Source organism: Astatotilapia calliptera, chromosome 7 (assembly GCF_964374335.1).
Source record: "Astatotilapia calliptera chromosome 7, fAstCal68.1, whole genome shotgun sequence".
Classification (NCBI taxonomy): Eukaryota; Metazoa; Chordata; class Actinopteri; order Cichliformes; family Cichlidae; genus Astatotilapia; species Astatotilapia calliptera.
Window position 1 is genome coordinate 63984995 of NC_137428.1, and position 143593 is coordinate 64128587.

A 143593-nucleotide genomic window follows, 5' to 3' on the forward strand; every position below is an offset into this window, starting at 1 on the left:
AGGCATTACATGATGAATATGGTGCGGCCGTAGCACAAAAGCGTCTTTGTGTCTCCTCCAAGCAGAGACTATTCACAGCTCGCCACAGCCAGCCAGAGTGGAAGTAAATGGCCAAAAGGGCCCAAGCCAGAAAAAAAGCACCCAAACTTGTGCAGCACAATGGCCCATGCAAATCACAGCCCCACCGCCTCCACCCAATCACACATCCCTACCTCCTCCATCCCTCCAACCTTCAGGCCTGAGCTGGGTTCTTCCTCTACTGGGTCGACCGAAGTTTAGGGCCTATTCACACACATACAGAGGTGTCAGTTAAAAGTGCTGAGGTGAATGCATGCATGCATTCAAACGTCTTTTCTCCGTTAAGCTAAGAAAGAAGACTTTGCTTTCTTTTAGTTTGGGAAGACAGAAGAACAACATGAGTCAAATTGCTGACTTTTTTTTGTCAGAAAGCAAAAGTGACTTGGGCAAGATTCCTACTAGTAACTAGTAACTAGACTTTAAGGCTTTTGCAGCATTCTTGTGTGGCCCTGTAATATTTGCTGAAAAATACAATGTGACAGGCCCAATTTGGCAAAGATAAAGATCTTGTGTTGACACTTATATTCAAGTGGGCTTTCAGTTCTAACTTTAGGACACCTTCAAGAGATATTCAGAAATTAGGCTACAATGAAGGAGTTAAAAAAAAATAACAGTTTAGTACAAATCATAAAAACTGTAAAGAACAAGCAGGTTTCTCTATGAAAGTTTGATTTGATCATCTTAAAAGCTCGTAGGAAAAAAACATGTTGCTTACTCCAGCGTCCCTAGCAGTTAACTGAATGGGTGCGGAGTCCACACACCACGCTTGGTGTTAGTAAATGACACATTTGCTGAGATATGACCTCAGCTCATGTTTAGCCACTTCAGCATTAGATTAGATTAAAGAAACATTTTGGTATCTGAAAACTCTAAAGCTTCACATCTATGAAGAAAGTGTATGAAGAATAGGAGCAAATCTATGAAGAATTTTCGCTTTTTGGAGCACCCCCTGGTGGTTCATTTTCACACTTTGGTCCGAAGATCATTTACACCAAATTTGTTTAATATCATTTGGAAGCTTTTAAATGGGTTTCTTTTTTTAAAAAATGGGTTTGAAAGTTGCATCCAAAAATAAATACCTAGACTAGACTTTTACTTACTTGGTGAAATGACTTTGGTTAGTTTTGACCCAGATTTCAGTTCTTTGTGGCGCCAATGAAAGAAAAAATAAATACAATGTATAGACATTTCTGTATCTCTACAGCTTCACTGCTTAGACCCCAGTAATGCTTAATGAAGCATACGGCAGCTCTGAATTATTTCCAACATAGAGAGAAAGGTCACACCTTCATGATAAACAGTTTTTTTTATTGTAATGAAAGCTTGAGTCATTGCCATACTTATTGTAATGTTACCTGTTAGTGTTTATGGGTTATTTTGTTGTGTTAGTAATGAGCTACTGTCAGATTGTTACTGTTGACAGGCAGTGTTGTGAGCGCACTGGTACAAGAGTCGATCCTGTGATGTGTGTCTTTTGGTTGTACTGGTGCCCAAAGGGTGGGAGATTAAGGACTTTGCTGAGTTGCTTGTTAGTGCACAGCTTTGGGGGGAAAAATGAACTCTTTGGTTTTTTTAAGGCAAAAAAAACCTACAACAATAAACAGTCTTTCTACTACCTAGCTCAGGTAATAGCCGCAGGGTCCAGCTACAATAACTCTTTCCAAGTGTGTGTGTGTGTGTGTGTGTGTGTGTGTGTGTGTGTGGTGTTTCTATGTTAAACAGAAACACATCTGTGCCTCTGCTTAAACATTAACACCTCTGTAAGCATCGCTCAAGGTTGCACACCACCTACTCATCTGTCTTCTTCTTGCACTTATCTCTAAACATCTTCTCTTGTCTAACATGCTGCTAAAATCCTTATATTTGGTACCTCTTGAAGTTTTCTACCTTGTTTATCATATTTGTCTTCATTTAAAATACAAAAGCAAAAAAGGAAATAGTTTCAGTGCACACACGTTAAGCACTCAGACTCTCTTCACTCACTTAAAAATGTTTTAAGTGCTTCTATCAGCCAAAATGAATCTGTTGTGGATTGTGTACATTTATTTTGATCGTGTTACATTAATGTTAAGTTTGAAAGGAGGTGATGATGTTTGTTAAGGTCATTATGAAAAATCAAAAACTGTGACACACTGACAAGGTGGTATTAATCTAAAGCAATACTTTCAGCAGGAGGATGTGACTCTGAGCCATGACTGGATGAGCCATTCACTCACATCTTACAGATTCTGACTATGCTTGGGGTAGTATTACTTCAAAACATCCATCCAACATCTCTGCAACCAACATCCCTGAACTTGTCTTCACTAATGACCATAATAAGAATCCTTGTCCTCACAGACAACATCACAACAGTAAACTCAAACCCCTTTACAAAGAATTTATGTTAAATGAAAAGCAGAAATTTCATCCTGGGCTTTTTCGGATCCTGATTTAAAAACAGGACAAAGTAACAGTTGTCTCACATTTTAATGCAGCCATGACTTTTATTTTGATATGCTGAAATAATATTTCTATAACCCACTTTTTTGTCTTTTTTTTTGCTAAAAAGTGATGATTATACTTTTTGTTTCTATGGGAATCATCCCGAGTTGCTCACGTTTTGATTCAAGGGAAAGATAATGAAAAGAAAAACTGTTTGGTAAATAGTGTCAGTTAGACTGTAATTGCGTGTTGTCTGCCTTCGAAAATGATTCATGTTGTGGGATAACAAAGATAAACGTTTTTGCCGAAGGGGTCAAAACATTCGTACCCAACATATCCGAAGTAGCTCATTAATGTGCAAAATACGCATGCAAATACGTCATGAAAAATAAGCCAAAATTCACCAGGCAAACTCAATACTGCATTCAAAGCAACAGATGACCTCTCATCACTCCGCTCTTGGCCAGTTTATCCCTATATTATACGTTCCCATTTGGCGTTTCCATGGTTTAAGCGTAAATCATGGCTTTGCGCACGAAAACGCATGCATAAATGGGCTCCATGTGATTGATATTCACCAGTGGACTATGGCTAAATTAACATCGCCCTTATGTATTGTCAAAGTGAAAATGAGCCATGGACAAAATGACATGAATAAATCTACTTTCGCCCCTTCTCCTCCCTACATGGCCGCGGAGAAAATTGCATATCAATCTTAGGAGGACATGAGACAAGCGCTTATTTTTACTTTGTGCCGTGGCCTCTGCCTGACACTGAAGGACATAGCAAACGCCATTTCAGCCGAATAATAATGGACCAGCGGGGTATTTTGCGCCTAACATTGAGTTGTCTCTTTGAGGCGCGGTGACGTAGGAGGTTATAATGCCGAGCGTAATTAATGCCATTTATCACTTGTTTGATTTTGTCACTGCCTCCACCGACAGGGCTCACATTCGCGAGCCATTAACCAATGGGAGAGCCGGAGCCCTTTGTGACCAAGTACAGGCACGTGGCTTACACCTGCAGGCTCCATTGTGTGTGTGTGTGTGTGTGTGTGTGTGTGTGTGTGTGTGTGTGTGTGTGTGTGTGTGTGTGTGTGTGTGTGTGAGAGAGAGAGAGAGAGAGAGAGAGAGAGAGAGAGAGAGAGAGAGACATCTTACTCATCTTGACTTTGCTACTTTTTAACGTTTTTGTCCGGATATACAATTTGTTTTGATATCGGGCTATTGTGTTTACATACTTTTTGTTTTTAAGTAATATATGAAGTGATCAAAAGTGATTTAAAAAACGTCTCTTCTTTAAATTTTGTGGAAAAGTACATTCACAATTCACAAACAAGAGCAGCTTCTCTTGCTCCCGTTTTCCACACCCCAAAGGCGCGCCAGGTGAGAATAAACTCGTTATACTTCGTTCTGCTTAGTTGAACACGGCATCAGTGTTTATTTACAATAGAAGATCTTCAATAATTCGTATAATGAGGCGCAAAGGCGCACACAATAGTGCTCACAATGGGGCGTTGTGCTCCCCATTTCGCAGGAGATGGGCTTTTTGATTGGCCTGTGTGCGCCATGAAAAACACAGTTGGGGATACAACTAGTCTACAACCCCAGGTTTCATTTAGATTGATCTCAATCGGGCAATAAGAATTTTGACCCCGTCTCATTGTCTTGCTGACTTTCCCCAGGCTGTATTTCAAAGTGTCTATACCCTTTGAGTGAATTGCCACCCCCACCCCCTCCTTTCCCTCAGCTCCAGGCACTCTGGGACATTGGGTAAAAGCAGAGTACGCAAAAGAAACAATGCATGGATGAAACGTAATATTAATCTCCCTGCCCTGAATGCAGACAAAGCGCCGTGGAAGGTGCGCGTTTATAATGGTTGGTGAGTGTTCGCCCAGCTGCGCAATTTTCTCCCGTGTGCCCAACCAAGTCGGCAAAAGGTCATGCAGGGGCTTTGAATAAAAGAGAAGCTCCCTCGTTTGCTCAATTAGCGCCGCTGCTGACACACACAGACTCACACGCACACGCAATATCAGCTAAAGAACCAAGCCACTGCAAAAACATATAATATAAATAGATTAATCTTTATTTATAAAACTTGTTTTACACAAAATATATCTGTTAAAATCAAATATTTACATTTTAGGCTACGGGAAGCTGAGAGTGCATACATTAATAAATGTCTCCTTGACAACTATTTTTTTAAAAAGACATACACACACAAATAAACTACAGGCAGTAGCCTTGATGTTGCTGCCCAGTCACACAACTCATACATGCCAGCTTGCCGCCCCGCTGACAGCTGGTTGTCAAAACACTGTCAGGGAAAAAAGTGGCAGTGAACGTTCTGCTACAACACTGTTTGACTGTATGTACAAAAATATGTCTTCGTGTTAAAACAGTTTGTTGTATGGTACAGCTTTGTTATGAAAGGAGAGGACACGTACATCACGAAAAAAGAAAAACAAAAGTCTGTTGACGCATCTTTTATGTTGTACATCTTCAACAGATGTGGCAGCTGAGGAAGGCAGTCCGGGTCTGATGAACTACTGACGAACAGATCTTGTAGACAGCGCCGTCCCTGCAGAGTCTGCTGTGTCACATTTTAATTGCACTTATTCAAACAGTTTTTTACTTCCACGCGTCAACGTGTCCAATTCCCTCCTTCCTGTGAGGACTACGCTCTATGCAACAAGATGCTCCCTCTCTCACGCATTCATACTCATTCTCCCTGTTTGTCACTATTGCTTTGCTCCTGCAGAAGCAGCCCGAGTGAGGGAGGCAACAGATCACTTGGAAGCACAGAGAGCAAGACAGATCTGATGCCTTTATCGAGTCTTTCGAAGCATTTCTGGAAGAAGTCAGACGCTTTACTTCTTTTTTGCGCGCACACGCTGCTATGCGGTTCATTTACATGACAGCCTCAGTACCTGTCAAACCAAGTTGTGAAGTCCAATAACTCCTGTTCCTCTGAGCTCAGAGGCTCATAGCCACCTTCATCTGATGAGTAGGTGGAGTGAGGCGACTCCGGGTCGGCAGAGTAGCTGTTGGACAGTGTCGGGGATGGCAGTCCACACTGGAAAGCAGCCGACACCGCGTCGTGTTCGTCTAGAAGTTGCTGTAAAGCTCTGATGTACTCCACCGCGGACCTCAGCGTCTCCACTTTGCTCATCTTCTTGTTGGCGGCGCCGTTTGGCACATGCTGACGCAGAGTCTGGAAGCCCATGTTAACCTGTTTGACCCGGTTCCTCTCTCTTTCGTTCCGCCTGGCCACGGCCACAGGCTGCTGCTGGGGGATGGAGTAGCCGAGGCCGTTGAAGCTCAGGCGACGCTTGCAGCGCAGGAGCTCCGGAGAGCTGGAGCGCTGTCTCTTCAGCACCTTGGCTTTGCTTTGGTAGCCGGCAACGTTGGTGTTCTGGTGCACAGCGCTCACCGAGCAGTCCTGGGCCGGGGCGTGCAGGCTGATGCTGGCGCGTCTTTCGCTAAGTCCAAAGGTGAATGCAGTTTGCGTGGTGGTGATGGTCGCGGTTTCCATCTCGCAAAGAGGGACAGCCTGAAACTTGTGGCAGGAGGAGAAGAGTTGGCAGTGTACAGCTCTCGTGTCCTTCGCGTGGGGACCGTGTGGCTAACTCTAGTCCAAGTCTCTCTTGACTGCTTACTCCACGAGCCGATCTGACCCAAACTTTGGCAGCACTCCTCTTTTTCAACACGCGCCTCCAACACACACCCCACCCACCCCTTTTTTGAGACGCACGCTTCGTGGCGAGGCCCCGCCCCCGCTGTGTGATTCTTCTGCACACCGACTCCCCCGGGCCAGGCGCGTGGCTCCGGGAGCTCAATAAACAATCCCGGGCTTTCACTGTGCCGGGAGCACGCGCTGGGCTCATTTACATTCCAATGTCTCTAACTTGAAGGCCCATTGGTCGATTCAAACGGTCTGCAACCGTGCGAAAAGAAAGAAAGGGAGGAAAAAAAGACAGAGAAAGAAGAAAAAAGAAGATAGAATGAAAAAGTGAATGGTGTGGTTCTTTGAAATGCCTTTTGAATTTGACAATGTACCTCTGGCAAGTCTTCAAATTATCAGTCTTACCCCCCCCCCCCCCCCCCCCCCTCCAGCTCTTTACAATCGCAAATGCCAAGGACGCTCTCTGCTGTATCCAGGCTACAGCTTTGCAAACTGCAAGCGTGTCTCTGAACACAGTTATAAAACTCGCAGAGACGCGATTCATGAGATGATTGTGAAAGGAAATATAATATTACGGCTACCTCTCGAGTCTGTGCCCTGCAGGTCCACTTTGTTTGCGCGTAATCGACAGGTTATCCCGGAAAAATCTTTTTCAGATGCACGGCATCTCTTCATTTCCCATCTGTGTTTTAAAAAAGATTCCCTTATGTTATAATAATCCCATTTACGTCTGTAGGATGATACAGGCTAGATGAACCCAAACCCAAATGTGCTGGTGCACGGATGCAACATTTCAGCACCACAGCGTGACTGGACAGCTTCATGCAACCATTTTCTTCTAAACTGAAGCCTTTTTTGTTTGTTTGTTTTATTTGAATTTAGTTTCATTCAGCATCGACTCGAATCTTAGAAATATATTTTGTATGTGTAAAACTTTCCTTAACAGCAAAAACACCAACAGGTCAGCGTGGAAACGGAGAGTTTTGCATCGTGTTTTTCTAAAGGACATTTGCAGCATCTGGCGGTGAAAAACAGCAATTACATCATCCAAAGCCACTTTACACTTTTGAAGAAAACGAAATTCCCTGATAGTTTTTGCCCCTCTGTGCCTAGATTGCGCTTTTCTACTGTACTATGTGGCTACGTTTAGTTTACACTTACATTACATGTTAGTTAAGGCAAAGTGACTTCTTGTTCGAGAATTCTGGGACAGAATCTGAAATTCGTACTCGGGGCCGGCTGTTATTATCGCTCCACTATCAGCATTGCGTCATCCAATACCGGAGGGTAGAGTCACACCCGGTTACCCTAAGCCTGTTTATTGGCTCACATTCAGCTGGAACTTCCATGAGAGAATTCACAATCATTTTATTGTCATTTTTTAATGACATTTTATGTCATTGTGTATGTGTATGTTTGGGGTTTTTTGCATTTTGTGTTTACTTGCGTTATTATTTTCTAATATTTGAATTTATTTGATTATCTGAAATATTTAAGGATGACACACATAGAAAAAACAGGAAATCACGATGGGGTAAAGTTTATTTTACACCACTAAATATAAATAAAAGCTTAAGTGGGTTCACTTTGGGGACTTTCTAAACCTGCCTTAAGAATCCATACACTCCTGCATTCATATGCTTGAGTGCCATATAATAATCAGCTGTGTTTTGATGTTGTTAATTTTATATGCGTATTTTCCATGTAATATAATATAATTACACGGTGATAAACATAATAACCTGCCTTTTCCAGCTTGAAGGATAGCGTCTTGTAGCCTATGGCAAACCCCGGTGTGGTGCCAAGGTTTCGCTTCTCTCCGTAAAAACAGCAGGGGGCGCCGAGTGAACGCTCTGTAAGAACAAGTTCATTCAGCACGGTCACTGACACGACTGATCTGTGGACCTTGATAACCTCATCTTAGGGGAAGTCATATAATCCACACTTTATGCTGCTTTCTCGCTTTGAGACATCGTTAAAAAAAAAAACCATACTGCATCATACCTCCAGGATTTTAGTTTCTGTTTTGAACAAACTGCTTTTGTTTTGAGACTCTTCATTGGAACCTACAGTGCAAGTTAGTCTTGGCTCAGCAGATGTCTGACTTCCTGACATAGTGCTGATTAGGCATATCAAACATTATTAAAAATTATATTAGAAACCATCTTAGAGCAAAATTGTAGAATATGAAATCTGTTTCAAAGGACAGTCACTGGGCTGGACAACTGCCCAAAAGACGCACCTGATCACAGGATATTATTAGAGTATTATCAATTAACCAACAATGACACAGGGCTGGAAAAGAGGTATCCTATAAATGATCCTAAAACAAGCAATATACAAAAGGATGGACAACAATTGCCAGAACTCTGTGTGTGTATAATACAATGCAACTCAATAAAGGCAAACATCGTTGCCAGTAAATCAATAAATCTTGAATCAACAAACGCTATCTTCTTGGAATATCAACCCATGTTCATACAGCTTCAGGTGAAATCTCATTCACCTGTAAGGGCGTGTCTATTTACGAAAAAGCGGTGGTTCTCTTTTTTCCAATCAAACCTCTTTACTCCAGTGTATCAACACCCCCGCAAGTCTGTTTATTTTTCTTACTTACAATACGTTAAGCCAGCACTGCTCCCTGTTAAAGTATGTGCGTGTATGTGGCATGATATAGCACACAGAGAGAAAGAATGCAAAACAGAGAGATGAATGTGTGTGTGTGTGTGTGTGTGTGTGTGTGTGTGTGTGTGTGTGTGTGTGTGTGTGTGTGTGTGTGTGTGTGTGTGTGTGTGTGTGGAGGGAGGGAGGGGGGGGCAGAATCTATATTTAAAATTCCCAGTAGAAATCCCCTTTAAAAGCATAACAAGTCTGACTTGAAATGCACCTGCTTAACACAAGTTTGTCTTTCAAGGACTAGCTGAGTGCTTCTTATGTTGTCTGTATGTTATCTCTCAAACGCTGGAATGATCTTCTGTTGTGTTCTGCAGACAAGTCAAAATATTACCCTTGAATTATGCATAAACTGGCAAAATAGGATGCGACAATCTGTGTTCTGTGTCAATATTAAAGCCAGATCCTTCCTGATTAGCTTCTTTGAGCCTGGGGGGGGGGGGGGGGGGGGGGGGTTCTACAAGGTCCAACTACAAAGACTACAAACACACAGTTTTCAGTGAGCAAGAAAAGAGAAGTGCTCCATCTACAGCATGAATCACTTCCTTATTCCTGACACAGATGCTCGGCCCTGAGAGCTATATTCCCTAAAAAGTGAGAATGTCAGCAACCCAATCTGTGGTCAGAACATGGTTGTGCAATCTGAATATGTAAAGTATCTAAAGCACACAAAGAAACTGACATTTTGTGCTGGGATTGTGGGTGAAAGGTAGAAAGGGTTCCTAGGAGGATAAGGTGAAGAAATTACCTTTCAGTTAGTCTTTTGTGCACAGAGAAATTCTGAAAACACAACAGCGGAAAGAGGAAATGATGCCTGTGTTGGATCAAGTAGCTCAACAAAGGTTTATTCTTCAATAACGCAAACTATAATGCATGCAGCTGAGACGCCCCCAAAGCAGTATCACTGTCAGGTTATTAATATTCTTTCTGATTCTACCGCATGACACAAGTCTGTACAACACCTGCAGAACTTTGCCTCAGAAAGTCTCAAACACAGAGACACACAGCTTTTAATACACACTGTGGGGTATTCACTGGTGGATTTATTTTTCTGAACTCACTGGAACTTGGTGGTTTCAAGGGGGACTCATTTAGCAAGAGTTTAAAAAAGTACAGACAAGGTGAAACCATTCAATAATGTAGACTATTCAGAAAATCAGAAACATGTCAGGTATCTGAGTCGAAACTGCTTAAGTGATGTTTAGTAGTTGCTAAATCTTATTGATAAGGTTTTCAAATATGACTCTACTACTGTTGATACTATGTACATTACCAGCCACTGTTAAACTATTTGCTAACACAAGTATCCAGTCCAAACAGCAAACATCAAGACAGCCTGATGAAGTCCAAACCATGCATCAGAATGGAGAAGGTGATTACAGTGACTTTGAACATGTCATGTGTATCGCTGCAAAACAGCCTGATCTAAGTATTTCAAAAATGCTGTTCTATTGTAATTTTCATGCACAATCATCTCTAGGGCTTACAGAATATGCCCAGAATATAAGAAAGTTAGTGAGTGGCAGTTCTCTGGGTGAAACTGGCTTGTTTCACCCTTGTCAGAGGTAAGAGGAGAATGGCCAAACTGCTTTAAGCTGACATGAAGGCAATATTAACTCACTTGTTACAACCAAGGTGTGCAGAAGAGCTTCTATGCAGAGCACTTCATACCTTGAAGCAGATACAGGTCTTCTGCTATCAGCTGAGAACAGGAAACCAAGGCTACAATATGCACGGGCTCACCAAAATTGAACGATAGAAGATGGGGAAATGTTGCTGTTGGGTCTCAGTTTCTGCAGTGAAATTCAGATGAATGCCAAAATTTTAGACTTAAACTACATGAAAGTATGGCTCCATCCTGCCTTGTATCAAGAGTTCAGGCTAGCGGTGATGCTGTTGGTGGTGTAATGTATGGAGGATATGCCAGCACTGGTTATATGGCTGTTACTGTCTAATTCATATTTTTTTCATTAGATGAATGTGAAATTTCAGCTAGAATTTGTGGTGATGTGGACAGAGTCTTCAAAATTCTCCAAAATGTCACTGATATATATATTGTAGAGCCTAGGTTTGTAGACCACATGATCGCAAAATAGGTCACGTTAGGAATGATCCACCGGTTAACATATCTGAGCCTTGGATGCAGGCCGTTAATAATACGCTAAATGATGCATATTTTTAATCAGATGCTCGTGAATTTTCGTGACACTGGTGAAACTCCCAGCTGATCACTATAACTGAGCGTGACCCAAAGTTTCAGCGGGCAAAAAACTCTTCGAGTAAGCATTTAACTATGGGACAGTAAGCCTATGGGATGATGTAATGATTCTGACGGAGTGACGAAATAGTTACTCCCGTCCCGTGTTTCCCCGCGTCGGGAGCGCGCACTGAGCAGGGAGAGCGTATCCGGTTGAGCCTGGCTCATATTCCAAACAACCAGACGCGGAAGTAGTGACGTGTGACTTTTGTTTAAAAGTTAAAGATGGGTTTCTTTACATTACCGTTCAGTTTTTGGTTACAACAGACACTGATATATCATTACGGATTATTAAGAGATAAGAGAATAGGAGGAGAATCTTTAACGCTCAATATACCAATTTCTCAACAAGTAAACGGCTCTAGTCGTTTTCAGACGTCCTATAAAAATACTATTTGCTCGGATTTTTGCACATCGCCAAAGGTTATGTCTGCTGAGCACATGACTGAAAACAATTGTCAACTGTCTATTTATTTTTATAAAACAGATTTCTGTAGCTAAAACACAGAAATCCCCCTTCCCCCAGATAGACCACGTGACTGAATACTGGTCGAATGGATATACATTTAAAGTGTTTTGGGGTTTCTTAAAAAAAGAAGTCTGTATTTTGACATTTTTCATTCATCCAGGCTGCAAGGCCTCCTTGCCATCACCATAATCTCCAGCTCACTGCACAGATTCTGTATCAGATTGAATATGACGGTCTGGCTGGGCCGCTCCAAAATGTTTAGATTACTTCCAGTCAGAAGACAACTTTAAGCCTCCATACGGCAGGGCGATGAAGCATTTGGAGCTCTATGTTTGTGTAGCCTATTTTCACAGTAGACACGAAACCTGTTTATGTTATATTCTCTTCTATTAAAAAACAAAACAAAAAAACCCCCACCCCTTCTCACTGCAAAGTGCGCGCTCCCGACGCAAGAGAAACAAATTTCGCTTGGCACGCAGCCAGCGACTTTCAGATCTCTCCCAGTAATCTCCAGCGAGAAATTCCATTATACAAACCCACTAACACGCCCATTACATCCGGTCGCCGAGGCTGTCTTGCAATTTCTCTGTAAGAAGCAAACACTCTCAGCCACCCGTGCCTCGAAAATCCCACGCCGGTGATGCTTCCACCCTCTGAAGGAGGGACTTATAATCGGAGTATAAATGTTAGAAGACGTGTTCGGAAAAATCAGACCGACGGCTTTACAGAGAATCGGTGAAATGCAAAGGTAAGAAGAAACCCGTCTTGTTTTTCTCCCTTGCACATTTAATAGTTAATATTACTGCGGTTTATTGCTGTAGAATAAATCTGCAGCTTCCAGATTTAGGAGTTTCTTTTTGAATGTCTTTAGATTTCCCCTTGTGCGCTCATAAGCCGTCTCTTTATTCACGGTTGTTGTCGCTGTAGAACAGCACTGACCTGTCCCGTTTCCCTTCAGCTTCCCAAAACCTCAGTTCTCCAACTGGCTATTAGAGCAGGTGGAAACGGGCCAGTATGCTGGCCTGTGCTATGTTGCAACAAACAAGTTCAGAGTCCCCTGGAAGCACAACTCCAGAAAAGACTGCAGTGACGAGGACAGTAAAATCTTCCGGGTAAGTTTATTGCCAGATTAACCTTTGTTATCCGTGCGATCAGATAAAAGGCTTAAAATGACTATGTTGACATTTTTACTGAAATAATAAGCTACTACATTCATGAGTAAGCGACTTACAAACTAAGCGTGTGCTTTAAATAGTTCCAAAAATAGTTTTGTCGTGTTATTGTTACTATCAGGCTGGAGTTGTTTGGCTTGTTGCAGCTGTTCCCAGAGGCAGTTATGGCATACCATCTCTAGTAGTGACACTTGATCTTGAGTCAAAGAAATCCTGTACTAATGTTTTTGATACATTTGATGTGCAAAACCACAGCTTGTTTTCATACTTAGAGCACAATTATTCGCTGGTGCCAGTATTATTAAAGGAATTCTACAGATTTCAGCCAAGTGTCTAAATCTTTCATAAACAGCCACTTCTTCTTAGATGTGAAATGCAAATAGTGTGTAAAACAATTAGGAGGTGCATGTGAAGTCTAATGTGTGTAATTATCTCATAAAATGTATAGTAAGTCTGAATTTTCTACCCGGCTGTCATTATGTTTACTCCTCTCGGCATTCCTCCATAGGCCTGGGCAGTAGCAAGTGGGAAAATTAATGAGTTCCCTAATGACAAAGCCAGGTGGAAAACCAACTTCCGCTGTGCTCTGAACAACCTCTCTGTGCGCTTCAAGATGGTAAAAGATAACTCCAAGAATTCTGATGACCCACATAAAGTCTATGAGATTATCAACACTGCACGTAAGCTAATTGTCACTTAGGCCAAGATTCTGGGGTAAAACCGTTCCGAGTTTGAATGTATAAATAACGCTGATCTTTCATCTTTCCCTGAAGAAAACCAAGACGGTCTGGCAACACGCGACCCTTGGGAGGGCAATGACATTATACCAGATATATACAGCTCTTCCACAGAGTACCTCCTTTCAGCAAATGAGGTTCAGCATCACATAAAGCACACTTTCACTTCTCTTTGTTGGTGTAATCTCACTTGTCTTTGTGCTTCTGTCTAAAAATTAACAGTTTCACTGCCTCTCCCCAATAAACAGCATGATCTGGTTAACGATTTGATGGCCTTGGGTCTTGGCAGCCAGCCAACAGGTAAAGTTTGTCGATTGCATTTGGTTTTCTGTGGTTTATAATGGAGGTTAATTGTAGTTTAAAATGATTTTACTGTCAAAACAGAGGAGCAACTGTGGACAGAGAACTATGGCCAGCAAAATCCACCCGCAACTGAAAGCTATCCTGTAGCAGCCGGAAACAACCAACAGCTTTTACCAGTTCAGCAAACCTGTTATGGAGGTATGTTTATACAAATTTATCTTCCTAGATGAAAGGTTTACTAAAAATATGTGTACATAGTTACCCAAGAAGGAGGGATCTGTTGTCTATTAACTGTTTTGTTTTGTACAGTAACTCCTGCACCAGTACCTCAGCTGGGGCTATTTGACCTAGAGGTATCCATCCACTACAGGAAAAAAGAAATGGTAAAGATGACTTTGAACACTCCCAAACTGCAGCTTCACTACAACTCAGAGGCCCTTGAGTATGACACATTCAAACTCTGCTTCCCCTCCACTGATGGTCTGCTGGACCACAAACAGGTATAATCATTGCATTAGCTAGATGCATGTTTTACACAGTTGTACCATCCAAGCAGACACTAGAAATTATTTTTTATGTTACTTCAGGCATGAAGCTGACAGATTATGATGTGATAAATAAAATTTGACTTTAGAATAGGACAGATGGATTTTACCCCTAATTTTAGGTACAGTATACTGCTGTGTGATGAAGCATTTTCATGTTTTACTCACCACAACCTTCTTATTACCAGATTGAATACACCAACCGCATACTTAATAGCATCCAGAGAGGTCTATTCTTGGAAGTGCGAGAAACTGGTATTTATGCCTGGAGGCAGGATAGATGCCATGTGTTTGCCAGCACCAGTGACCCTAGTTTGGCTAATGCAGAGCCAGCAAAGCTTCCCCAAAACACCATGGTGGAGCTCCTTAATTTTGAAAAGTTTGTGAATGGTAGGTGTAGATCTTTGCTCATTTATATATTTGTATATACACCATATACTGTCTGTAAAGGTTCTTAGTCATCTAGGTCATCATAGTCTAAGGAGCTTGGAAAGAAAAGCGTCTGGGCTTCTTTGAGTTGCTTGAAGACGTTTCACCTCGTAAGCCAACACCTCTTTTCAAACAGAGGTGGTGGCTCACGGCACCAACTGCCATCCATAATCCAGTTTTGAGATCCCTTCCCAGGCGCCTTAATGCCCACTCACATCCTGGGCCTTCTGACTTCTGGAAATCACATGATAGGGTGGCGCTTGGTTTCATAATGAGTTCAACCGAAAACTTGGCTGATTGTGACCTACACCCATTTTCACGCCTTGGCTCATGTGATTAGGTAGAGGATCATTAGGGGGTCCATTGTTCCTCCTGGGGGGACACTCCCGTAGGGCTTAAATCTGGGACTCTCCACCATTTGACCTTAGAACTGAAGAAGCTTCTCGGATGACAGGTGAAACGTCTTAAAGCAACTTAAAGAAGACACTTTTCTTTTCAAGCTCCTTAGACTACTGAAGTAAAAATGGATTTCATCCTGAAATAAATGACTCCCCCTGAATTTGTTTCAGAATTGAAACAGTTTAAGGAGAACAATGGTAGATCTCCTGAATACACCATCACCATGTGCTTTGGAGAGAAGTTTCCAGATGGAAAACCGCTGGAGAAGAAGCTTATTGTAGTGAAGGTAACACCATCCCCCGAGCCCTGCTTCACCTCAGTTATTCAATTTAATTCAATTTTGTTTTATTTTCTTAGCAATAATTCATGAAAAAAGCACAGCTGGGTACTTTCACTGTAAGACAGAGACTGAACAAAAATAACCCCAAAATTCCCTTTGAGGAAACACCTGGCAACACTTGGCTTTTGGCTGCCACCTGGTGTGGGCTGCCAACTGCCTCAACCAGTTAAAGTTAGAGGGAAGAGGATTTAAAACAGACTACACACAATATAATAATAAAACAACTGGCGTGTTGGGGAATCCAGTAATTGCAGATAAGACCATGCAGGGGCCGAATGACAGGTAACAGTGAAGAAGACTAGACTAAAGGTGCTCTGTGCATAATGGAATATGACCAGTCAGACCTTATAGTAATTAGGTTGTTTATTAGCATAAGTTATCCTGGTCATCCAGACCTTTCTCGCTTCATGGTATGCTTGTAGTTTAACTACCCCAGTTGTTTCAGTGGGTTTCATCTGCATAGAAAAATGTATCCAGCACTTTCAGTAGCAAAAGAACCAATCATTGATATGAAAAAAAATTATATATAGAAATAAAGTGTATATACAAGTTTAAATCAAATGTAAGCTTAATTGCATAAAAGCAGAAGGGTGCATAGTATAGTTATAGTTAGAAGAGGTTTGGTGACAGAACGTTAGAGGCAATAGTTTAGACGTGCCGAGGAGGGATAGTGGATATACTGGACAAAGAATGTTGAATGTCGACTTGCCAAGTAGGACATGTTTTTCCTATAACTATTGTTGCTTATCATCAGCCGTCACTTTCAATGGTTACTTTGTCATCAGCAGTTATGCAACTTTACCGTAAATCTTTCTCTCCATTTCTGCAGGTGGTACCTTTAATCTGTCGACATCTTCATGAGATTGCCCAGATGGAGGGAGCGTCGTCTCTTTACAGCTCCAACGTCAGCCTACAGATCTCACATAACAGCCTCTATGATCTCATCAGCTCCTGCTTTCCCTTGCTAACAGCTGAAGACCCGATGCGGGATGCTGCACTTTTCCCGAACCAGATTTGAAATTTGATCTTTCACTGACTTTTATTTGAAACCACTTTAATTTCCTATGGGGTAATGGGACACATTCTACACTAGGTTCTGAATCAGCTAAAAAGTTGGCCGCTCAGCAGCTGAATGTGATTGTGTTATAGCTGCCAATACTGCCATGTGCCTGCTTTTCACTACATGAGGGGAAACGCCCCATCTACTGCTGTACTGTTACATTACTAACCTCAGTTTAAAAATCGCTTTAGAACTGTCCAATTGTCTTTCATCTAATGTATTGTTAAACTGATATCATTCTATATTAAATGAAATGAATGCTTATTATAATGGTAAATCCATTCTGACAAGCTAAGTTTATATTACTGATTACATATTTATAGAACTACTGTGTGTATGTTTGAAGATAATGATGTATGTGTATAGTGATATTTTTGTGTCATACTGCCACTGGCTATATATGAGAAACTGACCAGCTATTCTTCTTTTCATCTTGCACTTTTTATACTGAATAAACTGCCATTTCCATACCCTTTGCTGTATATGAGTTATGCACAAAGGGTTATGTAAAATCTAAAATAGATTATTTTAAACTTGGTATAGTTTCGTGTAAAGCTAAGACTGTGTTAATAAAATTTTAAAATAAAATAAAACTGCTAATGTTGAAAAATCCCTAAAACACAACTGTAAAAAACAGGACAGACTGTAAGTGAGTACTTGAAATAAACTAAGACAAACATCTCTTTGTCATCAGTGATTTAATATTTGATGTTTCCCTGTAGAAACACCTGGACTGATCAAGTAAATAGAGGAAAAAAAACCCACATACATTCAGATAACATGAGCACCTATTTGTTAAATTCTTCCATTCCAAGTTCCTGGCTTTATACAGCACAATTAAAGATAATGACAAGGAAGTTGTACAAGGCAGGTCCAGCAACCTAATTAATCAGTGTTTACAGTCGACAAACTAGTAGAGATAACAGAGTGGCAATTTGCACCACATTCTTTGCAAAAATAACTGGGGTTTTCCACCTTTGCCACTGAGAAATGTGTTGCCCTCACTCCTGAGTAAAAGCTATATTATTTACTATGGAATTGTATCCCTTGTCTAAAAACATAATACTGAAACAAATGAAATCTCACCTATGGATCTTGTATTCATTTTACTCCTTTGGCACAAAAAACTAATATTCTCTGGTTCTTTTAAAAAAATTATGGGTTTAAAAGGAGCTGAAGCTACAGCAAAGGAGAACAGTGAATATGACTATTCACTCCAAATTCACCTGCATTATGCTGAACTGAGTTCATTAGACATGGATATTAGAAATATGAATATGAAAAGAAGCGCTAAATTTAAAACATTAAACACAGTCAACTTGAACTAAAACAAATTTATGTCAATCATTCGCAACAGGCAACACGGATGAAAGGAACATACAGGTGAATGTATCAAATCTATATATTATATTTACAACCAAACCTAAAATTATTTTTAAGTCTACTGATAAATTTTCTACAAAAATTGCATAACCATGTGCTCTCTTAACATGTAATTTTCTTAAATATGCATATTCTTCATATTTTCCCGCTTCTCGTCTGACAAATTGAGTTTTGCCTATGATAAATACCCCTTCCCTCTCAAACAAACAAACAAACAAAAGAAATACATAGAAAATTCAAACGCCACGCCACATTGTATCCTACCAGTGATATGCCGGTGGAGAAAGCTACCCGGTTTTTACCTCTATGGGATGGTCTTTGAGTTTTGCCTCTTTAAGGCACACTCTCAAAGTCTCCCATTAAGTTTCTCAGCTGTGTTACAAACGGAGAATAGTTCTTGGCAAGAGACACCAATAGGTACTGTTCAAGTCATCAATGAATAAAGGTTGTGTTCAAAATACCATAAGGATAGAAATCTCAACATTATAGAAAATGTTCCATTTTGAAACTGTGAGCAAAGGTTGGTTGACCTTTTGCACTTGGTATGTTTAGAGTGTGATCACGCCCAATTCTAGGACATAGAATAATATAGCATAATATATGAATATGAAGTGAATATTGTGGGTGTAGTTGTCCCTGCCTATAGTTCCTGCCTCATCGTGGACTGTCAGAGGTTTTGGCTGCTTCAGCCTGGGTGTCTGGGGCTTTTCCTAAATCGTCTCCCTTTTTATGTTTCCTAGCATGTTTATATTTGTCCACATATGCCTTAACCAGATTTCCAACTTTCACTGGGTTGATTTCTCCACTCTTGCTGTGGCACACCTGAGAAAAAGATCATTTCAAATTGTTAAAAGAGACACTGAGAAACTCCTGAGTCACACCTTAAAAAAAACTGTTTAAGCAAATAAAGAATTAAAAAGAATTTCATCATCATCATATTTTTCTAACCCACCTTCTGGACAGCTTTGCGAAGAATCTCCTTGTATTCATCCTTGTTGATATCTCTCCTTTGGTAGAAAGGTTTGATAGCTAGCTTAACTTCTTCTATCGCTCTCTCTTGCATGTGCAGTTTTTTCAAATACTGTTAGGAGAAATAGAATCATAATTCATGCAGTGACATAATTTTTTCCACACGTTCATTTTGAAACTAACATTTGTGCATGCTTTTGCTTTCATTCGAACTTCAAATTCTTTGACAAATTCGTTCTTCAGTATAGGAAAATGTGTGAAAATTAATTGCACAAATGTTCCCTGCAGCATGGAACATTTGTGCAATTAATTTTCACACATTTTCCAAAGTGTTATCCAAGCAAGCCCAAACATGAAGCATGGTGTCACAATCTTTCTCTCTCTTTCGAATTTGGGGGGCTGGCCAGAGAAGTGATTTTGCACAACATAAGGTGAAGCTGAACGTTGACATTTCCTGCAAATAAAAGGCTACCATGTCTTCCTTTCATTTTGTTGGGCACTTTTTTAATAATTACAGTTGTGAATGTGCGAGTGAATGTGAGTGCGAATGGTTGTCTGTCTTTGTGTGTTGGCCCTGCGACAGACTGGCGACCTGTCCAGGGTGTACCCTGCCTCTCGCCCTATGACAGCTGGGATAGGCTCCAGTGCCCCCCGCGACCCTGAAAAGGATAAGCGGACGCGAATGGATGGATGGATAGTTCATCCATGTATCTCAGTTATCTGAAAAAATTCCCATACAGCCTTCCTGGGATAAAGTTAATGGGAATGGCCCAGACCAGCCCCCCCCCCAAAAAAAAACAACCAACAAATTCAGTCTGCAGGGGCATAACATGAAGGTAAAAGTTATAATCAAATATTTATTTAAGCTGAAAATGCATTTCTATTCACCTTGTCTTTCCTTGATAAATCTCCTTCTTCTGCCTCTCCTTGTGCAGTGGCCGATAACTCCCCAGAATGAAGACCATCAGATTTAGAGGAAGTACTGAGAAGACCATCAGCACACTTCTTGGAGGGGTCACTAACAGCTGCAGTAATATCCTGTAAAAGTCAAGGGAGATTATACAGTGACCACCACCTACAAAAATTCAAAATATTCCATCATATAAACACACAGAAAATTGTGGTCATGAATTTAAAATCAAGTCACACTCCAAATGCACAATTATTTAAAATTCAATTTGTACACATTTGTCCTATACTTAACAACCTGTGTTTTATTGTGTGTCTATACAAATAATTACTAATACTGATGGGTCTAAAACAATACTGTTGTGTCTCTTACAGATACTTGTATGGGGACACAGTTTATAAGTACTGCTTACATGCACAGTTCTACTTTCAGTTACTCTGAAACTGCTTTGGTATCAGTTTCACTTTCTATCACATGTCTCTATAAAAACACCAAACTTGCTTCTTCTGGATAAACACTGCCACCTTCCTACGAATATTGCCATTACATAAGAAATAGCACATGCAAAAAATATCTGGTAAATACTGCAGTGGCAAGTAGCTCAGACCTACCTGACTGGATGCCTGGACTGTCAAAGAAGGTCTGCGAGCCCCTTCCTGCTTTAGCTTCAGTTTATATAGAGCAAGTTCTGTGCAAGGGGGCGAAAAGGAAAGCACAAAAACACACAATTAGCAACATAAGATACACAACACACCTCGGATCTCGGCACATCTTTATACTTGTACTGTAAAACATTAGTTCTGCATGTCTTATGGTAAAAAAAATTAAAAAAATAATATTATTTATTTACATATTAAAAGTCTTTGCTTAAAGACTAGAAAAAGCTGCTAGAAACAGTGTTCAGAGCAGTTTGAAGCTTGAGTTTTCAGTTTATAGGGAACAGTTGTATCCAGGCTATATTGAACAGCAATCACTTCTAAAGGCATTTAAAAATAATGAAGTGACTTAAATAAAAACACATTAGTTAGCATGATATAGTAAAGTAACAATATACCACTTACTGCTCGCAGACTTCTCTGGTTGCGGACCCTCAGGCTCCTGTATATTCCAGGTAACACGCTTCACTTGTGTTTTGGATGTTTTTGCTCCTGCTTTTGTTGATATCTGCTGTACCTCATTCTTCCCGGCCACCACTTCTTTCTCTTGTACGACAGCTGCACCACTACTCTCTGTGTGCTCAGATTTCACGTAATCCAAGGTGTCTAGCATCACATCAATATTAAAGTCATCATCAGAGTCTGAAGGCTGCTGAACTTCCAGTTTTACAGGGACAGTCAATTCAGTGTTTTGATGTTTGGCCACGGCCAACGGCTGAGTCTCAGAGACTGTGTCCTGGTGGCTTTCGTCTGCAACAGGCGGGGTCAACGTAGAAAAGGAAGTATCGGGGGGTAAGCTGGATACACAGACTTGCTCTGATTTAACAATTGGAATTTCGCAAGTCTCGGTCTTAATGGGGACTTCGATATCCTCTTTGCTTACTGCCAAAGAACAAGTGTCTGTTTCCTCTTTCTTAATCGATATACTAATAGGATTATCTTCAAACATGCCAACCGATGCCTGTTTTTCTTTCTTAATTTCTTTTCTATCCTTTGCTTCTTTTGTACTTTCTGTAGTTTTGAACTGGCTCTCTGCACTGAGGACTTTGTCCGGCTTTTTTACTTTAGAGGTGAAAGAACAGGATGGACCCTCCTTTTTATTCAGATTGGCTTCAACTTTTTCATCTTTACTGTAGCTTTGAGAAACATCTTTCTCTTTTTTCTTGTCTTGCAACCTCTTTGCATCTTTAGAGGATGAAAGAGAAGTTTGGTGTGAGCTTTTGGATGATCTTTCTTCTTTCCTTTTCTCTCTTGAACTGGATCTAGACCTGTTTCTCCTCTTCTCTTTAGATCGTGACTCCACCTTGTCTCTTGAAGAGAGAGACAAATGTTTGCTGTGTTCTCTCCTCCTCTCCCTGGATCTGGACCGGGATTTTGACCGACCGTGCTTACGGTCCTTTGATCTAGATCGGGTTCTGGACCTGGAACGTGAATTGGACTGGGACTTTGACCGAGACCGACCACGTCTTTTGTCTTTTGAAACTCGTCGTCTTTCGTGGTCCCTCTCTTTGTCATCACTTCTCTCCTTGCTCCTTCGTTTATGCTTCTTCCTTGTTGAATGGTCTCTACTGCTGGAGCTGGAAGCAGACCTAAAATGTCCACAATTATAAATCATTCCAGTGAAGGTCAAAATAAAACACAGCATCACTGCCTAATTAGTATAAAGTATATTTGAAAAACTGTTATATATTTACCTGGATCGCCACCTTCTCCTTTCATCTTTTGATCGTGACCTGGACCGCCGTCTCTTTCTGTGAGTCCTATCAGGGGAATTGGGTTGAGAACTGTCTGAGCTTGAGTGTGCCCTATTCCTCTCTCTAGACCGTGATTGCCTGGAACTCCTTTCTTTCTCCTCACGGTCTACTTCTTTTTGCTTTGTGACATGGCCTGAACCATGCTGATCTCCTCTCCTGCCTCTGTCTGTCTCAGATCCACTGGAGGACTGCTCCTTCAAAGCTTTGGAGCTTTTCTTCGTATAGTCCAAATCTCTTGAAGGGGACTTTGAGCATGACATAACATGTGATTTAGTTTCTTCCTTTTGTTTCCTCTTGACAGTTGTAGAGTTATCCACTGATGAATCTTCCTTATCCTTTGAGAGAGATCTGCTGGGAGTTCCAGCACGTTGTCCACTCTTTGCCTCTTGAGTCTCTCTCTCAGTCTTTACAAGATCCAGAGTTTGATCAGCAGGTGGTGTGGTGTCTGTGGTCTCTGAATTAAAAAATCTGTCACCACTGATTTCAGATTCACCTGCATTTTCACAAGGTTCTTTCTTGACTTTGTCAAGTGATACAGTTTGTTCTTCAGTCTTTATGCCTGATAGTCTTGATTCATTTTCAACCTTTACAATGTCCTCCAAGAGTCTGGCCCCAGATGTGGTTTCCTGAGCTATCCCTGGTCCTTCCTGTGTGACCTCAATCTCTGATGTTTCAGTCTTCACCTGTACCAGGTCCTGCTCATTTTGCATTATAGTCTCATTGTTACTTAGACTAGGAGGCTTCCTGTCAAGTGTTACATACTGAGAAGTGCCATCTGGGCTTGTGCCCTCCGTTTCGTCACCTGAGCTGCTTGAATCTGACAGAGTAGGATTAAAGGGATCATATATATTATCTTGCTCCTTACTACCCAGACTACGTGATGCCAAAAGCATTTGTTTATCCCTGTCCAATTGTCTCTTTTTAGCTTCATCATCCTTTTTCCTCCAGTGTTCCTGGAAGGTGCCTACACTAGAAGAGGATGATGCAATGCCTAGCCGCCTTGATTGCCATGGGTTCCCACTAGAGTTGATGCGGAAGCTCACTGATGATGACGACGATGATGACGATGAGGAGGAGGCATATCGTGGCTGGCCGGCAGGACACCCAGCGGACGAGGATGAAGAGAATGAATTAGAGAAAGCTGAAGATGAGCTACCTCCATCAGGCCTGTGCCTTGGGGCCTGACCATCAGCCTGGCCCCTTTGCCGGTCTACACTTTGCTGCCTTCCTTTGTCCCCAGAAAGATTATTCATGCCCGTTTCAGGCATGCCATAACCATTATTATTAGGGGTGGATCTCCTACCCTGACCCCTGCTGCTACTAACTTCATGACTGCCATCTTGACTAGTGCCATCATTTGTCATGCCACTACTTTCCCTTTTTATTTTTGGTATTCTAGGAAGTTCTGACACATCTACCCACATGGGTTTTGTAGGTGCCTTTTTAGATTGGCTTTGTGATGGGATCATTCCCTTGCTTTTGGAGCTTGACTCTGCAGTTGGACAGACAGATGACAAGCCTTCCCTAGGGACTCCAAATCCATTGCTTACACGGTGATTAGAGGGTGTGGGTCTGTTTGGACGAGGTGGATGCAAACCTGGATGCCCTCTGAGATCAGAATGGAGAGGTGTTTGTGTGTGGCTAGTTGAAGAAGCTGCTAAAGGAGGTAACCGAGTTGAGCTCTGGGACAATGGTGTGCTCACAGAGGAGCAGGAGGGCCCTGGTTGATCTCTGTTGTAGTTCACAGACACAGAAGTGTCTCCTAGACCTGCTGACATCCCTGGGCTGTTTGCATCTCCAGAGCTACTGCTTTTTCTACTGCCAGGTATTAATGGAGATGGCATCACTGTAACAGAAGAAAGGAAAAAAAACAAAAACAAACAAACTTTAGTTTTCTTGCTAAAATTAAATTTAAGCATCTTAAGGTTTATCATGGTACTTTTTTAAAATATGGACCTCTGCTATGAGGTATCAGGTAGGGCTGCTCAATTAATCGAATTTTAATCACGATTACGATCTGGGCATTCAACGATCATTAAAAATGACTGAGCCGATTATTAGCCCCTCCCTCATTTATCCGCGACACCTTAAAGGCCGGTCCGTGAAAATATTGTCGGGCATAAACCGATCCGTGGCGCAAAAAAGGTTGGAGACCGCTGATTAAGAGGACCCGAGGGAAGCTCGGAAAGCTAAGCAGAAGTTATTTGGAGAGTGACTGCCGTTGGTTGAAAAGAGAGTTTAAAAAAAAAAAACTTCAGTGGTGTTGCACACTATTTTATATTATTTTTTAAAGTCATTGTTAACCCTTTAAAGCCGGTCAGAGCAGCACGCTCCGTTTTGCGTAACTATTTTTAAATCCCTGTAGAACCTGAACCGTGTAAGCTAGCGCAATAATTTGTTTTGCATATGAAACCAGAGGAGTTGTACTTACATCTTATGCCATCAGCTTGTCCTCGGTCACGGTTTCGTTCCACATATAGCTTTGCAAAAATTGCATAAAAAGCGCTTGCAGGAACAAAAACATAATATTCCAGAAACACGCTTTGCCGTTCCTATCAGCTGTTCGTAACACTTCCCACAGTGAAATGATGCACATGCTGTTTTCTTTGCAAATTTGCATCATAGGATTGTTTTTTGTTTTTCCTGCAGTATATAAAAATTGCTGTATCTCCAAAATAAAACTATGAAGACACTCAAAATAAATTTCCTGTGGTGGGAAACTATTTTTTGCAACTTTATTGTATTTAAAGTTTTGAGGGATAAACCTCTTAAATTTCTCCAAGTAGAAATATATGTAAACAAAACAAAAGCGATTTTCAATTTTTTTTGTAGTTTATTGCACTTTTTTGCAATTTATGTAGTTACTATGGACTTAATGCATACATATTATTAAAATATGGGCTATAACAGTTGTATTGATGTATAGCAACTTGAAATGCTCCCACAAATGGCACTACAGCATGTAAAAAAAATAATATAAGCTCTGGTGGACTTGGTTCTATAGTAGGTCTTAAAGGGTTAAATAAATATCGTCAAATAATCGTGATCTCAATTTCAGTGAAAATAATCGTGATTATCATTTTTGCCATAATCGAGCAGCCCTAGTATCAGGCTATTCTAACTAGAACTGCAATTAAGCTAAGGCAGATCTAGTTCATGTGCCGCTAGCTCACCATGGCTGCAAAGAACAACAAAGTATACTATCTCACAGCAGAAGCAGATACTAAACTGCCTGTTCACTTGGCAAAAAATAATTATAACTTAATGTTGCAGTAAAATATAAACAGTAGTATTTAAGAACAAATGCGTGCACCCCGAATGTAAATGTGTGGGATATACTGCACACAGCTAGAAAATACAAGTACACACAATATAAATGCATTTCATAGTCTGGATATGTGACACAAAAATGTATTACATACACCTACTTGGTTTGGTAGCTTTAAGCGAACCATCTCGATTAATGACAACATCAGAACTGTCCATCAAGAGCATGCTCTGTCCTGATAGGATGCTGCCCAGCAGATCAGGCACAGGAGCTGCCTCCACAACACCTCCTGATGGGTGGACATCCATACCCCTCCTGGTATAGCATAGCAAACCTTCAATAAGATTTGTGAAGTATTTACGGATATAAATCAAACGTAACGTTTGTAGATTCATATGTGCATTACAGAATGTATAGGATAAAGTTCTAATCATCTCTTAGTTTACTCAGATTGCACAGAGTGTATATTTGTTAATAATTTGAATCATTTTGGATAAGGATAAGTGTAAGATAATGGGGAATTTCAGTTTTTACTTTATAATTTGTTCAGCGTAAGATTACAGTTAAATTTTATTTTTTCTTGCCTTATTTAATTTTTATGTACTGTTCCTTTAACACACGGTAACTGTGCACGGGGGGAGCGTTCGCGACAGGCAGTATGGAGCTACAGGGGCTTTAACTAGCTGTGGAGAAAAACAGTTTCTTACCGTGTTTGCAGTGTACAGGAACATTCAAATGGATCACTGTATTTCAAAACTGTGGAAATACATGTTTGCCTGTTTGTTTTTCGACTACAAGCGGACTTTGTGGATTATGTTCAACTGCACTAAGACACACGTACGGCCCGACTACCAGCTAGTGCTTCCGCGGTAATAGATATGTTTTAATGTTCACCAGAAATTTCCAGTTTTAAAAAAATGGCAAGTTTTCATCTCCTATCTGGAGCAGATTTAATATTCTATAACTACAATCAAGGGTGAAAAATGGTCACAACAGATGCGACAGAGAGGTGAATCGTTCTAGACATTTGCATGTTATGTTCAAAAACCACAATCAACATAAAAGTAGCTGTCAGGTGTGGCCATTCATTCTTTTGAGGTTAAGTTTTTCCTTACCTTTTCAGCCATTTCCATCTTAATTTCTAAGGTTTACAATTACAAGCCCCTATCATTGATATTAACTGCCTGAACTGTACCAAAATGTTGAAAGTCATGTTTTTTCCTCTCATAGTGACCAACTGAATGTGTAGTTTTAAACACGGCTCAAAATCATATTTAGGAGTAATTTAATAGTAATTAAGGTATTTATGCTCATGGTTTTTAGGTAGATTAACTTCTACAATTAACAGAAAAAAAAAAAGATATGCATACCAACATACGTAAACAGCTGATAATTGACTGTGTGCACATTAGCATATGCTACTTCCGGTGCGGAAACTCCTGTGGGGAGCTTTGTTTCCGGTGTCCTATTTGCGCCTGGTTTATGGTCCAAAACAAGTTAAGCAAATGAATGAATCAAGCGGCGATTTACATTTCTATAGATGTCTAGGGCAGTTACCCAATATATCTGTAAATGATGTTCATCGACTTGTTGATATTTTTTCCCTGCACCTCAGGACAAAAGAGAAAATGGATTCAAATGTTATATTTCTCAGCTGTCCCTCGTTTATAGCGGGTGTTATGTTCTAAAAATAACCAGCGATAGGTGAAATCAAGTAGCCAATTTTATTTTTTGATGGTGCAAAACGTTTCGTGGACATACAGTACTGCACTTCAGAGTCACACTGCTAGCGATCGATGCAGCGACAGGAGAGACGTCACGGAGGAGATCGTCTGCAGCGATCAGGACGCAGGACACAATGTGACATAAAAAAAAATAAGCATGCAAACTTGCACTAAAAAATCTGCGAAACAGCGAGGTGAAAGGTTAACCGCGTTATTAGCGAGGGACCGCTGTAATTTTTAAGGTAAGTCACAACATACCCTTCGCAAATACTAATGTATAGAAACCCTTACCAGCAATCATTCATTTTTTGTGTGGCTTTTTTCACGGTTTGTTAACATGCTGTGTAGGTGTGTACTTGACTAGCTGATCTCGACATAATGGGGGAAACATCTGGTTTGACTATTCTTCACCTGTAGTTTGAATGCTGAACATTTGCCTGTTTAAATCATAAGACCAGTCACTATACAGAGATACTTCTGAATGTGGACGATGGGTCTTCTGCATGCAGTAATGCAGTTCTGCTTGTGTTGAGTGATGTAAACAACTGATCGATCTAAACTCTTTAAACGTCAAAATTGATCATTAGATTTTTTATGACACAACAGTGGTGAGTGTTCCCACCTTCTGCTTTTTGTAACTTAACGCGATCTTTCCGTTTTCGAGTTTTGGAGATGATTTTGGAGTATATCGTCGAAGTAGCAATTGACTGCAAAGTAAAGCTACCGGAAATGTACAACCCCACATCCGGTCTCAAACCAGGAAGTTAGCATTTTCTCGTGCACAGGGTCAATATGAGCCTTACCATATAAAATTGGGGTTGTTGATAAAATGACTCACTTTATCAGTAGTAGCAGTAGTAGTAAAACGACGTATGATGCATCAATCATGTTGCTTACATTTTAATAAACAACAGTTAGCACAATAGCACAGATCCAACTAAAGCTACCTGTATTTAATTAGTTTGTTTAATACAATAATTATACAGATGAATTAAAGCAAACAAATACTGCAAGCTTTATTCAACTTTTCAGTTGTTTTTAACCTAATCCATGTCCCAGGGCAAACAGGAAATGATACCTGGAAAGACTTGCAGTGATTGGTCGAGCCACGGGCTGATGAGAGCGAAGCGCTGAGCAGGAGATCCCTCGTCTCTTGGCCTCCAGTAGCGATGAAACATGAGCCTGCTGTTCATCCTCCTCACTGGTCAAATGGGCACCATAGGTTCAAAAAGAAAAGGAAAAAAGTTAGCTTAATACAGTGGTTCCCAAACTCCCCTTTGTTTTACAAGACCTGCAAAAAATTACAGGTTACAATAAAATAAACCACTACCCTCTTTTAGATAACAGAAAAACAAAACATCTTTACGGTGTAATTATTTTACGTATTTTTTTTTTGTGTGTAAGAATATTCAACACTGCTATCAATACATCTGGGTTAATAGTTCTAACCGAATAAGTTTAGTGAAACAGTGAGACATACAGGTGCTACTCAAATCTTGAAAATCAGTATTTTTCATCAGTTATTTAAGAAATTAAACATTCAACATATTCTGCACTTGTGATATGTAAAAAACAAAAACATTTCATTTTTCATTTTTATAATTGACAGTTTGATAAATATTCGAAGATTTAATTTCAAGCTTGAATAAACTGCTGTTCAAACAGGTAAAATACCAATGGGTTTGCTGACTGTCATTGCTGTCATGGGCCAGACACCCAGTCTTTCCTGAAACCCAGAGACAATCTATGGTTTGCTGCCATTATGAAAATGAGAAAACACCCAATTTTAAAAATACAGATGAGCTAAAGGCTACTACTAAAGCAACCACCACAGCAGCACAAAAAGCTGATAGCTTTCATGCTACACTGCACTGACACAATAATTTTCTTAGAAATCTGTCTTTGATTGATCTTAGAAAAAATAAATAAAAAGAAAGGCTTGAAATATTTCACTTTGCACGTAACAAATATAGAATTATATGAAGGCTGATTACTTTTAAATGAAACTACATAAATATGAACTTAATGATATTCTAATCTTTGTATATAGAGCTGAGTCTCTTACCGATCCACAAATGGATCCAAATCAAATGGGTCTCCATAGATAGAGAGGGATGCAGCTCCTATGTCAGCACGCATATTGCTTAGTGTGTGCTCTGATGGCCTATAAACTGTTGGAAGCGATGAGCTCTTCTTGTCCTTTACAATTCCAAGACTATTAGCAATACGGCTTCGTGGAGTGGCAACCTTCTTCATCATCTAACAGGAAAAGAGAGTTGTTCTTGAAATCTTTCATAGGACTACAATAGAAATTTCCATTGTTGAAATGAAAATGAAGAATGTTTAAAATCACATATATAAATGTTTGATGTTGATAATAGACTTACCATCCTTCTCCTAGATTTATTCCTCCTTACTTTTCGTTTCCTCCTCTTGACTCCCGTGCTAGACACTTTACCATTTTTAGCAGATGTCTTCCTACTTTTCACCTTTTTGTGCTTTCCTGGACAGGTGACGAAATAGAGGGGAGAGGGAAAAAAAGCATTTTATCATCAGTTTATTCACTCATCATCTGTTCATGCAAGTACTTTTATCTAAAATAATTCCTTCATATACGTCCTTACTTACCAGTTTTGCGTTTACGGCTAGATGCTAAACGAGGTGTTAAGTCCCGTATGTATACAGCTGTGTTGAGCCCAGCAATCACAGCATTAATCGTTTCATCCAGCCAAGTGGACTGTATCAGATATGTCGGGGCCAGCTAATGGGAAAAGGTTTGCGTTACTCCACTGCTTTGCTTTCACAACGTTCTGCAAACTTGACTCTCAAACATTAAATGCTACTTAGCAAAAACATATTAGTTGGCATTTAAGACACTTAAAAGTCAAAAATGCATGCCTTTTTTTTTTTGCAGTCAATAGCACTAAAGTATATTATCCAGATACATGACAATACCAACAGCATTCCCAGACTGCATACCTCCACCAGGGCTGAAAATTTGCAGAAAATTTTCAAGCAAATCTGTCCATGACTTTTTGATAGATCCTGCTAACAGCTAAAAAACAATCAAGCTGCTCCAATCACATAATCCCCGTGGTAGAGGTAATAAGTGTTTAATGGTATTAATAAATGTATTACGCGGAACAAATAATTTTGTTAAGCTTTGACACAATAAGCTGCAAAATCCAACAACGCATGAATGCAACAGTAATGAGTTAGAAAATAAGCCAAGACATAAGCATCACGCTTCATGCCAAACCTGCGACGTGCGTGCCTGTGTGATGCGATGTCGGTTGACATTGGCTCGGACCCTCTCACTCTGCTGGGTACGGGCAATGGCTCTGGTGGGGCCTGAAGCACGGGCTTGTGATCGACTGGTGGCAGGACGTGCAGTAGAAGGCAGGCTGTCAGCATCACTGAGTTCCTCAGCTGAACCTCCTGATAAAAGGAGATTTTAAAGTTTGATTTGTGAAAGGCTGTATTAGGGTGCATTTTTTCCCGAAATCTTTTTTTTTTTTTTTAGAAAATTAAATGTATAAACATCAATTACACAAAGAATAAACTTTTAAAAGCAAGATAAAACAAAATTTAAGCCAACAGGGATACTTTTCAGTATATGTACAAAACTGTATATTTATTTAATTAACATTTAGGTTTTGTTTTTAATTACTATCAGTGAATGATCACGTGCTGCACAAAGAACTTCATTAACTTGAAGGCTTACTTGAGTTACGGTTGTTGGCTTCACACTCAGGACAGAACCATTCCTCTACAGGAACAGAGTCAAGGGGCGGCGTGAGGCACTCCATGTGATATCTATAGAATAAAACACCTTACTGTTAAATATGCAAGCATTCATATGCATGAGTCACAATATGAAGGCTATTTAGCAATGATAAGTAGGTTGAGCGATTGGACGAATATATCAACTATCGACGACAGTTTTTACAAGGGCGATTTATTTATTTATTTATTTATTTACCCGTAAGTACGTTTGCTAATAGTTATGGAGCTAACAGAAGCAGTCAACAGAAAAAAATAATAATAATAGCGCTGTTGTAACACCACCCTCTTTCATCTGTGAGCGAAATGCACCCTCCTCTAGTGATGTGTCGGTCGCGAACAAAACGGCTCTTAGAACCGGATCTTTGACGTGAACGACGCGAGCCGGCTCCTTCCCCCCGCCCCCCCCCCCCCCTTTCTCTCACCCTCTTTCTCGCACGTTTTGTCCGCTTCACTCCGCATGCAAGCCTTGTGCTTTGCGCTGGGAAGAGGGGGGAAGGGGCGGTAGTTACACTCACAGTAGCACAGAAACAGAGCAGGAGGGAAAGACAGAAAGAGAGCCAGGGACAACAACGTCACATTAGAAAGGTATAGTAATCATCCACAACTATTTTCAGTTGCGGATGATAAAGGATTCAGAAAGTTTATTCATGCAGGCCCATATGACAGAGAATATGCATGTTCTTTTTGTTTTCATATTTTAATTTATATTTAATTGTGTTGTGGTTTGTAGTGTTTTGTGTTGTTTCACTTTAAATTTGTTTAAAAGGAAAAAGCTGAAAATTTAAATAGTTACAAGTTGAACTGTGAATAGTTGTTTTTGTATTAAATGGTAAATGGCCTGCATTTGTATAGCGCTTTTCTAGTCCCCAAGGACCCCAAAGCGCTTCACACTACATTCAGCCATTCACCCATTCACCTGACAGAGGCGAGGCTGCCGGACACTGGCGCCACCGGGCCCTCCGACCACCACCAGTAGGCAACATGGGGTTAGTATCTTGCCCAAGGATATTTGGCATGCAGCCAGGAGGCACCCTGGGATCAAAACACTGACCTTCTGATTAGTGGTTGACCTGCTCTGCCACCTGAGCTAAATGATTTATTTATTACATTTTATGTGGAGTGAATAAATAAAAGTATATTTACAGTGGCCCCTAGAGACAAAGCACGTAAAAACTCCAAAACAAGTACAAAAGACAACAGAAGTGCTCCAGGATGCTAGGCGCAGTGTTGAGCTTTTGTTACCTACTGGCTACACAAGCCAGGAAGTACCAACGACCGGATTTGGTGTGTGGTAGTAACAGGTAAATGAACTTTTTTTTAAAAATTATTTTAATATATATAGGAGGGCTTGTGTATAAATACACAAACAACACACATATGCTTTCAGTTGTGTAATTTAAGTGATCTAGGTAGCTCTGTTTTCGAAGGTCAGTTAACGCTAGAAATGTGTTTTGGAGTTTGTACGTGCTTTGTCTCTAGGGGCCACTGTATATATTTATATATAAACATATAATAATTACATCCTTAGATTTACCTCTTTCATCTGGTTTAAAGCCAAAGAAATTCCAAATTGGCGACATTATATATTTTTTTTAGTGCTGTCAGCGTTAACGCGCCGTCATCATGACTCACGCGATTAACAATTAACCCATCTGGAGCGCGGACTGAGTCAAAATACCTGAAATGTCTGTGTCAACGCATTTCGGCAGTTTGTCCAAATTTTGTTCATTCTGCACTCCAGATGGGTTGAGAATGTTAAAATTTTAATCGTGATGACTGCGTTTAGGCTGCTTTAACGCTGACAGCGTTTCGTTTTTTTGGAAACTAGTTCGTCCATGTTTGGACTTCTGTGTTGTAAACGTGCGAATCAGTCCGTGGATGTTTACATAGCCCCGCCCATCAAAACGTCTGCGCATGCGTGAATATATCACCCATCGGCGATTGTTGGACTGACGGTTGCCGGTTGGAAAATTTCTACATAACGCCCAACCCTAAATGATAATGTAAACTTCACCCTGCATCACAGCCGTCACATAGCAGCAGGCGGTCCTCTCGGTCACTGCCCCCACAAACTTCACAGTTGGTCTGCTCCAAGTCCAAATTAACGGTTTCCTCTTGCCCTTCCTTCACAGGCTTTTGCACAGTTATCTAAAAAGAAGCAATAATCATAAAGACACGTAGGAAAATAGAAAACATAACACAATGTACTTTGAGTAAAATGAGTTAATAATTGTTTCAAACTCACCATTTTTTTCACTTTGCCTCCATAACATTTCCTGAGGTATATACTGTTAAAGGCCATACGGTCGACAGGACACGAGTTTGCATTCTGGAGGAGAAACAAACAAAAAACAAACACTAACTGAGCCGCTGACCTTTCTCTTCCTCTGATTTCTCATCAGCGTTCAACACTCTGCAGCCTTGTATCCTGGCCACTAAACTTTCCTCCCAATTTCACCTGGATGATCAGCTAATCCTGTGGATATTGGACTTTTTGACCAACAGGACTCAGAAAGCTTGGATCAACAACTCTCTTTCCGGTCTCCGTTCCACCTCCACTGGCTCCCCCCAGGGCTGTGTGCTCTCCCCCCTGCTCTTCATCTACAGCGATGACTGCAGATCCACACAGCCCAACTGTCACCTGGTGAAATATGCTGACAGCACAGTTCTCCTGTCACTGCTGTCAGGCCCCTGACAACACCACGGGCCCGCTCTTCAGGAGTTTGTAGAGTGGTGTGACAGCTCCAAACTTGAACTGAACATGAGATGGTGGTGACCTTCTCCAGTAGGCAGAGGGATCTGGCTGCTTCAGTCACCACCACCATCCATGGGAAGCCAGTGGAGGTAGTTGAGGAGCACAAATACCTGGGAACCATCTTTGACAACCTCCTGAAATTCACTGCTAAGACAGAGGAGATTCTGAGGAGGTGCCACCAACGGCTATACCTCCTAAGGAAACTCAACTCCTTTGAAGTCAGCACACCCATCATGATGACTTTTTACTATGCCTTCCTGGAAAGCATCATGAGCTTCTCCATTACCTGCTGGTTCCACTCCCTCAGCCTTCAGAACAGGAACAGACTGCAGCACACTGCATCAGTGTGCTCTAAAATCATTGGACTGCCTGTCAGAACTCTTGCACAGGTTTTCAGCCAACAGGCACTTAGACAGGCAGCCAAAATCATCAATGACCCCTCTCACATTCTTCACCCCACATTTCAATAGCTCCCCTCTGGGCGGTGCCTCCACTGCATTTCCTGCAGGACTAAGAGGAGGAGAGCCACCTTTGTCCCCAAAGCCACTCTGCTTTTTAACTCCAGCCGATAAGACCATTTCCCACACCAGAAACATAAACTACTCTACACTCTTTTATATTGCTGACACTTTATTCACTTTTAGTCACTTACGGTTATTTATTCACGTAGTCACTTTAATTTTAAAACTGTGCAATTTTAAAACTGTGTATAGTGTAAACTCTGTGTACTGTGTAAAGTCTCTATTTTTGTTGTTTTTGTGTTTTAGTGCAAGTTAAAGACAACACATTCTCTGATCTCCCATTTACATCTGTGCTCATTTTTACACACATACTGTATATTCTGTGTATTTATTATGTCATTCTTATTGCCTGTTTATGCCCTGCCCTTATCTTTAACGTCATGCTGCCCTGTTGTATCCTAATTGCGCCTTGGGGATAAATAAAATCTTTATGATTCTACCACAAAAGCATAAAACTGCAGAGAAAATAGCGATTATTAGAAAATGTAAGACACTTCATAAGTAAACGTTTTCTTTTGTTCATACATCATAAATTCAGACCCACCTTGGCCCATTCCAGGATGCAGTCGAAACAGAAGTAGTGCTCACAGTTCTCTGGTGTTGCCACAGGCTGACTGTTGAGAGAGTTAAGGCAGATGGGACACTTTTCTGCGTCCTCATCAGAGCTCATCATTGCAAGGTCTGCAGAGGTTCCTCCAAAAGCTCCATCTTCCGGCTGAGCATCTTCTTCTTCTTCTTCTAGATCTAATAAAAATTACCAGAAATATATTCTACATAAACTGGCATAAACAAAACAAAAGTTGTGCACAGAGTAGCACAGATCCTTAGGAAAAAAATAACTCTTTACTTTTTTCCTACTGATTATCAGCAAATTTTACGCTTTTCACTTATGCAAAGCTGGGTCATGGGGGCTTAGCCCAACCAACATACACAGGAAACTCATGTCAGCTGCTTGTAACCAGGATCTTGTTCTTTCAGTCACTTCCCCAAGCTCATAAACATAGGTGAGTGTTGGAACATAGATCAATTAGTATACCAAAAACTTTACTTTCTGGTTCAGCTCTCTCTTCACCACAGTGGTCCAGTACAGTGCTCATATTACTGTTTCCCATCAACCACACTCTCCAACTTTCCATCACTTACAAACAAGAGCCCAAGATATTTAAACCTGTATGCTCCAGGCAAACAACTCTCCCCCAAACCTAGAGGGATCTGTCAACCATTTTCAAGTAGAGAACAATAGGCTTTAATTTGGAATTTTCATGCCTTAATAATAGCATTCAGTCTATTAAATTATACAGTCTGCATTTTGGCCAGCTTTCCTTCCTGGCTCTAAGCAGACTTTTTCAATAAAGCACTTATACGGTAAAGGCAAATACTTATTCAAACATCTTTTCTTTAACGTAAGATATGCCATTTCTCCTATCATATACACACTGCAGTGATACTACGTATTTAAACTCATACTTTCATATTTTACAGTCTCTCTTTGTAAAATATGCCATTATGCTGTCCATGTTTGTAACTGATCATGTGATACTAAACCGCTTCTTTCATGTGAAGGTTGATGGTTTGATCCCAGTCTGCATGCCAAGTGTCCTTGGCAGGATATTAATCTCATGTTGCTCTCCGATGCATCCATCGGAGTATGAATGTGTGTGGATGGTAGTTAGGAATCACTTAGAAACAGTAGAAAAAAAGTGCTCATATGAATGGGTGAAAGTACTAGTTAGGGCTGAACGATTATGGAAAATAATCTAATTGCGATTTTTTGCCCCAATATTGCGATTGCAATGCGATATGCGATTATTTTTTAAGGTCTTTGTCTTCTGTATTATTAAACAAAGACAAGCAATACATCATATAGTATGGCCAATACTATATTACATTAATTTTAAACTGTTCTTTCCTGGAAGACAGACCTCTGTTATGATGACATGAGGTGATGCATGAATTGATGACTGACATTTTTATTTAACTTCTTCAATCACAACAGTATATTTGAACATACACAATAGTTTATTTTTAGCTTACAAACATCTGAGCATAAAGTGCTGACAAGGAACCCTGGTGTAAACATTAAAATGAAAGTCAGTACAATGTGCAGATTGCAGAAATATACATAAAAAAATCAGTGGCTTTACCACACTCAGTTTTTCAACATCTGTGAACTACTAGACAGTCATTCAATTAAAAAATAATATTAATAAACTCGGCCGTCTGCTTCTTGCTATCTAAAATATAACCAGACACTGGTGTAAATTCTTGACTGTCTCATACTTCTGTTTAATAAGTTTTCTGTTTGACGTTTAGTCAGCTGTGTGAAAACCAAGGAGGAACCCACCCGGGGGATTAATAAAGTTTTATTTTATCTAATCTAATAACTTTAATCTCAGCCAAACCGATTTACTCACGAACAAACAAAACACTGAAAAAAGCCCAACAATAACATTTTTAGGTTGTCTAAGTGACTTATATATTACGTTTAACCCGAGCAGCGAAACTCCGCGGTGATCTGAAAATGATGTGCCGGGAGTTGTGCCGTTCTCGGCCGCATCAGTAACCCTCGAGCTCCCGGCTAGCTGTCGAGCTGGTGGGTAGCAGACGCCTCTGAAAACGCCGAAGCACTTTTGCAAATATGGGATATCTTGATAAACCGAGCAGATATTTGATGTTTACACAACTACTTTCTCGCCTGAAAATATGTTAAAAGTTTATTTTGTGACCCAGAAAGATTAGTATGAGTAATTTTAAAACTTAGTAGCGGCCGCCATTGCTGGAAACTGGAGTTTGGCTGGGCCGCGCTATGAATTCTGGGATATGGTAGTAATTTGGACAGCCTTCGGCGCGTCGCTGTGACGTAATCGGTCTACAAATGCGGCCTCAGGAGGATGCAGCCCATGAATTTGGACATGTCCAGAGTATAATCGCAGCCTTTGCGGTTAGAAAATTGCACTTGATCATGTCGCGATATTATCGCAAATGCGATATATCGTTCAGCCCTAGTACTAGTTGTGTAAAGTGCTTTGAGTGCTCCAGTCCATTTACCATGTGAACACAGTGATAGAGTAGGAAACCCTGCGTTAACTTCGCAAATTGAAAACCACCTTCATGAATCAACTAGCCTGACTGCTGATTTTAAAGTAAGCAAATATAGGTAAGAAGAAGATGTCCTAAGTATGCAAACTTTGCTTCTCAAATATGCTTATGATACTTAAGGTAAGATTCAGATCACAAAGATGTTCAGCCAACAAAAAATACATATTGAGTCACTCCTACCATCCTCTTCTTCATTCCCTTCTTCTTCTTCCTCCTCCTCATCTCCATTTACTTGGCCATCCTTTTCTTCATCCCCACTTTCAGATTCTCCCTCCTCAGACTCCACGTCTGAGTCATCAGAGTCATCTAAAGGGAAAGGTTAACGTGGAAAAAAAACAAAAAATAAAATAAAATAAAATAAAACAAACAGAAAATGCAGTAAAACTTTAAAGTATGTGGGGCTCCCGATCAAGGGAAACTACTACCTGATATGGCCCACAGTGCAGCTCTTTTTCCTCTGCTGTGAGATGTGCTGCAATTGATCAGCTCATCTTGGCTGTCGTCTTCATCCATGGTTGACCATCAGAACAGCATCAGCAGCAACTTTTCTAATACAATATAACAATTCAAAGATTTAACACAAATGCAGAAATAAAGAAGGTAATAACTGTTTTCCCCTAATGAAATAGATCGTGATAATCATGTATTGCTGTTAACATATACGCGAATCTACGCACTTAAGGAATTTTGTTATTTACACCCGCCCCTCTCTGCCCCAATCAGGAATCGAAAATGGTCTCAGAGATGTATTACTAGAATGAAGTGACAAATCACTTTTCTTAAGCGACACAAGTGTCATATCACTGTATATGCAGTCATTTCTGAGACGATATTTTCACTCTTTTGATGGTTTTTAATTGCTTGCACACAAATACAAAAGGCTTTCCTAACACCCGGTAGCTAAAGGACAACCTATGGACTCTGCAGGAGCTACATTTGTAAACAAAGAAGAAACTAAGGACCAAACATTGCGTTTTTCCTTTTCTCACAGATAAAATAAGCAAGCAGCACATATAAAAACATCCACTTTAAAGCTATCCGCTGCGACAAGAACATAGCATTTTCTGTATAACCGTACTTAAATGCCGCTAGCTAGTAACGTTAGCACCAGTGTAGCATGTTAGCTAGCATTGGGACGCTAAAATTAGAAAACGTCAAGTACAAGCTGGCTTGAAGTCTTTACTGAAAGCACTCAGTGTGTCCGTAATTTATTCAAACTCTCCGTTTAACCCATGTAACTGTGGCGTTCTATTAAAGCAATTAACAGTAATATAAGACCTACCCTATTCAGAGGTGTAGGGTATATGTTCAGAGTGGTTTGAAGTCTCCAGGGTTGTTGACTGACACCACCGGCTGGTTGGAGACGGAAATGGCCGCGTGCAGTCAGAAGAATTGGCTCTTAAAGAGATAGTGTCCTCTTATTTGAAATCAGCTTATATTTAGTGATCACTAGGTTCATTTTTGTTGTTGTTGTTGTTGTTTTTCTTAAAGACACGTTTGAACAGTAGGCTATTTCACGCAAGATTAATTAGGACAAAACGAGTAGTCAAAGTTGTCAGCTTGATATCCAAGACCAGATTTAGTCATGTCTGCGCCAGCACAAAACCCTAATGGCAATCGATAAAGCTGTTATCGGGGTTTACCAAAGAGGCGCAGTGTCAGTTTTGTGACTGAAAACTAAATTGGGGCAAATTGACGTAATGATGCATTCCCAAAGATGTGACCATAAAAAGTTATTTTGGTAATCTACTGACAGTGCGATAATTCATGGGCCATTCTACGACTGCACAACATTTTCTGTTCCACACGTGATTTTTAATGCACTTTTTCTTTTTTGATTTTGTTTTAAAGAACACTGCCAGTTTTGACCCACAACATTGAGTGGCACGACAAAGAGGAATTGGCATGATCCAGTCATGGGCCAACACCATGGGTGGGACAAAGGTCAGTCTTCTTTGACATATTTTATATTTCATTCAGTCTTTTCTGATTAGACTGGGTGTAATCTTGTTTTACCATATAATTTTTAAATAGAATAATCATAGATTTTTCTAGCTCACAAGTGTTTACTCTATTACCTTTGTAATAGTTCAATTCACTTCAATTTTATTTATATAGCGCCAAATCACAACAACAGTCGCCTGAAGGCGCTTCATATTGTAAGGTAGACCATACAATAATACAGGGGAAAACAACAACAACAACCACATTTCATTCATTCATTCATTCATTCATTCATTCATTCATTCATTCATTCATTCATTCATTCATTCATTTATTTATTCATTTTCAGGCACAACAAATACCTATATTGAACATAAAATACACAAAACAAAAAACAAAAATTGCCTGAAAAAGGAGTGGGACGAAGAAAACTTATTAAATCCCACCCCTATACTCACTCATCAACAAAAAAAACAATAAACTTCCCGCAGCTACGCCCATCATTGCATACAGACCCATCAACAGCTCCGGGCACAAGCATCTAAGCGGCAGCTCGCAACCAACAATTAGAGCCTTCATAACTGAATACAGAATATATAAATTATAAATTGCATTACCACAGGTAACAGGCAGTAATAACTACAAGTAACAAACACACATACATATACATACATATATATCTACACACACAAGTACATATATGTACATACATACGCACACTTTATTTATTTATTTTTTATTTTGGAATCCATACCAGCAATGGTAAGAGGACAGACATTACAGAGCACACTAAAACCCATCATTGAGTATACTGTGACCAGACCAACTGTTTGTAGAGAAATTTAAATCTATGAATATTTTTGCATTGTTTCAATTGTAAACTCAGACTGTTCCAGATTTTCACACCACATACAGACACACAAAAGCCTTTACGGGTTGTTCGAGTTCTGGGTAATTTGAATTCTCCAAAGCCTCTCACATTATAAACCTTTTCTCGAATTTCAAATCTAGTTTGTAAATTTGCCGGTAAAAGTTTAGTAAAAGCTTTATACAAAATTATGGATGTATTGTAATTAACCAGATCCTGGAATTTAAGTAACTTTGCCTGAAGAAAGAATTTGTGAGTATGATCTAGATAACCAGCCTTGTGAATAATACACAGTGCTCGTTTCTGTACTGTGACTAATGGATTAGTTGTATTTTTATATGTATTTCCCCACACTTCCACACAATATGTAAGATATGGAAGAACCAGGGTACAGTACAGAGTACGAAGTGCATCTTTATCAAGGAATTGTTTCACTTTGTTCAAAACTGCGAGGCTTCTGGAAATTTTGGTTTTTATGTGTCTGACGTGGGGTTTCCATGAAATTTTGTTATCAATTATAACTCCCAAAAATTTGTTTTCACTCACATTATCAATTGGTACACCTTCAATGATAATTGGTAATTCTATATTATATTTTAAATTACCAAAAAACATTGCTTTAGTTTTATTTATATTTAATGATAATTTATTTATGTCCATCCATTTTTTTATTAATTGTAGCTCCCTGTTTACGGTCATTACAAGATCAGTATAATCATCGCTACTGAAAAATATGTTGGTGTCATCTGCGAACAGTATGAGTTTAAGTACTTGAGAAACATCAAAAATATCATTTATGTATACATTGAAAAGTTTTGGTCCCAACACTGACCCTTGGGGAACACCACATGTAATACCAAGTTTCTCTGAATGGTAATGCCCTATGCTATTGTTCCCGACCCGTTAGGTAACTTTTTAACCAGTTACCAGCTTTCCCTCGAATACCATATCTTTCCAATTTATCCAGTAAAATTGAGTGATTGATTGTGTCGAAGGCCTTTTTGAGATCAACAAAAATACCAACTGCATATTTATTTTTATCCAGTGTATCAGTAATTTCTTCTACTGCCTCAATTATCGCCATTGAAGTGGTTCTTTGCGTTCTGAAACCATACTGACCAACATTTATTATTTGATGTTTTTCAAGGAATTTTTCTAATCTTGAATTAAAAAGTTTTTCTAGAACTTTTGAGAATTGAGGCAGTAGAGAAATAGGCCTATAATTGGTAAAACTATGTTTGTCATTACTTTTATATAGTGGTATTACTTTCGCAATTTTCATTTTTTTTGGAAAACAACCGGACTGAAATGATAAATTACAGATATATGTTAAGGGACTAGCAATATTCAGAATAACCTGTTTAACTACAGACATATTTATGTCATGATAATCCATTGAAGACTTACTTTTACATTTTAATGTGATATTTATTACTTCTTGCTCATTTGTAGCTGAGAGGAACAGTGAAAAGGGATTTGATTTTATATTACTGATATTTTCATTTTTATGACACGGGATGTCCGCTGCTAGTTCAGGGCCAACATTTATGAAGAATTTATTGAACCCATCGACAATATTACTCATGTTGTGATTTTCACCATTTGCATCAGTAAAATATTCAGGATATGATGATCCAGAAGATCCTTGTTTAATTAAGTTGTTTAACACATCCCAAGTTCCTTTTATATTGTTTTTATTTTCATATAATCTTCTTCTATAATAAAGTTGTTTGCTCGTTCTTATAATATCAGTCAATTTATTTCTATATGCTTTATATCTTTGTTCCACTTCTTTTGTTTTTACTTTGATAAACTGTTTATACAGATTGTTTTTCTTTTTGCAAGCATTAATAATTCCTTTTGTGAGCCAAGGACTTTTTATCTTTTTTTTCTTTGTCATGTGTTCGTTTACAGGACAATGTTTATTGTACCACATAGTAAAAATATCTAGAAAATTATCATAAGCCTTGTCCACATCTGACTCTTCATACACCGAACTCCAATCTTGTTGTGCTAAATCGAAATTGAAGGCATGAATTGCTTCTTCATTTATTGTTCGCTTTGCTATCATGATCTTGGTATCTATTTTTTTTAAATCACAGTCACACAAAGTAAAAACTGGTAAGTGGTCAGTTATATCACAGACAAGCAGACCACTATTAATTTGGAAATCCATGACATTAGTAAAAATATTGTCAATAATAGTGGCGCTATGTGATGTTATTCTGCTTGGCTTTGTTATTGTTGGATATAGTGATAAGCTGTACATTGTGTCAGTAAAGTCATCAATGGCTTTTAACCTTGTTGGATTTAGCAAATCAATGTTAAAATCACCACAGATAAATAGTAATTTTTGGTTCACCGAAGCAAACGTTTTTTCTATCCATTCATTAAAAGTGTCAATACTTGAACTGGGTGTCCGATATATGCAACTTATTATAACATTTCTCTTTTTTTCATTCATAATCTCAATAGTCAAACATTCCAAAATTCCATCAATAGCCATAGACATAGTTGTTACAACATTATATTTTATAGAGTTATGAACATATATAGCAACCCCGCCGCCCGCCTTATTTAATCTATTCATGTATTTTAAATCATATCCATTCAAACAAAAATCTATTCCTTTATCAACATTGAACCAAGTTTCAGTGATGGCTATAATACTAAAGGGGCGAGAAAATTGTTGCAAATAGTCCTTAATGAAATCAAAATTAGAGTACATACTTCTGCTGTTAAAGTGAATTAATGAGAGCTTCCCGTCTAGGTTAATTTCTTTTTCATATTGTTCCTGAGTGAAATAATTACAATTTTTAACAAAAGAAGAGAGAAAGTTACTTTCAGAATCTATTTCTGGATCTATTATATTATGCTCCTTATATTCACAATCTAGATCAATTACTTTCTGTTGAAGAATTAATTTCAACGTGTCCATGTCATTTCCTGGTGTAATTGATACATTGGTGTTAGTTATACTTGTCCAGATCCTCCATGTTCCTCACTATCAGTACTTTTGCCTCTTCTGGTGTCCCGTTTAGCTTAATGAAAATCTTACAGTTTGTTACCCATGTATGTTGTATTTTACCATTCTTCTTCAGTTGCCTTGCCTTCCTCGCGATGTCTGCGTTTTTTCGTGTCAGATGCTCATTAATGAAAACGTCCGTGCCTTTCAGTTTTAATACCGCTGATGACCACGTCGTTCGTACGGGTGTACTGCTCCAGCTCATCCACCCGCCGCTCGAGATCCATGATCCGTCTGTCCTTCTCGGCATTTTGGAGGCGTAGCTGTTTTACCTCCTCCAGAAGCCCCAGAAGCAGCTCCTGCTGTGCCCTGACTGCGGCCACGTCTCCGCACAGCGCTCCGAGGGAGGTTTTAATGTCCTCAACCTCCTCTGGTGTTGGGCCTTTCTTGGGTGGCATGACCCCCTATGAGCAAGCACTTTGGCGACAGTGGGAAGGAAAAACTCCCTTTTAACAGGAAGAAACCTCCGGCAGAACCAGGCTCAGGGAGGAGCAGCCGGTTGGGGTGAGAGAATGAAGACAGGATGAAAGCCATGCTGTGGAGCCAGAGATTAATAACAAGTGTGATTCGGCAGAGAGGCCTATTAACACATACTGAAAAGGAAATACTCATTGCATCATGGGAATCCTCCAGCAATCCCCCAGTTCATGTAATAGTCTGAGTTATTACATGAATACTGTATTTGAGTAAAGATTTAAGAATGAATTATGTTTTTTATGAAATACACAACAGAAACATACAAAATAGGAATATTTAGTTTTAAAATGTTGCGTTTTTTTAAATAACATCTCAACAGCAGTGCAGAGTAGGAGCTCAGAAACTAGCACAGAGGAGCATGAAGGAAAGCATAATGCTTACAGTGTAGATTTTAAACAGATTTCTTCTGAAAACAGTGTGTTAAAAAAAATCTGTGGGGATTGCATGAGGTCTGATTTTAGGTGGTAGAACTGTATACCATAAAGCAGCTCTCTTTCAATATAACCCTAACCCGAATTTGAATTCCACTACAATATGCAAGGGAGAGAAATTAAGTTATAGAGAGAGGATACGAGCATCCAGGGAGGAGAGATCTGTAGCAGGGGAATGATAGAAGGGGCAATGAGGTGATACCTCTATTATTTGGCACAATTTGTAGTTCAAATGTAATTTGTAGTTCAGAGGTCCAGATACTAAATAAACAAATAAACCAAGGCAGCTGTTTTTATAGTAACAGCTTTAGAGTGGTAGTCTATTTGAGGTCTTCATTTTTAATCAGAAAATTATGATTAGAAAAATACAGAATGACATTTTAGATGGACACAGTGTAGTCTGGCAGTAATAAACCACAAGACATTTCAAGAAAAACGCTGTTTTAGATTTAACAGTACTTAATTTCAGTAGTTTAGAGTTCACATCATCTTAAGTGGCATGAGGTCAACGAGAGGTCAAGTGCTTTGCGTCCCTTTTTAAAACCGATTTCTTTATTTTTATTGGTTCGTGCCTATGCGCTCCACAGTAAAGGTGATATTTTAAGTTCACTTGCACAAATTCATAACAGTATAGAGGGGTACACCTGCAATAACACCAAGAGGGTCTGTGCCGGATTGTATTGAAACGCCAAACTCTGTCGCCCCCTAGTGATAACTCCAATTTACACAAAATCAACTGTTACATAATGCAATGTGCGTAATCCTGATTTTCTACTCCATGTCACGGGTTATGTGTATCCTGGCTGTGAATAATCCCACAACGCTCTGACAGTCTAAGACTGATTACAAGAAAACTCCAAAACCGAAAAGTCTGATAACATCTTGGAAAGAGAGAACATGTTACAGTTTAAAAATGGGTTAATTCATCAAAGTAACATTGTTTCACTTTAACAGATAACTACAACTAATTAATCGATGAATAAATATGGGTGGGCGGGGGGGGGGTAATGTCATCTAATCAGGGGTCGTTCACAATCACATTGCTTTAACTCGCTATGATATTATGTCATTTGTTAGGGAGTCCTCAACTCTCCCGTCGTAAATAATTGAGAGTTTATCCCCGTCGTCGTCGTCCTCCTCCTCCACCTCCTCGTCACCGTCAGATCAGGCTGTCATGCAGCATCCTTGGTACGTGCTCAGCCACACTCGGCTAATGGCAACACTGTACACAAGCGAGTCGAGTTCAACCACTTCACATCGTAGGGGTAGGGGCGTCTTTTATCAAACTAGTCTAAAGTACAGATATGCCACCTCCAATGGCAGCTGTCGCATCACATGATGTCTATTTAAGGGCAAAGAAACCTGTTCGGCGTTGATGCTCGCAATAAATAATCGAGCAGGGCAGGAAACTGTTAACAACATAATGGTTCATTCCTAATGTACGACGTGCAAAACTGAACGCGCCGCACCCCAACTATAACAGGAGAACTCATCCGAACGGTGCTCTTCTAAAACCCCGCCTCTCCCAGGCTGTGATTGGTCAATTATCCGTAAAAGGTGGGCCATTCAACCCCAGCGCGGGAGCCCGTTGGCTGAGCGTGATGTCAACTTCTTCCTAATTTGAATAACCAGGTCGGGTTGCAGATGCAGAGGAGTGGGCAGGGTAGGGGTAGTGCAAGTGAATTGAACTTCTGCGTCGGTGTAGGCTACACTATATTCTTAAATGCACCCAACTTTAATCATGCTCTGAGATTTATAATAGAGGAAAAAACTAGCTGGATGTTCGGATTATGAGCAGACTGGGACGTAGGCGGAAAACTTCAAGATTTTTCCTAAAAACATATTCCAAAAAGAAAACTTGGGACTGGTAAGTAGCTCTGCTTTATCTGCCACTATTCTTTATTCTCTCTATATGGTGTGGGGAACAGGCCACATATATCCTGCATGTCATTAGATGTTCTATTTGGTTACAACAGCGTAATATTGTGTTTAGGGTCGCCAAGTGTTCACGTGTGATTATATGTTAATTAGGAACTTTTTTTAATGCCAATTGAAAATGAAAGCATTATTATATATTTCCGTAATCCATAAATCGTGGGCAGGAAGCTAAGTGTAATGTCTTATTCTGGAAGAGACTAGTTTCCAGGAAACCATAGAAGATTCCATGATGATAATTTCATTATCGTGTCGTTTTGTGTGTGTAATAACTTTAAATAATTCAGCTGTTTATGACACAGCGTTTGTCTGTATTACTCCACAGATTGTGCGCGCCTTGAGGCCAAAATCTGCAGTCTAAAAGCAGGTAAGCCACTGACTAACGCACATTGTGCCAGTTTCCAGTTCCACTGTGCGTGTGACAGCGGCTAACCTGGTTTTGGGAACACCTCTCATATTTTTGACTCGTCTGAGACCCAGCCAGAGCCGGATTAGACAGACACCTGTTTACAAACAGCCCTTGATCGTGGCCCCGTGAGCACCGCCTGGACATAAATGCTCTCCCAGTGGTCTCCATGTGTACCGTAACCTACTTCCTACTATGTTCACACAGTACCTTATTTAGGACCGTGTGGCGTTTGCACTCCCTCCTCTTTAATGCCATCATTTGAGACTCCTGGTGAGTGTTTCGTTTCTGTTTCATCTGTTGGGTTTGGATCATGTTCACGTTCACTGGTTACCAATTTGAGGTCAGGGGGCCTCCAGAGGGTTCTTCCAAGAGGTTCCTTTGGGCCCATAAGGAAAAGATGAACAGTGCTATAAAGAAACTCGGTTTCAGGACAGAATGACTAATATTATGCAATATTATGATAATATTATGCATAGTAATCAGACTATAACCATATATAGACTAACTATATTCTATATAGTGACACAACCTTACCGTGTAAGAAAATACATACGGATTGCAGCAATACAGTATGTACAATGTATGCTTGTAAGTAACCAAAGTAAAGTTTCTGCTCAAATCAACTGTCTGTGTGTTGTGCCCTGTAGTGCATTTCTTGGTGTGAGGATGTTTTATCCCCATCAGTGCATAATGACTCACAGTGACACAAAGGAATAGATAAGTGCAGTATGTCAGACTCATTAACTCATGGCCTCATTCATCATCATAACGTGTGGACGTGCAGATGCTCACTCCCATTCCAAGGAGGTTCTTTCCCAGGCAACCAGTGCCCGATGCACATGGTGAGCTGGTGAGTTTTTATATCTGAAAGCAATCAAATTTTAAGCTTTGCAGCACCTTTTATGCGCATTTGTTTGATGAGAAAAGATTTTGTCAGCACGTCGTCCTAAAACATAGTCGTAATCTGTTAATGTGCCCTTATGAGATTGGAGCCCTCAGGGTTTAGATATGAAATGGGTGGATGCCTCATTTTGCACGTGGGATGTCTGGGGTGTGGGAACATGCGTAACATTATCCTGTGATAATCTTTTTTTTAAAAGAAAGAAAAAAGTGAAGGGTCCTCAAGTAACAACTTTTCTTTTTTACATAATTTGAAGAGATCAGAATATTACTGTTAATATAGTGAAAGGAAACTATAAAGGTTCCTTTAGGAAAAGGGCACATTTTGTAATTCCTCCTATGTCCACAGGTTGGCATCAGTGTCACATGAGGCTTGTGCTTGTCCAGACACCGGGACCTAAACAAGGATTTGAAGCTTATCTAACCCTTACAAAGCCAGACAGCTCTAAATCTTCTCAGGATAATCCAGTTCCACATAATTGATCATAATATCAAAACTGGCAGTCTCATCTAATTTTCCATAATTCACAAGTCATTAAAATTGGCACAAAGCAGAAAAGGCAGATGAAAAAAAAATAAATCAATGTTTTTGATGGATGGACACAGTTTCTAATAGACACACCTAAATGGACAGACAGAAGAAAAATATTTACTCTCCCTGTAATTATACCTGCTGAGTATCAGTACATGAGAGTATTTATAGACGTCCACAGGGTTTCAGGTGGGGGTTAGCCGGAGAGAGAGGAAGGCTCGCGTCACTCAGTGTGTGACAGCCAGAATATTTACCCTCCAGAGTAAACAAAACAGGAAAGGGGTGGAGCACAAATGTGTCGTGCCTTTTTGTACAGGGTGATTCTTATTACAAATTACATAACAATCAAACTACAAATTGCATAATAATTTAGCACGTCTGCAATTTAACGACACAAGACACTCGATGCACCTGACCTTGTTGTAGTGAAGCAATGGCATCTCCTCTAGTGGAAAGAAAAGAAAAGCCACTGATTAAACTGACATCATCAGTGTCAAAGGAACGCCAACATTATTTACAGCTAAACAGATCATAGAGCAATGCTCCTGTTCCTGTTTTTAGTTTCATATAGATGCACTGTGTGACTGCATCCATAACAGGAACAGCTGTGATGCATAGACAAGCAAGGATGCGCTTTGTGAACTTTGGAAATTATTGTGCACTCTCACATCATGTACTGTACCACCCGCTATGAGGAAAACATGCATATTTCAGTACATATAATATATTCATAATGCATTTTGCATGCTGTGTTCCACTGTCCTTTTTAGAAAGTGGATTCTAATGGACTGCACCATTTAAAGAAATATGTCTGTAATAAAATTTGAACAGGAGTGTAGCAAAAACCAGTCAGACAATAAAAGTTTATCTAAAACACTGTGGACATTTTATTATATTTAAATACATAGTTATTGCAATAATTTCTCTAGGTCAAAGGTTCCTAATTATTTTACATTTCATACAGATACTCTGCAGTGTTTACAGTAGGAAAACTCTGTAAATATATTTGTCTTATTTATATACATATATATATATATATATATATATATCATGGTATATTGAAAAAATAAATGAGCGTTACAAAGGAAAGGGTTAAATAAGAGGTGATGGTGACAGAACAGTGAACAACTTTTCCTTGGCCCTGCGGTCCATGTTTTATCTCCATGACGAGTCTCGGGATGTCAGGACTGCAAGACACAAAAATATATGGGGATGATGATCCCTTTGTATTGAGGGAAAGAAAAAAATAACACTTTTCAGCTAAGACACAACACGAGAGATTTGGGTCAATCAAGATATTCACATAACCCTATGAGAAACACAGATAGACCCAAACCCAGTCACTGGGTTCATTCCTGCTCCCACAAGGTTTGAGCACCATGACTGTAGTTTTGCAGTCAGATGAGTATTATTGAACACACGCAGTTTCAAGCTGTGTCTATAACAAGCACTGGGATGCAGTCTGTTTCCAAAGGAGAGAGAATTGATATAACCCCAAAAAGAAAACCGCATCACACAGCAGAAGGTAAAGAGAGTGCACACTTCAACACACGTCACTTTGACCTGTCAGCAAACAGACACATACAAAGATAATATAATGAGATATTACGTGCTAAGACACAATAAATATTGATTTAAGGTGGTTTGCAGGATCACTTATGGATGATAGCTCCCATTGTTTGTTTGATTGATGATTGTTATTGGAATCTACGTATGTGAACTAAGCCGATCCTAAACCTACAGCACACTGAGGTACAGTGCGAATTGTGACAGGTCAAATGTTAAGTGTGACGAAAGCAAAGGAACCAGGCGGATTCATTCCAGTGGAGGAAAAGAAAAGCATCTTAACAAACCCTGGTCCTGTGGCACTACTTTTGAAATGAATCTCTTCTTTTAGCATGAAGTTTGGCAAAAATGGACTTGCGAGAGATACAAGCTCACCAAATACGATTCACTGTCTCCAGAAAGAGAGCAGGAAGATACCATTTCTTTGCAGGCACACAGGGACCAAGGCTTCACATGGGAAGAGAATGGGACAGTGCAATATATTTTGCAGAGCCCTCGTAAAAGGCTCTTGCTCTTTGGTCAAGCATCACCAAAGTACAAGGCATTGTATAGATACATCCCTCTTATAAATAGTATCCATACATAAAAGGCAAACTGAAATTACATTGGTGGCATGTATTTTCATGTCAAGAGTAAAAAAACAAAAACAACAAACACAATCAGAATGCCTGCCACAGTAATTCCCAGTGCGATTGCTGTGTTACATGGAAATACTTTGAAAAGCAGCTGTTGATAGTCGATTATTGACTCGAGGGTGGAAAGGCCACTCTGTTATTACAGAGGAGGGGAAAAGGGCTAGCAGCAAATCCCTAAATGCATTAAAGGATAACAAAAGCAGCTACTGTTAGTACAGAAGCATATAGTAAGATGCGGAGAACAAGGAGTAAGGGAAATTGACAGAGTAAACAGACCCACAAAAGTTAAAGCATACAGGAATATGTGACAAATTGGATGGACTTCTAAGAATACTGTAAAAAGCTGAGGACAAGAATCTGCTGAAAATTAGCCATAGAGGTCTTTATGTCTTTAAATGTAGAGCAGAGGAAAGCTGCTGGGAAGCAGCAGGGACAGCCACCATAGGGATGCTTCGACTACCCAACACCATAAACGACAGCTGTAGCCCGAAACCCAATCAAGCTGGGGTAGAAAATATGGCAGGGGTGAGGGGCTCTGGGACCAAGGGATGGACAGAGCAGGGCAGGAGAGGAGCAGGGTTGTGGACTTGAGAAGCAGCGGGGTCTCACACATACACACCCTCAGGGTTGAGGCTGGACACTAGAGGGTTTTGAAGGTTGCGTGGATGTCCCAGGAACTGCTTTGCAGTAGGACGAGGTGGAGATTCAAATTGAATTACACCCTGAGCTGAGTTAAAAGAAGAAATATCTTTAGATGACACAAATCAAGTATACCATAACATAATATTAATATTTGAGGGATTGTTTTGTTTCCTTACTTCCATCCCTGTATCCATCCTGTAGAAATTGCTCCAGTTGCTCCTGAAGCTCTGTGCGTGAGTTGGTTTGAACAGGCAGGACACCCGCCTGTTGAATAAACTGCTGCAGGTTACACTGCCTCAGCTCCTTATTCAGTTCCTCCAGCTCATCCTGTTTGTCCTGAAATGGGAAGAATGTGGATCAGTGAGAGAAATCTAAGACAAGTATTTTACCTGTAAAGGAAAGTGGGTGCAGCATATAAAACTATTACACATTTTCAAGTATGGATGCATATTTAAGGATGTTTAGTAGTGGGTATATGTCCCATCTGCACAATTGCAGGGACAATTTATCACTGCATTTATAAATGAACGTTTTTTGCTTTCACCACAAGGGGGCACTAGACTCTAAAAGTCTCCCTTCCAGTCACTGATTAAGATTACTGCCCATCACGTCACTAGACAGTTTCAGTTGCAATGAATAATCAAATCACCACAAGTGCCATGAGACTTTTTCTGATTCAGTCAGATTTAAGCAGCCTGATGCAAACTTATAAATAGATACTGGCCAAAGCTCATTTGCTTTTTCCCTTTAAATCTGTCTTCAGATGCCTTCAGATTACTGAAAAGCTGGTGTTCAAGAACATTGTGAAGCAGTGGCATCACCTTTAGGCTCGCAGACTGAACTCAGGTGCACACAAACAAGCCAATAAGTGTGTGTCTCTGAGTAATTGATGTTGGACCACAACATTCTGGTGAGGCAGTTCATACCTGCAGGTCTTCCTCCATTAGTCTGATGGCAGGAACACTGTGCTCATCACCACCAACACTTTTAAAGACTCGGCTGGCTGCCTCAACCGATCAGCTGACATAGACCCTTTCCATTACTACGAACGGAGGTTTATTATACCCTGTCAGGTTAATATTTCATTTACAGGAAATACTGGTTTCTCATTCCCTCCATACAATTACTGTCTGGGTGGCAAAATGCCTTTGGCGCTACTTTTGGATTATAAGCACTCACAGTGCTGTTGGTTACCTGTTATGACCTGGTGTTTTTATACAGGCATGTACAATTCCCCCCCCCAAAAAAAAAAAAATCTCTGTTCCGCAGCAAAATGTTTCATGACAAATGCATCCCCATTAGCATGAGTGACGATATATTTTGATATTTATTGTGGCCTACAGGACAAAGAATGGGACACTCTGGGCTTTCAGTGCATGAGGATTTGAAAAACTGAACTATCACTATCATAGAGGAAACACACGTTTCACTTCAAACTGATGAAGCCACATCTAAGACAACCAAAAGCAAACTGACTTTCTAAACTACAACACGCTGAGGCTGAGAAATAGATCCAATAAAAGAGGCTTTTGTTCTACAAATCAAATCTTTTTAATATTTTTTTTAAATCTATAAACAATACAATATGCATATATAAGCCGACATAATATAAACACAGTCAGTAACCACGTATTTAGAAAGTGCGATACATAAAAGATGATACCTGCTAAACCAGTTAAGCTAGGTTGTAAATAGCTCATGACAATGAAGCACTTTCAGACATGGTAGAATATGAGCATTCAGCAATCATATTACTGCAGTTTCATCAATATGCACGAGGCTTCGTGACGTACTGTTTATTGGAGTGTATAACATGAATACTGTTTTGAGTAATACAAAAAAGGGTATGGACTGCACCCCTGAAATGACAACAGAAGGGCTTGTGTGGAGTTACAGCCCTTTTTCTAAAGCACAGACCTCTCTCCTTACCTGCAACAGAGACTCTGCTTTCTCCAGAGCCTTGTCAGTCTCAGATAGCTGTTCCTCTAGCTCTGTCCCATGTCTCTCTCGACTTTGTAACTCTTCCCTTACAGCGTCAAACGACTCCTCAGGTCCTGTGGCTTTCCCTTGTGTCTGGGTTTCCCGCTGGATCTCTTCCTCCAGCTGAGCAGAGCGAACTGAGAATTCATGGAGCCGCCGTCCACAGTCATCTAGCTTTGTATGGAGCTCTCCAAGCTTCCTTCGCATTCCTCGCTCGCTTTCTACCTCGGCTTTTAGCTCCTCCTCCCAGTACTGCTCATGTGCAAGCTCTGCCTGGTTCCTTCGCATTGCTTGCTCCAAAGCGTCCATCTCGTCTTGCAAACGAGCATCAGAAAGAGGTGAGGGACATGGAGATGGGTAGGGACGCTCCCAGGTGTGTGACTCCCTCTCTAGGGCTTCTAACTGGGCCTCAATGGCTCTTAGTCTCTCCTGTTGCTGAAGAACTTTCCTGAATACTTCATCTTTTGAAGGGCCTATAGGTAGTGAGGGAGAAGGGGATGACATATGAGGGGACAGAGGGCTGGATGAAGGAGAGGGGGAGGCTCTTTGTTCTGGAGAGTCCCGTGGAGACCTCTTAAGTTGTTTGGCCTTGGTCTTAGGAGAGGTGGAAGGCCCCAAGTTAAAGGTCAGGGCTTTTTTAGGCTGGCTACGTTTCAAAGGCTCTGGTTCAGGATGCTTAGGCAATGGAAGGGGATTAGGTCTCTCTTGTTTTGAGCCGGGTCCATCACTGCTGCTGGGGCCAGTGCGACGTAGAAAGAACTGAACTTCATTGCCATGTTGGCCCAACTTTGCGAGAGACTCCAGAGGCCTCTCTGTGGCCAGCAGCTGCCTTTCTGTGTCCCTTAGACGCTGAATAAGAACATAACGGCCTGTCTGACCTGTGACAAAGACAGAAAAAATAAAGAGTGACTATAAAAAACCTCCTACCCTAAATATTTCCATACAAAGAAGTAGCACACCAATATTTTTATTCCTAAAAAATGATATACATCAGTCAAATTTTTTGTATTCTTAGTTGCTTCTCTCTTTTATTTTTAATAAAACTGTGGGGTTATGTCCTCGTACCAATTCTAAATAATGAACAAATGACATCAGATGCATTATGACGATGCTGATACGTCTAAATCTCTGCCTCTGTGGACTGGAATAAAAGGCAGCTGCGTAAGAGCCACACAACATGTGAAAAATGTTCAAATAAACTGAAGTTTCCACAAGGACCTTGAAATTAGGACAAACCCTCCCTAATGACTTGGCAAGCAGCTTGCTCATAGAAGGAGGAGAGCGCTAAAACTGGAGTTCTGTTCAATCCTACCGCAGCGTATAGCTCAAATAAAGCCGGAGGATATAGGGACAGAGTGCCGGCTCAAATTCAAACTGACCTGCTGACAATCCAGCAGCGTACTTGATTTGGGTCAGCGGAGAGCAAAAAGGTTAATAAAGAACAGGATGAGGGCAATTCTGCGATGCTTCAGTACACTTGTTTGTGTATGCATAAAAATCTAAATGCCAAGCTTTTATCTAAGCAGGCTTAAAGATAAGCTGGTGTCATGAAATGATGACAACGTTTGAGGTACTTACCAATGGCCTGTGCTAGAGCAATGACCACATCCTGACAGGAAGTCTCCTCGGACAGACCGCAGACAACCCGCACTACTCCATCCACCCACACTTTGAGCTCCATCTGGGACTGATAGGGTACGGTGAAGGGTAAGAAAGTCTTCAGAGCAGATCAGTTCAGCTTGGCTTTCCTCAGCTTACCACTGCATGGCACTAACTCTGTGAAAAAAAAATTAAACAGCAGAGAAGAAAGTAAGAGGTGTGCTACTGTAACAAAGTTTCCCCAAAGTAACAAGAATACCCAGCAAACAAAAACGTGAGCTCAATGTGCTTATGTAATCCAACACCAACACATGGGACACAACTTGTTGATAACCTAAACATGATGCATTGAAAGCGTTGATGTACAGTACATATTGCCCTCACTTACTGTGCGTTTTGTAGAAATACCAGTTTATACAACAAACAGCACTGACATCCAAAATCTGCTGTGCTGAGACATGGATCATGGAATTAGAAAAGACTGGCAGCTGATGGGTATAGCGTTGTGGCGTTTTATTAAGTTCCCAGTGGTTAGTTAAAAGCCCGGCAGTATCGTGTGGACCTGGGAGCATAAATGCCAATCTGTAACCCAATTAAACGCTCTGCTGCCCTCCTTCAAAGCCGTTATGATAGCTTAGTGCCAAGGGGAACAGACAGGGAAAGTGGAGCAACTCAAGTGTGTCTATGTTTTGAAGAGGGTGTTTGGGAGTGTACGAAACATAGCAGGAGAGATGGAACAAATGTGTGTACGTGTGTTCAGTTTGACGGGCCTCAGCAGGACCACAAGTAGGTTTCATCAGACTTCCACAGTTGATCAGCGGGTAGTCTAAAACACGTCCAGGCAGCAGGTTTAACCTAAAGAAATTTCATTATGTGCAGTCCTGCTGTCAGTCTGTACTTTTACAGCTACACTTCAAAACAAGGTAATAAAACACTGTCGTACACATAAAAAGGCCTCAGGCAGAGTTATCTGTAAGGACTTGGCACAGCAAGTGTAGCCTAGGTGGGTAAAAGGCAACTCTTTACCAAACAGTGTGACAGATGGTGTTCTCTTTCTGTCTGTCTCTCTGGTTTTCAATGGGAGGTGTTTAAAACTGAGCCCCAGCATTCACCATGGCCTTCCTTCAATGCTCCACTGACTATTGGGAGCTGCTCTGGAGGAATGCACTGACTTCATCTTCCAGCCGGAAGAATTCCTGTTTTTCGTAACAAAGGCCTCGCCTCACCCTTCCTCTGACCTGCCTGGTCCACACTACCATTACTTCTGCGCTGTTTAGATGCCAAACAAGAACTCTGCTCCCCGGCAAATACAAATACAGGCCATTTACCATTTGTTTGGCATCTAAACAGCATCACAGACCCGATGGATGTGGCAACAGCATCCCAGAATGTGGCACCAAAACACATAGCTTAGAGATTGATCACATACAATGAGATCATAGGAAATAAAGCGGGAGATAGTGATGGATGATCACACGAGGTAAAAATTATTTGGATGAAACGTGTATGATGATTTCATCTGGAATGAAACCTGATATGAAAAAGGGAGTGCTTATCAAACTCCAACGCCAGAAATGTCAACGCAAGCAAAGATGTCAACGCTCTTCTTTGAGTGGGCACACGGTGTGCTATGTTGTAATGCACAATCAAGCTTAACAGGTTGACAGAATGTGTAGACAATCGTTTATTTTAGCTCTGAGGCTTTTTATGAACACATACATATGAACTTGAAGAAACATTCATTTTCAAGCATGGGAATGAAAACTAAAGGCTGGAAACCAAACTTTAATTTATAGGAAGGCACCATCATGGATCGGAAACAACCCTGAGAGAAACAGAAACGGAGCTAAAGGAGAGGTTGAGCTCTTGACATTAAGGCTTATTCTGCAACTTCTTCGCAGCACCTCATCTAAAACTTCCTACATTAGACATCCAAGATTTTTATGCACCATAACAATCAGATTAAATGAGAATACAAACACAGAAACATCTCCCAGCACAGAATGTCACTCTCCCGTGATATTTAGCTCTTGTACCTCCTGGCTAGTGAAATGTGATAAACTAACAGGAAACAAACGGGCCTGTTAGTCTCAGGTTGCTGTCTATTCTTTTTGTCAAAGGCAGAGCAACACTGACAACCAGACATCCGCCTGACCCAGCTCATTTTCTCAGAACAGCTCTGGAGTCCTGTGTCAGTTCTCGTGGAAAAACAGGAGGAGGAGAACCAAAGGTACCATTAAAAACATGGACTAAAATCACCAAAGATAAAGAGTGGGAATACACTGACAATATAACACATAAATATGCAAATGCTATGGACAAACACCAGCTGCAGTTTGCTGTGCACATGTTATGAGCCTCTAAACATGCTAGAGCCTGATTTTAGCCTATTACAGATATCAGCTGCCTTATATATTGCCTGACACACATCTTATGTGTGTCTTGTAGAACAGAGTCCAGTTGGCAATAGTTATTCAGGCAGCAAATCCACTGTTTCCAATAATCTCAGGACTGTCTGGCAGCACATGCAGCAGAGTAGCATTCACAGCTGAGCAGATGGTGGTGTGAAGGCAATCACTCAGAGTCATCCTTCATTTATTTTACTTTGTGAGCTTTATTACTTCACTATTACACCTAATAAGGCAGAAAGGACAACAAAAGCTTGTAAATCAGCAGGAATAAAAGACAACGAAAACATAAATAATTAAGCTTAAATGTACTCAACATTCTCCAACGCTTCACTTGGCAAACTATCAAGGTTAATGAATCCGCGTGAGTGACTCATTCTAAATGTAGGAAGTGACTCTCCTGTTGTGTAGTTGCTGCAGCAACAGAAAAGTAAATGTTTTTAGTGTTACGAATCAGTTTTGTCCCCACATGGGAATTAAATTCCAACCGTACACCTTAAACTCACATTGACCCACCCTACCCAATTCTAATGGAAAAAAAAATAATAATACACCACCACATACCCAACTTTACCCATGACAAAAAACAGGTTGCAATTTTCACTGAAACTCTGACCAGTCACAAATCCCCTGAAGAGAAATAAACAGTAATCAATAATCTCTGACTCCAAGCTCAGATAAGAACACACTCACAAAAGAGCCACTTGAGGAGCTCATCTGGTGAATTTCACAAGGAATACACATAAGTCATTTTTATATAATGAAAGATAAAAAAAGACAGTGACAGTGCATAAATGAGAAAGCCAACGAATATGTAAGAAAAAATGCTGACAGTTTAAAAAAAAAAAGAGAGTGGTAGAGAAAATGTGCCACCCTTATTATCACTCATCCATCTAGCAAACCTGCTTTGTGTCTTTCATCACCCTCTCTATGCCTCTGTTTGTGTCTCTTCAATACAGGTCTCCCATCTGCTTTGTAAATTTGACTAAAAGAAAAAGTGGCTTTTATCACAGCACTGCAAATACACAAGGCTTGATCTGTCTCAAGCTGTGAACTGATGGGAACTTAAAGCCTAGATTATACTTGGTTGCATATACGGACAGCGGGAGACCAGAAGACCGAGTTAGCCACTCCTGTTATACTTCTTTGAAGTCCGCTTGAAATTTGCTGCCTGGACGCATGCGTAGTTGGTGCACTGTAATGTAAATTCTCCACAAACGAGTCCACGCTGTCAATCGACCACCTTGGTCGTGGTCCGATGACGACATTTACGTCACAAGGACCCAAACCCCCCCCCCTAAAGTTCAAACATTTGAGGCTGCTCAGACAGGAATCAAGTGTTTTGAAAGACACCCAATCTCCAAATCCCCTTTTTTCCTACATACATATAAACACACAAGACATGTAAAGACATAAAAGCTGACACTCAAGCACAATGCACTTGGTTTGATGCAGCTGGGCAGACACACCTTAACCTTCAATTTCCTTTCTAAAGGTCTGAACAAGTCATTTCTGTTAGTCATACACAATATTAGGAAACCTGCGGAAACAAAAGCTTTGCAGAAAAATTCCAAGCAGGGTTAATAATGTACTAGAGCTCCTAAATGCTCAAGGCTACGTGTGGGTGTGTAATATGAATGTGAGTGTGTGTGCAGGGGCAGTACACAACCCTGTGTCATGCACATGCAGTGGTCAAAGGTTGGGAATGCATGCCTGTATATGTTTGGGAGTTCACAAAAAGAAGACAGACCGTGTAGGCTTATCTTTATAAGAATCTGCTCCAGCTCTGAGTAAGGGCAGCAACACGAGTCTGAGGAACAATGGCAGGAGTAAAGGGCAGAGTTTACATCGCATTTGTCAATGGATCGTAGCAACAAATGCATGCAAACATTTATCCCTATCAGTATACGCAGGGGAAATAAGACCCTGTCCCACGCTTTTTTACATGTATATAATAGGATAAATATTGTTGTTAAAGGACAATTAAGAGTACTGGGAGAAGCTAGGCCCTCAGTGCCACTCTGTTCCAGGTTGGCAAAGACAAACACTCAAAGAGACAGCAACACGCTGGCACAGAACAGCCTGGTCTCATCTAAACTGCAGAGAGACTATTGTTGCTCTGGTTCTACACTCAGCAGACAATGCTGTCTCTTTTGTGGCCTCTGGCATCGCTGAGTCGTCTGACACACCAGCTTTTACTGCCATTCTGGAGTGTTACCACAGATAAGCACTGTTACCACCAATAAAATGGAATACAGATATTTTATTTCATTCTGCCTGGCTTCCTTGTTTCGCATTCTTTGTCACACCTCCTCCTATTTCATTTTTCAGTATCTACTACGTCAGCACAGGTTATGTTCCACAGAAAGATGAGAACAAAAAGTTCTGACACAATCAGTTGAGAACAGCACTAAAAATTGTTCACAGTGGCAGAAAAGTGTTCTTTAGCCTCAGCAAATAGAACTGGTTTTACATGTTGAAATCTCAATTGTCTTGCACACTGGCTGCAAAAGAGTTGCAACGGACACAAACTAAAAAATGGAAATGTTCTTAATTTACACATTAAACTGTTCATGTATTCACTGATAAGGCCAATGATAGGTCATATCTGAACAGGAGAACTATGACGGAAAAAGCAACTGAATTTAAAGAGAAAAAAAAATCATTAGTAGTCCCAGTACCCATACATTTAAATCTCTCTTCTTCCACCTGCACATTTTTAACTAAAAGTTGCCTCTGGGATTGAACTGTACTGTACTGGATAAAACATCTGTGCAATCCCAGATCAACTCAGCCTTCAGGCACAATTAGAAGGTATTCAGGGAGTTGCTTTAAATTAATAACGCTAACAAGCCTAGCCTAGCCTCATGTATTTATCAGCAGCGATTGTATCTTTAACAGAGCTCCTTCCAAACCTTACATGATGAAAACATGTAAGAAACGCTTTCTAAATTCTCCAACGGACACCAGCAACTCCTTTGCATAAGTTATTATCAGCAGGGACCAAGTGCCAGCAGCAGACAGAGGCACACTGAGTATTGTGAGGAAAGTGCTGTAGATTTACAAGGGGTGAGGGCTTCTACTGCACAAATTAACACTAAAGTTTCCATGTATACACACCTCACTAGTGGTCAATAAGTTTGTTTAGGTGCTAGGAAAGCAACTCTAAAAAGGGTCAGTAAGTGACACATGGAAACATTTCTTCTACTTTTGAGAATAAACATTGGTTTCCTCTTGCAAAGTCACATTTAATTTAATGCGAGCATTAGGGTAGCCTTATGTGTAAAATTATGTGTGACACTGATGGTGACACTTCTTCCTCACAGTCCAGGGCCAGGCTCCAGACACGATGTTTGCTGATTAGAGACTGAACAATTGCCTGGGTTTCTACTAGCAAAGCTTCAGTGAAGCTTCAACACACGTGATGAATAATGCAGTTTTTCACAGTACATTATTTTGGTAAATATTTCTCAGAAAAAAGTCCAAGTGCTTGTTACTGACAAGCCCTTTTGAAAATGCCCCCTGTCTGCCTGTGTTTCTACTCCATTGACATGCTAATGACTGAGCGCAAAAGAATCAGAAACAGCATTAATAAGCTTTGGTTGTCATACTTCCATACAGGGATCTGTCACTCCAGCCTTTTAGCCTTCTCCATTATAATGATTACCTAATCCAAGTGTGAAATCTCAGTGAAAGTGGATCAGTGGTTCATTAACACAGGCAGAACCTTTGCAAGGGCAAATATAGGAAACAATATAGTATTAATAGAATCAGAGTAGTTATAAAAAGCTGCTAAAAATGAGCTTCATGAGGGTGATTATACACATTTAAAAAGTTGATCTTGATATAGATTAGTTATGTCATTTGCTTTGCTCTTTTTTAAATGTTAACTCTAAATCAGATGGTGCAACTCACTGCATCATACATATATCTAAAATAAAATACAAGCTGTCCTTGCGTTAAGCATGCAACTGATGATCAGTGAGAGTTTACAGCTTAAACTCAATTACTTCCACTTGAAGGACACCTTGAAATGGCCGTTCAGAGTCTTGCCATCACCCTTGGCAGTCAATACCCCTGCAGTCACACTGTGTAAAAACAGCACTTAGTGTAAAATCCCACTCACCGTGAATCACCAGCAGCACTCACAGTGACAAATCGTAACCTGCCCTTAACCACAAGGGAGGAAGAGCATATGTAGATGTCATACAAAGAACATTTGTTCAAATTCAGTTCTTGAAATTACAAATTCTCGCCCAACACCAGCCTGGAGAGGCTCCAATCCTAACGCGATTATGAATTTGAAAAGCGATGAAAACAAAATGGACCGATGGCCCAAGAAAGTAGGTTTTGCTTTTATTATTCTACTCTGGAAATTTAAAGAACTCGTGGCACAATTTTGGATTTCACTGTAAGCCAATAAACTAGACACCTATAAGCACGTGGCCACAATAGTTTACACAGGCCTGGCCGCAATACAACAATACTGCATTATTCACCGCACTGTGATGAATACTTACTCATACCTGATTTGGCAGTCGCCATTCACTTATTTGCTTCAAGCCTGGAAGCCGAGCGGAGGTGAATACATTACAGGGGACATATTTGTTTGCGCTGACTCATGGATCTGCCCATAGAGCCAGCAGCTAATGGTGAGAATGATAATAAAGTCCTTTTCACATAGCCAATGAGAGGTCAAGCAAAGCTGGCCTCCACTGAGAGCTCAGCTCAGGATGACTGGTTTGGTTGCCTGCAAGCTGAGCCCTGCAAGCACAGGAGTTTATATTGTTGGGTGAGCCATAGAAGAAGACTTTCTGACTGCTGATGGGTACCCATATGTAATTATATACTCCCAACCTGACTCAGCAGTGCTTGCCAGGGAAGGAGGATATCACTCTGTTCCCAGCCAAACTCATATAAAACACATAGTAGTGGCAGACCCACTTATATAGGATGCGCAATAAGTACATGGTCATATATAGCCTACGAACAGACACGCAGAAGAAGATATTCAGTTAGCAGATAGACTAAATAATACGTTACATGAGAATAAGTATAGACACCAGGGAGCCTGACTCAAAAATGATTATGCTTGAACCCACTAATTTAACAAATGCAATTTACACAGTACATAAGTGGAAAATTTGTAGTCTTGAATTTTCCAGCACGTTATTTATGTGCCCATGTGCCCATGCATGTGCCATTGAGGAGGAAAGCTATCCTCCAGTGTCACAAGTTTGACGCTAAACTCATTAGTAATTTAAAGGTCGCTTCCATGTCTGCTCATATCAATTATTTACTCTTGTTTTTTTGTTTTCTCGTTTTTTTTTTTTCCTAGATCTTAAAGCAAAATCAGAATAAGGCCTCGAATGCAAAAGAGCAAAACAATGATTAGGGTTGACAACATGCAATCTTTATAATTAAGTATTGAGCCCTGTCTAATTACTTTTTATCATTTGATATGATTAACTGTATTTAAAGTACATGGAATTAGTAACTCCTTTGACTTTAGAGCCTCCGAACTGAGAGAGGTGGTGTTTTGTTCATCACACTCTACTAAGTCCATGCAATCCATGATGCAACATACACTCGTCAGTCCTTATATAAGCTGAAGGGAGTTACCATTAGTTGCTCAAGTTTGAAGAAAAAAAAAAATTATATATCTATCTATTAGGGGTGGGGGAAAAATCGATACCGTGTAGTATCGTGATATTTTGTTTGCTAATAATGTATCGATACAGGGACAGCAGAAAACGATATTTTGTTACAAAAAAAGTTTTTGTGCTCTGACTTCAGAGCATGTTGATCAGCTCCTTTTTCTGAGCAAGAATCTTGACATTCCTTCACTGTCCAAATGTGTTTAACTTTTTTTGGCAGCAATAAACATGACAGTTTACTTATTTTAATTTAAGACATGTTTTATTTTAATTAAGTTTAAAACTTTTTTATTTAATGTAAAATTATATTTTGTTTTAATTTACTTTCAAATTCTTCAGTTGCTGAAGGGGCTGCATAGTTTTCATAAATTGCATAGTTCAGAATAGCTATAATTGTACCAGATGGTTGCATTCAGTTAAGTTGGACTAGTATGTAATACAAACCGTTCCGTTTGTCAACAATAAAACTGACTGAAATGAGAGAAAGACTGAGTGCGAGACTTTAATATTAGATAAAATGAATATTGATAAAGTTTACCTTTATTTACAGAATCTGAATATCGCAGATATTTAAAAAAAAAAAAAAACCAAAAAAAAAAAACCGCAATAATATCATATCGTGCGTTAAGTATTGTGATAATATCGTATCGTGGGATGTATGGTGATTCCCACCTCTACTATCTATATATCTATATCTCTATATATCTATATCTATATATCTATATCTGTGTTGCAGCAACAAAAATAGCACAAAAGAAATCTCAAAGCATCAGATCATCATTATCAACACACCCGTCCATCACAGGTCTGTTTGCCTGTTAGGTGAGGCAGTTATTACTTAAGGATACAGCAGGTGCTCATTCTTGCACAGGGATGAACTATTACAACAAAAAACACACAACTCCAGCACATACATCTCTCTGTGTAAAGCATGTTTTCACAGATCAAAGTGAGGAATTCCACTTGTCTCTTTTTACAGGCCGTGAACATTACATGGGCAGTTCCCATGTGACTACTATAGCTAATGCAGTCCATTCACTGCTGGTTTTGATTAGACTCGACTTTGAAACTGAAAGCTGGGTCCCGACCGTGACAATCATTGAAAGACAGCCAGAAAGTTTGAGAAGCAGCCACCAGCTGTACAAATTAACATGTTATTCCATCGCTAAGGACCTTCAGCTATGCAAAACATTCATCCTCACACCTTTACAGTATTTACCTAGGGAGTTTCAACATGCCTGGCCTTTAGCTAGGAATACAGCACAGCCATAGAGTGAGAGCAACCAAGAGTGTGCGTGTGTGTGGCTGTGTGTAAGTAAAACTAAAGGTAGAATATTGCAGCAGGACCTTGTTAAGTCTTGCTACAAAGATAAGATCTGCAGGAAAGGAGATTCATTCCACAAAGACGCTATTTGTGTACGCTAAGATAAAGGCTCCTAAGGGGTTAAACAGGTAAACACTTTGGTATTTACAATGCGTCACAGAACTGCGATGTCACATGTGTGTGGTCTAAATGTTACATGAGTCAAACAAAACATCAGTCAGAGAGTGGAGCAAATAAACATTAAAAGATAAAAAAAAGATCCAGAGTAACTTAGGGAGTACATTCAAGATATATATATTTAACTATTTAAATAAAATAAATAAATAAAAAACACGCTACATTTTTAGATACCTTACTTTAAAAATATATGCTTATTTTTACAGGATAAGTCAAACTCTGAGTAAGTACAGAGAAGATCAAACAATACAATTGAAATTGATACGAGCTTTCAGACCTGTTTCTTATACGCAGTGCTCTTAATAGTATAATTTTGAGTTTTATACTCAACTGCACAGAAAGTGAACGATGAAATACCTGTGTTGCAAGCAGATCATAAGGTTCAGATGATTTATAGTTTGATGGGAAGGTGGTGTCACGCATGACTTTCTCTCCCCATCATTACTTTGAGAGGAGTAACGACGATGCCCGAGCAGTGCAGCAGACGGATGTGTGCATCAGAAAAAAGTAGGAGAGCAGGGTGCCGATTTCCAGCATCCTTGGAGCACCTTTGGGACTAAGATCTTCCACATGATCACCACGGTGATCTTTGGTATGGATACACAAGTATATACACAAACTGACAAGGATCCTGTGGCTGAGTATACTTGTGAGAGATATGTTAGCTACCCTTTTGGAATAACAAGGACAACAAGGACAAGATGGAACAATGACGAGGTGTTTCTTAATGAAGGAATATTAAAAGTAGCAAGCATAAAGATGGAAATACCAAATGTGAGATATATCAAAATAAAACTTACAAAAAATATATATCTTATAAATAACACTTATGACATGCTCCACTTTTGAGGGTTTTACCCAGATAAGATATCCAGGAAACTCAGTAAAGTTAAGTCTTGGAGCAGGGCCCAGGTATGACGGTAATCTGATGCTGAAAATATGTCTGTATCTTTCCTATATCTGCTTATCGCTCTGGATGAAATAAAGGACCAGTTTTGGTGTCTCTGTCACAGGGTTAAAGGAAGTGCAGTAAAGTAAACTGTACAGGTGATGAAGACTCAACTCCATAGGGTTGCATGAAACGTACTGATACTGCTTACAGCAAGAGTAGGCAACTCCAGGGCTCAAGTGTTGGTGTCCTGCAGGTTTTAGATGTGTTCTTGATCCAACACAGCTGATTAAAATGGCTAAATTACCTCCCCAACATTTCTTGAAGTTCTCCAGAGGCCTGGGAATGAACTAACCACTTGATTCAGGTGTGTTGACACAGGGAGATATCTAAAACCTGCAGGACACCGGCCCTCGAGGCCTAGAGTTGCCTACCTCTGGCTTACAGGATCATTAGACTCTTGTAACTTTGTTTACTTAGAACCTGTTTTTGTACTTCAATCAAAATGAAGTAGCAATATTATGTATAGGCTGTAATGTTGTCATGTTTGGTGTATTTATAAGAGGATGTATAAGCGAATCTCTCAGACCAAAAGTTTCCAGAGAATTTTTGTTTTACCTACATCTACCCATGAGCAATGGTGGTTTGTTTTGCATGTTTTATGCTTGATCTACCATATCAACATTCAATGACAGGTCTACCGTCAAGCCTCTCAGCATGACGGGCAAATCTGTCAGATCCACCTGCCTCTCTCCTGTCCTATATGATGATTTACTATCTCTGCTCCCAGAGGCAGATATTTTTTTCGCTTTCTTGTTGGAGTCTTGACCCCCCTCGTGGACCTTTCCAGGTCCCCCAGCTGAGGCACCGTGTTATTTACTGCCCAGAGAGCTCTGTGTGCAGAGAATCGGTATAGCATGGCTGGTTCAGCAAGGGAGCAACTTGCTGCTTGCTCGCTCACTCTCACACATATTCACAGATTCACACAAACACAAACGGTCACATGACCATCCTAGCGGGAATAAGATGTTTACCGCAGTATAATGACTACACATTGAGTGTCTGTCCATGCGTCTCAAGCCTACAAACAGACACAGATTGTTCATTACCTCAGCAACAGTAACCTGCCACTGGTGTCAAATAGCGACAGGAAATAAGACGCTATTGGTTTGACAATGTCACAAGAAGTTTATCCTGATAAGACATGAAAACATTGACTCAGATGAACTTTATAGCCAGCTGGGCTTACTTGGGAACATATCCTAAGGTGGACCAAGTCTGCATGGTTCTGAGAGTAGATGGCTTTAGGTAACCTCTGACCTGAACATGTTAGATGAATGAAGGGAGATTGTGGCTATTTGTGTCACTCGGTGACCTCGAATTATTTCAACAGCTTCTCCTGAAAGGGATAACTGAGGACAAAAGTAAGCACAATTCAGAAAAGTTGGCATAAAAAACAAAAAAGCCTCACTGCCTCAGGGAAATGCCTCTCCAACTTCAAGGATCAAAAGACTTCAACACTTGTTTATAATCAGTCCACAAATTTCTGTACAGCTTTACAACTCACACATAAAAAGTAAAAAGCCAGGTGCTCTTGAAAAGAGAGGTTTCTAAAAAATCTCAAAACAGAGCCACAGTGAAATTCCTTTTTTAAATCCTCCCTTCCTCTCAGTAATTATAACCTCTCTGCTGAAACTACAGGTCTGCTGTGTTTGTCTTTGCCTCTTCAGATAAAACAGGCGAAGAAAAGGCCTGTGTGTGTGTGTGTGTGTGTGTGTGTGTGTGTGTGTGTGTGTGTGTGTGTGTGTGTGTGTGTGTGTGTGTGTGTGTGTGTGTGTGTGTGTGTTGGGCTGGATGCCAGTCTCTCACTGGTTCTTCTAGCAAAGTACATACTATCCTACCCGATACAGCAAGAACACTAAAGAAAGGAGACACTGAAACAGAGCCGTCCCAATTTTTTCTTTTTTTAAATAAACACACCATCGAGAAAATTTCATAAGTGAGAACTTGTAAGACTCTACAGCATCCTACAAGACTGTGTTCTCCTTTATGAAATCCTGTGGGAAAACGTCTGCCATAGTAAACTCGGTGAGGATGATTTATTTAGAGGAGTACAAATGATTTGATAAATTGAAAACTGGGTTGACTTTGGATTGGAAAGAGGGGTGTGAGGGAGGATAAGGGAGCAAGATGTGAGGGATGTGATGCAAGAAGTACTGGATCAATCTTTTATCACTGCAGTGTGCTTTCATCCCTAATGGATCCGACATGAGCAAGGCACAGCATTACCTTCCGTCACATTGCACAGGCAGGGGGAAGGACGCACGGAAAAGTACAGGAGAGAGCAAGTGAGGTAAGCACAGCAACACACGAGAAAGAAAGACAGTTTTATCGGAAAAGACGAAAAAGTGGCTCAAACCACCCGCCTGAAAATAATCACAGCCTCATACATGCAAAAATATTATTTCACCAACATGTGGCCGTAGAGTTTCCAATTACATCTGCACCTGAGTGCATCGGCAGGAGTACGGAAATGCTACTGATAAGGACTGTGAGAAATTCAGACGCTTCACAGCATGAAGGATGACTTCGAAAGTTCCCATCAAGAATCCCAAGAGATATCTTGCTGTGCATGGGCAGGCTTGCCTTCCTTGCCATGTGAGCTGAGTGACAGACAGACACACTGACAGAGACGGAGAGAGACAGACGGACTATTCTAGAAGAGGAGTCCATCTGTGTATTCAAGCAGGAAAAGAGCATTAAAAATAACACTGCAGAGAACAAGGCACAACCACTCTCACAGGACACTCTACTGTCTCAATGCTAAAAAGGCTCATTCATGTGACAGAAAATAAGAAATATCTAAGCACTTGATGGAGACTTGAAGGGTAGCAGAGAGAAAATAAGGCTGAGAATAAAAGTTGAACGTTTTATGATGCATTCCTAGGAATAGGGAGTATACCGCCTTTTAAATCACATTATCTCATTTGAAAATATTTCAAAGGATGAGATAACACCATTTATATAGTTCATAACAGAGTTCCTACCACCGGGCCATGCAGCAGTGAAAGTTTTAAACATTAGCATTAATATTTTCTTAAACCTGCCGCTCAGCCGGCTTTACCTTGGTGATGATAAACTGGATACTCTTCCCTTTGGCTATTGTTGCATATTAATAAAAAATTGCTGCAAAAATATAGCCGTTGAAGTTGAAAACATCGAGGCAAGTGCTACGACTTAATATGGTTTCAAACCTTCAGCAGATATGCCTTCACATATGTTCATAGTACAATAGAGTTATTTATTCATAGTTTTACGTAAACAGAAGCCACAGTTTGGTGCCAAAACTTTCTTTTGTATCTGCAACCAAAGCCCTGCTCCACTTGCTCACAACTTCTTTTTATTGTTGGGAACTTAGCAACTTTGTACCTCCTGTAGTGACATTAAAAAATGACATAAATAAATGTACCTGGCAACAATTCGAATGATGTTTTGAACCAACATTGATCGTTTCCTTTATAATCGCTTGATTTTTTTGCACCAGACAAATGAGCTGTGCATGTCCACCAACTTCCTCTTTTTTTAATGGGACATCTTACATTTTCCTGTACACACAACCAAAGTCATAATGCAGCTCTACTTTCAAACTATTTGTATGCGTTATTTTTAGGTGATATCGCATATATAGAAGCACAATTTTAGCCATGAAGAGCAGCTGCTTGGAAATGGCTTTGAAGTGACTGCAGTAATCTAATCTGATTTAATATAATAACATAATAACGCAGTCTTAATGGGCTGCATTTCAGTCACTATTACTTAACAGGAAAATAAAATAAAATCATGTATGTGAGACGAACTTTTCCTGGAAATTTAGGTGGAAAAAAAGAAAATGTTTTTATAGCAGCTGTGAAAGGGCAGACACTAGGCCGAGGCAAATATGATGCGATTACATCATGGATATGCTAAGTGGCACATGGCATTATTCAAGCAGGCTTTAGTCACTTTCTACTGACAGCTGGAAACACTTGAGCAACATAAAGGGATCTTATTTTAACCACAATATGTTTAATTAAAAGTGCCTTTCACGTTTCACATGTGGCTTTTTCTTATGACTATAATAGCCACTCTGTTTTCTAGTACATTAAATCGTCATACTTCTGTTCCCTTCAAAGATCTCAAGCAAATATGGTCCACTACATTTACTTAGGATAATAAATTTACTGTCCTTGATAACTCTGAGCAAACATCAGGTGGGACTGATCATTTGAATAAGGGTTACACACTGTAGTATAACAACTGCTAACGATTACATAACCTAAAACTAAACTAAAACTAAATAATTAGAACCAAGCGCTTGGGTCAAAGTCCATATGGCTCCCTTCCCTTAACCATCTATTATTCTGACACTATCTTTCTGGAAACAAGTCAACTTTGTGAAACATACTAACAGAGATAACACACGAGGTGTAACTGTTTGACTCCCACAACCTGGAAAAAAAAAAATTCCCTCCTGGAGAGAGGGATTTAAAACCAGCAGCCCTGATTGGACAACAAATACAGCCTGCTAATGAGCTTCACTGTCTAACACAAACCATGCTGAGAATCTGTAACTAAGATGCTAGCCATGCATAATGATGAGTCAACGTTTATATAGGCTCACTTCCACTGGATTTGGTGCATTAGATTTGCACAGTGTTTGAGATGTATAGCACGGAACGTGCAGTAAGTGAGCTGAACTCTGCCCGTGACTTTCATAAATTAATCTTTAATCCTGGGGTAGTAAAAAGAGCAGCCTGTGATACATTACACTTGTGGACAGCCTCTATTTGCACAGGCAGGCTGGCTTTGTGACTGACACAAAAAGTTATTTTTTTTTTTTTTTAAAGAAAAAAGGGGGGGAAGGGGCATAATTGCACAAGTGCACAGTCAATGAGGTTTCCTCCAAACAGGTTTGGGTCCTTTTGTCTCAGGCAAGAATACTTGGGTGACGGGTCTAGTGTCAACAGGTACATGTAAAGACACAGTTCATCACTCTACAGACATAACACAAGAGTCTCTTCATTATTATGCCATTCAAACAACAATACAAACAGAAACTCGCCATTTATAATAAAAACTAACAGTATTTATAGTAGTAATAATAACAGGTTTTTACGTGCATGCTGGAACATACGGCAAAGCCGGCTGTATTCAGAGAAACTTCCTGACACCGTGATTCAAGCAGTCAAGGACACGTTCAAACAATCACCAAAAGAAGCCCGTACACTTACCGAGTAAAAGAGAAGCCTTTCCGCCTCTTCAGTGATTTAAATTTCTTTTCCTCAATCAGTTTTTTTTATTCTTTCTGTCCCTGTGCCTCAATCGGGGAAATCCTTTACTTCTGACAGGGCAGCAGAGCTGGTTGAGCGGCTGGTGCGTTACGCAGCTTAGCAAGTGTCTGTGTGAGCAGTGCGTGAGCCGAGAGAGGTGAGAGGCAGTCCTATGTGGTCACGAAGAGATTTAAAGGATGTCGCGACTTCTCCTCCGCACTGTCCCGCTGCCTTTTCGTCGCTGGCTGCTTGAGGAATGTGCTTCAACCAGGAGCCCTCGCCACAGCCGAGATCTGAGAGGTGCCAGAGTTCTCTCTCCCTCTGTCATTCTACACTCCTCCTCCTCGCCGTCTCTCTCACCCACACAGAAACACACCCTCCCCGCCAGTCCATTCTCTCTCTCACTCTTTTTCTCCCCACCCTTTCTTGCTGTGCTGACAGATCAGATCACCTCCCCCCTTTTTCAGGTAGTTGAAAGAGTGTTTTGTGTGTTGCCGTACTCTATCAGCATCAATTTTTGCAGTTCTTCTGTTCGCAATCTGTATTTCTGAATGACACAAAGGACTACTTAGAGGAGAATTTAAAAATTAAGAGCAGTATAAACTCCCTGCTGTTAGCACAATCAGTAGCTCGAGGCATTAGACATACACGCAGTGGCCTCTGGTTACAGCTGATTACACAAATGAGTCTGTCAGGTGATTTTCTCTTCCTTTTCCTGGAATGAGGTCATAGTCCGACAGACCAGGTGGAACTGGACAACGTGTGTGTGTGTGTTTGTGTGTGTGCGTGCATGTGTTTGAGTCAGGCAACGCCCTGTGGGAAAATGAGAGAAAGAAGCAACTTAAATCTAATGACTACTGTCCAGAAAGCAACACAGTCACATTATAAGAGAAACTCATTACTTTACAAAAGTAGGATAGAAACTATTTAACATTTTAAAATAATGTAACAATCTTGAGTTGTGCTCCTACCTCCATAACCTTCTCTCACAAACACACACAGAGCTGAGACATGCATGACCAATGGGCTAGGCAGAATGTGTGGGAGCCCCCAGCATGAGCCATACCCCACTCTCTTGACATTATCCTCATCTTTATCCGTACGTCTCCCTCAATCTTAACCGTAAACTATTTTTTTAGTGTCTTATTTCTCCCTCACTATCTTCCCTACAGAAGAAACTAGAAAATGGCCACTTAGACGTTATGTAAAAGCAAGCAAACATCTCGAGTTTAAAAGGAGGACTAACTGAGGCCCAGATAATGAAGCAAAACAGCTAATATATTAGCACCGAGACTATAACAGCCTATATGATGCTAAATAAAGCACACATTAAAAACTGATTGTTACCAGTTTTTATAGCAACATAAAACAACACCCTTCAGACTGTCACGGCTTAAAATGAACACGTTCATGGGTTTTGAAAAAAATAAAATAAAACTTTTATGGCTCTTTTCAGTATGAAGCAATCCCCGCTCTCTGTCTGGCACCCCTCCACTGTGCCTCGCACATGAAAAACAAAGTGCAGCCGCGGAAGTAATAAGTTCATGTCTAACACATACACCTGCATACCATTTAACCACAGTGGTAGTTTTCTTATGTGAACTACTGACAACCTCATTATAAATTTGAGACACAGGTTCAGCTCAAAAGCACATGTTATATCTTTTCCTTTGACTTTTCATAATAATACATTTTCAAAATGCATAAAAAGAAGAATTTCAACGAATCTACATATCGCCCTGAGGCTTTTCTGATACCAATCGATCGCGCCACCAATTTGTACCCATGGACATTTTACAGCTCCAGGTGGCATGTCATATATTTTCCTCCAACTTTTCACCTAGAGGCAACATGTAATCTCAAGATTACAGATTTGCATGTTAACCAGATAATTTTTTTTTTTTTTTTAAATGTAGCAGTTGATACACTCTTTTACATGAACAGAAAACATACGCAAATATTTCTGATGAGAATCCCAAAAATTTGCTTGTATTAATAAGACTGAGACCAAATACTCAGCAGCATATCTTACAGGAACACCTGCTGTTACCAGAAGTTCTTTAAACTATAAAGTGGTGCAAATATATATACACCAATACTGACATATAAGTGACATTTAGCATTCTCAATTAATACATCAGTTCTTATTTAGTTACACCTCTTTTTAGTTAATTTATAATCAATGTGTTTTGTGGCATTAATTAAGTAAAAACTAACCAAGTCCAAGGGAATAAAAAGGCCAATTTCACAATTTTCCTTTAGTGTCACAAAATATCAGAGCAATTTTTTTACTTCCCCTCTACTTTAATCCTTTGTAGTTTTGGAACTCTGATGCAAAGATGCAGCAGCAGACGATCAACAAAACCTTTGTCATCCTTTTCTTTACTTTGCCTCCATCTGACAACAAACTGTATTCCAACCAAACTAATGAGGACACGCAGTCACAGTGCCTAATAACCAGCGTGCACATTGTATAAAGCAGATGTTCCAAAAATAGATGTTGGGGATTAATTGCATTAATTTGATGAATTAAATCATGCAAAAAACAAAAGATCCCTGCGAAGAATTCTGTAGCTTTTAGCCAGGCTGACTCAGAGGCTCACGGAGGGTCAGTTCCCATCAGTGTAAAGTGTTTCACTGTTCTGTCTATACAGCAAAGCTTTTGACACATCTAAGAGCTATGATGTCTGACAAAATTTAAACCCCTCTTGAATAAAATAGGGGAACAACCTCCTGAGGTGGTGCTTAGGTCCAAAAGGCCACAGTTAAAAAAGTAACCACACTTGTTGGGTCCTGATGGGCTATTACTTGTAAATGGATCATCTGCTCGTCCGTCCACAGACCCACATCCACTTAATTTAAGACAGAGGGCATTGTGATGTAAAGGATAATCAGTCCAAAGCCTCCCAGACTTTGCTGACACCTTCCAGGCATTCCTCAGGGTACCTCCCACTGCTGTGCCCCACCCCACACCCCCTTGTCAAGCTCTACATATCATCCCTTTTTTCCTGTGACTCAAACATTCCTGCAACCCCCTCCCCTTCTCAATTTCCAGCTCCGCCTCTGCATTCAGCAAAGACGCTAAAGAAAACAAAGATGAGGCCAAAACAGCTTTAAAACCTGCACTTTTCGAGGCAAGTCTTTCAAGTAGTTCTTTATCATTTATCTGCATTCAAAAAAAAAAAAAAAAAGTAAAAATGTCACACAGCGGTTTCGAAACACCAGCTATAAACTAAGGCAATACTTCAACGACCAAGTGGTTGTAAGTCTGTCTAAAGATGACCCATCCATAACTCGACTCAGGAGAGGCAAGAAGATGGCTCTGAGAGTGAAAAATAGACTGGCTGTGTCTGGCAGCAGTTCAACTTGGGAGCAAAGAGAGGGGAATGCATGCTGACACTGTCTTTGTTGGCTATTATTCAACAACAATGAATAGCATGAAGTTGCTCCTAAGGCTCATCCATTTCCATCTCCCCTGTTGAAACCACCACCATTTTCTTCCCTCAGTTAATTCAACCCTTCACTAAAAGCACTCTCCAACAAGTAGTCAACGGGTTGGCTAAGACTAAAACCTGGACAACGAATGGAATGATACACTTCTATTTTCAGAACGCCAAACAAGCTTTAAAAAAAATAAAAATAAATCCTGAACTTTTGTTGACATCAGTTTTCATTCTCAAGCAACACAAGGTAGTAATGCTCTGTTTTTCCCCAAACATGGCTAAGTATAGGGTTGCTGTCTCATTATGGTCAGGCCAATGTTGGTGCTCCCATATTGCAGCTATGTCTTGTGTATCATTATGACAGACAACATGGTTTTGCCAGTGAAGGTAATTGCCCTGTTGAGATGTAAATATAGCACATCCCACATCAAGAACAGACAAAGACTTTTGTTTTCTTCCCAGAAACTTGGATCACAAGATGATTTGTGGTTTGAAAGCAAATACATGTCACCGCATTATCGCCTGACAAATAACAACGGGTGATTCGACAATCTGCCGCCAAGGTGAATCTGAACACAAAGGGATGACAAGTGAGCACAAAAGGAAAATGACAGCAAGACACGGTCAACTGGATCAGCTGATACACTCCAGGTAAACAAACTTTGAATTCTTCTAAACAGGATAGAAAAGACAGAAAAATATACAGAAAGCCACCTCGCTCTCTGATCACTCTTTTTAAGACCGCTTCAATGAAGCAAAAGAGATTCTCAGTTGGCTTTCACAGCTTCCAAGTTGTCAGGACTTTGGCTACACTCTGGCACTTTCTCCATCATCTCTTTTTCTGCTTCTTTATTCAGAACCAGTCTAGACTGGCTCAGGACAAAGTTACCACCATTCAAAAACATTGCTGCGTCACACATTGCATCACGTTGCATTTTGAGCAGCTGAATGAAAAGCTATTTTGAGAGATGAAATACATTTTTGGACAGCGATCACACGCTGCAGTGTGTTTATCTTCAGTGTCTTCGTGTTGGAAGCAGCAAACTAGTACTTCAAAATATCTCGACTGCTTAAAAATCACGCTTTCTGGTAAGACACTGTCTCTGGAGAAAAAGCTGTGCCATTAGTGTCACACTGTGTTGCCCCATGCTGTTCCTATCAGTAAATGGATACTACAACCAGCCTCAATGCTACAGGGAGAGAGAGCTGTGACACACAAAGTTGGATAGACTGTTTGTACCAGATGTAGCAGCTGTTTCCAATTTTTCCTTTCTCTCTCCCATACAAGAAAAGGAAGTGATAGGAGGGGGAAAAAAGACAAAAATCAACAAGTCATTATAAAGTGATTATAAAGGGCTTCATCTGAATTTTATAGTCCGTTTATGAATACGAATGCATCATATTATATGCAAAAGCATGGGGTGAAGATATGGAAACTGCAACCTCAGCAGGTGACTTGATATCAGCTTGTGCTGAAAGGGAATTGTGAATAAACACCTCAGATTAACACACTTTAGTTGCCTCATGAGAACATGTGACTCTTGCCACATTAAATCACTATAATAAAAACACACCAGACATATTCTTGTTGCTATTTGTTACTATTGTTTCACATTTTTCTTTTTTCGGTTTAAGGGAGCTCATTTTTGTGTCATATTTTAACATTCCGAGCTACTTGGTTTTGTGACAGTGAATTATTATTTCTTTTTATTTAGCTGCAAGGATATGAATAATATAGAAACATTTTATTGTTCTTTTTGCTGTTTATTTGTTACGCCCTTTAAAAGTTCAATAAAGGCATTATTAACCTCCTAAGACCCAAACTCTTCCAAGACATGCATTTTTAATTTCTCTTTGATATTTGGGCATATTGGGGCCCAATGAATGTAAAAACAAAGAATTACCAGATTTTTTTTTTTAACCTTATTTTTGTTTTTAAGAAAAATAAGAGCCACATATGAGGATATTCGTTTAAAATTTTGATAGAACAGTAGCAGTATAATGTCCTCGTAAGTGGATATCAGGCCCTTGTAGAGCAAAATTGAGTATTTTAGTCTAAATAACCCAAAATGTGATGTCCACATATGTGGACGCCAGGTCCTAGGAGGTTGAAAAATACTTGTAATGATCAAGACAATCCTGTGAGGGCCTGTTTGTCTCAGCCTCAGGGCCTGACTAACCCAAAGACTTCTTTAGAAAAAGGGAGGACCAAACCCATGAATTACAATCCTAGCTAATGTGCGATTACAGAGCGAGAATACAAAGAAAGAGAAATTAGTGCAAGATTAAGGTGTTGTCTTCTACAGGTAGTAATCACTAGATTGTGATACAAAATTATCACAAAACCTCACTCATAATACAAAGTTACTGTGATTTTTTTTTCAACATTTTTCAATATGCTGAGTAAAGCATTAACATATGTTGTGATTTATCATGCATGCAAATTATGTCCTTTGTTAGTATGTTTCACTCAATAACAAAGAGGTAGAGCCAGAGGTAGCTTTATCACGCCAAGTGTGTCGAGCAAGCCCAACAAAGTGAAGAAGTGGATGGACAGGAAATCCAGGTTACAGAGAGGGGAGTTATCAGATGGGTGCAGGTTAGGGGTCGGGTCAAATGTGAACAAAAGCTTTGTAAACCTCACACAGTGTGAGGCAGAAGCCACACTGAACACTCACAGACACCCAGCCTGTTCGTCTACACCTTTGTCTCCAGTCTTCAGTTTGTTGATTTACATTATTTCTTACAACTGTTTGTTGAGTCCAAATCCTTTTCCATTTGTCCTCCATATGGTCTCAGATGTCACACTCCATTTTCTAACCACTTATTCTTAACATTGTTTACAATACTGGCCTTTGCTGTGAAAGGACTATCCAAGCACCTGCGGGAACAGCAGCGTTTAAAAGCTTTCACCGCAGCAGGCCTGTCATCTCTTTCCTTCTGTGGCTTGGCTGAATCAAAGGAAAGCTGTAGCTGTACTATAGAAAGTCTTTTGTAGTAAAATAAAAATAAGCATTATAAGCAAATACTCAAACACCCCCAAAAAACTGAGGCGCATAGAGAGACAAAGAAGTGATAACACTAATGCAAAATGAATCTCTAATCATACCATTTTAACGATAGACATTTTAGTTTGAAGGACAGAATGAATGCAAAACTGATTCACCGAAAATTCAAGCAGAGACACTTAAAGATCTGTTGAATTTTAACGAAGCTGATGAGACTCGCCATCACCGTCTTTATTCGGCTTGTAGAGCATTTGAGTGTGCTGGAGTGGGCATATGCGTGAGACTGAATTAATGACGTGTGTGTTGGTGTATATGCCAGATTACTAATCAGTGCTTAGACAAAGGCCGTATGTGTGCAAGTCTGTGCATCTCTCTCACATATTGCCCTCCACGTCTGCATAAAACCTCTATCAGCAGGAATGTCAGGATTGTCGGGTCAGCAGTGGTGACATCATGGCAGCCAGTCAGAGGCAACAACAAGGCCTCGGCACCAGTTTCCTCTTGGTTGCATCAGCAATGCAATACCAGACTGCGGATCAATGACACCCACTCCAGCCCTGTTTCCCGCTTACTGAGTCTACAAACGATTAATGCAGACAAGAAACGGATATACTTAAAAAAAACAAAAAAACATTAAATTAAAATCTTCATGAACTGACTGTGCAGAGTTAAACCTCAGTCAGTAACAACAGGCTTGAAATGCTTTAAGCCCTAAATTTGGCCCCAATGTAAGCTGGCAAAAAAAGAAAGAAAAAAAGAAAAAAAAAAAGCACAGATAAATGGCTTTATACAAAACATGAACGCAGATGAGACTCAAATCTTCATTAGTTTTAAGAGATTTTAAAGTCAGGAGTGAAGAAAATATATCTGCAAAGGCTCCTTTTCTTAGAATTAACACTGATAAACCTAAGAAACCAACATATATAACAACATTGTTCCCACTACACCGTCACTTCTAGAATGGACAAAGTCGTCTTTCATATTTCCCCGTGTCAGCAATCAAGGTCCTAGTGTGTGTTTGTATATGGGAGTGCAAGTGTATGTGTATTTGTATGTGCAAAGTGTCCTTCGGGTCATAAGATAAAGTACACCTGAGGCAGGGGCAGGGAGCCACTTTGCAGTGTTACCACAGTAACCAAACACAGAAGCAACCACCTGGTTGGTAGAGCCTAAGAAATGAAGCTCAAGGGGAACCACTTCAGGACAGCAACCAATGTTTAAAATCCTCTCAAATTGGCCTCATTCCCAAACACAGGCCTTATTGTGTCCGTGCCACGATGAGTGGAGCACAGATCACAGACAGCTGTTGAATCTTTCATGGAAATTCAAGAATAACCGAGGTTATTGTTCAGCTCTCATTACAACATAGAAATAAGTTAGGCCAATAATGTTCATATAATCTCCACACAGTTTAGGGCACAGTATATCCTGTGAGACATTTAAAAACCCATGCCAGCCATGACTGTTTTAGTTCTCTGCTTCATCATAACCAAGGACCTACTACCATGCTTTGAGCCTGAAAGCACTATGGCAGTTGTACTTACTTATATAGCAAAATTCATTGTACTTAGGCTACGTCCACACGTACCCGGGTATTTTTGAAAACTGAGCTTTTTCTATGCATTTGCACCTTTCATCCACACATAAACGGCGTCACTGAAAACGGAGATTTTTAAAAACGCCTGCCAGGGTGGATATTTTTGAAAACTCAGTTTTTGCATGTACATGTGGACGAGGAAAACTGAGAAAACGCAGCGTCAAAGGTGTGTGCCATTTTTGACATCACACTGTGCGCCACGTTATTGTTTCGGTGAAATGAATTTCTACAATACTGTTAATTGTACTCTCTGCAGTGTTTAAATGCTTACACATACACACACAGTTACTGTCCCTCCACACGTAGGACTCGGTTCTGCTTCTATGTCCTATCTTTGTTTACTATTTCCCACCGAGGCTTCTAGACTTCTGATTGGCCAACATTTCTACACGGTTAGGAATATATCGCCACCTGTTGCTTTGGCATATTCCTAGCAGCATTTTCCTTTATTTTTGCGCTTACGTGAGGACGGGATTATTTTTTTTAAACAAAAACGGAAAATCTCCATTTTCAAAAATACCCATGTACGTGCGGACGTAGCCTTAAATGTGCATAAGACAGAAGATGAAAAGATAAAAACCTATGCAGGTTTACAGTGAAAATGCAAAGTAGTAAAATACAAGTTAAATACATACAAAATACACAAACACACACACACACACACACACACACACACACAAAAACCTACAGCTGTGTAAGGCTGGAGAACAAGAAGGCAGAAGTAGACAAAGGAGCTGTTGGGACGCTACTATACAGGTAATTCCAGCGGAAGGGTTTACATGAAGAATTCAAGGCAGTAACCCCAAACTGTGTGAGCGGCTCCAGCAGATCCCAGGAACGACATCCGAGATCCTACTCCAGCAGAGTGCAGTCGTTGGAACCTCTAGCTCCCAGACCTCTTGTAGAGGACCCAAGCTTGAAGGATAAAGACTGCCAGCACGGATGAGTGGGGAAATATATATAACAAGACAGAGCTGCTCTCTATGATGATGTTCATCTAACCTGGCACAGAAATCATATTTTGAAGATTAAAGATTAAACGTTTTTCCAAATAACAGCTTTACCCGTGTATTTATTTCTAAGAGCAGATTATACAATTTTTTTTTTCTCTGTGCAAAATAGTTTTTAGTAATCAAATTCTAAATATATAGAAAACCTCTGCGATGTCCCAAACATGAAGCAGACACGTTGTATGAAAAATAAAAACAATATAATGAATAACCCAGACACCTTAAAGATTTATGAAAACATGGGCGCCAGTTTAGCTCACAGGGTGAGCAGGCAACCATATGCTGCAAGGCCTTTTCTACTCTCCACTACTGCACCATCTACTAAAGTCAGAAGGCTCCAAAAAATAATTAAAGTACAGCATGTATGACTAGCTAGCTTTTCCCCAAGAGATTTATTTAAAAGGTATTTATTAGAAATTACCCACAAAATAGCTTTGGGCTCTTATGGTTAATACTGATACTTAATTAAATTACCTGTTTGCACTAGTTACTATCAGCCCATATGTGAACCAGCCAGTTTTCCCTCAGAGACAACTTAATAGACAGCCGGCTTAATTACAAAATCCTAAACACAAAGTTATAGACCTCTGTCAAAGACCGTGTTTTTCCCCATCCATATCTCGAAAGATCAAATCAACAGTCCAAACAGGAACTATGTTAGCCAATCATGTTTTTGCAGTGATGGATGCAAGTAGCAGAGAGGAAGAACAGTTTCAACTTCACTGTAGCAAGCACACTTCTCTATTTTTGTGTGTTTTACTTCCATGAATAACATGAATCAATAGAGTATTTCTTCAGTACTCTCACTGGATGGGCAGAAATGTAATCGTATCAGCGCTCTGAATTAGACCATTAATGAATTATCATTCTGTTCCGAAAACAAGCATCACTTCTTTCATTCAGTTGGACGGGGATTTAAAAAGTTACTCCTCACATAACTACCCAGTAGAGCTGGGCGATAGAACGATAACGATATGTATCGCGATATAACTTTTTCTCGATAGAAAAATTAAACTATCGCGATAGACCTCGCCGCTCTTGTCCTCTTAAAACAAAAAAACAAAAAAAAGAAAGCCAATCCAAATTACGTAGCGCAGAGCCGAACCAATCACAGCCGCAGCGTCACGTCACGTAACTTGTTACTTACAGCACAAGTGCCAAGCTGCACGTGTGTTTGTTTGGGAAGCAGCCAGCCACGTACCGCCCAGGTAATGGAGGAAATGAGTGTGCCGACTAGAAAAATCAACCGAGCGTGACCGAAGGGAAAACAGATGATGGTTCCAATGCCGGATGGAAGAGCCATAGAAGTTCCGTAGTGTGAAGGTATTTCGGCTATTTCAAGTCTGACAAAAAACAGAGTAGCGTGCACTGTAAATTGTGCCGAAAGCAAGTCTGGAAATACAATAAACTGGTGCATGCGCTATGTCCACACGTACCCGGGTATTTTTGAAAACACAGATTTTCTATGCGTTTGCACCTTTCGTCCACACGTAAACGCCGTTTTTGGTCACTGAAAACGGAGATTTGTAAAAACTCCGATTTTGCATTTACGTGTGGACTAGAAAAACGGAGAAAACGCAGCGTCAAAGGTGTGCGCATTTTTTGACGTCACACTGTGCGCCACGTTATTGTTTCGGTGAAATGAATTTCTACAATACTGTTACTGTTAATTCTACTCTCTGCAGTGTTTAAATGCTTACATATACACACAGTTACTGTCCCTCCACACATACGACTCGGTTCTGCTTCTATGCCCCAGCTTTGTTTACTTTTTCCCACCGAGGACTCTAGACTTCTGATTGGCCAACATTTCTGCACGGTTAGGAATCTAGCGCCACCTGCTGCTTTGGCATGTTCATAGCAGCGTTTTCCTTCATTTCTGCCTTTACGTGTGGACGGGATTATTTTTTAAAACGAAAACGGAAAATCTCCGTTTTCAAAAATACCCGTGTACGTGTGGACGTAGCCTCAGTCTCTGACTGGAAGCGCCAATTCGTCATTTGGCTTTTGTCAGACTAAAGTAACTGTTAAAACTGTTTGAAAAGCTCAGCTATACAACAAGGAGAGATTGAGAATTTCCTTTTAGTTCTCAGTTTATTTGATATTGACAAAAGTTAGTCAGTTTTGTCTGTTCTTCTGTAAAACAAACTAAGATTTATTTTTAGAATTAATATTTTGTTTCTAAGTGGAATTGACAATGTTTTGTTTGTTCTATTTTGAAACTTAAACGCTTTAGCGGCTGCCTTTTGTGTAGTTTGCAATATTTGCCTTTATTTATCTGAAAAAGTCTCATGTTCCTTAAGTACATCTACCCTGTTGAACTTATTATGGGAAATAAATATTTAAATAAAAACAAGCTGCTGATTATTTCACATTTTACTTGTGAGCAACGGCACATTTAAATCTTACAAATATAGTTATTTGGCTTATATCGTGATAGATATCGTTATCGCCTGAAATGAAAAAAACATATCGTGATATGAAAAAATCTTATATCGCCCAGCTCTACTACCCAGAGACATCAGCAAGATGCTTAAGAAGTGAACTTGCCTCTTGATGGACTTTGATTTCCTTCCTTTTTGGAATGTGTAAAATGAGTGCGTGATGCCATATCTTTAAATTTCAAAATAAAACATGGATAAAACTTTGTGCTAGACACATACAAGTTAGCAGGAATCCCAGTAGATCAAACGGTTAGAGTTAAAAAAATATTTTTTAACAAGCATCAAATAGTGCTCCCACTCTATTGCTAACATGGACATTAGAGTTAGAGTATCTCTAAAATAAGGCCAATTTATTTTTTAACTTTAAGATTACTGTTCCAATTAGTAATGATTGTTTAATCACTGACTAATTTGTACTGGATGCTCTATTTACTTAGTAGGTGGATAGTTTAGTACTTAGTATTTTAAACAAGTTCAACCATGTGCTCAGCTAGAAAAGAAACAGTGCAACGCAACAAAAAAAAAAAAGCACCTAAATCTAAACAAATAAGGTCATTTGTTTCACTCACCTCCTGCAGTCTAATGGACTCTGCAACTGCCAGCCTGATGAAAAAGGAGAAGAAGGAGAGGAGGAAGAGCGAGACAACCCTCTCACTGTATGTGTGTGTCGTGCTCACAGGCTACCTGATCCACAGCCTGACGAAGAGACGGCGACAGAGAGAAAGAGAGAGAGAGACCAGGTCAGAACAACGCAGACGGGAGGGGGCAGCTGTAGAGAAAAGCGAAGTGGTGCCGCCATTCCCCGTTACCCGGGAAACCAACGCTCTTTCAAAGAAAAATGGCCAATGGCAAACACCGGCAATTGTGTTCAGACAAAAAGTCACATGACTGCCCAAACACCACTCCCTATACACTGAGAGAGAGGAGAAGAGAATAAAAAAGAAGGATGGCGTTTTTGGGTGGAGGGGTGATAGAGGACCTAAGATAAAGAGACAAGGATAGAAAGGGAAAGAAACTCAAAGTATAGCTGACCTGACGCTTGAGTGAAAAAACTTTTTCCACAGTCTAAACTCAACATGAAATAAATTGGAAACTATTTTTTTTTCCTGTTAACAATAGGATATTAAAAGAACAGTTGACACACTCTATAACTTCCTTTCCACTTTAGTAATGTTTTATTACATGTAGTGCATTAGCATACACTTTCTGACAGGACACCATCATGACCAAATGACACTTGTTGTCATCATGAAACATTAACCAAAACCACCCGTCACACATATACCAGCTTTAATAAAAACAAAACAGCTGTATGTGTAAATGTTAGATTAACATTTTATATTCTGTTGGGCCATCATTAGACCACTATAATCATGAAAAGGGAAAATTTGGGCTTTCTCAGTCATCTCAGTTTACTATGCCCCCCAATGTAATAAGATACTGGCTTCAGCTGCTCTCTTGCAGAAGAAAAGGATTAAAAAAAAAAAAAAAAAAAAAAGGCTGAGAATATGACTGAACAGTGGTTGTGGTGCTAGCAGCAGGGACTCGTGCCGGTTTCATTACCAACAGCTCAGTAGTGCATTTAGAATTACTTGAAACAATCTGAGGAACCCCCACTTAACACCACACACACAATATTGCCATTAACAGTGTGTATAGCTTGTAACTGTGTGATAGCAAAAAAATGAATCAATTATCAGAAGAAAACACTAATAGACCATTAAAAAAAAAAAAAAAAAAACACACACACACACACACACACACACAATTTGTAACTGCATTGAAAAAATATTGAGTATTAATACTAGGAACTTGGGAGAAACAAGATTCCATCTTAACAGCACTCATGGAGGTACTTCTCTTAAAACCCAAAGGAGTCGATCCAGTGTTTACCGAAAGGCTTGAAGACTTGGAAATCGGTAACTGCATCATCTCAAACACTTCAATACGCCCGACTTACAAACAGCCCCAGAGCACAGCAGATGTCTGAGCCAAATGAAGCCAGCAAAGCTGCATCATCTGTAGGAAGTGGCGATGCAGAAATCCGTTTTCAGGTTGATTTATTTGATCCAATATCAACAGATGACTGAAGCGTGATCTGAAATCCATGTGCACAGGAGAACTTATTACTGATCCTATCCTGCCCCTTGGGCTGGATACGATCACTCCCCCACAGGTTAGTGTTATCTCGGAGCATGAATGGCCAACGATTCTTCAGTCTAAACGGATTCAGCTGTTTTAAGCTAAAATCTTTTCAAAGCTACTTTTACATTTGTTTATTTTATTGTTGTCATGACTTATTTATGTTTCCACTTTAGACCATTTTAATAAACCTAAACTTCAAAATTAGTTTGTGTTTTTTTTTTTTCACTATGCACTCCCTGAATAGTCAAGTAAATTGTAGTGAGGCTTTCCAGCTAATTGTAAATCCCCTACAAAGCAGTGAGACAAATATGGTCTACAAGTGATAGGCAGATGGTTTATTACCCTGATGATATCACACATCCATCACTCTCTCTGCAATATAGTGAACACTTGAACACAATCATCTGCCTTTTAATACATTGCTTCAGTGACACTAAATTACCCTGCTTCAGCTGTGGCTGGTAGGTCTCATTCTCCAAAGGCATCTAGCAAGAAATAAGGGGCTCAATTACCTCCCTACAACATGAATGGCGACACAATAACAGCAATAAGCCTCAGCAAATGAAGACGACAGAGCCGCCGGTATCAACTGCATGGACAGTCATGAAAAAAAAAAAAGAAAGAAAGGTTATGGGGAGGTCTGCCAGAGGCTTAACAATCCTGTACCAGCTTATCAATAGATAGCACACACATTGTAGCTCTAGGCTTATCACAGATTCTTGGGATATGCTTGGAGATACCTGAAGATTGACCCATTCATACAATGACACATTGAGTTATTTGTCAGTCTTTCTAAAAGTGTGTGACCGACAGTCTTAATAACTTTCTTCTATGAATATTCAGAAGAAATAGGAATGCATTTTCTCAATTAAATTAATTAAAAGTCGTAATTACAAAGTATCCACGTGCGGATTTGCTCCCGAGAGTCTATGATGTGAGTGAGTTTGAGATTATTTTCTCCTGCCTTATTGGATTGAAAGAGAGAAGGAAAAGCAGGAGTCTGGAGGCGAAAGTGAGGAATTTAAATGTAAGGACTCACAGATGTAATGAACAAGGCTATACAGAGAGTTGGTGTGACACAGGAGGATGGTAGGGATAGGCTGATGTGAGGGAGATGATCCACTGTGGTGGCCCCTAAAGGGAGCAGCCGAAAGATGAAGAAGGAGAAAAAGATAATTGACATTTACTTATCAAATAGTCAGAAATTGCAAGATGATGCAAAGCTTTGTGTCAAATATGGTAGCAGACTCAATTAAATTTAAAAAATAAAATTCCTCAATTTAAAATTGACTAAACTGGGGGTAAATTACTGGCCGACATATACTGGTGATTGTTTATAGAAGAATACTTATCAGTGAGCACTGGTATTGTGGTGATTGTTGTATCTGTCAGGAGAAAGTATCTGATGCACTGTTTAACATCTGCAGTGTAGCGTACCGTTTCTGGCTGTCTATCCTTCATTTCACAAACACAAAGAGCTGTTAAAGTACAGTGTGCTGCATGTACCTGTTCCAACTTTTTCAAAGCACGGTGTTAAGTTTAAAAAAAAAAAAAAGTTTGTTAAAGGGCATTGCATTGCACTTTTGCATTAATCTGAATGGACTAAAGGAGACCACTCAGTACTCGGTTTCACTCAGTGATTCCAAGTAAAACATGAAGAGGAAACAAAAACAGTTTACAGAGCTGAACAATTGTTTTAAAAAGTGAAGTGGGAAAGTTTTTATTTTTTCAAAAGAAGGAAGAAGCCAATATAATACAACATGGTGTGTGAGGGATGTGACAGAGAAGTACAAACAACATATGAGAAGTGGAGGAGATACATGAAATCAATACGAGGAAGAATCAAATACCAAATACAAATAATCAATCTTAAAACGCCTCACATCAGAATAGCTAGGCAAACATAAATAACAGATAAAAAGTAAATAAACTGATAAACGTCTTTGTATACAGGTATACTTTGAATACTTGGTAGAAATATATGTGATATATTTATAAAATCAATTATTTGCATCAGCAATTTATGAATATTTTTGTTGCTTTTCCATTTATTGACCTTTAGAGTTTTGACTGTCGATAAAGACATTTGAAGAAATAGATAACGCGGAAAAGTGATGTGTACTTTTCATTATTATCTATCAAGCCAAACAATAAGCAGATTGTAAATCAGCACAAAATGCAGATACATCAGTAGGCCAATAAAAAAAATGGCTGACAACTACAGATCGGTGTTGACGTAACATATTTAGATTTTAAAAATAATACAAATGATGTGTGAAAATATGTCAACGTGTCAGGTGTACCAATGGCCAGCACCTCCATCAAAAATGTTTAGTCTACATAGACACTATGGTCATGCCATACCGTACCGTCCCTAATGATTCCAGTCATTGTCATCTGACATGTATGATAGCAAGAGCTGCATGTCAACCTCCAGTGACGTTATAGCAAAACGAGAACTACTTCACCAACCACCAACAAAACACAGCGCTATGGAAATATGCAAGAAATCTGTTCCTGCTGAAGGTGGAAACAAAATAAACATACTTGTTTCACCAACTGAGGCGAAAACACACCGTCATGTGCAACCAGGCTACAAGGAGAGCAGCTGGTAATGTGTGGCCCAAAAGTAAACAAATGACTCAACTGAGCATTGCTGAAGCACTTGCTAGTTGCACTCCTTTTGACAGGAAGAGCAAACATGGAAATTGCTGACATGGTTACGCAGTGGAAAAGCACAGCTTTAAAGAACTGGTGAAAAAGCTCAACTAAGATTACAACATCGCAGGCTGAAAATATTTTTCAAGTTCCATTTGAGTATGTGTGAATACTGAGCATCTCCTTAAAAGTTACAGGCTTAAGTTACTTCACTTATTGCTGTTGTTAAAGTGTTAATCAGTTATTTATACTTTTATTTAAAATTTCACAGGAAATCACTACATAGGCTACTTTTGTGCTTACACTTGACTTCTGCGGTGTCACTGCTATTGCCCTATATTGTTGGGCGGCCTTGAATAAATTGACAGCTTGAATTCTGTTACCCGTTTGGTGGGTGGAGTGGTTGGTGCTCTGGCAGTAACTCACTGAAAAAGAAGGACATAAAAATGCCCTTCATTTTGTTTGCACTACTAAATGTCGCTTCCTTTGGGCTGCACTCAATAAAAGGTTTTTCAGCATTAATCTTCTATGCTGACAAAAAAAAATGTATATATACACATTACAAATTTCCTTGAAATATTGTTACATAACGTTGATGCTAACAAACATGAATCAGTATTTTGAGACCTGGAAAGATGAAAAATCATGTTCTGGTAGACAAAAATAATGTTGGAAAAATTTGTTGTTCAGGAAAATAAATCAATAGATTAGAGGTTATGACTAATTCCCAAATCGTTCTATGACATAATTGCATATTCAGCATGATTTGAAACTAGTTACTGAGTGCATAGTGTTGTTAGGAAAGTGTTCATTAAGGTGACTGTGCAAGGAAGCAGAGGGTCATTTTCCTATGGACTTCTATAACGCTTCAACTGTCTTCTAGCAACCAGAGAAGTGCCCCCTACTGGCCAATCAAAGGAATTAATGTTTACTTCACATTAGCATTGGCTTCATTTTTGAGACCTGAGAGCTACGTCCATCTTCTATATGCAGTCAATGAGCATCGTGGAGCTTTGTGAAATGATAATGTTCAATGATAACATTTCTTCTCATTGCCAGTAACTTCAGTGTACTGTATAAACATCATTTAAGCGATTATTTGTAAAGCTTCAGTTGATCTATTTACATAAAAATATATTAACATAGCAACAATCCAACTAAACCTACACAGAAGCTGCTCCCATCAACATAAGTGGACCATTAACACCACAAAGTGGGTAGGTAAATTTTGTATCCCAGTTTATCGTTAGCCTGTCACCATACTGCAGGTGCTCTGAGCTCAGTTGCCAGCACTTGTTGCATTACCACCAGTCTTAAAAAACATTTCCGTTCAACTTTATCTTGATATAAACAAAGATTTTAAAAAAGATTTTAAAAAATGAAATGAAAACAACTTACAAGTGAGTTAGCAGGCGTTTTCAATTCAGCGGACAGTCGAGTGCTTCATCTCATCTTCCAGCTGCTCACTGTGGGCAAAAATCCACACTCCAGTCCGGTAAAGGCAAACTACACGACTTCCGGTTCGCCCTTTCAAATTAAAGGTCTTAACGACAAGCTTGTGAAAAAATAAAATGAAATAACGTGAAATGCAATGCTTCTGGGGAGTTGTACCTCCCCAGAAGCGAAAATTATATTGGAAATAAACAAAAACTCGTGAACATCTGCATTAAAAATAAGTGAGTTATAATAATATTAATGAGCAAAGATCTCCTGTGCCTCAAAGCAATATGGCTCCGAGGTAAGGAAGTAACAATTCACCTTACACCTCACCTAACAATTGCTTCACCGCACACAAAGGTGTGATCTGACGTCTGTTCCTCCTGTCATCTCTTACTGGAGTCATTTTGTTAGGGAATTTGGGAAGAATTTGGTCTTTCTCACACTTTTTTTGTTTGTTTATGACAAACAAAATGAAGGCGGTCTCTTTCAAATTAATTCATAGGTTTTAGCCTGTGAAAAACACTCGTTGTGAGCCCTTTCTAGAGACTTGCTGCCATTTATTTTGGTCTTGTACTTACGCACAGCTTTCATGGAAAAACATTGTTTATTTTATTTCTAACAAAATCTTTGTACTTTTCTACAAAAAAAAAAAATCTTACATGGTGTACTGACTCAAAAGCTTTTTACCTGATCTACTTGACTTTACTCCTTGCCAAACACATACATAAATGATAAAAACATTAAAATTTGTAATGCTTGTAATGTCTTTGTTTAATGTTACCGTCGCTCTTTTCTTTTTTTTCTTCTTCCCCTATATGTATCTGTATTTGTTTATATACATGCTTGTATATAAACTGACTCCTTTAATCCACTCACATTAATGCAAAATTGCAATGCGACACCTTTTCTAAAAAAACAGGTATATGCACCACGCCGTCCTTGAACAGCTCTTTGTGTTTGTGAAATGAAGCATTGATAGCCTGTATCACAAAGCAACAGTACACATGTTTATTTGTGAAAAACAAAATCTGGGAACAACAGTGATAAGGTATAATTTAAAAATACCAGTGTAAAGTATCAAATAATTTAAAAATACCAGTGTAAAATACCAGTTCAAAGTAAGGCAAGTGAAAGGGGATAAAAATGTTTTCCAGAGGAAAGCGGGAGCTATCACTTTCCTATCATTCTTTTTAATTGATACCCATGGTTGCACTGATATGATAAGGCATCAACAAGTGGGGCCAGTGCCACCCCAGGCTATGCCCTGTGCGTCCATGCATACTTATACACATTTTTATAGAAATGACTAATGGCAAATGATTAACCGCCACTTTTGGAGGAACAACCTGGAGCTGTGTCTCCATGGCAGCAGCAAACACTAATAAGCCTTTTAGGATTGGCTCATTGTTTATTATGATAAAAAGCTAGTTAACCTGTGTCAACACGTAGCTTTAGGTAGTCACAACAAACAGCGTGATGGATGTAGCAGAAAAGCATTTGTCCTTCAGACTGTTAGATCATTTAATGGATTGTAAGTAACAGCAGTTTTAATGATTTTGAAGTTGAAAATCACCTCTCTCCTCCTCAAACAAATCTGATTTGATCTGACAGGAGGAAGTTGGCACTATTAATAGATATTTTTCTGACTAAACTGATTGTGTTACATCACAATGTCTTCAGTATCTATGTAATGCATGAATATTGACTGTTACCCATGACTGATCTTACATAAGATTGTTATTCATTTAATTAAAAGAATGTATTTGTTGGTTCAAGAACATGTAGAACAACAATATTACTGAGTATTACTGAGTATATAGATTTTTTGCCAAATTAATTGTAACAGTTAACATTATAACTGCTGTTACAGTTATTAATAATTACTGTTTCAAAATAAAGACAAAATCTAGGTCTGTGAATGTTAGCCTAAGTGTTTCATTCACATCAGTTTGAGCAAAAAAAACAAAAAAAAACCCACTAATGAATATCGGTCTGTTTAAGACTCTCTCTTGCACATCAGGTAATCCTTGTTGCCTCTGCTCAAAGTTTCTGAACACACGGCATTGAAACACAATGAGTGGTAAGTGCTATATAGCTCCAGTATGCCAATTTAAGATTGCAAAACAGTGACTCAAAGCAGTGCCTTAGGTCATCATTCCTGATATACTCTCTCCGTGCAGTGTGAAGCTGCAGTTTTTAGTCTATATTATCCTACGTTTTATATTGCAAAAAGGCAATGACAAAGAAATCACGTTTCAGCAGCTTTGCGTAATGTGACTTTCTCTCATACATAACGTGACTTTCTCCTAACCACTCTTCAGTGGTTACCCGGTAAATCCAGAATTTCTCGACACATACAAATGCTTCAGGCCCTCATACTATCATATTATGCCCACAGTGCACTATCAAAATGCAGGCTTGCTTGTAGTTTCTAGAGATTCTAAATTGGGAGGCAAAGCCTTTAGCTACCAGGACCCTCTCCTGTGGAGTCAGCTCCCTATTTGGATTTGGGAGACAGGTGTCTTTACTTTTAAAATAAACCGAAAACTTTCCTTTTTCATAAAGCTTAGTCAGGACAGGATCAGGTGCCCTTGAACCATCCCTTAGATATGCTGATATTGGCTCAGATTGCTGCGGGACTTCATGTGATGCACAGAGCACTTCTTCTCCATGTGTTTATATACCTCTGCAACATGTCATTATAATTTTATCTTCTCTCTCCCTTAGTGTGTTTGGTCCGTCTTCCTATGCTTTGTTTTCTTTTGTCTTCTCTTTCTTCTTTTCTCTTTCCTTTCACCCCCAACCGGTCCTGTCAGATGGCTGCCCCTCCCTGAGCCTGGTTCTGCCAGAGGTTTCTTCCTGTTAAACGGGAGTTTCCCTTCCCATTGTCACAAAGTGCTTGCTCATCGGGGGGCACTTGATTGTTAGGGGTTTTTCCAATACTTTAGAACTATGGTATCTAACCAGATTCTTACTCTGGATGGCATTACTTTGGCCTCCAGTAACACTGTGAGGAACCTTGGAGTCATTTTTGACCAGGATATGTCCTTCAATGCACATATTAAACAAATATGTAGGATTGCTTTCTTCCATTTGTGCAACATCTCTAAAGTTAGAAATATCCTGTCTCAGAGTGACGCTGAAAAACTAGTTCATGCATTTATTACTTCCAGGCTGGACTACTGTCATTCATTATTATCAGGGTGTCTTAAAAATTCCCTGAAAAGCCTTCAGTTAATCCAAAATGCTGCAGCAAGAGTCCTGACAGGGACTAGAAAGAGAGAGCAGATTTCTCCTGTATTGGCTTCCCTTCATTGGCTCCCTGTTAAATCCAGAATTGAATTCAAAATCCTGCTCCTCACATACAAGGTCTTAAATAATCAGGCCCCATCTTATCTTAACGACCTTATAGTACCATATCACCCCATTAGAGCACTTCGCTCTCGCACTGCAGGCTGACTTGTTGTTCCTAGAGTATTTAAAAGTACAATGGGAGGCATAGACTTCAGTTTTCAGGCCCCTCTTCTGTGGAACCAGCTCCCAGTTTGGATTCGGGAGACAGACACTATCTCTACTTTTAAGATTAGGCTTAAAACTTTCCTTTTTGCTAAAGCATATAGTTAGAGCTGGACCAGGTGACCCTGAATTCTCCCTTAGTTATGCTGCTATCCGGTTGTTCAGTGATGACGCGACGAATCCTACTTCCGGGCCTAAAGTAGTCTGCGTTTGGCTTTTGTGTTGTTAACATGTTTAATGTTATGTATTTTCTTCTATTTGATCTCAAAAAGCTCCTAAAACAGTCAGTGATCCCGGTTGACCTCCCTCGGCTTTTATTACCACTAATCATTTATTTAAGCTCAGTTTTTAAAACCTTAGGATGTAACTACAGCCCAGCCCATGCAGCAGTATATGAATGACTAACCTCGTATTGTGGATGGATTATCTCAGTTGTTCTCCTGGCTGAAGTTTGGTCCTTTTACAGCATCCTGCCATGCGATTACATTTGTTTCTGACCACTGAGAACACTCACGTTAACTTTTATCGAGTGGAAAAAAAGTTAGCTTGTTTATATTATGCTAACATAGCTGTGTCGCTAGCGGTCACGTAGCACATCATTATATACCAGCTAGCCCAACTTCAGTAACTCTACAAACGTCACTGCTGTTTAGTTTTCTGTCTTCATTTATGCTGGAAGTGATAACAGAGCTGTACGTTTGAATTTGTTTCCAAAACCTCGCAGTCAGGACATGCTATATTGTATTTAGATAGAAGCTAGCGAGCTAACTCCCTGCTAACTTCTAACTCCGTTAAATGTCATAAATTCCGTTTTCATGGATGCCTGGATGTTAAACTCAATTGTTACACCTGGTAGAGCAGAACGCTGATCATTTTATTAAAGATGAAAGACTTTAGACAGTTTTTCAACTCTCAGTAATGCCATAGTGATCGTTTGATATATGGAGCTGCAGCGGAGTTTAGACCCAGACACGGCTAGTGACGTGAGACTGAACAACCGGATAGGCATAGGCTGTTGGGGGACTCCCATGATGCATTGAGTTTTTCCTTTTCAGTCATCTTTTTCACTCACTATATGTTAATAGACCCCTCTGCATTGAATCATACTTGTTATTAACCTCTGTCTCTCTTCCACAGTATGTCTTCTATCCTGTCTTCCTTCTCTCACCCCAACCGGTCGCAACAGATGGCCCCGCCCCTCCCTGAGCCTGGTTCTGCCGGAGGTTTCTTCCTGTTAAAAGGAAGTTTTTCTCTCCCACTGTCGCCAAAGTGCTTGCTCATAGGGGGTCATTTGATTTTTGGGTTTTTCTCTGTATGTATTATTGTAGGGTCTACCTTACAATATAAAGCACCTTGAAGTGACTGTTGTTGTGATTTGGCACTGTAGAAATAAAACTGAATTTAATTAAATTACAGTATAAAGTACTTTGAGGTTACTGTTGTTGTAAACCTGAATTGAATAGAATATATTTTTACCATACAGATCAAATTAAATTCAAATTAAACACCTGCAAATGTAAAGGAATAATTATTGTGTTCATGCCTTTTGTTTGCCATTATGGACAGCATGTCTGCATTTGGTTGTAAAGGTGTCAGTGGAAAATGAGTTATGAAACCTAAATATCTTACAAAGGAATGTTCCTCGCGGCAGAATCGTGTAGTACTGTACAAATGGCGTCTCCCAGACCTGTCTGAACTCATGTAGGTATTTCCAGTTCCAACGCCTGATAGAAAAAGTGACTCGTCTCAAGTCAAAACACGATGATATTATCATAATACCTCATTTTCACTATCAATTTTCCGTTAATTTATTTGGACTTTTTTTTTTACAGCAATTACAGCAAGAAGAAGAAGGCTTTGATAGTATTCTGAAGAATGTAACTACAACCTAAAGTACCTGGGTCCTATTCACCACATCTGGAACTTATTATTATAAGTATTCATGGCATGTGCTGACATACAGTATGTGCTGCTCCACTTCACTGTTGACAAATACTGTATGTGTAAAGTCTATTGTGTGGGTGTATTAGCGGCAGACAGGAACATTTTTTCTTGAAGTCGACTTGATTCTCTTTTAGAACTTTCTGAATAATCTTATACATTTTTATAATTAACAAGTTTATGATTCAGTTTTCTTTGTACATTGGTACTATATATGATGCAACTCTAAAGATAGAGGGGGGTTTTAAATTTAGAAAAGCACCATGTCTTTTGACGTTAAGGGCAAATAAATCTGTTGTTTTTAGTACATGTACAACCCAATTTGCTCAGTTCAAAAGCCTGTATCTTTGATGTTACGGGAGTGCATGGGTGTCTGTGGAATGCTTCTAACTGTCTTGCTACATACTGTTACAACAGCATGGCTTTGTAGTAGAAGAGTCCGGGTGCTGAACCTGGCCCGCCTGTAGTCCAGACCTTTAACCAACAGAAATATCCAAAAGTATTGAGCAGCAAGAATTCTATATATGGAAAAAAAACTTTCCTCATCTAAAAATCTAGTAACGGGTCTCCTCAGTCTACAGACATTTGCAGATTGTTGTTTTAAAAAAGGAAGGCTGCTATACAGCAGTCAGCAAGGCCTGTTCCAACTTTGTTGTTTCAGTTTAAACATCAGATATTTATCAATGTTCTGTTGTGAATAAAATAGGTTTTGGATTATTTTTTTTACTTTTACATAAAAAATTAACTTCAAAATTATTTAATTATTTTCTTGTTGGGTTTTTTTCCACAGTGTTTACCACCCCTAAACATTAGATAGAAACACACCTTTATGGTTTCTGACAACATTTGGTAATAACTGAGTGAGTGAAGAAGAGGCCAGGTTCCGTTTCTAGTCTTGACAAGCTAGGAGAATGATCCTTTTGAATAAATTACAAGACTGTTCAGACAGAGTAGGTGGACACCATCCCACTTTCCCACCATAAAAGGCATTGCATTTAATTCCATTCTCCTCTACCTGCATCCTGAGATGTAATACAGAGAGACCAGAGGGATGGGAGTGTGGCTACAAAAGCCTGACAGGGAGTGAGAAAATTAAACAATCCTATAGACAAAGCAGTTATGTGAAAAGATGGGGTGGCTGCCTGATGGAAAGTGCTGCTAGAAAATAAGAAAAGAACTAACGTGTTACATAACAGCTGGATGGCTGTAGGCAATTACATGTTCAAACATACATAAATTCCTACTTTAAGAGCATGTACATCTCTTAAACCAGCACAGTGGTCAGAAATATTCGCAATACTATCCTGTGGTTCTTTTTTTGTACTTTGAGTCATTTATTTACATCCTGTTTCTGTGGACATAAGTGACGCACGACAGACACAAATATGGGACGTGCGTTCTTACCTGTGTGTCCTGCTGTATGTGTGTGCTTATGTCAGGTGTTCGTACAAAACACGGGGCAAGTTTGGAGACATCACTGTGCTGGTTGTCGGGGTTTCCTTGAAATGAAGTTCCATGTTATAATTATTGTGACGGCTTCAAAACAAACTTGTCCCGGCATAATTTGCTCTTAAGAACCACTAAGGAATTAGGCTGCCACTCTGGCCCTCATTTCCACAAATGCAGTGTTGTTAGTTCCAGTTGTTTCTCAGAACAAATGAGTCTGAGATTGACCGTCACAGTGCAGGCGATGGGTAATTCTCCATAGCACTTGGAAAACAAAGATTATATCATAGTTAAAACATATAAACTCTACATGGACTTGATTTTTTTTTTCATTCTATTGCGGCATTGCTGTATCAGTAAAATATGAAATATGCTTGTATGTTGTACATTTAAATGGCAAATACTGTAGCATGCACTACTGTAGCATGGAGGTAACCCCAGCCGTAAGTGTAGTCAAACAGACAAAAAAAATAATGAATGTCACATGTCAAGGTGGTAGGTTTGAAGGATTGCTTGCTCAGTGTGGTTGAAGCAATGGATTCATTTTCTGATCTAATATTTACACACAGTGCCCTCAAGTGACAATATGAGACTATTACACATTGAACATCAGGAACTTTACCATCACTGCAGGTAGTCTTCGTGGAAGTTCATATTTTACATCTTTCCAGCTAAACAGCACAGGGCTGTATTTGTAAAAATTCTATAGAGCATCCTGAGATGTGCACTTACGGTCTCTTCGATATTTTAAGAGTCTATTTAAGAGCAGTTCTGTGGTGTGAGAGGTTTTGTCTCAGTAAAGGAAAATATCCAACGGTTTTCAAAAGATTGCAGGTTTTATACTGGTTTTCAAAAGATTGCAGGTTTTATACTGGTTTTCAAAAGATTGCAGGTTTTATAAAACAAACATTTCTCTAATCATTTCTGCCGTAGCACTAAATCTGTATATTACTAATCCTCTCTATTGATTATAGTTAAAATGGTTTGGAACAATAAATAATTTTGAAATAATTGGTTGGCCAACTGTCTTGTTTTTTATAGGAAATGCAGAGCATTTTTGAACTGAAATAAAATGAAATGTAAAAAATATAGTTTGAATATATGTAAATCAATTACCTGGCTTCAACACAAACATATTACTTCATGTTAATTTGGTTCGATGTGAATACATTGGGTTGGTTAAATTTCAATATATTAGCTTGGTTCAATAATTAAAATATGGTTCTATGTAAAAAAAAATCTATTTGGATCAATGCAAAATTTAAAGTTTCAGTCAAGTCTAGTAATATTGTTTATATCAACATAAAAGTATCAGGTCATATCAAGTGACTCAATTTGGATTCTATGAAGTCAAATATTTTGGATGTGACAATTGGACATCATTTTTTTTTTTTTTTTAATAGGGTTATTCTTTTTACAGTGTACTGTTTGTGCTGTGAGCTTCGTGAGCACTGGATGCTGTTGAACTGGTGAACAACAACAGTATCTTCAGTTCTTAAAAAACAGAGAAAAAGAAACGATGGTGGTAAACTATGACAAATCAATATACGGCTGAGTGATGAGTTGAAAAAGGGGAAAGACCCCATTTAATTGAGCAGTTAAGAGCAGTCATACTGACAGGAGACAGTCAACAGTCAATCTGGCTGTGAGCTCCCTCTGCAGGACTGGAGTATGTGGTGCTGGTGATGTTTCTGTAAAGCTGCCCTGGCTGTGTGAGGGCGAGTTATTGCTGGTCTCTTGAGGATTTTGGATATCTCACACTTCTGGCCTGGCTGCTCACCAGAGTCCATCTTCACACTAAAAGATAGAGATCTTTTTTAATGTCCACATTCCACTGACCAAGTTTAGATCACAATATGGTGATGTCACTGATTTACAAAACTCAGCTAAACATTTTACAACAAAATGTGTTGTTTCAAATCTGACTATTTGAATATAAAGATACTTTTTAATAATGACATACCGTGAATGCTTCAGCCTTTCACTTGGGGCAGCTGTTGGAGGTGGGTGCGGTATGGGTGCAGGCAGAGTCATTGGAGGCACACTCATTTGCAGGTCTGTATCTCCTGAAGTCCTACATATTTCAAAGGCGCTGCTGAATTCAGGTAAATATTGTGGTCTGGCCTGGCTAAGGTGAAGCCTCCGTGCACGGATCCCTTGCGGTTTCAAATCAACAGCAGTTGCACTGCCTTTGAGAGGAGGAGAAGGGGACACTGCGGTTTTGGGGACCAGCGACAGTCGAGCCATATCTGAGGGTAAGTTTTTTCTGGGAAGCAGATCTAAAAATAAACAAACAATAAGAATAATTGAAATAATTCAGTTATTTTTCTCCTTACATTACAAAAAGATCAGACATTACAATTACTGCTTTTATTCTGTACAGCCTTATTTATAATTTATGAAGTTATAAATAACTTCACAAAGTTCTCACCTGGGGAAAGAGACTGGAAAGAGAAATCTAGTGAGGCTGCATCTTGGTTGTCACACTTTTTCTCCTCTTCATGTTCTTCATTACTGCTGTCACTCCTCACAGCACCACAGCCATCTTCTTCCTCATCACAACGGGCTTCTTCATCATCAGAGTGCTGAATGGACAAGATTTGTGGCAGTCTGTCTTTCGCTATGGCCTCAAGACGTCTGAAACAAAGAATGATGATATTTAGTTTTATGTGCATACAAGTCTTCAGACATAGCCACATCGACAGCTTCTGCGATTTTAACTGGCTGTGAAGAGGCTTTGTATTTGTGAAATCCTCCACAGCCCTCTGATGGTATTCAATGGACAACTGTTTTAATATGCAATTAATCTATTGCATGGTCAGCAATGGCAAGATATAGATTAAAATGTAGCTTTTATTATTTTTCACATGTATGTGTTTTTAAAAAAGTAATTCAGCATGTAATACCTGCTATGCTGTTCCTTCCAAGCTCTGAGCTCTGCAAAGACATCAGCACGTTCTGTCAGATCAGGCTCCTCGAGGTCATATGTGTGTTCTGGTACGTGAATGGGAGTGTCTCGGGGGGTGAAAGTAGACCTGGTGGGTGCTGTCTATCAGACAGTAGAGAGGCACAACAAGCATGAGTGGTAATAGATGATGGTAGGAAACTTAAAGTAATAGAGGCCTAAGAGCATATTAATTATGGATAGCAAAAACAGTGAGGAACAACAAACACAGCAAGGGCAGATTGAATGAGACAGAAAGGTATAAATAAGATGCAGAGTGACAGTGGTGGGGTGTATTTATGCCAGTTATAACAGATCAGAGGGTGGTGACAGTGATAGCCCCGTCTGTCAACTTCTTCTGACACAACCCTTCTCACATCTCCATCACCCCTCACTATGCTTGTCCTCTCAGGTTGTTTGTCTGCCTGATAATAATTAGCTGATTCTTTTTATACTGACATGACATTAAAGAGACGAGCTGCTGGTGCCAGGCATTCATAATGGCCTGTCAAAGCTCATAAAGCTTGCTGTTCCTCTTAGTGGACAATGAAGACTCTGTTTTATGGGGAACAGCGAGACAGAAATAACTCATGTATATGGATCACAGCGTGTGGTGTATGGATACATCTCATAATTTATTAAGTGAGATCAAATAATTTTCTCCACTGCATTGCAGGACTTTGTTGCTACTTACCCTTAACTTTTGCCGCTTTGCTCGAATAGCCTGGACTGGGTTCCCACAGAAGATGATGTTACCCGCTCCTTCAAAAATTGACAGAGTAAAACAGGCATCAGTGATTGAAACTGTCATTATTTCATGGCACAATTAAGTCCTCTTGGTGGCACTGTTGAGCAAAGATTGTTTTTACTGCTCCAACAGTTCACCTGCACAGAGTAATGCTAATCAAAATAAAATGGAAATGGCACTAAGACTAATGAGATCAACCACAGGAGTGCCTAACTGTGAGTCAGATTGCTGGTTTCAGCTTCCACTACTGCCAGATCTGAGTCTGCAGAACCAGGTCTGGATCCAGAAGGGGAGAGAACTCCAGGCCTGATCGCTGACATGAGTCTTGAGCCTGAGTGTGGTCTGGTGCCTGACGATGACATGGCCCAGACACCGGAGAAGCTGGGAGAAGGGCATGTGGCTGAACTGGGTCGGCTGTAAGGACGTACACTGTCGGTTGTCTCCTCTACAAAGACAAAAGTGAGGTGTTTGTTAAATCGTCATCTGAATATCTGGACCATGTTGATGGATTTAAAACAGTACACACACACACCATCACCAGCAGGATAAGAGGAGTTAGAATCTCTAATGGAGTTTCTGAGAATGTCCCAGTCTTCTCCCATGGTGGTACAGCAGCTAAGCCTGTCCTCCTCCACCTTTACATCATCAAGGTAACGCAGCTGAGGGACCAGCTCCCTCACCGCTGCCCGGTAACTGTAGTCTGCCATCTGGGCAGGAGGAACGAAACAAGAGAAAATGACAGAGCTACGGTGTACGACAAGATTCAAGATCACATTTTTTTGCAACAGTGACATTTTTAATAATACGTGGTATTTTTAAATAGGGGGTGCCAGACAGCATAAGCTGATCCCAGCTCATAACAGCTAGCGTCTGTAAAGTCTTGCAAATAAATAAATTATTTATTTGCTATAAATTCTAGACTTTTATCATTTGGAAGAGAGCAGAGAGCGAGAGAGAGGCCAGTGAATCGCTGGCCTCGCTTTGGTTTCACCAAACCACACAGATGCAGAAAATGAAAAGGAGAGTGTGAGAGGCCTGTAAACAAAAGCAAGAAAATGAGAGAAAAGAGGAGGAGAATGAGTTTTAAATAAGAGGAAGTGAGAGAAAGACAGAGCGCATGAAGAGTGATCACTTGGCAAGGGAGTAAACCCAAGAACCCCCTCAGTCGTTACAAAGCACGGGCCTAATGCATATTCAGCTCAGCATCTCTCCTCATTGCCCTAGTTTCTTAATTAATGCTCTGCTGGTGGGTGTAAATAAACACATTCACAGTGGCCCAAAAAACTCAGCTCACTGCAGCTTCAGCCGTGTACCCAGCTACAATCAGTTTCACTGACTTGGCCCATGATAAGCTGTTTAAGGCTTTGTCACAGAAACCAAAAAATGCACCTTAACATAAAAATAAAGCATTGATGTTTACATATATACTATTTCAACAGTATGTTATGTCTAATTATTTTTGAGTATTTTGATGTCTCCTGCTCTAGCAGAGTGTTTCTGTTGAGTTAAGGACCCACATACAGAGAGTTGCGATCGCACACATGCTCTCATGTCTCAGCACAAACTGATTACATGTTAGAGATTATCTGTCTTCAGGGCTGACAGCCAGCACAGGCGAGACTGTTGAACGATTAGAACCACAAGTTGCATTTGCAAGTTGGCATTTACAACATCAAATGAATACAACACTTCCTTTTCAGGAACTCTGCCCAGCTCCTTGCTCAAGCTCTATTCAGCTGCAACCATTCTTGGTTTCGTTTTATCTTTTGCCAGACTGCCACTCTGAGCATTGCACCACTCTGTGGCGGTTGCTTCAAGATGTACTGGGTATGTTAATCGCAATAGGAGCATCCGCTTAAAGTCTGAACAACAAAGGACAAACACATCGCATAATACTCATACCTGAGTTGATGTAGGGTTTGGGCGTAAACAGACAGGGTTTCCCTCCAGGGTAAGTCTCTCCAGTTTGCTACATAAACTGAGATACTGAACCTGGACTAAATCATCCACGTCATTCCCTTCCAGATCTAACAGCTGCAGGTTCTCCAGCATGCCAACCTGACTCAGGTCTGACACGTTGTTATAGGACAAGTACAGCTCCTGAGAAGAAGGACAGGAAATAAGTGTTAAGTGGTAGAAAATGTGTGATTAATGAACTGAACCAGCAGAAGGAAAATGCACTAAAGAAAAAAAACATGTTGGACCCAAGTCACACTGTGGTATCGTCCCATGCCACAGACAGTTGGACGTTTTAAACAGCGAAAGTTCAATTACTTGAATCATATGTTACTACCTAGGCACGTTCAGTATTTGCCGCAAAAACGAGGAAATGATTTGGGAAAAAATGGGTCACTCAGGTACTATGACAAATGGAAATTAATGTTTGAGGTATGAAGGCCTATTTGAAATGTATCCAAAAATCCTTGACACAATTTATGTTTTGTTCCGTACACACATTTTTTAACATTTGCAAAAAGAGAAAAGAAAGAAGCTACCAAGCTCCTGAATAGTTCCTACAAAGCCACCTGTAACCTATAAAGTCTACCGTAACAGCACAGAAAGTAGTAATCCCATCTAGATCTCGTAGGCAGCACCGAGACATCCATAGCACCTGCAGTTGGGAGATGGTGGTTCCCAAGTCTCTAGGGAGACAAAATAACACAAACTTGATTTAGAGGCAGGAAAGAGAGTTACATAATCATGGCTAAAAAAAGGATACTTTCTTGGCTACTGAAGCTTGCAGCTCCTTTCTCTTCGTGAAAATTATGTCCTGTTCACTGTCTCCCGCTTTCCTCCCTGCCTGAACCTTTCCACAATAGTTTCAGTGTACCTTACACTACAACACCAACTCCACTACAATTCCCACAACCCAAAGCAGGAAATTCTATCAGAGCCAGTGCATGTCCGGCTGACTCTGCTCTGCTCTGGTGCTCTTGGGGTGGAGCAGACAGTTCACTATCTATCTCTGTGTACAGTTCTGTGCAAAAGTCTCAGAGTACTCTTCATTTTATTATATTCTGCTAGGAAAAATTAAAAGTAGGTGTAGGGATTTATTGAAATGAACAAAAATACAGTCTGTTATACCTGGGGAGGCCAATCCATGACTGACAGTGTTGCAGTTATTGCATTGGCAATGTGTTGGGGATCGCTGGCGTGTTGAAACATGAAGCTGTTGTCAATCCAGCAATTTTCAGATGGCATTGCAAGGTACTTTTCTGTGATCGTAACACTTTCAGTGTTGGGGAGATTTCCAACACCACTGGCTGAAACGCAGCTCCAAACCATGACAGAGCCCTCCACAGTGTTCTACAGATGGCTATAGACACTAACTCTTGTACATCTCTCCTGTCCTCCTCCATAAATATTGATTATTAGATAATTAGATAAACGAAACAATTTTTCTCATTTTCATGTAACACTTGTGTCATTGTCCAATTTCCTTATTTTAATTAAAGACACACTGCCCACCATGTTTAGATATGCCATGTTTTCAGCTAACAGCTCTTTGGGAATCACATTGGTGGTTCAAATATATTACTTTATTGCTTGTGTTATCTTTTGGTATCTTTTATTATCTGCTCATAGATACAACTACAGAACTGGGAACGGATTATGTTTTTTCTGACAGACTGCTACTAACAGAGTGCCTACAGATACAAATATTCTTCCTTCGCTAAACTTTCTGTTATGTGCACAACATTCACGTTCATTCCTTCAGTTGGGTGCATTTTTTATGCTCGAATAATACATATTTCATATTTCTATGTTAACTTGTTTAACAAACAAAAAAAAATTCCTCTGAAAATGGTTAGGTGTAAGCGATGGACTGAAAATGAGTGAAAAACTGCTGATGTCTAAATTAAACCTTTTCAAGACTTCATAATCTATTGTTTATAATTTATTTAAATAGACCACATTCAAGAAAATCTGTCTCATGAGAAGCAAAATATAAAGTAATGAGAGATGGGTCAAGACTTTTGCACAGTAATGGTAAAAAATATTCTCTCCATCTCACTTACTGTGACAACTATTTGTAGCTTTGCTTCAATATACTTTTGATGAAACAGCTGTAGCTATGATCACTGGACAAGCTAGGAAAAACTTTAGATATTCCCTGTCTCTTTCTGAGGATCAAATGCATGATTTTGAAATCTGATAGTACCTGAACCCCTCTGTATCCTATTGTGAGAAAGGTGGTTTAACCTGTTCTCTGTGTATCTCTAAACCTGTACACAGGTCTCACCTCTATGGTGTCTGGTTTACAAGTTGCAACAAGCATCTTCCACACATAAATATTGGAAGTCCCTATTTCAAAACCTTGTCACTATAGCCATACTATACTTCTTTGGGTAAGCTCATAACTTTTGACTTCCTGTAATGACAGAGTAAACCACGACAGCATTCACTAAACTATGGGGTTTTTTTTCTGTTCTGGGTTAACTTATATTTATTTCTCTTCAAGGAAATATGTGGGTTTTCCTATTTTGGAAACATGTATAAAATAAGATAAAAATGACCAGAAGCATGCATCAGTATCATCTTGGAAATCTAAAAATTATTATACTTTGTAAATTTGTTTCTCAGGAATACAAACTTTGAAGTAAAGAAAAAGATACTATTTTTGTCTTACTTACCTTACTGACAGGATCCTGCTGTTGTTCATTTTTAGCTGCACTAATCCAGGCAAGTAGACACCTGCAAGAAAATTAGTTAAACAAAACTATTTTTCTCATTTTCATGTAACACTGGTGTCATTTTAACATGGTTTCGTTCTTATCACCTGATTTATTTGCTAATCAGATGTTCAGCATCATTTAAGTAAAAGAAAGCGTCCCTGAAGTGGCAGGTAAAACATGACTCATACATGTACAGACAGTGTTTGTCATGCCTTACACAATCTAGGATTTTTTCTGAGGACAAAGCTCAGTCATAGTAAATATATCCCCCTACCATTATCTAATGATGGCTGGCACACCTGTGAGGTAATCAGGTGTGGAAATTTATGACTGTCTGTGTTGTGATTATTACAAGTATCTGTTATGAATCATTACTGTAAATTGTGTTAACAGTTTCTCATTGCTCGTTAGTTTAACTGAACTTAAATGAGATAAAAGTTACTGTATTTTTGTAGCCTTGGCTACACAAAGAAAACAATAACACCACTGATGCTGACTAACAGTTAGTTCTAATAAGTACACATACAAACAGACACCTATTGTTTTACTGTTTTACATATTCAGCTGCAGTACTGTGCAAAAGTCTTGAGCCATTCCTCATTTGTTTGTATTTTGTCTTCAAGGAACCAGACTTTGTTGTATTTAATTATTCTTGAACAACAGGTCTCTAAGCTTTCTGAAGTTTTTCATGGGACACTGGCTGCTTTTTTTACTTATTTTCAGTACAGTCTTTGTACTTGATCATTTTCTTAGTTAAACTACTTAACACTGACCTATGAATCATTCAACAACTAAAAAAGGTACCTAACTCAAGAGGTGAACTAGTTTTGTGTCTGCACACAACTTACACAACAGACAATTTAGAAAAGAACCAATTTTAATTTCTATATTTAGGGACTTTTTTACAAGCTGCCTGTCACAGTAACAATTCATTTGTTTAGTCGAGTCTACAAAAGATAACACAGTTTGACAGCCGCAAAATAACTACAGCAGAGGAACAGTATCAACAAGTCATGTATTTAAGAAATTAGAAAAAAACAGTCCAGCAAAATTACACAAAAAAATGGACTAAAAAATTAGTGGCAACAGATCTTGTGGAGTGATAAATACAAATTGGACATTTTTGGTTCAAGTCATCATCAATATATATGGAGAAGGTCAAGAGAGAGGTAGAACAGTGAATGTCTACAGACATCTGTAAAACACAGTGTCACGGTTTGGAGCTGCATTTAAGCCAGTGAAAGACCAATATGGGCCAATTTTGATCACAATCTAAAAAGTGTTGTATTTGCAACAACTTCATGTTTAAGCATGCTAATGATCCCAAACACGCTGCCACTGCTGTAAAAGCATACCTGGATAGAAAAACATGCCATGGCCTCTCCAGAACACGGACTTCAACATTACCTAAGCAGTGTGGGATCGTGTTGACTAAGAACAGAACAAAACGCAGCCAAACTCCCAAGAAGAGCTTTGAAATGTCCTTCTAGAACCCTGAAGACTACTTAAAGAAATGACAAGAAAGCTTGCGTAAGAGAGTTGAGACTGTGTTGAAGAATAAAAGTGGTCATGCTAAATACTGACTTTGGTAGACCAAATCTTGTTAGATTATTACAAATGCTGATTATGGTGTATATTTGTGTATATTTGCACATACTTCAATGAATCACTGCACCTATTTCCCATATTTCTTGCAAAATATAACCGAATGAAGGGTGCCTCAAGACTTGCACAGTGCACAGTACTGTATTTAATCAGTGACATGTTATATGTCTTACCAAAGTTACCAAGTGTGTTTTCTTGAGTGTCTACACAGATCTCCAGTGAGGTCACATTAGAGAGGTCTTGTGTGCCACACAGCAATTTCTGTAGGAGGAGAATAAGAAGCTGACCTGGGCAGAAGGGCACTGTCTCTTTACTTTATGTAGTCTGTATCATTCTGTAGCTACGATTAACAAACATGACTTTGATTTGATGTAAAATCTTTGAAGAATTTTTTTTGCCCAATTTCAGTTTCAAACATAATCTTTTTAAGCAAAAATCAAAGAGGATTTTAATTAGTATAAGAGACAACACTAACGAAATTATTTCAGTAAAATAGGCATTATAATACAGGCAAGATGTATATGGTAGATGTTATCCAGATGCTAACATTTACTATTCTCAATTTAGAATTATGCTAAACTAACTAAATGCTTTCACTAGTATATTATATATATAGTATATTATATTCGTATAAACAACATGATAAGAGGTTTATAACGGTGATAAATACTAACTGTATTTAAAGGTACCTACCAACTTCTCCGGGGAGAGATAAAATTCCACTGGTGTTTCAGAGTCCTCACAGGGTTTACTTGCAGGAGTTGGGTTGATGGAGCCTGAACCACTCAGCTCAGTCACCAGGACCCGTGCTGTACCAGACCTGACCCCGTGGGGCACAGACCCATGACAGTAACTCATGCCTCACGCTGTATAAAATAAACAATCATAAAGTTATATTGAAAACACCAAAACGGCTTGTGAAACAAAAGGGAAGCAGTGAGCAGTACCTTCTCTACAGCCAGATATTCTAAGTAGCGCTAAATAAAGCAGCATGTACCCTAGCTACATGCTGGTGTATACGGAAATATAATATTATATCTATAATAAGAATATATATCACCTTTTGCAGAATTTTCCCGTCTGTGTCACTAGATAGTCTATACATTTACATTCAAACCTGCAACTGAGGGCTCGCAAGCAAAAGTTTCCTTGGCAACCACAGACGACTTCCTGGATACGGCACAAACTGACCCCAAAGCCGCTGCATGAATTCCATTCAGCGGCTCTGGGGTCAGTTTGTGCAGTTAGACCTAGTTAGACCCGTGGCTCCCTGGGATATGTAGTACACTCCGGTATTTCTTATGGTTGGCACTCATCTAATCTATTATCCAGTAGTTACTGGATAATATTCAGTCGATATTGATGAGATCAATCCAGGACTGATAACGTTTTCTTGTGCCTTTCTTTTTTATTTAAATATTTTTTTTGTGTGCACACTGCACAGTATTAACGATTTTCCAAGTTTTCAGCAAACAGTTCTTTGGGAAACATCAAACACTGCGTTAAACATGTGTTATCTTTGACATTTGTCATACATACAACTAAAGAAAATGATGCTAGTAACAAAGAGACTAAAAATACCAATTTAAATTATGTTTAGACACAACGCTGATTCATGCCTCGAGTGAGGTACATTTCTTATACTTGAATGATTCATACAGTCAGTGTTAGTGAGTGGTTGAACAAAAAAAATATTCCTCAAAAGCATTTGGGTTATGTCTACAACAAGTCCTCAGCCTTGGTCAAGCACATGGACTGAGCTACAAAATGAGTACAAAAAAATCAGTCAGTGTCCAAAGAAAATTGTTGAAACCGTCAGAAAGACTAGAGAACTAAAAACATTAAGAAAGTCTGGATCAGGAGGGGAAAAAAATTACAGAAAGGATCAGAGCACAAGCATAAAACCACAATGAGTGGCCAACTGTTGCACTTGCATGGAATAAAAAAAATCCCAGCACCTGGAACAGAAAAATATGAAGAAAAAAAACATACAGTTAAAAAAAAAATCAACAATCCTGAATAAGTAATCTGTGAAATTGAATATGAAAAGGTTAGAAACATTACTACTTGGAGTGGACCAATAACGGTATTTTGTTTCAAAATTACATCCTACTGAGTTGTAACTACTGAAACAAAAAGTGTTACAATCACGCCTGCTCTCCCCTACCACATAATTTCGACATTACCTTTATAACTATCACCGGTTCCCAACCTTGAGTCATCACATAGAAAAACAATCATAATGTCTGGGAAGTTTTGGTGATTTAGTTTATTCGTTTTTAAACTTTGGATATTCTCAACCAAAACACTGCTAGTCATCTGTTTGGGTGGCACTTACTTTTCAGAGTGGCGAAGGGTTATGCTGGGTAGAGATGGATAATAGTAATTTTTAAAAAAAAAAAAAGACAGCGTTCCTGTTTGTCAAACGAATTAACTTGGCATTCATGACTTTCAGGTTTTTGCATGAATTCAGATTTACGTGCCTCTTTAAATACTCGGATTTAGCGCTTAAATGTGTAGATCCAGTGGCCTTCACAGTGGAGTTGCCAAAAATCCGACAGCACAAGAACGCCACGGTAACATGCTTGGTAACCGGGGCGGATCTATGTTTGATAGAGCTGGGCGTGGGCACTACTCTCCTCATCCCCTCCGCTCTCTCTGGGAAGCACATTGTTCAACGCGGGCACATTATAGGACCCAGGACCAATGAATGCCTTGGTGCAGTTTAGCTACTTAAAATTACACCGTTTCTTACAGTGAATAGGACGCAAATACCTGAAGAAACGGGGAAAGAGACTCGGAATATTTTGTGGCTTTTTTCCGATTTCAGCGGAGAAGCAAAACAATTGAAAGATTTTCTTCTTCCTCTCCGGTAGAAACGCCGCTCCTGTCGCCAATAGACCTCTGCCTGTTGTAAGTATACTGTACACATCCTTGCTTACGAAAAATGTCGGTTTTTTTCCCCTCACCGAGAAATATGTCCTCTCTTAAGTGCTTTCAGTTATTTGGGCACCGCTGGAGATTGCGGTCCTTACAGAAAAACAGGTTAGCTAGCTATCATAACATTTTTTAATTCACGCCCGGCGAGCTTGAACATTATCCTGCTTAGAACTCAGCCTTCTTTCTACCCTGCCTACATAGAATGATTTTTCCTCCCAGCCCCTGACTGTTTTAAGCCAATTATATATTTTTTGGTAAGCGGTCTTCCTTGAGTTTGGGTGTTAAAACTTGGTTATAAAGGGATAACATGACCATCCAGGATTTCCCCCCGCTTTACCTCACTTTGAAAGAGAAACCGAAGACATTTGCAAGTGCCATTGCAATAGATGCTAATGTACCTCTGTCTTTTGTATTGTATAAGGAAAAGACTGGAGCAGGCTGTGAGGTTGCTGGTCTCGATAGTGGCGTCAGAGACAACTAGGGTGACGCCCCGTCACAGTGAATAAAAGCTATCACTGCGGAAGTGAGATTCCATTACAAGGCATTCACAAAGATGATCATTTCAAGTCTCGTATCTGATAAAAAAATGGCTAGTAAGGTGAAAGGGATTTACAAAGACAGCACCAAACACTCAGCGAATGGCCATAGAAGCTCCTGGACAGTAAACAATTAAATGCACTCAGCATTCAAAGTAGTATCAAACATTTGAATGAGTGCCCTCTTAGGCAATACAACAGAAAGTGTTTCACTCGTGTGTTTTTCTTGGGGCTTTCCGGTACACGGTTTCTTTTTTTAATCCGCCACATCGTCACGTTCGCTGACCACAGCATCTTCTGTGAAAGTCATAATCATGCCAGTGAATGTGCATCAGTCTATATGACTACGAGAAGGAGGCTTTGCAGCGATTCTGTGTGAGTAAATATTGGTGTTGGTGTCTGTAGCGTTTTGGCAAGTCAGCTGGAAAACAGTTGGAGGTGGTCCAGTGATTGAGGTGTGAGGTCAATGTGTCTTCGTTTTTTCCTTTGAAGGTTTTTATGCAGCCAAGCAGTAAGTGTGACTCTAAAAACCAAAATTTTACGAATAACACCGTTCCCTGCTGGGTTTTAGTATTGATGTGTGTGTGTGGGGGGGGTTGAATGGACATTAGGTGTTTTTATGTGACCCAGAAGATGCTTTCTTTGCTTTCACATTGTTTCATGAACTAAAACAACTCATTGAGATTTACCCAGAGCCCACATTTAGAGTTTTGGGGGTGTTAGGTGTCTAATGATAACCCTTGCAGCTCCTCCAACCGGCAGGCTTTTGTGTGGAGGTCAGCTGCTCTTTTTATCTCTGCTGCTGCCTCCACTGTGTCACCCTGTCCTACAAACTAAAAGGATGACCCAGTAGGGAAAAGGTCACTAGAGGCTAGTGGCTTTCAGAACAGCTAAAAGGCCTCTTTAGATAGTGAAACATTTAGAAATTTGGAAAGAAATGGTTTATTAAAAGAACCAAATTCAGCTTTGTCTTAAATTCTAGAGAAAAGAGTAAATTTTTTTAACTATGTTGTAGTCAGTTTGACCCTCCCACCAACTTCATAAAATCTGAACCAATGTCTTCACGTAATTGTGTTTCACTGGCCTGAGAGAAGAATAGCGCTTCATTCCTAAGCTGGTGGAAAACACTTAGTGTTTTGGATGCTGTTTAGAAGAATGATGTCACTGGAAAGCAGAGGGAGGGTGGGGTGGTTATCGAGACTTTAGGATGGGTCTCGGAGTCTCCGTATTTGACCGTGACACCTCCCTTGAGAGGGTCTCCTTACCATCATAGCTCCATTAAAAATCTATTATCTCTGCAGTGGGCTTGTGGCTCTGCCAGTATGGAGCCTTTAACCAATTAAGCACTTAAATGGAGACCAGAGTGCATGTTGAGGAAGACGGTCATCCATGTACCTAGCTCCTTGTGTCACGTGTGTTGAGAAGATGAAAAAGATGCAATGAAGTTTGGCTTGGAGGATTTTCATTATGTTTAATATTTTTCACTTTCTTGCTAGACTCTTCTCTTCTGTGTTTGTTATGCCCTTGGTGTATATATAGAGAGCAGTCTTCTCCCTTGCCAATGAACTCTCCTGCTACCATCTGAATTGCTGCTCTTTGCTTGCACCCTCCGTAAGCTGTCATGTAAGATTATCCTTTTGGTCCAGGCGAGGCTCTAGGGTTTCAAAATGGACTGTTAATTTCAGACCGGCGGTGGTGCACTATAAATAACCCTAAACTCAAACATGCTAAATAGTGGCCCTTGATCATATTAGAGAGCTGCTCTACAAAGGTTTTGGGAACTTTGGAATGAGATAGGTGCGGCCTGTGTGACAGCTGTGGCAGATTCATTACTGTTTTTTGTTGAATGACTAACAAAAGTCACCCTGCTGTAGGATAATTACTTTGGTCACATGTACACCGTGTGTAAAAAGGACACAGACAATTGCCACATCATGAATGCAAGTTTTCACATGTGTGCAAATAAAGGTAGCAGAGTTTAACCATACGCTGAGAGCAACTCCACTCGGGATTGCAGAGGAGAAGATGGGGATATATTGTGTTTGATACAGCTATACCCAACATACCCATCTGTGTGTAGAGGAGAGCTCAGACAAAACACTCTTTTGCTTAGTCCCTGAATGTGGATGAAATTGATGCAAGTACTAATGATTTTGACCTCCAGAGGCTGTGTCCTCGTCTTTCCTCTCTATCTACACAAAGACCCGCTCAGTATGAGCCCCTCCTGACAACAAGTGGCTGTAGAAACGCAGCACTGTCTGTGTCAGTGACTGATTTTGCTATTCATCTCCATATGTATATGAGGATTATTAATCAGCAGCTGACATGGCCTAGTTTGAGAGAAGACGGCTGTCTGCTTTCCCTCCTCTGAACTCCCAGTAGCGATGCATGGATGTGTTGAATTTGCATTTTTTAGGCTGTAAATATCACTGGCTTGGCAGGTGTACACTAGAGATCTGGTTATGTAGAAAAAATGCTGTAACCACGTGTGTTAAATGTTGAAGAACTGTGTATGATGCTGTATTCGATTATGTAGCTATCTTTTTTTGTTTTTGTTTGGCCTAAATTCGTCATACTAATCAGTTCAGCGCACGAGTTATCACTGCCATATTGATGAATATTGGGTAAAAAGGAGGCATTTCATGCATATTTCTGTGTGAATCTCTCATAGGCTTTGGCAACATTTAATTTTTTCGAAAAAATCTCAACCCAGAATGATTTAGCTTCTTTAGTTTTAGTGCTGTGACCCCATCTAGCTCTTTCAGGTTTGAGTTTCCCTACTGGCTAACTGTCCAGGCCGCTGCTGCCACAAATAGAATCCAATTCTGTGAAAAACAGTGCTTTTATTGTTAATTGTGAGGCAGCAAGTGAAATTAAGATGCACAAGTGCTCACCAGTGAGGCTTGTGGCATCTGATCAATCTCTGATTAACAATAATGTTTAGATATGACAAAACAGAGCGAATACGTGGAACAGCTGACCAACAGTATGGTTGAGTATTCAGTTTTAGTCATCAAGTGTTTCATCCTGTATGATGGCATATTGGTCATCCTGTCTTTTAGTGAACTGGAATAAGTCATATCAAATCTTTGATCTAAATGACTTGTCTATAGTTGAACATTTTATCTTGTGTCCACACTAAACGTGAAATAACTGCCGATGAGTCTATTATTGTTGATCCTTGCCCTGTCTGGAGTTTCAGCAGCCAAAGGTGTTCCAGCGTCTGCCTGCCCCACACAAGTCTCTGTTCGCCACACAGCTGCTGTTTATTTAGTTAGAGGGGGCTCTAAGGAGCTAGACTGGCTCTGCTACTCCACCAGAGTCTGCAGTCCAGCCAGGCTGATTTATTTACACTGAGGGAAAAGGAAGCTAAATGTTTAACCACAAGTTTGAGGGGTCAGTATAATTCCCTTCCTGTTGTGTTTCAGAGTTATAGCAGCGAGGGTGTTTTGACAAGGAGGTCGTTGTTGGTAATGGTGATGGTGCTCAGAGCTACCTGTTCCATTAAGGTGAAGCAGTGGCTTACGGGATGCAGGAGTGTGTGCGTTTGTGTGCTTGCGTATCATGGTGATTGAATGAGAGCAGTTAAATGACTGTGTCCTCAACTTAGCAAGTCTGGTTGTCTCTCAATCATTAACATTATTGCAGTCTTGGTTAATCTTAGTTTGTCCTAACAGCACAGGCACATACAGCCTCAGACACAAATAACCCAAACAGGACTTTTTTTTTCTTTCTGAGAATGCAGATTCTATTAATACAACACCACACCCAGAGACAAATATAGAACGTCTGTTATTTTTTTCCTCTCCACAGCTAAATTGACCTTATATGTTTCATTTTCTTTTGAAATTCTGTGTCTTGTCCGGTTATTGAACTGACCACAGGCTGTGTTTATGACAGGCCACCTGTTACTTCTCTCTTTATACTGTTAGAGTTCAAGATTCACCCCAGCTATTGCTTGTACTTTCATTCCTTTGGGAGTCAAAGCACAAGAGACAGGGCGTGAGTGTTTACTGCTCAGGTCAACTGAAGCCCTGATGTTTACACTCTTAAGCGCGCAAGTAGTTTGTGTAGCAGCTATAACAAAGAGTGCATTTTATATGAGGGATGACACACGGCTCCCTGCGGAAGGTAAAAGAGCATATGTGAACTGTGCTGCTCATGAAATCCTGACAGATTGATTATACACTGCAGCAGGTGGTGCAGGTTAATGATTTTCCTCTTCAGGACCATTCAGCAAAGTGAGACACTATTAATGAGCATGTGGAGATGTTTAACCCACATGTGCCCGTCTTTTATGCTAAATGAGACATAGTTTAAACTTTTGAGGAAGAGAGATTTAGGGTTACACTGGGTGTTAAGTAAAGTTAGTGTTAATAGTGAACTGTTTTGTTTAGGAGGACTTATAATATACGAGTTTTCACCTTGAATATTTATCAGAGTCATTTTGCATTAGTCACGGTTCAAAATGAGTCTTATTTGTCTCATGCTGGGGGGCTCACTGTCAGAAACAAGCTGTTTTAGCTGCTCTCCCTTTAAGGTCACCCTCCCTTTTTTTTGAACCAGCCCATATTATATATAGACTGTATATACACTTTAGATTCATTGTATAGTACAATTATGACAACCGAGGCTTTGCTGTTTGAAAGACAGATATTTGACGTAGAGGTGGCGTCTAGAGGTTGTTGGTCTAAATTGTCAAACAGAAAGTGAAACTATGCTTCTGTTAAGACACATGGCTTTCTATCATTTATAACTGTTCTCAGTTACTTTCCTCTTAGGTCTTTAACCAGATATGACATCATTATTATTCCACTCATTATTACTACAATGTCAAACTGTAACCATAGTAGAGTCCTGTAGTTACAATGGGCCTCCAGCACACTTGTTGTTAGTCATAGATTTGTAGCCGATTTAATGTTATAAAACCAGCACAACAAGTTCATATCAGTCAGTAATAAATCTAACTCATCATGTCTTCTACTCAGAAGCTATTTGGTCATTTTTAGGTTGCATATTTGGTGAGTTTGTGGTCAGCTGTCCATACAATGAGTCTCACTTTGCCACAGAACATAACAGAAAAACCATATGACTACTTTCTCTTTAACACTGGAATTTTACTGGCCAGCAACGCTGTGGTGGGGGAAGATGACCTGTGGGTACGTGTCTTTGCACTGGTTTGTGTCTGTACATGAATATTTGCAGCTTCACCTAGTTTGGTGGTGAAATGAGCAAAATTGTAATATACGCAAGTTTTCCCACATTTTTAAGCATGCAAAAATCTATTACACTGGAAAAACATCTCATTAATATTTGAATAACTTGGTTTTTCTCCCAGTTTTAATCATTTCTCCTAAATTTATGTAGGTTTGAGTGTGCCCGTTTCAGGTAACATAAAATTCAAATTCAAATTTTATTTGTCACACACACACAACCATACACAGTATGACATGGGGGTGAAATGCTTGTAGCTGTACAATGCCCGACCATTAAATGACAGAAGAAAAGTTTTACAATATTTACAATTTACTACAAAAATTTACAAATTAACTTAGGAATTTACAGTAAAGAATGTGCAAATAGCAGAAGAGATTATAAAGATAAGGATTATAAATTATAGGAATTATAGGATTATAGGAAATGTGTGGTGGTGCGTGTGGTAACGTGTGTGAGAGTCCAGTCTTATAGTGACGTGTTGGGAGAGTCCAGTATTACACCTGGTTCAGGCCCCGAATAGCCTGGGGGAAGAAGCTCCTCTTCATTCTCTCTGTTTTGGCCTTAAGGGAGCGGAAGCGCTTCCCAGACCTCAACAGTGAGAAGAGTCCATTGTTGGGATGGGAGAGGTCCATCATAATCTTCCTAGCTTTGGACTTGCACCGCTTGGTGTAGATGGACAGCAGGTCAGGGAGCTCTGATTGAATGATGCGTTCTGCCGAGCGCACCACTCTTTGCAGATCTCGTCTGTCCTGCTTGGTGCTGTTCCCAAACCAGGTGCAGATGTTTGACGTCAGGATGCTCTCGATGGTGCAGGAGTAGAAGTTCTTGAGCACCTTCAGTGGCAGATGGAAGTCTCTAAGTCTTCTGAGGAAGAAGAGACGCTGACGGGCTTTCTTAACCAGGGTGTTGATGTGACAGGACCATGACAGGTCCTGAGTGATGTGGACACCCAGGTATCGGAAACTGTCCACTCTCTCCACTGGCGTGCCACTGATGATGAGGGGTTTGTAATTCCTCGCCTGCTTTGTAGTGAAGTCCACGATCAGCTCCTTAGTCTTGCTGATGTTTAGGAGGAGGTTATTCTCCTGGCACCAGGTCTCCAGGTTCCTAATCTCCTCCAGGTAGGCCGTCTCGATGTTGTCGGAGATCAGGCCCACAACAGCAGTGTCGTCAGCAAACTTGACAATGGAGGTGGTGTCGGATGTGGCTACACAGTCATAAGTGTACAGTGAGTACAGCAGGGGGCTTAAAACACAGCCCTGAGGCACTCCAGTGCTGAGTGAGATGGAGGGGGAGACTTGTTTTCCTACCCTCACTGATTGGGGTCTGTCTGTGAGGAAGTTGAGGATCCACTGACACAGTGATGAGCTGAGTCCTAGATCCGTCAACTTGGTGAAAAGCTTAGAGGGAATTATTGTGTTGAATGCTGAACTGTAGTCCACGAACAGCATCCTAACATAATTCCCTCTGCCAGTGTCCAGGTGACTCAGGGATGTGTGGAGCAGGTGAGATATGGCATCATCTGTGGAACGATTAGTCCGGTAAGCAAGCTGAAGTGAGTCGATGGTGGGAGGAAGTGAAGAAGTGATGTGATCTCTCATCAGTCTTTCAAAACACTTCATCACAATTGAAGTCAGTGCTACTGGACGGTTGTCATTGTGGCAAGCGGGCTGTTGTTTCTTTGGAACAGGGACAATAATGGACCGTTTGAAGCACGTGGGAACCACAGCTTGGGCCAGGGAGAGGTTGAAGATCTCCGTGAACACCGGTGCTAGTTGATCAGCGCAGGCTCTAAGGACCCGGCCAGGGATTGCATCTGGTCCTGCTGCCTTCCTGGTGTTCACCCTCCTGAAGGTGTTCCTCACGGCATGCTCTGTGATGACGAATGCATTTTCTTCACTGGTGCACTCCGAGCGCGCACAGCCGTTTGTTGTTTTAATTGCTGCGGCGTCGAAGCGAGCATAAAACGTGTTCAGCTCATCAGCCAGTGAAGCATCTGCATTCATCATTGAAGAAGCTGGTCGTTTATAGTCCGCAGTCCTTTCCACAGGCTCCTAGAGTCGCACTGTCGTAGCTGTGACTCTAGTTTTTCCCCGTAGCTCCGCTTTGCCTTTCGGACCGCGCTGCGCACGTTGTAGGACGCAGCCTTGTATAGGTCCATATTACCGGAGACAAGCCCTTCATTGTAGGCAGCGGTGCGTGATCTCAGAGCGTCGCGGATGTTTTTATCCACCCACGGCTTCTGGTTGGGAAACGTTCGGATGATAGTTCTTTCTGCTGTGTCGTCCGCTAGTTTCCCGATAAATCCCACAACCGCTTCCGTAAACCTGTTGATGTCATCAGAGCTGCGCCGAAACATGTCCCAGTCTGCGTCATCCAGTGCGTCCTGCAGCGCGGCCACCGATTGGTCCGTCCAGCGAGCGACCTCCCTCCTGATTGGTGGTTGCTGCTTTAGCCTTTGTTTGTAAGCAGGTATGAGTAAGATGGCGGAATGGTCCGATTTTCCAAATGCCGGCAGGGGCTGAGCCTTGTAACAGTTCTTGAACGGGGTGTAGCAGTGGTCTAATGTCCTCGTGCCCCGGGTGGGGCAGTTGATGTGCTGGTGAAGGTTGTGAAATGTCCGTTTGAGATTCACTCTGTTAAAATCTCCCATAACAATGAGTGCGGCATCTCGGTGAAGTGTTTGTTGATGTGTGAGAGCCTCATGTAGCTCACATAAGGCAGTGTCCGAGTCCGCGTGAGGCGGAATGTAAACAGTGCAGGCAATGACCGCAGTGAATTCCCGAGGGAGATAGAAAGGGCGACACTTAACGATCAAAAGCTCCAGATTGGGCGAGCAAGAGCGTGTGAGTGGGGAGATGTTTGTGCTGTCGCACCATCTGTTGTTCACCATCAAACACACTCCACCACCTCTTTTCTTCCCCGACTCCATTGTCCTGTCCATGCGGTAAACCGAAAAGAACCCCGTCGGCTGCACGGCGTGGTCTGGTATCGCTGGGTTCAGCCAAGTCTCGGTGAAGCAGAGGAGGTTGCAGTCCCGGATGTCTCTCTGGAACTTGATTCTGGCTCTGAGGTCATCAAGCTTGTTCTCGATGGATTGAACATTGGCTAGCAGGATACTGGGCATGGGTGCGCGGTGTGCGCGAGCCCGTAGCCTGTTCCTGATGCCGGCTCTTTTACCTCGAGGCCGTCGCTTAGGGTCGCGTCCTTTGTTCTCTCTCAGGATCTCCTTTGGCCAGGTTGGGTCCGGAGTTAAACATGGTGAAATGTTCGTGTACTGCAGACCAATAGAAACCAAAGTGTCTCTACTGTAGCGGATTTGTGTGTTTTGCATGATGCCCATGCAAGATTATCGCAGATATAGCAAAAAGTGACGAAAAACTGCAAAAAGTGGAGAAGTTAGGGCAGAGCATCCAGCACGGCAGCCGACCTCACCGGCGCCATTTTGTACCATTTTGTACATTTTGTAAAATTGATATCGCGCATGTTTCCTCGCGAGACTTGCGTATTTCTTTAATAACATGGCTTGATTTATGGTTAACTTGACCACGTTACATCGACTGGACATATTAAGTGGGTGTGGTGGAGCGTAGGGGGCAACTGCAGGCACACCTGGGGGTCATAAAATTGTAACCCTCCTGGATGGATCGCTGTAGAGTGAATCAACAAGAAATCCTTCATAACAACAGTCTCGTAGATAGTGATTTACCTCATCGTTAAAATGAAACAGTGGAAGAGTTTTAAATATATTTTTAGAATTATTTTATTAAAAATGTTCTAGTATTGACTCAATTTGATCTTTATTAATATGTATTTGTTTATTTTTGGATCACTGTCCCTGTATGGTCGAGGGTAGACCTCAGTAATCTAAACCCTGAGTGATATGGATCTATCTGCCAGTGTGATGCCCCTCCTTTTTCTCTCCCTCTCATGCACACTTTTTGCTGCTAACACTGAGCGGGAGAGGACTGGAACATTGAGTACCTTCAGCACATTTTTCACATTCCCCTTTGAGGGTCTCAACTACAGCCCCCACTGCATGCACACACTTCAGCATACACAACCACTCGTGTTTCTCACCAGTGGGCATTAATGGTATTGTCATATGTTTTGTCTGTACCACCAATTGAGGACACGTCAATCTTGACACGTGCTTGTCAAAACTGTGTGTCATGTTTATTTTGGTCATTATACTAACCTGCACCTTTTCCTCTCTCCAGCAGCGGTGGTTGTGTGTGAGTGTGTGGTTGAGCTGCAGCTGCGAACATGACGGAGTATAAGCTGGTGGTGGTGGGAGCTGGAGGCGTGGGCAAGAGTGCACTTACCATACAGCTGATCCAGAACCACTTTGTGGATGAATATGACCCCACAATAGAGGTATGACGTGCTTCTACGTGTTCTGTACATTATTCCTGCAGCAGTTATCTTTAGATGAAGTATTTCCCCTTGAACTGTTGTGTGCTTCTGCGACATTCTTTAAAATGGTTCATGTGCAGTCTTTGCGTAATTAGATGTTTTATATAAATGTCCAACCACACAGTCTAAACCAAGTTACTTTAATTAATTAACTTCTGTGGCAATCCTCCAAATGACAAGGCTTGAAAGAAATCCATAATTTCAGAAAAGAGAAAAGCATTTTCTCCACCTTTTACTCAATATTTTCCTGAGGAAAAAGACACTGGAATATATTGCAGAGCAAAGAGGAAGGCCAGTGAGAATGTCTTCTCCTGTCTTTTCTCCCCTTTTTCTCCCTCTCTATCCCTCTCTTTCTCACCACGCCTGCCTCTGGCCAGACAATGTCCTTTTTGTGTATTTGCATTCCTGGCCCCTATGCTCTAACAAACAAAGGGACAGCACTCCCATGTTTTTGTGACTGCATGTTGGAAGGCTAAACATTGGCTCTGATACCCTGCTCCTCTGATCTCTTGATTTTCATTTGACCTGAAAGTGAGGAGGGAATTTAACAAAGTAACCTAAGTTGATTACAGTCAAGCAACATTCAGTCACTGACATAGTGTCCCTATAGTATACTTCTTTGCCCTGAGTGACCCAGGGTAAGAATCTGCAATGGACCACCGGTTACATTAAGGTGAACTATCAGTTTTGTGTGATGTCTTTAGCACTTCTCTAAAAGTGCAAGTTTGTCTTTTTCTGCAGGACTCATACAGGAAGCAGGTTGTGATCGACGGGGAGACCTGCCTGTTGGACATCCTGGACACTGCAGGTCAAGAGGAGTACAGCGCCATGAGGGATCAGTACATGAGGACGGGGGAGGGCTTCCTGTGTGTCTTCGCCATCAACAATACCAAGTCTTTTGAGGACATTCACCAGTATAGGTGTGTCTAAGAGTAATGCAAAGAAAGAGAACTGGAAAATGTGCACCTCTGTATTTCTTGGCCAGACCGTAGGCCTGTTGGGGTGGAGCTCCGGTGCTAAATCATGTCTGTTAGCTTCTCTGGATGTGCATATGCAGTGTGTGTTAGAGGGACTCCCGTGGGGTCTGCAGGAAAAGGGCTTTATATACGTGTGTGCCAGCTCTCTGCAGTACTTGATGATGTCATGCTGTAGCGTTTAACACGGCTAAAGAAAGCTTAGCTCCCAACTGGAGGCTTACAGCACGATGCCAATGAAATCGATCCTGACTCAATTAGAGAAGCAGGGAGAGGTAGCGCTCCCAAGGACAGGGAAGGAGAAAGGGAGGGTGGGGGTGAGAGTTTCAGCTGGAAGTGACAGTGTTTTCTCTCTTTGCCACATTTTGTCTTTCTCATCACATTAGGCATCCACTTGCTGGTCTTGCATGAGGCTACACTTTAAGTCACAGGTTTCCAGAGTGTGTAAATGTACATTTGTTTGGCCTGTTGCCATTGCAACTCAGCTGTTTTGGACCCTGCTTTAGCATAACTGCTCTTAAACCATACAGGTATGCAGTGCACTTTGGCTCAGTGCCCAGTTAAATGTTTTGAGTTATCTAGACATCTGCTGCCTGTATTTACAGGCAACAATTGTTTGTGACAAGAAATAAAACCCACAAAAACTTTCCCCCCCCACTATCAGTGCTGACTAGCACTACATGGCAGAGCAGTGTTCATCCATGTACAAAAACACCAAATAAAGACCAATCCACAACTCTTTAAAGCTAAACTTTAAGCACTCGCCTTAATACCAGGTATACAAGTATCTGTGGTTTGATAGGGTAACTTGTTTGCTTTGACATCAAAACTCAGAGCAAGTGTTGTCATAATTACCATTGGGAGTATTGACTGCAGATGGGTTTGGCTGACTGTACTGCAGGCTATACTGGGGCTGATTGAGAAGAAAGGCTGGGCTGATGGAGTGATCTGACCCTCTCCTCTCACTCAGTCCCCCCTGGCTGCATGGCATTTGGCACTTGCTGCTGTAGTGATGAGGTAATGCTGTTTGCCGCCTGCCTGTTGTCCACCCACCCACCCTCCCTCCTTCAGCAGTGCAGCACAGCCCAGCACCGGTAGGCACTAGCTCTTCCTCTGGGTCCTAAAGTTCCCCGGGTGGTTGGTTCTCCAGGGGTGGAGCTGTTGATGATGCTGGGAGGATCTCAGCCAACAGACATGTAACTGTGGCTAAATAAAGTGCTTGGATGTATCAAGGAACAAAAATAATAATAAGGAAATGAAATAAACTAAATTTTCAATTTTCTTGTTTTGCAACGCAGAGAACAGATTAAGCGTGTTAAGGATTCCGATGATGTTCCCATGGTCCTTGTGGGAAACAAATGTGACCTCCCTGCGCGCACGGTGGACACGAGGCAAGCCCATGAGCTCGCTCGCTCCTATGGCATCCCCTACATTGAGACCTCTGCCAAAACACGGCAGGTAAGCAGTTTACATAAAGTAAGGAGCAACATAAAGTTTTTCCGCAGAGGAATACTTTTCTCGTGTCCTGCCTCTTTTATTGGCGTTTGAATCTTTAAAATTCCTCATATGCTAATTTTGCTGCATCATTATGTTATCTGCAGGTTATGTCAGTGTTCTTATTTAGGCTGTGTAATTTCACATTTTGCAAAAATATTCATGCGCATCTTACAGCAGACCATGCGCTATGATGTGATTTGTGTTGCTGGGAACATTTTATTATGCTGCAGGCAGTGACTCATAGCCAGGTTACCTTGGCTTGAGAACAGAGCTACAGTATTTGAAAGGGCTCATAAGGACCAGTTGCCTCACAGCTCCCACTGTCTGTGACTCACTGTGACACATTATGTAGGTACATACATACTCGCATTCATCGCTACACCTGCAGAATATCTGTCACTCAAAAGGAAATGCAAGAAGTAAAGAAATGCAGTCTTTTTAGTCATCATGATTTCTTGACAACGTATTTAATAATTCTCAGTGCACGCAATGATTAAGGTTGTCATGGTAATGTTGCCAATTGGTGAGCACACCTAAAAGCTTTGCTGTCAATCAGAAGACGTGCATTTAATATGGGAGCCTTGAAAGGGAGTGTTTTAAGTGCCTGGATTTTTCTGTATGTCTGTGTGTTTGCGTGTGTTTACAGGGAGTAGAGGACGCCTTCTACACACTGGTTAGAGAGATCAGGCAGCATAAGTTGAGGAAGTTGAACCCACCCGATGAGAGTGGTCAAGACTGTATGAGCTGTCGCTGTGTGGTGTCGTGATGCAGGTGAGAAATTATATACACAGTAATGGTCACCAAATCAGTTTGCAAAGCTAAGTTGTGAATGCATGGAATGATGGAATTCACTGGCTTTGGGGAAGGTTTACCTTTAAAGGGACATATCATTACAAGTTAATACAAAGTTGTTCACCTTTATCCTGTTAGGGTGGGAGCTGGCCTCTTCCAAGCCCCCAACCATAGAGTACAAGCAGCCACTGATTGATGAGTATGAAAATGATGTTATATGCTATTGTAACTGAACATGTAAGGGAGATTTTGGACTGATATGTTAGGTAGCACCAGAGTCACACATAAATTTTGGAAATATTTTCTCAGAGCTCCAGAGCCTGAGCGATCAAAGCACATGGTAGCCCAAAGCTCTATTGCAGGGGTATCAAAAATACAGCCCAGGGGCCAGAACTCACCCACCAAAGACTCCGATCTGGCCCACAGGACAGCTTTGGAAAGGCCATATATTTTGAAGTTTTACCATTTTTCCTTCCGATAAAAAACTTCATATTACACTAAAGTAATTAACAAATAGGTGAGCATTTAAATAAGAAAATGTCTATGATTTTTCACCATCTACAATATAAAATTCCATTGTAGATAGTCCTTTTACAATAAAAAAGGCAATGAGCTACTTTTTCTGTAATTTGATACATTTATTACTTATAATTTAGTCCCAAAGAGTCATGCTGACAGATTTCTTCCATTTACTATAGAATTATTTCTTTATCATGCAGAGAAACTGAGACATAGTACTTGCAATGGCAGAAAGGGGTGCTTCACTGGTCTGGCCCACTTAAGGTCAAACATGGAAAATGAGCTTGATATCTCTGTTCTGTTGGTTTCACCATTCATTTGTTGACCACCTGTAACTCTGTGTAGATGATGCTCATTGTAAAAAAAAAAAAGCACTTTTGAAACAATCTGAGTTTTAAAACTTTAATTATATCTTGTGTCACTTTCTTTGCCCAGCTCACTGCTACATGTTGAGAAACGCTACGGCACAAAGTGGCAGCATGGACTTAAGGACTGGAAGATGAAACAACCCAACGATGAAAACAAAAACTTTTCCAACAAAAGGATGATTGAAACAAAAGCCCTGACAGAAACCATCAGGGCTGACTGAACTATAGACTTGTATGGAAAGGGGAATATTGGACTGTTGCCTAAGTGGCTAGCGGAACTAGACTGGTCCAGCCCCATCTTTTTTGTTGGTCCACATCGACCTGTGAGCAACACCACTAATGACTCTTTGTCAGCTGCAATGTGGCATCGCTGGGTAGCTCCACAACTTTCCTGCTAACTTATTGTTTTCAGTCTCAACACTGGTAATTGGGGGGGCGGGTATCTCACCTCCGCCCTCCTTAAAAGCCTGATTCCACTCCCCATCCCCCACCTAGCTGCTGGAAGGAATGAGTGACTTCAGTGGAAAGAACTGGAATTGACTTTTAGTTAACCCAACACCTCTCATGCTAACCCATCCCATTCCCGCTTCACCCTACCTGCCTTTGGTTTCTTTTGAATGGCAATGAAATCCCTGCGCTCTAACTGGATACAGGGGGTGGATGCTGACATGGGAAAGACTGTATTTTTTGTTGTTTATCAATTAGCCTACCTGTAAAATAACAAAAAAAAAAACAACTTTGATTTTTGTATTTGATATGAAACATTTATTTTTGATTGGCAGTTTTGAAAGTGCTTATTTCAGCTGGCACCTGGTTTGACATTTTTTTGACCTGCCTGAGGTAGTTGAAGATCCTTTTGGACTAGATCTCTTGAATGGAGAATTTCTAGATAGATGGCTTACCGCTGCCTTCTCTCTTTACAGATGTTTCATTGCGAGTCGTCTTGTGGAATAATAATAGTAATGGTTAGTGTATGTAGATTCTGGTGCAATAGAATAATTTACTTTCCAAATTACAAAGTATTGGGAATATACCCTCTGTCATGACTACTTATTTTTCTGCTTTACTTTTTGTTTAAGAAGGAGAGGTACCGTGCATGAAAATGTAGTTGTTGTTATCTTTGCAGTTGCAAAAGCACGATAGGTTGCCTGTAGAATGGGATAAATACCTTAAAGTTGGCAGCGAGTCGATTAAAAAAAACAAAACAGCAATGCAAAAAGTCTCTGCATTTCATTTTAGTAGCTGTATGGTGTACAACAGCTATTTTTAGATTGCAAGAATCACTCCTTGTGGACGAAAAGGCTCAGGAATTGGTGTCCCGGAGGATATCTATCAGTCCAGGAAACCAGGGTTAATAGATGTCATAAGTTAGTTTTTGCAAAGTGTAATGCACAAGTCCTGCCTCAGAGTAAAACTTCAGTTTTTCCACACACCAGACTATCCTCACACTGCTCTGCTTTATCTGCCACTTTCAGCTTTTCAAAGGAACAATATCAAGTCAGGTGCTAGTCATGTCAGAACCATATTTACTGTATATGTGGGACTATTGTGTGTAACAGGTGTAAGGAGCAGGATATGGGAGTGCATTGTTTTGTGTTTCTTATTACAGACAGGCTTGTGCGCTCCGTAACCGGATTAATTTGCTGCCTGAATAAAAAGACTGATGTGTGTTTACTTTGCCTTATCTGTTAGCTAGGTCGTACCTCATGTGTGCAGCGAGATGGTCATCTGTTCAGTTTGCTGAATTGTTTGTTTGTTTTAACTATGTGTGCAAAAAAAAAAAAGACACGAGTGTGTTGACTTTCGACATGCGCTGTACAGAATTTGAAAGACAGGTCCCTAAAAACACTACACAGACGGGCTTTTCTGTAGTAATGAACTTTAGAGAGAACCCAGCATGAGCCAATTTGTCATAATCAAATATTCATGACATTTCAGTTCTATCACATTGGAACATGTGATAGTGATTTGACTAAATTGTTGCATTTAGCACAGATTATATCTAGATTATAGTAGTTCACTGAATTGGGCATGTGTCGAAATGTGCCGAGTCCTAAACACTACAAGCCTGTTGCTTCAAATCCAAAGCTCTGATGTAACAGATGACAAACTTTATCTGGCCATTGTCCTTCTTTTAAAGGAAACAGTGTTTTTATTTTTTGACCTAATTGATATTGTACATGCAAATGAACTCTCTTTCACTCTCACCATTGCTTACAGAAATATGACCAGTCTAATTACTGTCTGGATGATGGTGGTCAGGTTTTGTGTTCTTTTCTCTGCTTGGAGGAAGGATATGAACTGTGAATGTGTTTGACTCTCTTGATACTGTTTGAAAGAAGCCTCGATTTTACAATTTATATTGCTTACATTATTTGAGGGATAATCGTAGGGGCCCTACTTTTGGCTGTGTTGTACCCAGCTTTTATTTTTCATCCACTGTACTCAGACATTTCAATGGAAAAGGAGCGTGGAGTTTGTAGTATGTAATTACAGTCCTTGTGGTATCCTTGTTAATCTTTAAACAGTACATCCATGATATAATAATACCATAGAATTTCACAAATCTATGCATTCAGATTACCATTGCATTAGAAAAAGCATCATGTTGTCGCAATACTCAGCCAGTGAACCACCAGTATACATGTCTGAAAACCTGGCGAGCATGACAAAGACTTTCAGGACCATTGGGGGTTTTGCACAAGGATTCGGTGGGCTCAAGGGCTTGTTTGTCCCCTTGCAGACTGTGGAATGGGCGCGTGGATGGATTTTGTGAAAAAAATGTCAACTGTTTAGCTATTTAAGATGTATTTACTCTTTGAAAATGTGGCAAATGTATTGCAGGACAGGAATAAAGATGTCAAGATCAAACTGCTTTGGTCCACTCGCCACCAAACTTTTGTTCTTAAGTTTGTGATTTGCTTCCCCCTGCAGGCTACTATGTGTATTCTGCCGTGAAGTTGAAGGACTGGGACAGCTTTGGTTTAATATTGCTTTTGTCTTATAATAAAAGCTGATGACATATATAGATATTCTTGATAAATGTTTTATATTTAACTGCTTATAAGGAAGAGTCCCAGTGTACAACAGCATGAGGCCTATATAATGTGAGAAAATACAGCTCTGATAAGGGGTTCAAAGGGCAATCATAAACCCTGTTTACACATGATTCTACCATAAAACACTGCAGTGACAACAAATTTAATATTGCACAACTGAACTTTAATGTGTAATGTGTAGTTTTTAAAACCCTTCAGGATGGTTAGATGTTAGAAGAAATTAAAATATTACATTTAAGTTATAGTGATAACAAGCGATAGGGCCCTACATTCATTAATGAAAACTGGGCGGTGACCATGTAGTGAATAAGGGAGCAGGCTTTCAAAAGAAGCCTTGGTTTAAAAAAAAAAAGTTTGATTGATGTGGGATTCACACTTGTTAGTTATTTGGCTTACTTTGCAACTGAATTCAATAAAAGTCAGCAATAGTGGGTCAGGCTTGTGTATTTCAGTCACCTCCAGCATCTGAAAAAGAAGGAAGGACTAAACAAGGAACATTGTATAGTATAAGAAAATCACTGAAGTGTATTACGTATTTCCCAGTTTTACATGAGTAAATGGTATCTATGATATTAAATTAGCTCAACTACAGGGAGTGCAGAATTATTAGGCAAATGAGTATTTTGTCCACATCATCCTCTTCATGCATGTTGTCTTACTCCAAGCTGTATAGGCTCGAAAGCCTACTACCAATTAAGCATATTAGGTGATGTGCATCTCTGTAATGAGAAGGGGTGTGGTCTAATGACATCAACACCCTATATCAGGTGTGCATAATTATTAGGCAACGTCCTTTCCTTTGCCAAAATGGGTCAAAAGAAGGACTTGACAGGCACAGAAAAGTCAAGAATAGTGAGATATCTTGCAGAGGGATGCAGCAGTCTCAAAATTGCAAAGCTTCTGAAGCGTGATCATCGAACAATCAAGCGTTTCATTCAAAATAGTCAACAGGGTCGCAAGAAGCGTGTGGAAAAACCAAGGCGCCAAATAACTGCCCATGAACTGAGAAAAGTCAAGCGTGCAGCTGCCAAGATGCCACTTGCCACCAGTTTGGCCATATTTCAGAGCTGCAACATCACTGGAGTGCCCAAAAGCACAAGGTGTGCAATACTCAGAGACATGGCCAAGGTAAGAAAGGCTGAAAGACGACCACCACTGAACAAGACACACAAGCTGAAACGTCAAGACTGGGCCAAGAAAGACTGATTTTTCTAAGGTTTTATGGACTGATGAGATGAGAGTGAGTCTTGATGGGCCAGATGGATGGGCCCGTGGCTGGACTGGTAAAGGGCAGAGAGCTCCAGTCCGACTCAGACACCAGCAAGGTGGAGGTGGAGTACTGGTTTGGGCTGGTATCATCAAAAATGAGCTTGTGGGGCCTTTTCGGGTTGAGGATGGAGTCAAGCTCAACTCCCAGTCCTACTGCCAGTTTCTGGAAGACACCTTCTTCAAGCAGTGGTACAGGAAGAAGTCTGCATCCTTCAAGAAAAACATGATTTTCATGCAGGACAATGCTCCATCACACGCGTCCAAGTACTCCACAGCGTGGCTGGCAAGAAAGGGTATAAAAGAAGAAAAACTAATGACATGGCCTCCTTGTTCACCTGATCTGAACCCCATTGAGAACCTGTGGTCCATCATCAAATGTGAGATTTACAAGGAGGGAAAACAGTACACCTCTCTGAACAGTGTCTGGGAGGCTGTGGTTGCTGCTGCACGCAATGTTGATGGTGAACAGATCAAAACACTGACAGAATCCATGGATGGCAGGCTTTTGAGTGTCCTTGCAAAGAAAGGTGGCTATATTGGTCGCTGATTTGTTTTTGTTTTGTTTTTGAATGTCAGAAATGTATATTTGTGAATGTGGAGATGTTATATTGGTTTCACTGGTAAAAATAAATAATTGAAATGGGTATATATTTGTTTTTTGTTAAGTTGCCTAATAATTATGCACAGTAATAGTCACCTGCACACACAGATACCCCCCTAAAATAGCTAAAACTAAAAACAAACTAAAAACTACTTCCAAAAACATTCAGCTTTGATATTAATGAGTTTTTTGGGTTCATTGAGAACATGGTTGTTGTTCAATAATAAAATTATTCCTCAAAAATACAACTTGCCTAATAATTCTGCACTCCCTATAAAGCAGAGCATTTGGAACTTATTTCTATTCTGTCACTACTGGAGTTGACTGTTATTTATATTAGTGCCACAGAGTCACCCATATGGTATGAATGAAATGATTTATTTGACAGTGATAAGTTAGTGTCATCACTAAATCAGGAAGCAGAAAGCAAGACACATGCTAGCAGATTGATCTAACAGTGACCCATGATGCAAGTCACTTCATGTTTTTATGCCTCTTCTTTAAGCCATGTAGAGTAGTTATTGGTTTTCAGCACGGAAGATTTGCATACTCTCTCTTCCTGGCTTTCAAGGGTCATAAAAGATAAGAGGTTCTCGAAAAGCCATGACAGGCAGACATTCACAGGTCTGACACAGTCATACAGAGTGTTACTGATTGAAAAAAAAAGGTGGCATTTTCTTCTCAGAGAAACTTTAATCATGCCATACAGCGAAGATACGATTAAGAAAATGCTTCCTAAGGTAAGGAATGTTTCATTTATCGCTGGATCAGCGGCTGTAGTTTCATGTACAGATTTCTCCAGTGTTTGTTTGTTTTTTGTCTATTCTCCTTTTAATTTTTGTTATTTTATGTTTTGAAGATATATCTTCGGAAGTGTGTGGCTCATGAAATAAACGTGGCATTAACTTACTTCAGAAACCTTGTGCCCGTAATGGATAAATATGGTAAGGTTCACAGTCCAATGCTGCCGAACTTTGTAAACTCGGTGGAAAAAGGAACGTTGCATTGTAACAGTAACTGCCTTTGCTGTGTTTTGTACAGTTTACAATGATGGAACTACAAAGAACTTGATGAGCTTAACCGGAACCATTCCTGCCACGATTAATAGTAATAACATTCGCATTCCATTTTGTTCTCTTTCATAACAGAATAACTTCAAACAAAAAATATGAAAGGTTAAGAATCTCTCTGATTTTGATATCTTTCTCTTTGCCATTATACAAGATATAACATATAACATTCCTATTTGCCTGTGGATTGAGGAAACCTACCCCCAAACTGCTCCCATCTGCTATATCAGACCCACACAACAGATGATGATCCTCAGCGGAAAGTATATCTCCAGCAATGGTGAAGTCATGCTGCCTTACCTGCGAGAGTGGAAGAATGTGAGAATTGAAGCAATATTTGTTTTCGACAAAGCTGCATGTGGGGTTGATTAGGGGTTGATTTTGCTGGCACTGACACAATGTGGCTGCATAACTCTACAGCCAGAGCGCATGAAAGTGACCCTTTCCTTCTATTATTAGGGGGAGTGTGACCTAATGAGCCTTGTTCAGGTGATGGTTGCCGTGTTTGGAGAATTTCCTCCTGTGTGTATGAAGCCTTCTGCAGAGCCTGAGCAAGCCTCTTGTAAGTAGCACACACAAGCACGAAAGAAGCCTCTATGCTGTCAAAAACAACATCTGTGTCCTGATAAGATGGAGCCAATAATCGAGGAGCCGCCTGATTGAGTTTGAAAATACCTTTCACTTGTCAGAATGTCAGACATGATCATTATTTGATTAACGATATTTATTCTATTTGTTCAGGTTGGCTGCAGTTCCACAGACAACCAGAAGTATTTACAGATACAGATGGAAGTTTATATCTGTCTTTAACAAGAGAAGACGGGCAACCTTTTCAGCAAGAAAATGAAACTAATTGTTAGTATTTTGTGCAATTTGGCAACAGTTTGTGAGAGAAATGTTTTTGTCAGGTTTTCCCCCCATATTGTGGATATGGTATCTATTGACTGTGTGTTAAATAGTGAAGTCTTCAGATATGAAAAAGCATGCTGTATTTTTATATTTCAAATGATTTTCATCACAAATTAGCACCCTTTCATTTGATTTTGTGTGGTAGCAATAAACATTTTAACCACCTTCATTGCTTTACAAGTGCCTCATAAAGATGTTGCTCAACTGCATCAATATTTTCTGGGCTGTTTGGACTTTAGATGGGTGTGGTCCTCTGTCATTTTATAAAAGCCTGTCTTATTTTATAAACTGATATAAAATAGAAAAAAACTACCTCTGTCAATAGAATATAGGTATAAGCTTTTTTCATCAGTGTAAACACATACCCGGAAGACTCTGACTGAAATATAATCTTTTGTAAAAACTGACTGATTTATTCTGTTATTGAAAATAAATAGCTATGTTAAACCTGCATTGCTTGTTATTGTTGAAATAACTCTCATGGAATTGTAGTTCACTAACAAAACATTTGATTTTTGCCCATAATATTTAATATAGCAACTATAAATGGCTGAATATATATAGCCTATGTCTTCCTTGTCCTGCTAAAGAATATAAATGATGGCTAAATGTGTGATTGATGACTATAAGTATGATTTTGGGATACCACATAAAGTTGTGGTCAGAAGTTTCTATACACTCATCATGGGAATCATGGGAATTAGAGGCTTTGCATTTTTTTTAAGCTTAAACACACATGAACACATTTGAATTTATTTTGAATTTTCTCTAATCCATACCGGAGCAAAAGTATACATACAGGCTCACATATACGCATATATTTCCACTGATATTTGTTTAAATGTCCTAAGTTAAGTCAAGTGGCTTTTATTGTCATTTCCAACCATGTACAGTGGTACAGTACAGAGTGGTAGTGGTAGTGAGAGCCCGAATGCTCTGGTACCTCTTGCCAGAAGGCAGCAGGGTGAAGAGTGTGTGTGAGGGGTGTGTGGGGTCCTCCACAATGCTGTTGGCTCTGTGGACAGAGCAGGTGCTATAAGTGTCTGGAGGGAAAAGAGGCTTCAGTGATCTTCTCAGGTGCTGTCACGATCTGTTGTAGGGTATTGCAATCCGGTACGGTGCAGTTTGCATACCAGACAGTGATGCAGCTACTCAGGATGCTCTTGATAGGCTCTCTGTAGAACATGGTGAGAATGGATGGAGGGAGATAGGCTTTTCTCAGCTTCTGCAGGAAGTAGAGACGCTGTTGGGCCTTCTTGAATTTGGTGATCTTGACGACCTCCACAGAGGATCCATCGATGTTAAGTGGACAGTGATTGCGCCATGCTGTCCTGAAGTTGTACCTTGAATAGACTCTTTAGCATCAGTAAGCTTCTGGCATACCTGTGGCTGAATATTTGACCAATTCATTTAAACTGGTTGGCTTGCTGGCATGGCCCAGACTTTTAAACATAATCCATAATTGTGACTTTGGGAAGGCCTTTCCAGAAGCTTGATGTTAGTGGCGATCATGGCTCAAGAGTTGGGAGTTTGCCTTGTAATTGGAAGGTTGCTGGTTCGAGCCCCGGCTCGGACAGTCTTGGTTGTTGTGTCCTTGGGCAAGACACTTCACCTACCAGAAGGGCCGATGGTGCGATATGGCAGCCTTGCTTCTGTCAGTCTGCCCCAGGCTACAACTGTAGCTTGCCTCCACCAGTATGTGACTGGGTGTGTAAAGCGCTTTGGGGTCCCTAGTGGGGACTAGTAAAAACGCTATACAAATACAGGCCATTTAGTGTGCTTTACTCATTTCAAAGCCAGTTTTGATGTATGGTTTGGATCATTGCCCTGTTGGAATATGGAATTGTGTTTAAGTTTCAATCATCATCATAATTTGAGGTAAAAGTAGAAGAATTTGTAAATACCACTGGCAGCAAAACAGCCCTAAAGTGTGATCCTGCCAACACCATGCCTGTCTCAATTTTACTTTAATATGAGATATTTAATATTTAATATGAGCTCTTAAAAATCTCATATCATATTATCCCAATATTATCCCAGTAGAGCACTAAACTCTTGGAATGAAGACTTACTCATGGTTTCTAGAGTATCCAATAGTTGAATGGCAGGAAGAGCCTGCAGCTCTCTCTCTTGTGGAAACAGCTCCTTTGGATTCAGGAGACAGATACTCTCTAGTTTTAAAATTAGATTTAAAACTTGATAACGCTTATAATTAGGGGTAGAGCAGGCTTCCTTCACTCCTAATGCATTTGGATGCCACTGCAACATGTGAATAATTTTTGTATATTCTCTTCCATAATGTTTGTTTTGTCCTTGTCTGCTATGCTCCCCTTTTGTTTCTTCTCTATTGCCTCACCCCGAGTCCTGTTGTGGCAGATGAGTGCCCCTCCCTGAACATGTCATGCTTTAGGTCACTTTTTGTAAAAAGGGAGTTCTTCCTTCCCACGGTAGTCAAGTGTATGGAAGAAATATAGTATCATCAGAATTCAAGTATTCTGTTTGTGTGCATCTCACGGAAGTAAAAACAGTAAACATTAAATAAGATGTAATTATTAATTCATTTGATGTGTACATTTACAGATTTATATCATGGGCTATCGTAGAATTTGGGGATCTTACATTGACGTGTTAATCACACAGGGACCGGAAGCACTAAAGAGAACTGCCGGAAATTCCTTTTGTTGACCATCGGATTTTTGTTTTCAAGCTCCTTTTTACAATTACTCGTTAGCTATTTTGTCGATTTATGAGTTGTTTTTTGAGTATTCGCGTGGAACACAGATACAGTTCCCGTTTACAAGACTGGAAGATTTCTCGTAGTAGCTGAATCACGCCCTTGTTTGAGTCCGCCCGAGCTAGGGCTAACGTTAGCCTTGCATTTACCGGAGCTCCGCTAGCCAGCTTTAGCTTGCATTCGCTGTCACTTTAGCGGTCATAAAAGTCAGCTGTTAAGACGCTTAACTTATTAATAAGAAAAGTGAAAATAAACACCTGAGGAACATGGCAGTAGTCAACGAAAGTAACCTGAAGAAAATGCTAAAGGTAAGTTTGAGCTTGAGTGTTGACTGTTGTAGCTCATAGCGTCCTGTTTGACACTGGCTAACGTTAGAAGCCAGTTTAACATTTCCTGGTACGGTTTTGTTTAATAGACTGTCAATTTTCGCCAAATTTAAGATAATAAAGTATCTTAAATATTGTTTTGGTAAAATATATTGTACTAAATTAGATTGAGGCATAACTGTGTAACCATAGAACACACAGTTGCACATATTATTAATTGAAGTTACTTTGGTTAAAAAAATGAGACCACGGTTTTGGAGGTTACCGTAGACCTGTATTTATATTGCCAGTCGTGTTCAGAATACTTTAGAGAATTGTTTATTACCAGGTTTGTGATGCATCGGTGGGAAAAAGCTAATGACTCTCAATCGGTTGCCAGACCAAGGGACTCTATTGACACTGGTCTTAAACACTTCTCTGATAAAAATGAGTTTAATATGGATAATTGTATCCATACTGGTATTGTACTAATTTACGTTCACAAGGCTTTTCAATTGGATTATTCTAATTTATAAGCAAATGTAAAGAGGCAGTAAATTTAATCTGTAAGGTGTTTCAAGTCCTGTTTACAGTATGTAGAATTAAATAATGGTTCTTCAAGGTCACCCCTTGGAAATTTTATCTGTGGTGTACCACAAGGATCTGTTACAGGTCTATTACTGTTTCAGATTTGTCTTTTGAACATTTCCTTTATGTACGTGATTCTTATCCAGCTCTTGTAGTTTGTGTAAAAATCCTAAGGATATTGAGCTTAGCTCAGTAATAAGAATCTGTTATCCCGCGGTTAGAAGAACAGTAAGCTTGCACTTCATTTGTTGAAGAGTGAAAGTATTATTTCTGATAGTAAAAAAAACAAACAAACGTGGCCTGTCAGTGAAATATAATTCAGTTAACATTAGCTCAACTGACAGTGCAAAATACCTATCAAATAAGTTGACTTTTATTTTTAGTTGTATTTTTTTAGTCATTATTCTGGTAATTAAGTGATATATGTTTTTAGTCTGTGATATGTTTTGGAGTGAAATAAAATCAATCAGTCAATACAAATGATCACTCTCAGTTTGTATGGCACTGAATTTTGAATAGCAGCTTGGTAAACAAAATATTAAAAAAAAAAAAAAAAGTAAAAATATTAATTTTGTCTCCTCTACTTGTTGCCCAGCAATACAAATACAGAGACCTGACTGTTCGTGAAATAACCAATGTGATCTCCCAGTACAAGGATTTGAAGCCAGTCATGGATGCTTATGGTAAATTAAGTAATATTTATCTCCTGTTTTTAACTGCTTGGTTTCACTTGTATGTTGTGTAATGGAATGCATTTGCTTGTATTTCAGTATTTAATGATGGCTCCACAAGAGATCTGATGAGCTTGACAGGAACTGTTCCTGTGAGCTACAGAGGTAATGGATGTTTCTTTGCTCTCTAAAAAGAGGTTTTCCAATAAATTAATAACTTTATATATATTTTTGAAAATTTCAAGCATAATTAAGTGAAGTTTTTTTTTTTTTTTACTACTATTTATAATGTCTACTAGACTACTTTTTTTCTATCCGATGTGGTCACTCTGACTTACTGGATTAACTGCACCTTTTTTTTTCCTTTTTACACCATTATCTCAGGACAAATGCCAAACCTAAACTTTCTCACCTTGTGGATGTGGACAGAAAGCAGTTTTTTTTAATCTTGCTTGAATATCAGACTTTGTGATTTTTTTAAAATGTGTATTTGATGTACAAAGATACATAAAATGTGTTTCACTTAATATGTTCTTGATAATAGAATATGGAGTTTGTTAAATATTAAGGGAGGAGTGAGGACATTAAGGTTTTGGACAATAGCTATATTATAACACTGTGTATTTGATTTCTGTAGGTAATGTGTACAACATCCCAGTGTGTTTGTGGCTCCTGGACACATATCCCTACAACCCACCTATATGTTTTGTCAAACCTACCAGCGCTATGATGATCAAAACTGGCAAGCACATAGATGCTAATGGAAAGATTTACCTGCCGTATCTACATGAATGGAAACATGTAAGTAGTAATTCTTTTAATCCATGTTTAAAAACATGTTTTAAGGTATTAAAAGCATGTAGTGTGACAACTAGAGTTTCTGCACACAAAAATGTAGCTCAAAGAATTTACTAGATGGAGAAAAAGGCAACATTTTGGTATGCTGGATTATAGGACAAAAAAAGTGCCTTTGTGGCTCGAGATATCATTTGCATTCTTAACTTGCCTGGCAATTTGGTTAATAAAATGTGTCTCACTGTTTTATAGCCTCAATCAGACCTGTATGGTCTGATTCAGGTGATGATTGTGGTGTTCGGGGAGGAGCCCCCTGTGTTTTCTCGTCCGACCACACAAGCTCCTTACCAAGCCTTTCAAGCAGCCGGACCCCCAAATTGTGAGTGACATACATTTCTTGTACACAGTAGTCTGTGAATTTTTTTCCCCAAAGTGTTAGAAATTAGGTTTTTTTTGTTTGTTTTTTTAATGGTGCATTTACTTCCTTGGGCACCAGATGGAGCTCACATACTATGGCAACACAATACTGAAACTGATACTTTATCTCTGTCTCTTCTGTGTGCCTGTGAGCAGTCCCAAAAAAAATCAATGAAACCTTTGACCTTTGTGTCCTGAGATCTCGTTTTTTGTCTCTCTCTCTCTCTGCTGCAGCTTCCTACATGCCTGGCATGCCTGCAGTGTCACCATATGGTCCAAATCCTAACTCTGGGTAAGATTTCTCCCAAGCCCTTTTATTTGCTGCCTACAGCTAACACTTATATGTGTGACACAACAAATTCAATATGTTTGATGGTGGAGTATTCACTGACTTTTATTATCAAGACACTGCAGCACTGGCTCTGTTACATGTACAGCTGAATTTTGCAAATACGGTCTTGAAATGTTTCAGAATAGAAAATGTAAAGCATTAGCTTGACAATCATCTAACTATTTTCAGAGGCTACCCAAGTTATCAGTACCCAGGGGGGAACTCTTACCCAGCCACTGCTGGACCGGCACACTACCCCACCCAGACTCCAGTTTCCACAGTGGGTAAGTATTACATCCAGCATCTGGGTGCATATGTTTTCTACTTCCAGGTATCTTTGAAATATTAATGTAGAACAGTTTTAATTCTCAGCAAAAAACGTTATTCACCCTTGATAAAACTTTATGATCTTTAGTTAATCCATACTGAGACACTTGACCTTTTGACTTCGACTCTCTCACCCTCTGAATAACTTCAGTAGCGTACCAAGTCACCAGTGAAAGGTCATTAGTGTAACTAGAGTGGGGTCTATTAAAGGCCAAAGGGTGGGATGGCCCTGAACGGAAAGGGAAAGCTTCTTTTTGCCCCCCACAACTTAAACTTCAGAAGCACACAGGTCTATATTTAGGTTTGGAACAGTAAAGGAGAAGAAATGGGGTCACCTAGTGGGTGAATTAACTCTGACATTTGTGGCGCTGACTCCAGACTGTACACAAGGTGGTCTTGACTCTGCAGACATTTGCCAGTATATTTACTGCTATATAATCTGGAATTTGCCAGTCCTTGAACTGTCTTGTGTAGCTAGTATAAAACACTAATAAATAAACATGTAAATTGTTTTACAATACAGTCCAAAATACCAGCTGTAATGCTTAGTAAGGTTGCCTACATGGAATTTGTTTTTCAATAAAAGTATGAATTTGTTAAGATGTAATTTTCCTTCTGTTGCTTTTTTCACCACCATCCTACAATATTGTTGTCACTGTGGATAGTGCTACAACCAGAACATAAATCATAGATTGGCCAATGGGTGTTAAACTGAAACTAAAACTGGAGGCCAATAAATGGCTTAACTGGGAAAATCATGTGAATACTTCATTCATTTTCCATCATTCTGGAAAACACCCTTTTGGACCCTTTTGTTTGTATATAAACCTTGTTGTCAGATTTCTCTGTGGTGATGCCTTGCTGTGCCTATAAATACTGTTGAAAATATTTTAAATGTAGTGTGAATTGTTTGAACTGAATAACTGCAATGCAAGGATGAATAGTGGAGAGTTTTTCTTGGCTCATAGTGAGCTTTAGGGAGTGACTATGTGCGCTGGTAGAGTTGGTCTGTGTATATAGTAAAGGCCACAAGTCCATGTTACCATATTTGACAGAAATCTGTGCATTTTCCTCTTGCCTCCACCAAGAACCTGAAAAAAATGTCTGTTATGGTTTAGTCAAACATCCTCACCTTAGGGTGGCACAGTTTCTCTGTGGAAGAAAAGCCTCCACAGAATTATGATTTAAATTATCATTTTTACAGTTATCTGAAGATGATTAGCTTTTGTCAATTTACAGTAAAGGCCCTTTTACATAGGACATGGTATGTGTAAAAGAGACTTAACAAAATCAAATATAATTATATTTGGGTGAGATTATGGTTTAAGTTGTAGTAGTATCTTTTTTTCCATCTGGCTCTCCTGTTCACTGTCTCAGATGACTTATTATAATCTCTTCCTCTTAAGGCCCAAACAGAGATGGCACCATTGGCGAGGACACCATCCGGGCATCTCTAATTTCTGCAGTGAGTGACAAGCTTCGCTGGAGAATGAAGGAGGAGATGGACAGAGCTCAGGCAGAGTTGGATGCCCTGAAGCGAACAGAAGAGGACCTGAAGAAAGGACATCAGAAACTGGAAGAGATGATCTCAAGACTGGACCAGGAAGTGGTGAGAGATGATCATACTTTCAGTGTTAAATCTTTCTGTTTGTTTTGTTCTCTATTCACCACAGATAACTGTTACAGCAGTCATTTTTGAGATTTGCTAAATATGTGCAATCATCACGATGTTTCCACTAGACTGAAGTTGACAGGAACATCGATCTGCTGAAGAGAAAAGACGAGGAGCTGAGCGAGGCCTTGGAGAAAATGGAAAACCAGTCGGAGAATAATGACATTGATGACGTCATTGTGCCCACAGCGCCATTGTACAAACAGATCCTGAACCTGTACGCTGAAGAGAATGCAATTGAAGACACAATCTTCTACCTGGGCGAAGCCCTCCGCAGGGGTGTCATAGACCTGGAAGTTTTTCTCAAGGTAACCAGATCTAGATAGCTGCTAGCACATATAAGCAGAAACAAGTATACAGACACTTTAACCTATCTGCCTCTTTTTTTTTTTTTTTTCTGTTATAGCATGTACGTCTTCTGTCCAGGAAGCAGTTCCAGCTTCGTGCTCTTATGCAAAAAGCCCGCAAGACTGCTGGGCTTAGTGACCTCTACTGACCCACGCTTACTACCTAGAAACATTCATATCTTCATGCTCTCTTACTCTCTTCTATCATCTTGTATATCAACCAGCTGCTCTATTTTATAGTCTTATATTGAATTTATTCTGATAGAAATTTGAACAGCACCAACAAAGACAAAATACATATTTGAATGGTAAATTGCAGCCATAGTTGTAGCTAGACAGTTTAGATTTTAAACTAACCAAACACTCCTTTGAGGTCATTGTGTAAGGACATGACCTAAACATGAGAGGGTTATTTTTATGACCAAATATTAAAAGCAAAAAACACTGTCATGACATTAAATTTGGCCTAAAGCTTACAGGTTCTGTTGGCAATTTCTTTGCCATAACACATGATTTGGCTAGTAGGTACAGATGGTAGGGGCTTAAGTACAGATGGTAGGGGCTAAAAGTGAAGAGCTTTGTAGAGAGCCCATATGATCACTCCCTTTTGTAATGAAAAGATATGTCTGTAAATACACAGGAGTACTTTTCAGGAAGGGAAGGGTTCATCCTCAGGATTTCTGTTCATGTTTCAGTAGCCATGAAGTTATATCCATTAACCTGAACCGATTTGTTTGGGTCAGACATTCAGCTTTAATTTGAGCTCTTATCCCACTTGCACACACTACTATTACTACATTATTTTCCATTTGTATGTCTCCTTATGGAGGGTGTGTGTGTGTGAGAGAGAGAGGTTCTTTCAGTGTGTGGCGGCTGCTTGTTATACCCGTTGACTGCTTTAACCAGTCAATCATGTACATTTTTTTGTTTCACTCTGTAGAGTGTCTAAGGTAGGTGGCAGGCTTGGCATACATTACTGGATCGTAAAGGAATTTCTCCATTGTATCTGATTTATTTTCTTTTTTCCCATGCTGTCCATTCTCAGTCCTGCTGAGAAGGTTAAAGTAAACATAAGTTAAAAATTTGTGAATAAAACTGGGTGTTAAGAGGTACAAAAGTAAACAAATGTACTAATCAAAACTTTAACTTGTGTAAAGTTTTTTTTTTCTTGAATTTAGCCTTTTACTAAATGCACTTTGAATTGTATTATAGATTTTGTTTTGTTTTTTTTCCTCAGTTTAACCATAGGCAACTTGCTCTTTTATGTAAAGATGTAAATCAGTACAAATAAATTGATTTAATAGGTCATCTCCTTTTAGTCATGTCATTCATGTGGCTTGCATAATTGATATTATTCAACGATTTTCTGTGTTGCACAACCAAAAGGTAGCGGTGGTTCAGAGTGTACCAACTTGAAGATTGGTGCTCTAGTCTGTACACCAAAGGCCAAAATAATGAACTATAATTTCCTCCACTGGTTTGTAGAACTGCTTTCTGTAAGAAAACTGCTCTTAACACAGACCACTTATGAAACCAGTGATAGTTACATATTAAAATGCTAGTGGTTGTGAGCAGGTAGAATAGTATGAATACGAGTAATTTAAAGGCAAGTTAAATATTTTGAAGTCTTGCATGAAAAGCTCAGATCAGCCTCATATTGGGCAACAGCTGACCCAGCAGCTCCGCAAACAAACGGACCCCCAACCCCAGGTTTGATGGTAAATGCAGGACAGAACACAGGACAAACTTGAATAATCCTGGCAGATTTATTTGATGTTACAGCAAACAGCTTAATATCCAGCTGCCATGACATGTTTCCCAGTAACTTATTGATAAATCCTCTTTAATATTGTAACATTAATACATAAATAGATCTAACATTTATAAATAGAATTTGTTTTTAATGTTCTTTTCCAGAGTCAGGTGGTGTAATAAAAAAAAAAAACAAAAAAACAAAAAAACAAAAACCACCTGTTAGAACATTTAGGGTACACAAGCAACTTTTGTTTTAAATGACTGTAGCAGTCTTATGATTCATAACCCAACCCTTTCCCACTGGCTCTGTTATCTGAGTTATATTATGGCAGTCACATTTTATCCTTAATAGATGTAAACTTTGCCAGTTTTTTTTGTGTGCCATGAAATTTGCTTTCAAAAGTATTTTGTCAGTGCACTTGTGGTTAGGCTTTAAGAAGGCTTCAGTACCAAGAAAGTTTATGGAAGTCTGCTTTACTATAATATAAGGTACTTTGGTATCATAAGATTTTGGACCAGTGACATATGCAGCAGTGTTACTGTGGGTGAATAGGAAGCCCTCCTCATACAGAATGGAATGTCTCCATTATACTCCAAGATATAAACAGAGATTACCAAGTGGAGAAACATAACTTCAACGGCCACAGAATGCATACAGACTGACCTAGGAGTGTACAGAAAAAGCAATAACAGTACTCGTAACATACAGTACACAGAATATATATGCACAAAGACTGCATGATTTCAGAGAGGACAAATGGATGACAAATACTTACTCTCCAACACAGGCTGACTTTACGGATACGAGCATGAGTTTCCAAAAATTTCATGGAAGATCAAGGCCAGGTTGAAGGAAGCAAAGGAAAATGACACCTGTATGTGAATCTCTCAAACGTAAAACCCAGCTTTGAGTGGTTTAGTTACAAGCACTTGGCCTTTTAAGAAATTCACAGGTGACATCAACCAATTACAATGAGAGACACAAGAGGGAAACTAGGAGGGAGTCACATGGTGTCATTTTAGGGACAACTGGAGAATTCAGAGACGTGCTTTTCACAGAGTGAGCTCCTTCTGTACACCCCACAGGGTCTCAGCACTCTTCACCAGCTGCTTCTCCTCCTCAGGCTTCAGCGTCATGTGAATGACATCTGTCAAGCCACTGTTGCCCAGGATACAAGGGATGCTCAGGAAGACTTCCTCCTTCACCCCATGCATGCCCTATACAGTAAAAGGCAAGGAAATGTGATAGTTACAAGCTGACCTTGTCACATCTGTGGAAAGTATAGCATTTTCTTTTCAGCAAGTAAAAATAAAGACTGAAATCCTCATCTACCTGGACAAGTGTAGACACAGGGTGCACTTTGTGCAGATTCTTCATGATACTTTCCACTAGGTCAGCAACAGACATACCAATGGCCCAGGAAGTATAGCCCTTCAGCTTGATAACCTCATAGGCTCTGCAGCATGGACAAGAAATAAAAATGAGCATGGCATATAACAGACTGAAAGGAGAAATGTGTCATGTTGTGCGATTTCTTTTTTTAACAAGTTTATAGTAGACATTGATTGCAGCCACTGGTATTTGCATGAGAAACTTAAATTTGACGAGTTGCCCATAAGAGTTTTGAAAACAGGGATACAAAATTGATTTTTAATTAAAATATTTAACTGCCTTTAAAAGATAAGACAAATGAGTTCTACTAGCCATACAGAGGTGCACATTTACAGATACCATTTCTTCTGTTGAAACAACACATGTGGATTTCTCTCATCTTTGTAAAGATAAGTGAAATGATAAGACTCAACTGGGACACAAAGAACATTGTATTGCACATGGCTGAACTCTAAAGACCCAGCTATTACAATACAAGTCTACTGATTGGCAGACAATAAATGATGGTGCAATATTAACCTTTCTGCAGAGAGTTGCATACAACTTTCAGACATACCAATACAGATAATGGGTCATACGGCGTCATTACTGCCATTTATGGATTCAGTGTTAATCATTGTCAGGCACTTCAGTTAGACACGAGTCAAAGAGAACAAGTGAGCTTTAGGCTACGTTCACACTGCAGGTCTTAATACTCAATTCCGATTTTTTGATCAAATCCGATTTTTTTGTCTGCTCGTTCACACTACAAATAAAATGCGACAGCAAACGCGCTCTAGTGTGAACGCTCAAAGCGGCCCGCATGCGCAAAAGAAGATGTCACACACAACGCGCTCTGTTTAGACCCAGAGCAACAGTATTGTTTGACTGATGGCCCTTAATATAAAGACTTCGGACTTCACGTTTCCCAATTTTTGCTTTAAGTTATTTTGTTATTTACATAATAATGTAAATAACCTAATAATGATCCTTATTGCTGTTTAAGAGAGGAGCGGTGCTTCAAAGGATAGCTGCAGATTTCTGTCAGAATCTGCAGATTATACAGTACAAATAAAATGTTTACGTTGTCTTCCCAACAGTTTCACTTACATCTACACTGGATGGCCAGGAAGCGTTCGCGATGTCTTCTCGGGCGCTTCTCTGGCGCTGATAATTGGCTTCAGTCTTGTGTTGGTGACGTAAAAGGCGGATTTAATGCGACTTGACCGTTCAAACAGCAGTCGCTTTCTAATACATCGGATATGTATCGGATTCAGTACCACATACGAAAGTGACCCAGATCGGATTTGAAAATATCGGATTTGCGCCGTTCACACTGTCATAGCATGATCGGATATGGGTCGCATAGGGTCAAAAAAAATCGGATTTGATGCGCTTTCGCCTGCAGTGTGAACGTAGCCTTAGTCTAACACAGCATTTCATGGGGAATAGTATAGGCACTCCATACATGTTGTTAAAAACAAAAATCAGTATGTTTGAAGAGGATGACAGACTCCAGCAAATAAATTGCAACACTCACCCATCAACCACCATCTTGTGCACTGCCTTCCAGTCCTCTGGGTCACCCTCAGCCCCCATCTTTGGGTTGAGGCCTTGAAGAGAAACTCCAGCAACGTTCACACCACTCCACACAGGCACTACGAGAAAGAAATACACCCCACTGAAACAGGAAATTCTGAACTGTACGTGACAGTATAAATTTCGCAAATAATGTCGCTAGCGTACCACTAGAGTCTCCATGCTCTCCGATGATCCAACCATGGCAGCTAGAAGGATGCAGGTGGAGCTTCTCTCCCATGATGTGGCGGAAACGAGCAGAGTCGAGGTTAGTGCCAGAGCCAATCACACGGTGACGGGGGAAGCCACTCAGTTTCCAGGCAACATAGGTCAGGATGTCCACTGGGAAGGTGCCAAATGAGAAATTATCAGCCATTAATCTGCTTCGAACAGGAATTGGACCATGTAAACCCCACATGATGTAGACTCCTTGTCTAACCTGGGTTGGAGACCACCATCAGGATGCAGTTGGGGCTGTACTTGACGATGTTGGGGATGATAAACTTGAAGATGTTAACGTTACGCTGCACCAGATTGAGACGGCTCTCGCCCTCCTGCTGGCGGGCACCTGCAGTCACTACCACCACCTTAGAGTTGGCTGTCACACTGTAGTCTGAAGAGATGGAGGGAGGGAAAAAAAAAAAAAAAAAAAAAGTTGTATTCCACTCCAGGTTAGTCAGCAAGTAAACTAAATGACAGTTTGTCAATTCTCACCTTTATCAGCTACAATCTTGTGCGTCTTAAGGAAGAGGGATCCGTGCTGCAGGTCCATCGCCTCACCCTTCAACTTGTCCTCCATCACATCAACCAGTGCCAGCTCATCACACAAGTCCTAATTATTATATTATAGGTCAATTTAACAACCAAACAAACTTTACATAACACAGCAAACACATCATTTCTGGTAAATGTCGTTGGATCTGGTAAGTCTATTGCTCTAGCCATCACAACCTTTACATCTGTCCCAGTGAAATCCTATTGAGTAAACCTTTTTCAATCCCCAAATAAGGATAGTAGCAATCTTCTTAATTTCAACAAGTTTATTCCCCTCCTACCCGTCTTACCTTGAGCAGGATACTGACAGCAGTGGCCATGCCCACCATGCCAACACCCACTACAGTCACTTTGCACCTGCTGCCAACAGGCTCCTCCTTCATCACATGGCCAATGAGCTTCTCCATGGTGGACATCTATTAAAAGTAAAGATAAAGGAAATGAAGGATATGAGACACAAGACGTAAGGACGCCATGCAGAAGTATAAAGGGGAAGAGAATGAAGGGAAAAGGTTGGGGGGGTAAACAGAGGGGAGTGAGAGAGCATGAAGAAAGCGAGACGCATAATCTATGAAGCAATTTGAATGTGTGGTTACTAGTTGGCTCACAAAAAAGTTTCCATGACTAATTTCACATCCCACAATGAATCAAGCCTGGATTTTATTGTATTTCATCATTACAGAACTGAAATGTCATTTTCATTTGAACACTTTCATTAAGGTTGAGAGATTGAGCTTTAAAGAGCCTCTCCTTGCATCCATGGCAACCACTGCTTTTGAAAGCACTGCAGCTTGCCTCTGTGCAACAGGGAACATCCCCAGATGACCTCACATGCACACACACTGCGTTTCCTGGCTCCACCACCGGTGTGACAAGGCACAGTTTCCACTGAGACGTGTAGATGAGCACGTATGGCCAAGTACAGGCCCAGATTAATGCACTGAGACATCTACTAGAGCTCACTTGAAACCTCTAAAGTGTATGAATGTGACTTTACATCTTCCATGATTTATGTCCTCGGTAAAGCTTTCCCAAAC

At 40.0% G+C, this 143593-nt stretch overlaps 8 protein-coding genes and 1 long non-coding RNA gene across 16 annotated transcripts in view; 4 read left to right on the plus strand and 5 right to left on the minus strand.

Moving 5' to 3' along the window:
* Positions 1-4566: 4566 nt before the first annotated feature.
* On the minus strand, positions 4567-6218 carry ascl1b (achaete-scute family bHLH transcription factor 1b). Its single transcript, XM_026176421.2, has one exon. It carries the CDS (start codon positions 6034-6036, stop codon positions 5425-5427), a length of 612 nt encoding a protein of 203 aa, XP_026032206.1. The 5' UTR covers positions 6037-6218; the 3' UTR covers positions 4567-5424.
* Positions 6219-12066: 5848 nt separating this feature from the next.
* irf7 (interferon regulatory factor 7) lies at positions 12067-17249 on the plus strand. The gene is made up of 10 exons (XM_026176419.2): positions 12067-12333; positions 12544-12697; positions 13266-13437; positions 13531-13631; positions 13743-13794; positions 13879-13995; positions 14107-14297; positions 14531-14732; positions 15341-15456; positions 16340-17249. Exons 1-10 carry the CDS (start codon positions 12269-12271, stop codon positions 16526-16528), a joined length of 1359 nt encoding a protein of 452 aa, XP_026032204.1. The 5' UTR covers positions 12067-12268; the 3' UTR covers positions 16529-17249.
* Positions 17250-17251: 2 nt separating this feature from the next.
* phrf1 (PHD and ring finger domains 1) lies at positions 17252-38784 on the minus strand. Its single transcript, XM_026176422.2, has 19 exons — positions 38678-38784; positions 37821-37943; positions 37576-37701; positions 34841-35040; positions 33266-33349; positions 33035-33168; positions 30959-31050; positions 30494-30672; positions 29863-29995; positions 29622-29737; positions 29300-29493; positions 28313-28435; positions 25671-25825; positions 22183-24088; positions 20894-22077; positions 20444-20520; positions 19811-19960; positions 18906-19034; positions 17252-18775 (listed from the first exon to the last, which is right to left on the minus strand). The coding sequence occupies exons 2-19, from the start codon at positions 37906-37908 to the stop codon at positions 18608-18610; spliced, it is 5238 nt and encodes a 1745-aa protein (XP_026032207.2). The 5' UTR covers positions 37909-37943; positions 38678-38784; the 3' UTR covers positions 17252-18607.
* Positions 38785-45786: 7002 nt separating this feature from the next.
* Positions 45787-47107, plus strand: LOC113027035 (uncharacterized). The gene is made up of 2 exons (XR_003272981.2): positions 45787-46007; positions 46401-47107. It is a non-coding gene; the product is annotated as an uncharacterized LOC113027035 (long non-coding RNA).
* A 1672-nt stretch (positions 47108-48779) lies between these two features.
* rassf7a (Ras association domain family member 7a) lies at positions 48780-87939 on the minus strand. Of its 4 annotated transcripts, XM_080304873.1 has the most exons (7): positions 87806-87937; positions 82174-82300; positions 54318-54515; positions 52689-53617; positions 50936-51095; positions 50737-50844; positions 48780-49103 (listed from the first exon to the last, which is right to left on the minus strand). In XM_080304873.1, exons 3-7 carry the CDS (start codon positions 54418-54420, stop codon positions 49072-49074), a joined length of 1332 nt encoding a protein of 443 aa, XP_080160999.1. In that variant the 5' UTR covers positions 54421-54515; positions 82174-82300; positions 87806-87937; the 3' UTR covers positions 48780-49071. The 4 variants fall into 4 exon arrangements, with proteins under 4 accessions (XP_080160999.1, XP_026032213.2, XP_080161000.1 ...); XM_026176428.2 differs by lacking the exon at positions 82174-82300 and having other exon boundaries at positions 87806-87939; XM_080304874.1 differs by lacking the exon at positions 87806-87937 and having other exon boundaries at positions 82174-82485.
* Positions 87940-96309: 8370 nt separating this feature from the next.
* lrrc56 (leucine rich repeat containing 56) lies at positions 96310-105935 on the minus strand. 3 transcript variants are annotated; one of them, XM_026176431.2, is made up of 13 exons: positions 105784-105935; positions 105417-105589; positions 104897-104984; positions 103077-103137; positions 101054-101084; positions 100345-100542; positions 98975-99149; positions 98657-98887; positions 98389-98456; positions 97657-97799; positions 97182-97387; positions 96714-97029; positions 96310-96547 (listed from the first exon to the last, which is right to left on the minus strand). In XM_026176431.2, the coding sequence occupies exons 2-13, from the start codon at positions 105579-105581 to the stop codon at positions 96385-96387; spliced, it is 1845 nt and encodes a 614-aa protein (XP_026032216.2). In that variant the 5' UTR covers positions 105582-105589; positions 105784-105935; the 3' UTR covers positions 96310-96384. The 3 variants fall into 3 exon arrangements, with proteins under 3 accessions (XP_026032216.2, XP_026032214.2, XP_080160997.1); XM_026176429.2 differs by having other exon boundaries at positions 100988-101084; XM_080304871.1 differs by lacking the exon at positions 105784-105935 and adding an exon at positions 105671-105694 and having other exon boundaries at positions 100988-101084.
* A 1447-nt stretch (positions 105936-107382) lies between these two features.
* Positions 107383-123193, plus strand: LOC113027038 (GTPase HRas). 2 transcript variants are annotated; one of them, XM_026176433.2, is made up of 6 exons: positions 107383-107636; positions 117637-117793; positions 118574-118752; positions 120105-120264; positions 120950-121074; positions 122050-123193. In XM_026176433.2, the coding sequence occupies exons 2-5, from the start codon at positions 117683-117685 to the stop codon at positions 121067-121069; spliced, it is 570 nt and encodes a 189-aa protein (XP_026032218.1). In that variant the 5' UTR covers positions 107383-107636; positions 117637-117682; the 3' UTR covers positions 121070-121074; positions 122050-123193. The 2 variants fall into 2 exon arrangements, with proteins under 2 accessions (XP_026032218.1, XP_026032219.1); XM_026176434.2 differs by having other exon boundaries at positions 107405-107636; positions 117640-117793.
* An 8331-nt stretch (positions 123194-131524) lies between these two features.
* Positions 131525-138385, plus strand: tsg101a (tumor susceptibility 101a). The gene is made up of 10 exons (XM_026176436.2): positions 131525-131932; positions 133113-133200; positions 133288-133353; positions 133826-133989; positions 134236-134362; positions 134635-134692; positions 134921-135015; positions 136465-136667; positions 136799-137038; positions 137137-138385. Exons 1-10 carry the CDS (start codon positions 131891-131893, stop codon positions 137224-137226), a joined length of 1173 nt encoding a protein of 390 aa, XP_026032221.1. The 5' UTR covers positions 131525-131890; the 3' UTR covers positions 137227-138385.
* A 439-nt stretch (positions 138386-138824) lies between these two features.
* ldha (lactate dehydrogenase A4) overlaps positions 138825-143593 on the minus strand; it is a 6457-nt gene continuing 1688 nt past the window's right edge. For both annotated transcript variants that reach the window (XM_026176437.2, XM_026176438.2), the window contains exons 2-8: positions 142847-142972; positions 142497-142614; positions 142222-142395; positions 141951-142124; positions 141745-141862; positions 140166-140289; positions 138825-140050 (exon numbers count right to left, since the gene is read on the minus strand). In XM_026176437.2, coding sequence (XP_026032222.1) covers positions 139886-140050; positions 140166-140289; positions 141745-141862; positions 141951-142124; positions 142222-142395; positions 142497-142614; positions 142847-142972 — 999 coding nt within the window. In that variant the 3' untranslated portion in view covers positions 138825-139885. The remainder of the gene's footprint in view (positions 140051-140165; positions 140290-141744; positions 141863-141950; positions 142125-142221; positions 142396-142496; positions 142615-142846; positions 142973-143593) is intronic.

Excerpts from the sequence above, each read along its gene's own strand:
- phrf1 (XM_026176422.2), bottom strand. The coding sequence starts at position 37,908 with ATGGATGAAGACGACAGCCAAGATGAGCTGATCAATTGCAGCACATCT. Across the intron at positions 33,169-33,265 it reads GAGGCAAAGTGAAAAAAATG|ATAACTGTGCAAAAGCCTGT; the intron begins GTGAGTTTGAAA and ends GCTTCTTTTTAG. Across the intron at positions 29,494-29,621 it reads ATAAATCTAGGAGAAGGATG|ATGATGAAGAAGGTTGCCAC; the intron begins GTAAGTCTATTA and ends TTTTCCTGTTAG.
- rassf7a (XM_026176428.2), bottom strand. The coding sequence starts at position 54,420 with ATGGAGCTCAAAGTGTGGGTGGATGGAGTAGTGCGGGTTGTCTGCGGT. Across the intron at positions 53,618-54,317 it reads TGCTCTAGCACAGGCCATTG|GTCAGACAGGCCGTTATGTT; the intron begins GTAAGTACCTCA and ends TCTTTGTCACAG. Across the intron at positions 51,096-52,688 it reads AAGCAGAGTCTCTGTTGCAG|GACAAACAGGATGAGCTGGA; the intron begins GTAAGGAGAGAG and ends TTCCCATTTCAG.
- ascl1b (XM_026176421.2), bottom strand. The coding sequence starts at position 6,036 with ATGGAAACCGCGACCATCACCACCACGCAAACTGCATTCACCTTTGGA.
- LOC113027038 (XM_026176433.2), top strand. The coding sequence starts at position 117,683 with ATGACGGAGTATAAGCTGGTGGTGGTGGGAGCTGGAGGCGTGGGCAAG. Across the intron at positions 117,794-118,573 it reads AATATGACCCCACAATAGAG|GACTCATACAGGAAGCAGGT; the intron begins GTATGACGTGCT and ends CTTTTTCTGCAG. Across the intron at positions 118,753-120,104 it reads GAGGACATTCACCAGTATAG|AGAACAGATTAAGCGTGTTA; the intron begins GTGTGTCTAAGA and ends TTTGCAACGCAG.
- tsg101a (XM_026176436.2), top strand. The coding sequence starts at position 131,891 with ATGGCAGTAGTCAACGAAAGTAACCTGAAGAAAATGCTAAAG. Across the intron at positions 133,354-133,825 it reads TGTTCCTGTGAGCTACAGAG|GTAATGTGTACAACATCCCA; the intron begins GTAATGGATGTT and ends TGATTTCTGTAG. Across the intron at positions 133,990-134,235 it reads ATCTACATGAATGGAAACAT|CCTCAATCAGACCTGTATGG; the intron begins GTAAGTAGTAAT and ends ACTGTTTTATAG.
- lrrc56 (XM_026176429.2), bottom strand. The coding sequence starts at position 105,581 with ATGAGTTACTGTCATGGGTCTGTGCCCCACGGGGTCAGGTCTGGTACA. Across the intron at positions 98,888-98,974 it reads CTCTTATCCTGCTGGTGATG|AGGAGACAACCGACAGTGTA; the intron begins GTGTGTGTGTGT and ends TTGTCTTTGTAG. Across the intron at positions 96,548-96,713 it reads GAAAGGCTGAAGCATTCACG|TGTGAAGATGGACTCTGGTG; the intron begins GTATGTCATTAT and ends TCTATCTTTTAG.
- irf7 (XM_026176419.2), top strand. The coding sequence starts at position 12,269 with ATGTTAGAAGACGTGTTCGGAAAAATCAGACCGACGGCTTTACAGAGA. Across the intron at positions 13,632-13,742 it reads ACCTCCTTTCAGCAAATGAG|CATGATCTGGTTAACGATTT; the intron begins GTTCAGCATCAC and ends CCCAATAAACAG. Across the intron at positions 13,996-14,106 it reads TCAGCAAACCTGTTATGGAG|TAACTCCTGCACCAGTACCT; the intron begins GTATGTTTATAC and ends TGTTTTGTACAG.